This window comes from Aquarana catesbeiana, linkage group LG02, assembly GCF_042186555.1.
Source record: "Aquarana catesbeiana isolate 2022-GZ linkage group LG02, ASM4218655v1, whole genome shotgun sequence".
NCBI lineage: Eukaryota > Metazoa > Chordata > Amphibia > Anura > Ranidae > Aquarana > Aquarana catesbeiana.
Window position 1 is genome coordinate 313,178,633 of NC_133325.1, and position 144,179 is coordinate 313,322,811.

The following is a 144,179-nucleotide window of genomic DNA, read 5'->3' on the forward strand; positions in this document are numbered from 1 at the left end:
GATGACAGATGGCACTGATGACAGATGGCACTATGTGGCACTGATGACAGATGGCACTGATGACAGATGGCACTATGTGGCACTGATGACAGATGGCACTTATACGTGGCAGTGGGGACAGATGGCACTGGGGACAGATGGCAGGGCAGATGGCAGGGGCAGATGGCAGGGCAGGGCAGATGGCAGGGGCAGATGGCAGGGCAGATGGAAGGGGCAGATGGCAGGGGCAGATGGCAGGGCAGATGGCAGGGACCGTTAACAGCGGGACGACTTTTTTCCTTTTTTTTTTTCTTTTACACTTACCGCCGCAGCGGTTCCGCTCTCCCTCCCCACACGCTGTCTCTGTGTGAGGAGGGAGAGCCGGCGATGAGAGAGGATCTCATATGTTTACATATGAGATCCTCTCTCATTGGCACCGCCGATCGCACTGTAAATGGCCGCTGTCATTGGCCGTTTACGGTGATCTGTGACTGGCTGTGTCCGAGGGACACGGCCAGCACAAAACTTCCGCGATGCGCGCCCGCGGGAGCGCGCAATGCGGAAGTAAACAGGAGGACGTCCAGGGACGCCCTCCCGGCAATTGAAGTCCGCGCTGTAGCCGTCTTTCGGCTATAGCGCGGACGCCTAGTGGTTAAGCCGACCCGGCAGTACTATGCAGTAAGTAAGCGACGTGGGCCTCCAGAAATCTACCAGCGCTACACATATATATATATATACCATATTTATCGGCGTATAATGCGCACCAGCGTAGTATAACACGCACCTTAACTTTAAGAGGGAAATTTCAGGAAAAAAACTTTCCACAGACCCCTGAGCCCTCTGCATAAAACACAGACCCTCTGCATAACACACTGAGCCCCCTGCATGGTAAACACTTAGCCCCCTGCATGGTACACACTTAGCCCCCTGCATGGTACATAATGAGTCCCCTGCATAGTACACACTTAGCCCCCTGCATGGTACACACTTAGCCCCCTGCATGGTACACACTTAGCCCCCTGCATGGTACACACTTAGCTCCCTGCATGGTACACTGAGCCCTTTCATTATAAAGCCCCCCTCCTCCTCTGCACTCCCAGGAGATCCCCAGTCTCCTGGGACGGCATTGCCAGCATGCTCTGGATCGGAGCTATTAAATGCCTGCATTGCCATCGCTGCCGGCCCCTTCTCGTGCGCCGCTCCTCCTGTGTCCCTTGTGGATCTATTGAACACCTCCATTGGTGCCATGGACCTGGTCATGTGACTGCTCTCCTCTGATTCATTGACAGTCACATGACCGCTCTCCTCCTCCAATCAAAAGGGGGAGGAGGAGAGCGGCGTTGGTGGAGGGATTTGAACTGACATATAGTGGCATGGGGGAGCGGTGTGTGGGAGGGGGCTGGCATTAATGTTATTTGGAGTTGTCCTGGCAGCGCTGTCCCAGGGCCAGGAGAAGCGGACGGACCGCCCGATTCCCCCCCTTGGTTAAAAAAAACAGATATCGGCGTATAACACGCAGGCACAGTTTACCCTCTATTTTCAGGGTAAAAAAGTGCGTGTTATAAGCTGATAAATACGGTATATATAAATATAGATGCAAACTATACCAACAAACAAGGTTTTTAAAACATCAATAAACATTAACCACTTGCCGACCGCGCTATAGCAAAATTACAGCTATAGTGCGATCAGCCAGTTCTGGGATGGCGTCATATGATGTCCTCCCGTGATCGCGCCCCCAGCACGCCTGCTGTGGAGCACACCCGGTGCGCTCTGTGATTTCTGTTTCTTTCCAACACAGCTGATTACAGATCTGGGTAAAAACGCAATCACAGTGGCTCTTTACCACGTGATCAGCTGTGTCCAATCACAGCTGAACATGATGCACTGTAAATGTATTTGCTGGTTATTGGCATTCCTTTCCTCTAGCTGTCACAGCGTGATGAGAGGAGAGAGTCGGTAACTGGCTAGTGTGAAAGTAGACATGCTGCCTATAAGTGCCAATCAGTGCCCATTGGTGATGTCAATCAGTGCGCATCAGTGCTGCAAATCAGTGCCAATTAGTGCTATCAATCAGTGCCCATCACTGTTACCAATAGACATGTGCAGAATGTTTTGTTTCGTTTTAATTTGTTATTTACATAAATTTGTGTCATTAAATTTGTTTAATCCGTTTATTCGAATTCGTTTAATCCGTTTCGTTTTGAATTCGAATTTCATCCAAATTTCTTTTTCGTTATTTCGGATTCGTTTAATATTCGGTACTATTGTAATTCGGAGTGAAACGAACCGCACATGTCTAGCTGCCAATCGGTGCCTCCTCATCAGTGCCGCCTATCAGTGCCCATCAGTGCTGCTTATCAGTGCCCTTCCGTGCTGCCTATTAGTGCCCATCAGTGCCACCTATCAGTGCCCATCAGTGCTGCCTATTAGTGCCCATCAGTGCCACCTATTAGTGCCACCTATCAGTGCCCATCAGTGCTGCCTATTAGTGCCCATCAGTTCAACCTCATCAGCGCACATCAGTGAAGGAGAAAAATAACCTGCTTCGCAAAAAATAAAAAACCCAGTGGTGATAAAATCTGGATCACCGGATAATATAGAAGAAAAAAAGCCTAAAAAATACAACAAATGCAGCTATCACATCTAAGAATTGGTAATCTGCAACATGACAAATGTTTGCTTTTGGGTTTAATACTGCTTTATAGTAAAAGGAAAAATATGTCATGTACAATATTCATGCAAATAACGGTAGGAGTACAAACATGACCGCATTGCAGCTTCTGCTCTGCCACCATGTAAGATACAATGACATGTCAGATGACTTGATATGATCTGAAATGAATAAGTCACTATTTTTCAGTCACATTGACCAGACTGCAGAACGTTTAGATGAAAGCAAGAGCTAAAATTAGAAGGGAGATGAGGTCATTCCAGGACCCTTGTAGTGTCACCTGTATTTTATTCCAGAGATGATGTACATACACAGTATGACAGGCAGGAAAGAAACATTTGTACTCCATATGCTTGTGAAATGTCATTAATGAGAATACATCTGCACTAAATACACTACAAAATATTTTCATGATGGAAAAACTAGACACCAACATTTTTTATTACTATATCCAAATTACATTCAATCACTGTAATTAACAAGATAATTTTACAGATATATTCTCTACCTAACATTCAATGTTCAAAATAATTCTAATGTGTACATTGTTTTGACTGGTACCTAATGTATTATTCATATGATAACTGCTGAATGCAGAGCTCACTGGTATAATATAGAGTATAACTCATTGTCCACTTTGATTATAATAATTGTTATGTACATCAGTGTTTCTCAACCTTTTTTCAGTCAAGGCACCCTTTAAAATGATGCTCAAAACACAGCATTCTAAAATGTAAAAAAAAAACAAAAAACAAATGACTTTACATATAGCAACAACATCGACATACGTAGGACACCCAACGTTGGAGGTGTTTTATTCTTCCAAATAGCAAATACACCTTTGCACACTTTCTCTCCCTCAAGGTAACCCCAGCGCTGATGGAAAGGGCAAACAAGGATGCTGTGCAGGCGCCAGAGGTCCTCCTTATCAACCATTGACATCATTGTTTGTTAGGACGCTAGCGACTAGAAGGTTGTAGTGGTTCACAATGAAAAACTGTGGCTTTGTGTAACTAGAAGGCAGGTTTGATCCGCCCACTGGCTTGTATACAATTTTTGGGCAATTTTGGACATTTTGCTAAGGCACCCCAAAGAAACCTGAAGGCACCCTGGTTAAAAAAGGCTGATGTACATACAAGTCTGAGCACCCCTGACTTCTATGTATCTTCAGTCAGTAGAGGGAATTCTATTGCTCACAAGTCTATTGTTTGTTGCTTTTTCATTGGCAATTTCCATAAGCCAGGCCAAATGAACTCCAGCTTATCCTAGAAGTTTTGTGGTTAAGGGTCCATTTATAAAAACTGAGAAAATCTGCAACACTGATTATAAGGGTTTATCTCTGCTTTTGAGTAGTTTATGTAGTTGCGATGAGAAGCGAAGATGATGTTACCTACTTCTTATTGCATCTCAGTGAGAAGAGGCTGAATACCAATGGCCAGTTTAGTAAGGTATGGAGTTTATTATTTTGTTTCCTATGGTGGAACCCTGTTCTTGGCTGAGCAGTGGTATTTAGCTAAAGCTCCTAGCTGAATTCTATTGATCCCTGCTGCTGTGCCTTGTGGTTCCTAATGCTTGAGGAGATATACTGTGAAGATCATCAGGCATTTACCTTGAACATGAATTTAACACTTATACCTTGAGGCCTTTTCGTTTGTTAAGGGGTCATATATTTTATTTATTGGTGGTGGAATCACAAAGGATCTAGGAGAAGTCCTTAGATCAGCCTTTCTCAACCTTTTCAACACAGAGGAACCCTTGATATAACGTTCTGGTCTCGGGGAACCCCTGCTAAAAATTACTATATCTACAACTCATGATACATTAGTGTAATGGTCAGTGGGAAGAATGCTCCTTACACTTGTAGATACCCCCTTACAAATAGCTAAAAAGATGAATGGTGGCAGTGGGAACTTATCTAAGAGGCAGAAATTGCTAATTTCTCAAGGAAACCCTAGCAACCACTGGAGGAACCCTGGTTTAGAAACCCTGCCTTAGATCATTGAATCACAATCATATTGAATACTAAAGGAGATGTATGCAACAAAGTGCATGTAGGGGACGCCCCTTTGGATTTTAAAGGCAGGATAAGAGTATGAAAAGTAGATAATGGTAAAAGGCAAAAACAATGCCAACTTTATTGTTGTACAAATATAGATAAAAGTGTCTAAGAGACAGGGCAAACATACAAAAAGTGTTCAATATCTTTACAAATACTTGAATGTAAACCATACAGAGCAGTAGCTAATAATATCACCCGGTGCCATCGACCCCAGGAGACCAACCCAGTCAGAGTGGGTATAGTGGGGGTAGGTGGCTAGAAAATATATCCCGACATGTTTCGGAGAAGACCGTAGTCAAACTTGTATATTCCTTCTTCAGGGGAATTATTTTACATACAGGCGGGTGAAAAATGTTTCTTGTCTCTGGAACATAAGTGTATACATAAATGAATAACATAGCAAGGAAAGACTATAAAATGGTCTATTCACTAGCCATTATTTATAAAGAGTAGGCAAAATCACAGTACTTACATGGTTAGACTCATGTCATAAATAAGAAACAGATAAAGGAATCATATGCTGGCTGTAGGGGTCCACCGGTGGCAAAGGAGGGGAAACCGTGCTGACAAACAGAGCCGCAGGGGCACTTTCACAAGGGACGCCCAATCCTCCCTGTAGCAAACAATGTCACCATTAGGGGGAAAGATTGCACAGGGGAAGAGGCAAGGAGGTATATATAAAAGCTATAAAGTATAATGTATACTACATACTATACTATATATAGTATAGTATAACATAATGTGGTAGCTAGCCATATAGGATACCAGGTCCCTGCAGAGCAAGGTTCCTACCTTAGTTGTAAAGACAAAGCCGTCCGTTGCTGACAGTCCGGTGTCCGCCTAGAGAATGGCAAAAGACATCCGGGTGAGAGCAACAGAGTACCTATATATAGAGACAATGAGCCAATTTAGTATGAATACTCATGTTGTTCAAAAAACTGTTGTTCAAAAAATTTAACTTTTTCATACACCCAACAGCAACCTCAATCGTGAGGAACGAGCTGCACTTGAAACTTTGGCCCATGACCACGGCATTGTCATCAAACCATCTGATAAGGGTGGCAATGTCGCGGTCATGGACAACACCCAATATATTGAAATGTGTCAAGACCTGCTTAAAAATAGAGAGTGGTACCGTCCCATTGGACGATCTTCCTTGGACAAGTTCACACATGAGTTTTATGATCTTGTGGATACGGCCTTCGACCATAATATCATAACCAAAGTTACATGGGAATTTGTTAGAACTGATCACCCAAAAGAAGCCACCTTTTATGCACTACCCAAATTGCATAAAAGACTAGACAAACCACCTGGTAGGCCCATCATCTCTGGATGTGGTAATTTTACAGAAAACCTGAGCCGGGTGGTTGATAATCATCAGAAGAGAGAAAAGACAAGCAGCGCAGGTTCCATTGTTCATAATATATCAATGTTATCAGCAAAATGTCCTTTAGAGCAAACCGCTCTTTGTGAGATACATACAGTCTATGCACAGGGCAGCCTTTTGAAGGGAGGTGAAGCCGCTCCAGATATGCAAAAGAAGAAAAACAGGAAAGGCGCCTCTTAGTAAAACTGTATATTTAATGATATAATTTCATTAAAAGCACTCACTAAGTGTTACATGTGAGTGCTTTTAATGAAATTATATCATTAAATATACAGCTTTACTAAGAGGCGCCTTTCCTGTTTTTCTTCTTTTGATAATCATCAGAAACCCATCGTCGAATGCCAAGCATCCTACACACGTGACACCGTACATTTTCTACAAGCCCTCCGGGATATACATATACCCTTCTGGTCACCATCGACGTCGAGTCCCTTTATTGCAGTATACCTCACAATCTTGGCCTTGTGATGGTGCGTCGTGCACTCTCACAATTTAGTGAATCTAAGCCGGAATACAATGAGTTCATTCTGAATTCTCTCGAATTCATACTATTTCACAATGCTTTCTGTTTCAATGGTTCCCACTACCTCCAGGTACAGGGCGTTGCGATGGGGACTTGTTGTGCCGCATTGTACGCCAATCTGTACCTGGGGGAGTGGGAACACTCTCTCATCACCAATGACTCGCTGTCTTAACGTGGCGCAGGTATATAGACGACGTATTTCTTATATGGGACGGTCCAGTCAAAGTTTTGCATGATTTCCTGGCTGCAATCAATTGCAATGACTTCAATCTGGCCTTTACTATGGAGCAAAGTGAAACTGAGATTACCTTCTTAGACGTATTGGTTAAAAAACAGTCCGACGGCAGTATCTCAAGTCAGCTATACCGCAAGCCCACGGCAGGGAACTCCCTTCTACACGCAGATAGCTTTCACCCCAAACCCCTGCTGTCCTCTATACCTTACACACAATATCTCAGGACACGCAGAAATTGTTCGGATGACTTTACATTTAAAGATGAGGCTGACAAGCTTAAGACTCGATTACTCGAGAGAGAGATTATTCTCGGTCTTCCCTAAAAAAAGCTTACAAAAAAACACTAGCTCTGTCACGACAGGATCTATTAGACACACCGAAACAAGCTTGTAACGACAACACCACTAGAATCATTACCACCTACACCACACAGCACCGACAATTAAAGCGAATCCTAAATAGGTATTGGCACTTGCTGAAAATGGACCCACTACTGTCTCCTTTTGTCACAGATACTCCATCTGTGACCTATAGAAGAGCCCCGTCTGTCGGTGACCGATTAGTCCAAAGTGAGTACAAATCACATAGAGGAGACACTTGTAAAACCTTAGGTACCTTTTCATGCGGTGGATTCCCCTACTGTCAGTATATAGACCGACGTAGAGACATCCACCTGCCTAATGGACGGCCTTTCCACCCAAAACACTTTATTAACTGTAAGACCCCGGGTGTGGTGTACTTACTCACCTGCGAGTGTGGACGCTATTACATTGGAAAGACCATCAATCCTCTATGGAAGAGAATATACAACACATCTCAACAATTTCCAAACGTGATCCCGATGTAACCATTGGCAGACATATGGCCCTTGCACATCCCACTTCGATCCCCAAAATTTATTTTTTGGGACTCGATCGTATACATTTCAATTCCAGGGGTGGGGACTTTAATAAAAATCTTCTGCAATGTGAACTCAGATGGATCCATAGTTTATGAGCCACCACGCCACCAGGACTAAATGAGGCCTTTAATTTCAGACCCTTTCTCCCAGGCTTTTTCTCTGGGGTCTGCGAACTTAATATGTGAACAATTGGTCTCCTTTCTAAATACTATTAATTTTGGTATATTTCTTGAATTATTCTCAATATATGTTATGTAACATATTTGTATTTTCACTCATTATTCATAGTAATTTTTTTTTTTATTTTATTTTGTATATTTTATATTTATATTTCATTCTCACTTTTCAGTATGTATTATTGTTGTGTTTTTCTTTGTTTCATATTCTGGCTGTCCTCTTCCATCTATCCACTAGATGGCGGGTTTGGGTCCCTTTGATTTTCTGTGATGCTGCTTGTGCACTGACATCCGGTGGGCGGGCTTCCTTTGTGCAGCCTGAGTCGGTTGGGGACACCCTCTCCCGTCTCTGGTTGGCTGCGCAAATTGGAGCGTTCTTACGATCTCACCGTCGTCTCCATGACGACTGGTGAAGCCCTCCCGCCGGCGGCGCGCCGGCGCATGACGCCATCACGCCTCCTTTGGGCGTGGTTGCGCCACCACGCCTGAGGTACGCAACTTGAGGTACATCCACGTACGCCGCATGTGTCGATGCGGCGGCGCGGATGACCTCTCTGTCTGCACTCGGATTGGCCGCCCATCACACACCTGTTAAAACAGCTTAAAACAGTTAAAACAGCTGTGTTTTAACACAGCTGTGAACAACATGAGTATTCATACTAAATTGGCTCATTGTCTCTATATATAGGTACTCTGTTGCTCTCACCCGGATGTCTTTTGCCATTCTCTATGTGGACACCGGACTGTCAGCAACGGACGGCTTTGTCTTTACAACTAAGGTAGGAACCTTGCTCTGCAGGGACCTGGTATCCTATATGGCTAGCTACCACATTATGTTATACTATACTATATATAGTATAGTATGTAGTATACATTATACTTTATAGCTTTTATATATACCTCCTTGCCTCTTCCCCTGTGCAATCTTTCCCCCTAATGGTGACATTGTTTGCTACAGGGAGGATTGGGCGTCCCTTGTGAAAGTGCCCCTGCGGCTCTGTTTGTCAGCACGGTTTCCCCTCCTTTGCCACCGGTGGACCCCTACAGCCAGCATATGATTCCTTTATCTGTTTCTTATTTATGACATGAGTCTAACCATGTAAGTACTGTGATTTTGCCTACTCTTTATAAATAATGGCTAGTGAATAGACCATTTTATAGTCTTTCCTTGCTATGTTATTCATTTATGTATACACTTATGTTCCAGAGACAAGAAACATTTTTCACCCGCCTGTATGTAAAATAATTCCCCTGAAGAAGGAATATACAAATTTGACTACGATCTTCTCCAAAACATGTCGGAATATATTTTCTAGCCACCTACCCCCACTATACCCACTCTGGCTGGGTTGGTCTCCTGGGGTCGATGGCACCGGGTGATATTATTAACTAATGCTCTGTATGGTTTACATTCAAGTATTTGCCCTGTCTCTTAGACACTTTTATCTATATTTGTACAACAATAAAGTTGGCATTGTTTTTGCCTTTTACCATTATCTACTTTTCTTACTCTTATCCTGCCTTTAAAATCCAAAGGGGCGTCCCCTACATGCACTTTGTTGCATACATCTCCTTTAGTATTATTTAGGATGATGGCAGTCCCTGCACACCAGTATATTTCATCTCAAATCTTAATCATATTGAAAGTTTTATGGACTTAGTCACACGTTTTTGCACCTCTGAGTGATATACATGTTTAATGTGTTTAAAGGTATAGCGCAACAAAAGATTTCTATTTAGATTTTTATACAGCTGTATAAATGTGTTTTTGAGTGCTGCTGTACAGTTCACTTTATTTTTACATTTTTCTATTTTTCACGTTTATTTTGCACCAAGCAGAGTTTTTTTATTATTATTTTTTTTTCTGTTACCCTTGCTTATGATTAACAGTAAGGGTGAGCTATGGTTGGGGCCAAAATGTACCCCTGGGAAACTGTCACGTGACAGCAAGCCCAAACAGCTACAGCTGTGGAATTTCTCCTGCTCGCAGCCACATGTAACATAGGGACAGGGACATTATTGACCTAATATGGCCACAAGGCATTCAATTATTGACAACTTTACCTCATCAATAATTAACAGTACTCAAGCACAGCAAAATAAAATACACCAGGGCTTTTACACCAAAACAACAAAGAGGTGCCATCAAAAGAATAAGAAGCAATGGAACCAGATTTGAAAAGGCTGGAAACAAGCTGGTATATGGCTTTAAAGCACAACTCCGGGCAGGCCCGCATTTACTCCCTTTGCCACCCCAAGGCCGGGTCCTTCAGTCACCCCTCTTCACATCACATCACAGACCCCCTTTTACATCAGTGTCTTCAGTCCCCCCTTTACATCACGACCCCCTTTTACATCAGTGTCCTTAGCTCCCCCCCTTACATCACATCCTCCCCTTCCTCATCACAAACCTCCATCACAGACCACCCATTACAGACTGACCCATCACAGACTGACCCCCCATCACAGACCGACCCATCACAGACCCTCCCATCACAGACTGACCCCCCTAATCACAGACCCCTCATTACAGACTGACCCCCCATCACAGACTGACCTGACCCATAGCAGACCCCCATCATAGACTGACCCCCCCCATCACAGACCCCACGTCACAGACTGATCCCCCATCACAAACTGGTCCTGACCCATCACAGACTCCCCATCACAGACCCCATCACAGACTGACCCCCCAAATCACAGACTGGCCCCCCCAATCACAGACTGAGCCCCCATCACAGTCCTCTCTCAATATCAAACTCCTTTACAGCACAGCACTCCCCCCTCCCCAAAGAACCCTACCTTATTCACACAAGACATGGAGCCTGGCCGCTCTGGACAACGGGTGGGACTTTTCACGTTAAAAGTGAGTGATTTATTGCTGGGACCGCCCCGCTGCCTAGCAACCAATCACCCACTTCTTAACTTAAAAAGTCCCGCCCTTTGTCTAGAGCGACTGCGCTTCATGTTTTGTGTGAATAAGACAGGCAGTGTGGGGAGGGGGCAGTGCAGTGATATTAGAGAAGGCACGGACCTGCCGCACCTGCCATGCTGCCAGGGCTGATCCTAGGGTCACAGACGCCTGGGTGCAGAAATTTTTCTGGTGCCCCCACATGGGCGTGATCATCTTACCAACTCCTCTCCTTTACAAATGTTTCTATGGCAACGGCTCAAACACAGAGATGCTGCTCCCCTTAGAAGTCTTCGTTACCTTGGGATCCTCCCATTATCTCTTAACAATAAAGAAAATACAGGAGGAGAGTACACTAATGAGACCTGGAGGGGAGTCTCTCTGATGCACACACAGAGGGCTGTCTGTTAGAAAGAGCCCCTAGACATAATACTGTCAAAGACTGCAGACATGATACAAGAGATGGTCAGAGACTGCAGATATAATACAGGAGATGGTCAGAGACTTCAGACATGATACAGGAGATGGTCAGAGACTGCAGACATAATACAGGAGATGGTCAGAGACTGCAGACATGATACAGGAGATGGTCAGAGACTGCAGACATGATACAGGAGATGGTCAGAGACTGCAGACATGATACAAGAGATGGTCAGAGACTGCAATCATGATACAGGAGATGGTCAGAGGCTGAAGACATGATACAAGAGACGTCAGAGACTGTAGACATGATACAAGAGACGGTCAGAGACTGCAGACATGGTACAGAAGCTGGTCAGAGACTGCAGACATGATACAAGAGACGGTCAGAGACTGTAGACATGATACAAGAGACGTCAGAGACTGCAGACATGATACAGGAGATGGTCAGAGACTGCAGACATGATACAGGAGATGGTCAGAGACTGCAGTTCCTATGGACGTTAGTAGATTATGGCCGATCGGTCCTCTCACCTGACCCAGTGATACAGCAATGGTTCCTCTGATCAGGAGTCAGCTCACTCTGAATTGCCCATGGCGACTTCGCTGGGTAGCACCCAGATCTGTATTCTGGCAATGACTCCATTCCTTTCTCCACCAGGGATGGCGCCAGGCTTTGTGGCTTTCCCTCTGGTGGCGCAGGGCAGCGGGGTTCTCTCTCTGATGGTGTTCTCTCAGCACTGCCCTCTCCCTCTGGAGCCCTGGGTGTACTTTCCTGGGTGTAGACCCCCCAAGGACAAACCACTCCCCCTCCATTAGTACAGACCCCCACCAGGACAAACCCCCCTCCATTAGTACAGACCCCCACCAGGACAAATCCCCCCCTCCTCCATTAGTACAGACCCCCTTAAGACAAACCCCCCTCCATTAGTACAGACCCCCCAGGACAAACCCCCCCTCCATTAGTACAGACCCCCTGCAGGACAAACCCCCCTCCCTTCATTAGTGCAGACCCCCAGGACAAACCCCCCTTCATTAGTACAGACCCCCCAGTACAAAATTCCCCCCCATTAGTACAGACCCCCCCAGGACAAACCCCCCTCTATTAGTAGAGACCCCCCAGGACAACCCCCCCTTTATTAGTAGAGACCCCCCAGGACAACCCCCCTCCATTAGTAAAGACCCCCCAGGACAAACCCCCTTCCATTAGTACAGACCCCCCTGGACAATCCCCCCTCCATTAGTAAAGACCCCCCAGGAAAACCCCCCTCTGTTAGTACAGCCCCCAAGGACAACCCCCTCTATTAGTAGAGACCCCCCCAGGACAACCCCCCTCTATCAGTAGAGACCCCCCAGGACAATCCCCCTCTATTAGTAGAGATCCCCCCAGGACAAACCCCCCTCCATTAGTGCAGACCCCCCCAGGACAAACTCCCCCCTCTATTAGTAGAGACCCCCCAGGACAACCCCACTCTATTAGTAGAGACCCCCCCAGGACAACCCCCCCTCTATTAGTAGAGATCCCCCAGGACAAACCCCCCTCCATTAGTAGAGACCCCCCAGGACAATTCCCCTCTATTAGTAGAGACCCCCCAGGACAACCCCCCTCTATTAGTAGAGATCCCCCAGGGCAACCCCCCTCTATTAGTAGAGATCCCCCCAGGACAACCCCCCTCCATTAGTACAGACCCCCCAGGACAACCCCCCTTCTATTAGTAGAGACCCCCCAGGACAACCCCCCTCTATCAGTAGAGACCCCCCAGGACAACCCCACTATATTAGTAGAGACCCCACCAGGACAACCCCCCTCTATTAGTAGAGATCCCCCCAGGACAACCCCCCTCCATTAGTACAGACCCCCCAGGACAACCCCCCCTTCTATTAGTAGAGACCCCCTAGGACAACCCCCCTCTATTAGTAGAGACCCCCCAGGACAACCCCCCTCCATTAGTACAGACCCCCCAGGACAACCCCCCCTTCTATTAGTAGAGACCCCCTAGGACAACCCCCCTCTATTAGTAGAGACCCCCCAGGACAACCCCCCCTCTATTAGTAGAGATCCCCCAGGACAACCCCCCTCCATTAGTACAGACCCCCCCAGGACACCCCCCCCTCTATTAGTAGAGATCCTCCAGGACAAACCCTCCCCTCCATTAGTACAGACCCCCCAGGACAAACTCCCCCCTCTTTTAGTAGAGACCCCCCAGGACAACTCCCCTCTATTAGTAGAGATCCCCCAGGACAAACCCCCCTCCATTAGTACAGACCCCTAAGGACAAACTCCCCCCTCTATTAGTAGAGACCCCCCAGGACAACCCCCCCTCTATTAGTAGAGATCCCCCAGGACAAACCCCCCCTCCATTAGTAGAGACCCCCCAGGACAACCCCCCTCTATTAGTAGAGACCCCCCCAGGACAACCCCCACTCTATTAGTAGAGATCCCCCCAGGACAAACCCCCCTTCATTAGTACAGACCCCCCAGGACAAACTCCCTCCTATATTAGTAGAGACCCCCCAGGACAACCCCCCTCTATTAGTAGAGATCCCCCCAGGACAACCCCCCTCCATTAGCAAAGACCCCCCAGGACAACCCCCTTCTATTAGTAGAGACCCCCCCAGGACAACCCCCCTCTATTAGTAGAGACCCCCCAAGGACAACCCCACTCTATTAGTAGAGACCCCCCCAGGACAACCCCCCTCTATTAGTAGGGATCCCCCCAGGACAACCCCCCCCTCCATTAGTACAGACCCCCAGGACAACCCCCCTTCTATTAATAGAGACCCCCCCAGGACAACCCCCTCTATTAGTAGAGACCCCCAGGACAACCCCCCTCTATTAGTAGAGATCCCCCAGGACAACCCCCCCTCCATTAGTACAGCCCCCCTCCAGGACAACCCCCCCTCTATTAGTAGAGATCCCCCCAGGACAAACCCTCCCCTCCATTAGTACAGACCCCCCCAGGACAAACTGCCCCCTCTATTAGTAGAGACCCCCCAGGACAACCCCCCTCTATTTGTAGAGACCCCCCAGGACAAACCCCCCCTCCATTAGTACAGACCCCCCAGGACAACCCCACTCTATTAGTAGAGACCCCCCCAGGACAAACCCCCCTCCATTAGTACAGACCCCCCAGGACAACCCCCCTCTATTTGTAGAGACCCCCCAGAACAAACCCCCCTCCATTAGTAAAGACCTCCCAGGACAAACCATTAGTGTACATAAAAACACCCGGGCGGCAGCTAGTGAGAAGAGGACAGTGTGCAGCCGTGCCACCCGGGTGGAGAACAGATGGAGACAGGCTTGGGTGGGAGTGAGAGACAGAGGAGGAGAACACATCAGGGACCACACAGAGACCAGCCGCTCCGATCTCTGGCGGCTGCACTCCTTCTCTGACAGGAGGGAGGGGGGGCAGGCTTGAGCCCTGAAAATTACAGCAGCAGCGGCGGTATCCTCGGAGGGAGCCGCCTCTGGACACAGAGAGGAGGAGGAGGGAGGGGAGCACTCTAGCGCTTCAGCGCCCCCACCTCTCTGGCACCCGGGTGCACTGCACCCCGCCTGGGATGGATCGGCCCTGCATGCTGCTATGTTAGTGGGGGGGCAGCCGAGAAGTCGCCGCAGGAGCGGCGCTGCCCCTGCACCACTGCCACCCCGAGACCTAGCCTTGGTGGCCTTGTGGGAAATCCGGCCCTGACTCAGGGAATTATCTTCTTTTTTTTTTTTTTAAATTTACATTGCGCCAGTTTGGCTTGATGTAAGCATCCATATCTAATATCTGCAGAGCTGCAGAGGATGCTGAAAATCACTGTAGTAGTCCATGCTACATACAGTGAAAACTGTGATCTTTCAGGTGCTGCTCCAGCACACTAAACACAAGGAATCACTCGCTTGCCATCACTGCCATTCATAGAACGCCTTGTAATTTTTTTTCTATAAATACAAGATGTTTATGACTGGACAAGGTGGAGATTAGGGGCAGATTACCTCACAATCTCCAACTCTTCCAATCAGAGAACACCTTGTATTCACTGAAAAATAAACAAAGTTGTCCTTTAAGTGGCAGCAGTGCAAGCCAGCAACTCCTGTAAGATCAGCTTTTGTCAAGCAGAGGGTTGGCGACAGGACCACCCACAGTTAAAATTTCAGCCGATTTAGCAGACGTTGCCCAAAATTTGAACTGTGTATGGCCACCTTATGACAGGAAGAGTCCTGAAAAGAATTTACTTTACTCCCAGGATGTTGTTGTACACCCTCCTGCTGTACAATTCCTTACTCAGTGAGAGAAACTGGCAGGCATTAAGCCTGGTTGGTTGATGATAAGGGAACACTTTCTGTAATCTGAGTGGTAGAGTTTATGGGTGGCTTTTCCTCACTGCATTTATAAATACCGGTACTTTGCAGCCCCTGAATAAACCTCACAAAGATTGTACTTTTATGAAGACTGCTGCGTGTTTATTCACACTATGGGCTCATTCAGGGAAGCCGGACGCACTCTACTACCTATCCCTAGTTCACAGGATATTTTCACAAAAATGTAATTCTTATTTGTCAACCATGACAGTGATAGACTAGTATAATCATTATACCTTGCTAACTTTTTGTCCATGTTTTCACACTTTGCACAGAAGCTATCACCTGGGTACCTATTTGCAAAGGTCAGTATTATTATGTTGCCATTTTTTTTTTCTATGATATGGAAAAAGTGTCAGTTTAGAAAGCTGCTCTTAGCAATCTCATTGTTTCTTGCCATATTTGAAGAATACAATGACCCAGGGTAATCTCTCTTTTAGAAAACCTTTCAGCCTTTTGCTACTCTAAAGCACATAGAATCTCTTATTTTCAAAGAAGGCCAAGTCAGGGAATGTTCCTAAAGTTGATGTGCTTTTATTTACGCTTCTTTTATCATTATGTTTTTAATCTCCCTATTTGGTTAACATTTTCACAAATCTCTTTACTTTGTAAAATGTCATCAAATTTATTGGTAATAAACTTGTCAATTACAAATGTATGTCTATTTCAGGGAATGGGCATAAATGTGAAAATACAGGGTTGATGCACTCAAATAAAGACAGTGATTTTATTAATTGTTATACATGAGACCTTTATTGACTTTTAGACTCTACTATCTAAAAAAGTAAAATTACAGCTTTTTATTATCAAAATTGTTATAATGGGGTTGTTACAGTGGCATTACTAGGGTTGGTGTCAGCTGGTGTGGTTAAACATGTTGTCACCCCACTCCCCCCCGCCCAGGGAATGGATGGAGCCGGGATGGAAGTAGGGGAATGAATGGAGCCGGGATGGAATCAGGGGAATGGATGGAGCCAGGATGGAATCAGGGGAATGGATGGAGATGGGATAGGGTGGTAGATGGAGCCAGGTTGTGATCACAGGGGTGGATGGAGCTGGAATAGGATCGGGGGGGTTGGATGGAGCCAGGATGGGATCAGGGGAATGGATAGAGCCAGGATGGGATTGGGTTGTGAATGGAGCTGGGATGGGGGTGGGGAATGAAGCTGGGATGGGATCAGGGGGATGGATGGAGCTGGGATAGAATGGGGGTGGTGGATGGAGCTGGGATGGGATCGGGGAGATTGATGGGGATGGGATGGGGTTGGTGGATGGAGCCAGGATGGGATTGGGGGATGGGTGGAGCCAGGATGGGATCGGGGAATGGATGGAGTCAGGATGGGATCAGGGGATGAATGGAGCTGGGATGGGATCGGGGGGATGGATGGAGCTGGGATGAGATCAGGGGGATTGATGGAGCTGGGATGGGTGTGGTGGATGGAGCTGGGATAGGATCGGGGGGGTGGATAGAGCATCCAAAACACAGCATCCCCTAGCACATATACTCAACCCTTCCCTCCGTAAAATGACTCTCCTGGCAGCATAGATGTCCCCCTGCTCTGCAATACCTCGGCCCCGGGCAGGTGCTGTAGGGAGCTGTCACTCTTCCTGAGGAGCAGAGGAGGAGGCAGCTATAGTCCGGTCTGCAGTGAGTGCAGCCGGCGGGGGAAGATGTGATTGCGTTGTGTGGGACAGTGTCAGACTCCGGGCACCTCTGTTTCTGCCTCACTTCCTCCTCCCCCACTCTCCCCAAGATCTATAAGCCAGGGAAGGAGGGAGCCTTGGCGCTGGTGCCAGACTGCCAGTCTCAGCCTGGTGTTACCCTCTGGCGGGTGTCACACAGGTGCGGACCACACCCCCTGCCCCCCCCTAGCGATGCCACTGGGTTGATATACTAAAACTGGAGAGTACAAAATCTGGTGCAGCAGAAGTATAGTGTCGGCTGTATGTTCTTATAACAATGAAGCTAGTATTTTGCTATTCATAGCAGCAATGTAGACCTAGGATAAGAATTATTAGCGGTAACTACTTTGTACTGTAGAGAACAAAAGTAGAAAAAAAAAAGATTGGAGTTCTGCTTTAAGCCACCTAAAAATTTCTAATATCCCTTGAAAACTTGAAAAATCTATTATAAGATATTTGTGTTTGAGTTGCTGTGGCTACCTTTATTGGTTCCCACGTTCCCTGGTATATTTTTAAAATCTATTTTACACTGAAAAATATGGGTACTAGAACACACAAAAGTCAGTCAGAACCCCAAAACCCCATAGGAACACAACTGCCAATTATGTCAGGGAGATTTCACTGTTATAGTATATATATATATATATATATATATATATATATATATATATATATATATAGTAATTTCGCCTAACATGTGACATGCAACTGTCATATATGGGTGTCAGAATCCTTCCTTAGACACACACATTTAAACCTAATGCAAAGAAGCATCAAAAAGCTCACAGGTTTATATTTTGGCGATTTCCTGCTAGGTCTTAATGTTTCCTTTACTCACCCTGCGGTCTGCTCCGCTCAGGAAAAGCTGAAACCTACACGAGGCTTGTTTTTTTTTTTCATCCATTACGTTTGTGAAACACCTGGTCGAGGTTTTTGTTAGTGCCTAGGGCACAATCACTCCAAAAAAGCCATTCTGAAATGCTCTTTTCAGATCTGCACTGCTTGTAGATCTCTATAATTAGTATCAGGCCACTTAAATTTGCATGCAAAATGTGTATGCAAAAGTATCTGCTTTAAAGCTAACATCTGAAAGTATACCTGATATACTTACTACATATTTGTTCTGGAATATATTGTTTCATAAAAGTGGGTCTGTATAATAATACTGATCCACAGGTTATAATAAGAAAATTCATTATACCCTTCCACGCTAGGAACATAAAAAAAAATTAATTAAAATAATCAATAAAACTGCCCAAAAAATGCAAAAGTGACACGGCTGCTGTATGTATATAACCAGCCCACAATGTAAAGATCAAATACACAAAATACAGCGCTGAAAATAAATAGTTAATAAATAAATCAGTGCTAATATAATCCACTCTTTAAATGAATGTGCTCATCAAAATGAATTAAAAAATTCTACAAATGTCCAAAGCAATACAAAGTTATACGTTCCCCCTTGAAAGTTTATTAGAGATGAAACGTTGGGATTGGAGACTAAAGAGCTTTGAATCTGTGTCTCTTGAGCAGTGGAAAGGTTGTGAATAGTCTGGGGATGTGAGCGGTTGGCCAATGTTCTGTTAGAATCGGTGACCCGTCAGATTAGGTAATGGAAGTGAGGTTTTGTCAGCTGCGCATGCCTCCACGGCTACCAGGTTTGCTAATCTGACAGAACACCTGCAGTCAGAAGAGGGTGACAGCAGACATATTACTACACCCAGCTACATCTTGAATTTCAGAGTAATTTCAGCAATAAAGTGAGCATATATAAATAAATATACTGTGTTGACATGTGTGATCCTGTTTGGATGTTACATTTTCAAAGAAGCTGGGTGACAGCAGTAGGAAGGTGGTGGAGGCCATGTTGGTACACCCCGCACTGCTCAACGCTAAACCTTTAGGCTTTCAAAATGAAACATCCAAACAGCATTACAGATGTCAATATACAATATTTATTTATGTACGCTCACTTTATTGCTAACATTTCTCTGAAGTTGAAGATGCAGCTGGTTGATTTCATGTGCCTGTTTACTTGCAGTCTATGTGAGTATTTTTTAGTGTCTTTAATAGAATTATCCAGAAGTTATCACACCATTGGCGTTCTCCTGTGCTTTTTTAATGTAAACATCTGGGGGATTTGTGAACAGTGAGCAGAGGAAGTAGTGGATAACAGCCTAAGTACCTGACATGAGCCTGGTTTGCATAATCTCTTCACTGATGGGCATATGGGTCTGGTAAGTGCAACCCTTGATTGTGGTGGAGGGAGCACTTTTTGATGTAACTAACTCAAGCACCTGGGAAGAAATACTTGGTGGAGGAAACTTTGGACTCCATTGGACTTTGTACTGTTTTGGACATTTGTTGAAAATTTTACCCTAAATTTTTCACTGTGGATTCTTTGAAGTATGGAAAATGACAACACTGATTTATTTATTAACTATATGCTTTTGGTGCTGTATTTTGTATATTAAATATTAGGATATATGTGGAGATCTCATTTCACAAAAATAGCAACAATGACTTTGCCTGAAAGTGTCTGTTGAGAAAGCCAGACAGCGCTGTCTATGGCAGACAGTCATATTCTTTTGTGTTTTAAGGCTGAAAGCACATGGGCAGTTTTTAGTCACTTGATCGCACAACTAAAGCCACTAACAATCGCATCCATTGGAACACATAGCAGGCAATGGAAGCAAGTACATGGGTAATTTTATTGGCCAGTCAAGCAATTGATTGCAGGACAGTAGCTTATGCTCCAAATCAGTTTTATCAAGATCGATTGCAGCAATTTTTTTTTGTTCATTGATTGAGAGGATGCAATTAATCACAACTTGTAGAAGAGGGCTTAAAGGATGAGTTCACCTTTAAAAAAAAAAAATGTGCATTTTTTGCAGGTAAAAAAATGTGCTTTTACAATTTTTTAGCTTAGGATCAGCAGATCACGGGTGCAAAGCAGGGTTCCTGCAGACTGCCAGTGTAAGCTGTCTGCCTACCTCGTTTGGGCGGGGAGCCACACAATGACAGGAGGAATCAATGAACTACTAGAGTACTCAACAGCACTGTGGTGGTTCATTGAGAACTAAAAACCATCAGCCGAAAAGGGTGTTGGTACTTGTAGTTCATTTATTCACAGAATTCTGTGAATGAATGGTGCGGCTGTGTGGGCAGAGCCACGCACAACTGCCCTCTTTTCAAATAGTGACAGTGGATCCCTGGCCCACTGTCACAGGGAGAGGGGATTAGGGAGTGGCTGCAGGACTGGGAACATATTTCATGTTCCACTCTAAAAACAGGTGGAACATGTAACATGTTCCCAAAGGTGAACTTATCCTTTAATTCACCTGGGGTGTGCCAGCGAGAATCAGCATTTTTTATACAAAGAGAGAAACTAACCTCATACACACAGTGTGTGTAAACAGCCACGGCCAGATTTGTACCCTATTGGTTACATGCGAATAGAGACTCTATGTGGCATTTTAGGTTGAATGGAAAATGTTCACAGCTAATTATCCAATTGTATGCAAACATAGCACAATGAGGCCATATCAACGGATTCCATGTAGTTATTTTGGCATGAATTTTTTTTTCGCTTAAAGCCTTGCAAAACACAAAGACATGACAGCCTTGAGATTTCTCTTAGGCTACTTTCACAATGGGGCATTGGGGGCGTCAGCGGTAAAGCGCCGCTGTTTTTAGCGGCGTTTTACCGACGTTTTTGCGGCACTTTTGACAGATAGCAGGGCGCTTTTAACCCCCGCTAACGGCTGAAAGGAGGTTAAATGTGCCCGCAAAGCGCCGCTACAGCGGCAATACCTCGGCCCCAGGCAGGTGCTGTAGCATGCTGTCACTCTTTCTCCTGAGATTGCGGTATGTGGGACAGTATCAGACTTCGGGCACCTCTGTCTCTGCCTCGCTCCCTCCTCCCCCACTCTCCCTGCACATCGCATGCAGCTGAGGAGATCTATAAGCCAGGAAAGGAGGGAGCCTCTGCACTGGTGCCAGACTGCCAGTTTCAGCCTGGTGTCACCCCCTAGTGGCACCACTGGGTTGATATACTAAATCTGGAGAGTACAAAATCTGGTGCAGCAGAAGTATAGTGTCGGCTGTATGTTCTTATAACAATGAAGCTAGTATTTTACTATTCATAGCAGCAATGTAGACCTAGGATAAGAATTATTAGCGGTAACTACTTTGTATTGTAGAGAACAGAAGTAGAAAAAAAAAAAAAAGATTGGAGTTCTGCTTTAAGCCACCTAAAAATTTCTAATATCCCTTGAAACATCTATTATAAGATATTTGTGTTTGAGTTGCTGTGGCTACCGTTATTGGTTCCCACGTTCCCTGGTATATTTTTTAAATCTATGTTACACTGAAAAATATGAGTACTAGAAAACACAAAAGTCAGTCAGAACCCTAAAACCCCACAGGAACACAACTGCCAATTATGGCAGGGAGATTTCACTGTTGTAGTATCCAAGACTGGGACGGATTCGACAAAACACATGCCACCTATAATTAAAAGACACTTTTGGGTGGACCGGCCCTGTCAAGTTAACAAATGAGTCACACAAAATATCACATCAAAGTACAGTACAATGTTTAACACCAATTTCACCTAACATGTGACATGCAACTGTCATATATGGGTATCAGAATCCTTCCTTAGACACAGATATCCAAACCTAAAGCAAAGAAGCATCAAAAAGCTCACAGGTTTATATATTGGAGATTTCCTGCTAGGTCTTAATGTTTCCTTTACTCACCCAGCGATCTGCTCCGCTCAAGAAAAGCTGAAACCTATACGAGTTTTTTGGCAAAAACTATCATCCATTACGTTTGTGGAACACCTGGTCGAGGTTTGTGTTAGTGCCTAGGGCACAATCACTCCAAAAAAGCCATTCTGATGTGCTCTTTTCAGATCTGCACTGCTTGTAGATCTCTATAATTAGTATCAGGCCACTTAAATTTGCATGCAAAACGTGTATGCAAAAGTATCTGCTTTAAAGCTAACATCTGAAAGTATACCTGATATACTACATATTGCATTGTTCTGGAATATATTGTTTCATAAACATGGGTCTGTATAATAATACTGATCCACAGGCTATAATAAGAAAATTCATTATACCCTTCCGTGCTTGGAAAAAAAATAAAAACTAAAACTAAAACAATGAATAAAACTGGCCAAAAAATGTAAAAGTGACACGGCTGCTGTATGTATATAACCAGCCCACAAAGTAAAGAACAAATACACTAAATACAACGCTAAAAACAAAAAGTTAATAAATAAATCAGTGCTGACATAATCCACTCTTTAAATGAATGTGCTCATCAAAATGGCAACAAAATGAATTAAAAAATGCAACATATGTCCAAAGCAATACAAAGTCCAAAGTTCCCCCTTGAAAAAGTTTGTAAGAGACGAAACGTTGGGAGTGGAGACTGAAGAGCTTTGAATCAGTGTCTCGAGCAGTGTCTTGAGCAGTGGAAAGGTTGTGAATAGTCTGGGGATTTGAGCGGTTGGCCGGTGTTATAGCAGTAAAAAAAAAAAAAAAGTTACAGAAACATTACATAACAGCAGGTTACCAGTTCAGTTCCATAAACTGCAATATTTACTACAGCAGGAAACAGGAAGCATGACCCTTGCCTTTTTGCAGATTTTTTTTGGATTAAAAGTTTTCAATCGTGTATAAGCATACATACATGGAATCACTTGTGCAACTTTTTAAACTACCTAACTAACAATCACCCATAAGGAAATAAATCACTAAATTCTGGGCTACAGGAATATTTATTTTTACTAATATGTTTCATGCTGAGGACAAGACATTTCACAGCTGTCCCCTTCTACCATTTAATAAAAAATAATTAAAGTGTTACTAAACCCAGGACCCTGCATTCATTATATCTGGTCTCCCACAGTACACAGAACGTGGAAATGCAATTATTTTAGTAAATATAAACTGCTAAAAAACTTTTTCTCATCACCAATATATAGTAGTCTTGTGACAGTGTCTGGCTGGGCACTGGTTAAAGCTTGTAGGAGAAGCTTTCATTCTCCTCTGAATGTCCTTTGAGGCTGCATGATCCCTGACTCTCTGTCTGGACAGTGCTGATTGGCCCTCTGCTGATCACATGCACCCTTCCAAAAAACTCTCTAGCAATACACACCAAACTGAGCATGTGCAGAGTACCTCCAAGGCTCTGTATTATCAGTAGATGGATTGGGGACCCTAAAAGAAGGGGAAGATCAGAGAAGACAGGAACAAACAGCCTTTTTATTCAATGTGGCGGGTTAACCCATTGGGTTCCACAGTGAGTATGACAAGCATATTTTACTGCATATACTGTACAGACTGATTTCACTGTTGTGGGTTTAGTAACACTTTAATAGCTGTAGCCCGGAGTAGATGTAGACTTCAAGATTCTGACCAAAGTTATTTCCTGACTATTACAACCTATGATGTCTAGAATTGTTGATCCAGTCCAGACGGGGAAGATTATATACTAATATCCATGCTTCACATCTTAATATAGGCTCTAGGGTGGTTGCCTCTCTAGATTTAGAGAGGGCTTTTGATACTCTTGAATGGCCCTTTCTGTGGGAAGTGCTCAGTAGAATAGGTTTTCCAATGGTATTTATAAAATGGTTGCAGGTCCTGCATAGATATCCCACAGCTGCAGTAAAAATGGGGGGAAGATTGTCAGCTTCATTTTCGTTATATAGGAGAACTCAGCAGGGCTGTCCTCTGTCTCCAACCCTCTTCGCTGATGCTATAAAACCTGTGGCGGAAGCTCTTCGAACTTTGCCCAATATTAGAGGGTTGCGGATTGGTTGGTTCGTTGGTTGGAGGAGAGGGTAGCACTGTATGCAGACGATCTTTTATTATTTTTGAATGACGCTGGACACTCTCTTCAAGGAGCTTTACAGATATCGAATTCCTTTTCAACCGTCACTGGGCTGAAGGTAAATTGGGCTAAGTCCCTGCTGTTTCCAATAGATATTGAGGCCTGTAGTATGGCTTCAAATGATATTCCATTGCAGTGGGTGGAGAACTTAAGTACTTAGGAGTGATAATCTCTCGCCAAGCCTCTGAATTTATTTCCTTGAATTTGACTCCGATCCTAGGAGATATTGGGTTAAAGTGTGGAAGTCTCTACCATTATCCTTATTGGGACGTATTAACCTTTTAAAAATGAAAATTATACCAAAACTTGTGTACCTTTTTAGACACTCTCCTCAGTGAGAGGATTAAATCAACTTTTTACATCCTTTATATGGGGATCAGCGAACCCCAGATATAAATTAACCACCCTGATGCGTCCTTGTGATCAGGGTGGGTTAGTGTTTCTGGATCTACATAAATATTTTTTAGCCACTCAGCTGGTTACGGCCACATGGTGGTTGAGTCCAGATTTAACCATCTCCTCCACTTGGCTGGAAGCAGCGGTGGTAGGCTCTATAGAGGCTCTCAAAGTACTTGTATTTAGGGGGCATAGGGCACTCTACCAGTTGACTGCTTCAATGCTGAACACTATTCAAGCTTGGGAGGCTGGCAGATGTGAACATTATCCCAAAGAAGCGATTTCTCCAAATGCCCCTTTATGGCTAAATCCTACCCTCCCCCATTTTTATAAATTACCAGAGCCTATCGCATGGACTAAGTAGAATGTCAAACTACTTTCTCAAGTGATTATTGATCAGAAAATATCCCCTTTCTATACACTTGCCTCAACTTTTAGCTTGACTGGCTCTCACTTATTTAGATATCTTCTGCTTTCTTATGCATTTCATGCCCAGTTTCCATAAGATAGTTTAATGTTTACACAATCCACTCTACAATCAGTGTTTAGGTCTGAATGCATGGAGAAGTCCACCCCGAGGTTGAAATCTCATCTTAATCTAATTTCCCTATTGCCATTGGAGGGTCTTAGAGATAAGTGGATGCGAGACATACCAGATCTGGACATGGAAGATTAGAGGAGTGTGTGGGATTTTCCCTTGCAATCTTTGGTGTCTTTGAGAGACCGTATGATCCAATTTAAACTGGTACATGGAGCTTATCTTACACCATCCAGACTCCGGAAGATAAATCCTGAGTGCTTTTCTGAGTGTTGGCGATGTGGAGCCGTTAATGGAGATTTCTCACATATCTTTTGGACCTGTCCATATATAGCTATCTTTTGGGAAGAAGTGGTAGATTTGTTAAATTCTATTACCTCTGCACACTTGCTGGTTTCAATGTCTGTATGTCTGCTAGGTCTGGGGGAGCCTATTCCTCCTACAGTGTCAGAGCGAGTGTTTGCTAATGTTACTTTATTTTATAAGAGAAAAGCTATTGCTTTGTATTGGAAGAAAAGTCTGGGCAAAGTGGCTGGATAAGCCATATACGGCATCTAATGCTCATGGGGGAACTTAAGTTTATTGTTGAATGGTTAAATTGATAAATGGTATGGAATGGTATGGTATAGATATCCAGCCTATATATATATATATATATATATATATATATATATATATATATATATATATATATATATATATATATATATATATACATATATACATACATACATACATACATACATCAGCAGATGGATTGGGGACCCTAAAAGAAGGGGATGATCAGAGAAGAACAGGATCAAACAGCCTTTTTACTCAATGTGGAGGGTTAACCTATTGAGTTCCACAGTGAGTATAACAAGCATACTTTACAGACTGATTTCACTGTTGTGGGTTTAGTGCCGGAGTGCAATGAGCCAAACTAGCACATAAGGGATAGGAATTTTGCAGCAGACCCTGTGACAAGCTAGTTGCCTAGAGAAGTGAACACATCTTTACTTGGAACTAACAATCACCCATGTACAGTATGCTCAGCCTAGCACATAATAGGAAATACATAGGAAAGTCTGCTTATCTGTTAGGCCTAATTCACATGGGTGCAGAGGACCATACAGCTTGAATGAGGCATTTTTTTGCACATTAGGAGCCGCATGGAGCTGCTAGCAGGCAGCATATGTAAGTGAATGGAGATTCAGCAGTGGCTGGAATTTGACAGGTGCGTAGGTGCAAGTGCACGACCCTAAACGCACACTGTAATTCATGACCACACACTCATCCCTGCTTCCCTTTCAAACTTGGACAAGCAGATGTGTCCGTATAGTTGCTGCATCTCCTTTTTATGCAGCTCCAGATGCGTAAACAGATGCCTCATTCATGCTATACAGGCCTCAGCGCTCGTGTGAATATGAGGCCTTAAAGGCAACACAGACAGGTCTTTCAGACACTTTGAGGTACTTTAACCCTGCATGTTTTTTTCACTTCTAATTTTTCACTGGATTATCCACAAAAAACATACTAGCACACCCTTTGAACCCAGCAGTATTCTACTGCTCTGCTGCGGTGCACCCAGTCCCGCACCACCATCTTCTTCTCAGGCATCACTGGGAACTGGCTGTCTCTTCCAGGCCTTTACAGCTGGACTCCTGATAACCCCATGAACTCAGGTCATCAGTGGGCCAGAAGCAAGAACCAGGAATAAACAGCCTGCCCTTTGATGATGCAATGGATACGCTGAACAGTACTCAATTGCCTCTGGGGATGCGTGACATGAGCATCTCTAAAGCTGTTAGCAGCCGACGATATTGTTTTTGCGATGGTAGAATCCTGGGATTTCAGGGAGGGTTCCCCAAAAAAAGTATAAAAATAGGGGGAAGAGTGAAATACATGTGAAGGACCACTTTCAAGGTCTGTGTTGATGAGCTTTCACTATGCAATCACCCTTTTTTAATTTTCACCACAACTGGCCCACATATATGTGAATTGGCTCCATTGAAAGCCGGTCTGGTACACATGTTATGCGTATCAGATGCGGTTCAAAATGCATCCGATTTGCATATATGTGAACTGGGGCCTTAGACTTTGACAGGTTTGACCTGCAATTGACCTCCTTCTGACCTGCTTTAATTGGGTTTTACATTCCCATAGACTTGTGTAGGGATGCAAAACCCACTCGAAGAGAACAAAAGCCTGTTGACAATGGCCCTAATACATTATCCTGAAACATCATTTTTATTTTCTACTTGTCATGGCAAAGGGCTCATTCACATGGGAACCTGAAATTCAGAATTAAAATGTGTATAGTTTTGTACACATCTAAATGCAGTGTTATATGAATCAAAGTGGCCATACAGTACACACAGCTGCATTCAGAAATGTTTCATGCAGTGGCGGCTGGTGCTCCATATTTTTTGGGGGGGGGGTGCGGCAAACCAACGCAACTCCCCCCCTCTCCACAGGAGACGAACGGGAAGGCGGCTCTAATCCCGTGCTTAAAAAACAAAATCCATGCGTCTGGCACCCTGCATGTACCATATATACTCGAGTATAGGCCGACCCGAATATAAGCCGAGGCACCTAATTTTACCACAAAAAAACTGGGAAAACTCGATTATTAGCCTAGGGTGGGAAATGCAGCCCGCCAGTGCCCATCATGTACAGCCTATCAGTGCCCATGACATGCAGCCTGCCAGTGCCCATCATGTATAGCCTATCAGTGCCCATGACCTGCAGCCTACCAGTGCCCATCAGGTACAGCCTATCAGTGCCTGGTAATGAGATGTCACAATGTCACGCTGTGTGTTAGAGCCGGATCTGAATCGCCGTGCAGCAACGGTAACGATGTCCCGCCTCCTATGACACATGACACAATGATTCCTAGCATTGGATCAGTGTGCCGTCTATCAGAAGAGGCGGTCTAGGAGGTGGGACATTGTTACAGCAGCTGCATGGCAATTCAGATCTCTGACACACAGCATGGGAGGGAGGGGAAACTGGGTGTATACATGTGCAGCACCCAGCGAGATGACCCCCATTTTTCGGCTCCATTTTCGGGACATTTTTTTCTTAAGTGGGACATTCACTTGAGTATAAGCCGAGGGGGGGGGGTTTCAGCCAAAAAAAGTGCTGAAAAACTTGGCTTATACTCGAGTATATATGGTAGATTAGGGCTGGCTGCCACTGGTTTCACATTTAAAGGTCTACAAAACAAAGTAGATTTTATGCATGTGCACATGCAATTGCACATAAACACATGTAAATATGTGAATGTGCAAAGCTATTGGGAGAATTGTAGGCATCTAAGAGCTGTATTGTCTAAACACATCGAAACGTATGTAAACAAGTGTACTTTAGGTGCGTATTTTATGCAGGACCTTCTGTTAATTCTGCCAGCAAGAACCTGTGTCCTGTGCAGAAAATCCGCATATGCCCGAGTGAATGAGCCCGTAAAATACAGAAACATACCCACAGCCTATCCAATCTTAAATCTTCCCTATGTTCCACCAAGCTGTTGTCAGCTAAACAAATCTATTAGGATGATGAGGATGTCTGAGAGCTATCCTAGTAATAATATTGGTGACATAATAAACCAGCTTTCATATGCACAGCGTCCTCTGCCGGCTGACATCAGGAACTGCTGGCATTCTTTGCACAGCACGCTTCTATACAGCCGCACCAATGGCATTTCTAGAAGTCTATCTGCCTGCCCCTAGGGCTGCTCATTCCTCTTCTGCCAAAGAATAGTAAGGCTCCCGGCAGCGCAATACAGGCAAGGAGCCACTCACAAAGCTTTTGTATTGTATAACACAAGAAGCATGCAGACTGACATAGCAGGCACTCACCAGAGGTCATCCAAGTCCCATTCTTGCAGAAGAGCAAAGTCAAAGCTGTCCATAGCTGTGCTGGCCACAGTCCTCCTCACATGCCACCAGTCCCTCTCACAGGGTATGAGCACTTTCTTGCTCCCTGCTGAACAGTGCTCATGGACCCAGTGCTACCTTGCTTGCACTTTCTTGTGCTTTGAGATGCAGCATACAGTGCTGATGCTCCTGTCTTGCTGTTAGCTGTGCTCAGTCTTTCTGTGCTTGCAATAAAGCTCCCAGTCCCTCCCTCTCTCCCTATGCTGAACTAGAAGCTGCTACCAGACTGCCAGGTACGACCTATCAGCATCTTATCCTTTAATGCCTCTTCATGTGGAGAAGAACAACACTTCATTTATTGTATGGAAGCTAGACAGGAAAAAGTATTCAACGCACTGATAAGTTACCGCATGATAAATTATTCTAACAATGGCAGTACTGCACACCACGGATTTATCCTTTTTTTTTGTGTGTGTGTGTCTATGAAGAGACACGCTTAGATCTATACGTTTGAAATATACATTATATATTCTACATCCCGAAGAGACACAAAAGGCATAGAATTTATACCTCTGCATATGTATAAAGACACTGCGGGGGGTTATTTAATGGGAGATGTGGATCCTACATGGATAACTACTTCCCCTGGGAGAACAGGTGCAGTATGGATCATTTTAGAGTTCATGGCATTACCATGTGCGCCATTTACCTTTTTCACTGATCTGTCAACAAATTAAATGATCAGCACTTTTTTTTCTGGAAGAAATGGACTACATAAGAAATTACTACATATCTTTACCACTTCAGCCCCGGAAGATTTTACCCCCATTCTGACCTGAGCATTTTTTGCGATTCGGCACTGTGTCGCTTTAGCTGACAATTGCGCGGTCGTGCGACATTGTACCCAAACAAAATTGACGTCCTTTTTTCCCCACAATTAAAGCTTTCTTTTGGTGGTATTTGATCACCTCTGCGGTTTTTATCTTTTGCGCTATAAACAAAAAAAGAGTGATCATTTTGAATAAAAAGCAATATTTTTTTACTTTTTGCTATAATAAATATCCTCCAAAAATATATAAAAAAACATTTTTTTTCCTCAGTTTAGGCCGATATGTATTCTTCTACATATTTTTAGTAAAAAAAAATCACAATAAGCTTATATTGATTGGTTTGCGCAAAAGTTATAGCATCTACAAAATAGGGGATAGTTTTAGAGCATTTTTATTAAAAAAAATTTTTATTAGTAATGGCGGCGATCTGCGATTTTTTTTTTCATGACTGTAACATTATGGCGGACACATCGGACACTTTTGACACTATTTTGGGACTATTGTCATTTATACAGTGATCAGTGCTATAAAAATGCACTGATTACTGTGTAAATAACACTGGCAGGGAAGGGGTTAAACACTAGGGGGCGATCAAGGGGTTAAGTGTGTCCTAGGGAGTCATTTCTAAATGTGGGGGTGATGAGCTTCAACTCACATGACAGCAATCACCGCTCCCGATGACAGGGAGCAGTGATCTCTGTCATGTCACAAGGCAGAATGGGGAAATGCCTTGTTTACATAGGCATCTCCCTGTTCTACCTCTCCACACCGCAATCGCAGGCCATCAGCGAACATCGAGTTCCCAGGACCCGCTGGCATGCTCCCGCCTGACAAGGGGCAAATTTAAAGGGACTTACAGGTACGCTCATTTGCCTGCCTGTGCCATTCTGCCAACGTACATCTGTGTGTGGCGGTCGGCAAGCGATTAATGCCATATAGAGCATGTGAAGGATGAATATATAAACAAACTTTTTAGCAAAAGCTCAGACCATTTGAAGATTTTTTTGGAATTAAAAGTTTGTTACAAGTATTTATACAGCACCAGTGTTTTACATAATATACATTAGAAAGCTTACAATCAAAGATCCCTAGCTCACATGTATATATATAAGAAACATTTAGACAGGAACCAATTAATCTACCAGCTTGTCCTTGATATTTCGGAGGAAACAAGAGTACCAAGAGGAAACCTACAGTATGCTAGGACAGGGAGAACATGAAAACTCCATGCAGACTTGAAGTCATATTTCCTTCCACAGTTCTAAAGCCAAAAATTTTTTTGGGATAGAGTACGGGAGAGTCTGTCTCTTTATTGCTATCTGTGTTTTAATAGGGAGCTTTCCCCTAACTTCCTGTCCTGTAGACTCAACAGGAAGTGAGAGGAAATCCCATGTTAGACAGCTGTCAAAAAGTGTCCCCATTGGACGATTTCTCCTCTATTGGCATTTGGGTTAAGGCTTTATGCACACTGGCCTTAAAAAATGTTACTTTTATAAGCATTTGCCTTCTTTTCAGCCTGTACATACACCTTTGTGTTAGCCCATGTGTCCATACACACATAGGCATTTATTGGCTTATTATAAAAGAAGCATTTACAGGCTGTAAAAAAAAAAAAAACTCATCACCAGCGTGTTCAGGAGAGTAACATTTAAGCAGAAAAAAATGTATGACGTGCCTAAACATGTATAAATGAGTCTAAACATCAAGCACTTTTTTTCAGGTTTTGGAGAGGAGATAGCAGCAGAATTGCCAGCTTCTGTATCTACTTATGTTATCCCAATGCAGCTGCTGGTGATCAAGGCACGCCACTGACTCATACTGGTGCGGCTTTGCAATCGTGTTACTTCAGCACGATTTTAAAGCCCCACATCAGTGCGATTTGCACTGCCGATTTCATTTGCGGCTTGCGACTTCATACAACAGAAGTCTATGCAAGTCCAAATGAAATTGGCAAAAAACACCGCAGGAACCATTTTCAAAGTTGCTGCAACATGAGTCACAGCTATTTGAATGGTTTAATTGCCGACAATAGGGTGCAACTTGTCAGGCAATTTGGAACTGTCAAATCGCATGACAAATCGCACTGGTGTGAACTGAGGCTTATAGCTGCAGAATCACCAGCTTCATTAGCTACTCATGGCATCCACGCAGCTTCTAGTGATCATGACACATCGCCGACTTGTAGCGACAGAATCACCAGATTCAGTACTTACTCATGGCATCATGATCCAATGCAGCTGCTGGTGATCCTGGCACACCAGTGACTTGTATCAGCAGAATCACCAGCTTCAGTAACTACTCATGTTGTTCAATGTAGCTGCTGGCGTTCATGGCACTGCAGCGACTTGTTGCGACAGAATCACCAACTTCAGTAGCTGCTCATGACATCCAAAGCAGCTGGTAGCGATCCACATCCACTGCAGTTGCTGGTGGTCATAGCATACCAAGGACTTATTAGCAGCCGAATCACCAGCTTCAATAGCTACTCATGTTATAAAATGCAGCTGGTGGTGATCATGGCACACCAAGAACTTTTAGGGGCAGAATCATCAGCATAAGTAGCTACTTTTGTTATCCAATGCAGCTTCTGGCAATCATGGCACACCAACTTTAAGACAGGGAATCAACGGCTTAAAACAGAACATCACCCAATAGGGGGAATTCCCCCCCTACTCCCATCCCCCCCCCCCCCACATTTGTCACATTTTTTTCGGGAGGGGAGCAGATACCCGGTTTAGACAGGTACCCGCTCCCCCACTTCCAGTCAGATCACCACACCCCTGCTTCCCCCTCAGTCTTCTAGAACATGTCACAGGTCCCAGAAAGCTGCAGGACCAATCAGATGGAGCAGCGTATGTGTAGTGAGCAGCCAGCTGTAAAGCCTGAAGTATTCACAGTCGGTTAGTCATACCTAATATGCCGGCGGGGGCGGCTGAAGCCTGGTGAAGAAACCAGCTGGTGAGGACAGGTAAGTGTCTTTTTTTTTTTTTTTTTTTGCGTCTTTGTAGCTGCTGACTTTTAATCTTTCAAAATATGACTGAGGCAGCTCTTCAAGTAGCTACTCATGTAGTAGCAAAGTTGACTAGTGATCATGGCACACACTTGATTTGTAGCTACCTAGATAAACATTGTAGTTAGCTAAAACGGCAACTTTGTGGCCAGCTGCAATTTTTAAGGAAAAACAAGCAAAGATAATTGAAGCTGCTTTAAATCTCTGCTACAAAGTTGATCTGACATGGATCTGAGGAAGGTTGGACAGCACAGAATCACATAAACAGCTGTTACCCAGTTCTATCCAGAATCACTGACTTTCAAAAACATCCTAAATCTGGTTGCATAGAATTCTGATTCTAATATTAAAGCGAACTTGAGTACTTTTTTTTGTATTAGCATTCATTAAGTATTTCTTGAATAAAATTAGCAACTTATTTACCTTACTTACTGTCTAGAATTGGCATTCTGGACATCTTTTTTAAAGTTTAGCACCCCTGTTTGGACCTAACATTAAGAACTGTTCATATCTATGAGATGCCTGTGTTGTGTTGCTGTGTAATTTAAGTATAAAAATTCCCTGAACAGTTTTTAATTTACCAATGCATGTGAAAGGTCTGTTAAATCAATAGACACATGAAAAATTAGAAGTTACAAGAATTTTTATGTGATTCTGTAACTTTTTTTTTTTGAGAAAACGCACGCAAACATGTATTTAAACAAACGCACCAATGGCTTGTGTAAGAACATATGATGAAACACGTATAAAAATGTGTGATAGTGCACATGCATATACAGTATCTCACAAAAGTGAGTACACCCCTCACATTTTTGTAAATACTGTATATGGCTGGGACCTAAAGTTCCTCTGCCAGCACCACGCTCCATTCCCGTCAACCCTACCTTCTTGACCTATGTAAAATCCCATTGGAAAACATCTGGAGACAGAAAGCACGAAGTTCACCTGGTGGAACTTATATTACTGTATACAACAGGACTGCAAATGCAGCAACAGAATTTGGTTCTCAACATGCCCTCATCACTCACTCAAAGTGAAGTAATTGTTTGTCGATTTGTGTGTCGATGGTCTTGGAACTTGTGTCAGTGCTTCTGAGATCATTCAGAATTAATTGACAGGTATATTTGACTTGTAATTGATCTCCTTTTGATCTGCACTGACCTTCTTCAAGCTGGTCTTGCATCCCTGTAGAGCTGTTTTGGAATGCAAAATGTGATTGAGGTGAACAAAAACTCGTCAACAAAAGCAGCTAATGTAATCACTGACCCACTAGGCTTAGCCAAAGCAACACACCAATCTCCTTTTGACAGTGTCCCTACTTCGGACTAGTAGGTGCAATGGCATGCTCCCCAACAAGTTCTGCAACAAATCATTATAGAGGCATCTGGAGGAGGCAGCAGTAAGTATTACACTATCGCTGCTCAAATGCTGTTCAGTACATTTAAAGATGACCTGAAGTCTCACACCTTTTTTGCTCCTTTTAGCCCCGTACAACCTCATATTATGATTAGTAGGGTAATGATAAGGGATGACTGAAATTTCAGTGAAAATCAGGAGATTTTGGCTTAAATTTTGCAAATGTATTGAAGACAATGAGGGAAGGGAAATTAGGTTCCTTATGGTGGTGTTTAATGGTGCAATGGGCTTTTATTGCTTTGACTGCCAAGGATGTGTCCTACGTGTCATGACAGTCAAAGGGTTAAAACAATCAAATTTTTGTAAATTATGGAACATCACCAATGCCCTATTCCATACTCTACATATCAGCTATATGATATCTGTTCCATTTTTCTTTATTTTTTACCATACAGTTTTTTGTTCAACTTCTTTGCACTTAAGAATTGAATAGAAACAGCAGATTGCATACTTATATAAATAATAAAAAAAAAAATAATGTGTGGTTTGAAAAAATGGTACCCACACAGTGGCTAATATATGAAAACCTGAGAAACAGATCTTGGAATGAAAGTGGTGGTGTTTTCTATGGCAACCTATCAAATATTTTTTTTTTTTACTTTTCCAAGTGAATAAAAATGTAAAACAAATGCATTGCTATGAGGAAGAGCACTAACTCTGCTGCAGAGTAATGTTAAAATAATTCTGTAAGAATATCTGTGTCCATTTTTAGGTGGCAGGTGTACTGTTTACCCGTGCGTATCAACGTACACATAGAAAGAAGGAGAAGAAAGAAGGAATGAAATCATTTGCATGGTGTTTGGTGTGCAAGAACATCTCTGTGCATGCAAATAGCCATAAGGTCCAGTGACAATTAGGGGTTATACAAAACAAGAATGTTAGTTAAACGTGCAATATAGTCTGTGGGGGATGGAAATAAGTTTGATTGCTTTGCCAAGATTTGCTAAGTGATGACACGGTCACAGGGATCAGACAGAAACCAAGTTAAAATGGGGTGACATACAGCAATATATGCATGACATAGAATCCATCCCTTCCCCACTCTGGCCAAAACAGAAAAAAAGATTAGATTTGAGTTCCATTTTTTCTCTAAATAAAATTAAAAAAAAATACAAATTTACATGTAATTTGTGCACTATGTACATATTAATGATCATAACCTTTCCATGTACATAATACCTTTTTATAAGTACAGGGCACAGGCAAGTGCAGGGTCACTTGCAAATAATAAAGTCCAAAAGTCAACAAGCATCCAGTAACAGAATGTGTATTTACATGGAAACATTAGTACAATAAAAGCCTATTTTGTGGTCATTTTCTATGAATTCAAAATGTAATCATACATCTTTCAAAACATCATATGCTTAGAGTTAAGATTGAAGTCACAAAACCTGTGAGACACATAATTATCTCATGCATATTCTGATTGTGGATCACATTCACCTTCATCATATGGGTAGGTTAGAGAGTAGGAGGAGGAATAATTATTTAAAGGTACTTGGAAGAATAAGATTGATGAGCATGAAATGCTTATGTATTATGGCAAAAAATGTATTTGTATTTCTGTATTTACAGCATATTAAATAGGATACTCTGAATTTGATTTTATCAAAGAAATGAACAGATTAAAAAATTTTTAAAAAATTAGTTCTTTTATTTATTCATATGATTTTTTAAGTTCCATTATTTATTTATTTTTTCTGATTAATATCATGCTTTGAATATACGTTCCTAGGAAATAAATAATTACTTCATTTTATGTATAAATAATAAAAAATTAGCAAATAATTTAAATGGCAGGAACAATAAAATAATAATAAGAAGAAGAAAACTAATGTTGAAGAATAAGACTAATAATTTAAAACAATAAAAAGAAACAATGGTTTCTAAAAAGAAAAACGTTTTTTTAAGAAAGAATATGAATATTCAGCTATTTGCACTTAGAAAATTAGCAAACCATTGAACAGTTCTCCATTTGTGTGCTATTTCCACATACCTTACCATTATTTATAACACTGTGAACTTAGACATAGATTTTTTTGTGATCTATTACAAAAAAAAAGGTTGAAGTGTATACTTTGAAGTGGCATTATTAGTCATTTTCTGATAGGCTTTACTATTCCAAATCAAGTCCGGCCATGACATTCATATTTCTCTTAAGACAAGTTGACTTTAAAACAGAAAGATACACACTATTTTTACTCTGCTCCTTTTCATGTGGATATATTTCAAGATCTAGATTCAATTAATAACTGATTTTATAATCAGTTGACATTTTATTACAGGGTTTTGAAACCAAAATGCATGTTCACTTTCCTAATAACAATTCTGCTTTTCATGTCATTATGAGATATGACAGCCAACAATTTCAGTGGTTCATTATGCATCTTTCAGTGTTACATTATGCTTCTAAATAAAGAAAGATAGAGGGACAAAGATAGCAATTTAAGCATATTTCCACAACTGTAATTGTAAATATATTGCAATAAATATATTTTATAACTGAATAACTATTATATTTGCATTATGTAAGGAATTAAAATGATGCTACTGCCGCTTATGAAGCAGACCAGCAGATCTGTTGGAGCTGTTCAGGGTGCTGATTTCAGGGAATAAAGTTTCAAGCTAAAATACAAATGTTAAAGCAATCTTCCTTTGCCAACGTTTGCAGAAACTGCTGCCAAATATGAACTAATTACATGTATATACAACTTCCTAATGTATAAGCAGTGAATAAAAAGTCTGCCTCATTGAGTGCTTTCAAGTCCCTTTTGTACAGTATGTCCCGTTCACACCGGTGCAATTTGTCATGCAAATTGAACATTCCAAATCGCATGACAAATCACACACCATTTTCAAGAATCGAACTGTTCAAATTGCCACGAGCCGTGTCGCAGCGCCTTTGAAAAAGGTCCCTGGACTACTTTTTGCCGATTTAATTGCAACTTGCATTGACTTCTGGTAAACAAAGTCACAAGCCGCAATGAAAATTGATGGTGCAAATCGCACTGATCTGCGGCTTTGAAGTAGCGTGATTTCAAAGCTGCACCAGTGTAAATCAGGGCTAAAGAGGGGATAAAGTCAGGCACTCAATTACAAGCCACAACAAAGACATCTCTCTACGTTTTTTGTGACAGTCTGTCTGCAAGCATCATATGAAGGGTCCTGCAGAAGATGAAGCGCTTAACTGAAAAAGTCTGAATTTGCACATCTGCAACAATCTGCTTAGGAATGATGTTTTAGGGAAAGAAAGAGTGTGCTTGAATCAGCTGAAACAGATTATGAAGATATTACCATGTTTATTTGTTTGGAGATTTAACTTGGAGGTTCACTTTAAAGTGCTTACAAAGTACGCTTGACCCTCTTGTGTGATTAGGACTAGGATAAAATCAATTTTCAGGCAGTTGATGTTAAATGTTTGCCAAACAGGTTTTTCTGTCATACGTTCTCCATTCTCCGTATTACAGTTTCATTACTTTGCGTAAGCTTTATTAATTAACCTCTTACACAGGTCGCCTATCTATCATAGCTGAAAAGCCTCCCAGCTTGATAAGAGATCCAATAATTCCTGAAAAGGAAAACTTATTAAACACACACACATATATATATACTGTACAATATTAGGAGCAAAGCCTCATCTTTAGAGAAAATGAGCCTCTCTTCCTTTTATTCATATCAGAATAAACTTAAGGAGTCCATCCCTGTACCATGATCTCTTCAAATAAAGAAAAAAAATAAATCCGGCTAGCAAAAAGAAGTCCTTGGATTTAAAACACTGAGCAGAATATGTAAATCTTGACCACGCAGATTTCTTTACACTGACACTAACTAGCTAACTACTTGCAAAGTTCTTTTGTCCAGAATTACCAATAAAACCGGGGATCTGTCAGTGTCAGTGGTTTACCTGTTTTATCCACAGTGGTAATGAAATAAACAACATCATCTTTTTCGGGCCTGCAGATAAACACTTTGTCAGCATAGATATGCCGACCGAAGTTCCAGTGCATGAAACATCCACTAAAACGTTCATCCATCTTAGCATAACATCCAGTCTTTCGGAAAGGCTTAGGCACAGACAAATAGTCCCAAACAGCTTCACTGTACCAAAGTTCCCGATTAGTTTCAATCACCTGCATTATATCCTGGGGCACATAGGGGAACTCCAAACAAAACTCGGCAGCTACACGCTTGTTTAACATCCTCTGCAAACGTGCAAGTTTGGGCAAAGATCTGTCTCTCCCCATACCAGGCGGTACACAAGAATCCAATGACTTGCTCACCATAGACCCAGCCGGTGTCTGTAGTGAACTAGCAACTTTTGGCAAAGTCCCGGTAACAGTACTGTGTGGCTCCACACAAGGTGACGTCTTCCCAGAACTCAGGGCTGTCCATTCAGGGAAAGTCATAGCAGAGGCAACATCTTCACCTTGTGACAATAACAGCTCTTGTGACATAGTCTCAAATAGGTCATCATCCCCGGAAAGATCCGACATGGATTCTAATTCCGAGTCTCCCAACTCTTCTGCTGGTAGATATTTACTCACAGTCCCAGATACATTCCCCATCAGTGGCTTACCCGTTCCTGACGTGGACTCTGGTAGCTCCGGTTCAGGTAACCTCTGGGGTAGGCCTCGACCACAGCCACGGGAAGCCTTCACACATCCCACCCTCCTTCGAGTAGGTACAACAGGAGTAGGTGTAGTGGACGCAGAAATCAAAGTAATGTCCCCCGATGAGACAACAGCAGCAGTGTCTCTTTCCGGAACATTATCAGCAACAACAGGCAAAGTGGTGGCCTGTCGTTCTCTCTCCGTAGCAGTAGCAGCTTCTCCTGTGGTGATACCTGTTGCCCAATCCATCCAATAGGCACGGGGCGATGTGGTAGGTTGCTCCACCACAAACAAGTACTCTCCACATTGCGGACATCGGCCAAATGGACGGAGATGTACGGCCAATCCCTCACATCGGTGGCAGATCATACCCAGTCCCTCAATATCTCCTGAGGTGTACAGAACAAACCTCCCCTGTGGCTTCAAACGAACTCCAGTATCTGTAAGCAGAGTTTCAGATAGCACAGTATTCATCACGGTGCTTGCAGGGAACATTCTCGGTCCCATGATTGGCTGCATCGCCGGAAAAGACATGGCCACACTCTGATCTTCTCAGCACGATCATGAGGCCTTTCCTCTCCTCTGGCGCCAAACACATACACGCGTCCCACGCGGTAACAAGTAGGGTAGGCTCCTCCCACTTGTTCTTCTGGTCACGTAGCTCCCGGGCCTTCACTGGCACCCGCCGTCTACGCATTCAGAAATAAAGTCCTGCAGTTTAACCTTTTCTCTTCCTGAAGGATTTTTTCAAAGTCCAGCTCTCTCCGTAAACTCCCGGTAAAACACCTCTCTGGGTTGCGAGAATTGACGGTCAACAAATTCCGGATGACGCCCCCACATGTAGCACTAACTTCAACTTCAATGTTTATAAATGTAGCAATAACTCTCGGTGGAGCTGCTGGTTTAAGCGGGCTTGTTACCTTCAGTCTCCTTCCCTCTGTTTTACCGGCACCGGGTCTAGGATTCCGTTGAGTTTACCTCTGGACGATACACGCACCAACACTTGAGTACCTTTTCAATGCTTTATTAAACGATTTACTAAGGAAGTAGCAGGAAAGAGGCAGAAGGGAAACTGCAGAAGAGACTCAAATATCTTCTTGTAAGGTTCTTGACAAATGTCCTGGTAGAATTTGGATATTACAATAGAATGCGCTCCCCTCGTGGGACACACTCGTTGCTCGCCTGGATAGGCCTCTCTCACTTGCCTAGCAGCCAGTACGTAGCACGAACAAAGGTCTCTGCCACAGACTTGTTTGGGATAAACCTGTACGATCCTCTGGCACAGGATATATCGGTTTTCTGCAATGAACGTCAGTCACAGTGCTTGAACCTTTAAGCCAACCCGGCAACACTATGCTGTATAGTTACTTTTAGGATACGTCCTCCAACTGAGTCACCAGGCCCCTCTCCAGACCAGCACGCTGCGTGATCCTTCCATGACGGCTCCTCCCCAGGGATCTCCTCTTTTGTCCAGCTTCTTCCCTTCTGGATAGACAGCTCAGGACCATTCCTCGGCTGCTTTGGTAGGCACCAGACAAGCTTCTGGGCCCAGCGCTGCGCCGCAGCGGCGTGGGCTTTTGGAACGGAGGACCAGGAGATTGCTCTCTAACGCATACCTGTCGGCCAGGAGGGCCAGCAGGTGGCTGTAAAACGAACCCCCTAATATGACGTCTGTCCCATAAATACCCTCGCCCAGAATGCAACCCAGAGGACCACTTCCACCGAATTGTCTCCGGGACAGAAGAGCATCCATACGCTTTGACACGTTGCCTTTCCAACACTGACCAGTAATAACAGCGACACCCACCGGTCAGTCTGGAAACACACACAACGTCAGCCAAGCTGGAACAGAGGCAAACTTAACCTATTTAACTAACAAGTTACTAAATTTACCTAACATATGGTAGATCGCAAATCTACCAGCGCTACATAAATTTGAGGGCTTTCAGTAAAATAACACCTAGTATTCCTGCCATAATTGCCCATTTTCTTGCCATTTTAGTTAATGTATAGGGTGATTTGTCACTGTCTTCCAATTGTTCTACTACATTGCCATCCTATTACATGAACTTTTACAAGAGATTGTAGCAGTTTCAACACACATCACATAGACATGGTCCACTGTTGTCATCATCAGAAAACTCAAACTGGGAAATGCCTTGCAGCCATCACTGAGAATATGCAGGAGTTTAACAGTGCTGATATGTAGCAAAGGATGAAAGTTTATATGTTATTTTCAATAAATGTATTCTATTAAACAAAAGTTTTATTTGTCTATGATACATAATTCTTAGGCAAATGAATATAAGGGGTTGCCTCAAAAACATTCATTTAGGGATAGGGGCGGGTACCATCATCCTTAGTAGTAGGATATTGGGAAGGAATACTTAGGGCTGCCCAAAGCATGCCACCAGAGTATTGAGAAGAACAGGACTTTGACAGACCTAGCCGGGACAGAGACTTTTGGAGAGGACTGAATGCTAGCCTCTTGCCTTGCGATTATGGGCCCTGGCATTTGGGGGAACTGTGCTCTTTGTGAGCTGTATGCCTGGGGACCCCTGAGGTGGTGTTACTTTGGATTCAGGTCCATGTCCCCCCAAGACACACAGACTCTGGGAACCTTGTATATGCCTTATTAGAAATAGTGGCTAATTCATAATGCTGGGACAAATACTGTTAGAAGATGCTGATGTCAACTCCAGCCACCTGTCTGTCTTTTGTCTGCTATAATGTAAATTAGTCTAGTATGACTTGTCACAGCTTCTAAGAGTCTTTCACCCATTGTTGTTTGTGCTAATTAACCCTGCAATTGTATGAAGGAGTTCTGTGTTGAAATGTATGATAATGTGTATTGTAGTTAGGGAGTCACATCGGCTGCTTTAAGGGATTAGTTCATTAGCTCATGTTAATTTATGTTTCTGGTTACAGGTATATTGTTAGAGTAATATGAGCAGGAGGTAGGAACCTCCTCTTTAACTGTATATAAGACTTGTATTCTTGTTCTAATAAACTGTCTGATGTTTTACCCTACACTGAGCTACGGCTAGTGAATGGGAAAGCTAAGGGGTCTTGGATTGTGTGGTACCGGACAGAGGAGCGATACGGCGGACAGACTCATCTTGAGTACGGGGGTCCATCACAAGGACTATCTCGGTACCCAAGGATTAAGCCAAGCTTATGATTAAATAAACAATTTATTAAGAAAAAAACATCGTTAAAATTGGTTTGTACACAAAGTAATTTGCAAACAGTTGATTATCAACTATTTTCTTGGAACCAATTGTAGTGGAAAAAGTGACAGTCTGAGTACTGAGATGAATATCAAATCATATTTCACAGCTTTTTTTTATATATAAGAGCTGTTTAAAGCTGAATTACAGGTATGCATATTTTGCATAGTTATATTGATCCAGCTTTAACCAAAGTAACTATGCATGTGCCATATCTGGCCAATCCATGTGTAAGGTGGAAATCACTGTGGTAGGCACTGCTTCTATACAGTAATACCCGCTAGCATTCAGGTTCCAAGCCAAGTTAGTGAACACAGGAAGTTGCACACTTGGCATGGCCACCATTAGGAGAACACTATATATTTTCTCAAGGCATTTTCTGATTGGAAAAGATGGAGAGGGGGGCGGTAACATCAGGAAAGGACCTATTTGTAATTTGTAGCACAGTGGCGGCATGTATGCATTAAACCTAAAGGATACATTTTCCATACTAATATCTTAGACATGGATAAACACTAAGCTTAAAGTGATACTAAAGTCTTTTTTCTTTTCTTTAAAAATAACAAACATGTTATACTTACCTGCCCTTTGCAGTGGTTTAGCACAGAGCAGCCCAGATCCTCCTCTTCTTGGGTCCCTCATCAGCGCTCCTGGCCCCTCACTCCTGTCGAGTGCCCACACAGCATGCAGCTTGTGTGTCAATTCAGACACGGAGCCGCAGGCCGGCCCCGTGCCCTCTTTCTCCTGGTTGGCTAACCTGACAGCAGTGGAAGCCAATGGCGCCATTGCTGTGTCTCAGCCATTGAGGAGGGAGAGTCCTGGATGGCTGAAGCATTCGTGTAACATCGCTGGATAGAGATGGGCTTAGGTAAGTATTAAGGGTGCTGAGGGGGGCTGCTGCACACAGAAGGTTTTTTATCTTAATGCATAGAATGCACTAAGATAAAAAACACCTTCTGCCTTTACAATCACTTTAATCACAAACTGGGTTCTCACATCTGATTGGGGCAAGATCTTCCTGTCATCTCACTCCCCCTGCTTCATGTTTCATAATGCAATGGGGGAGTGAGATATATTGGTGTTGGTTTACTAAAGGAATACAGACTGTTCACATAACAAAATTAATGTGGTTGCAAACGCTGGATTTTTTTTACCTTAATGCATTCTATACATTTGGGTAAAAAACCTTCTATGGCAGAGAACCATCCCAGCCCCCCCATATACTTACCTGAGCCCAATCTCAATCCAGCGATGTGCATGAAAGCAGCAATTCTCTCTGCTCTCTCCCTTCTCAGTGGGCAGATTGATAGCAGCAGGAGCCTTTGGCTCTTACTGCTGTCAATCAAATTCTGTGATAAGGGAGCTAAGGGGTGGGGCTGAGACACCCCGTCTGTATCCACACGAGTGCCACCAAAGAAAGCTTTTTTCTATGGGGGCATTCATTGAAAAAGTGGAGCCAGAAGTGCTGGCGGGGGACCCAAGAAGAGGAGGATTAGGACTGCTCTATGCAATACTATTGTAAGAAAAACATGTTTATTATTTTAATTAAAAAAATTTAGCTTTAGTATCACTTTAATGTTCGCTTCGCTTAGTGAAGGTATACAGTATACTTATTCAGTTTACTCATCCAAACACTTGCAAACAAAGTGTTTTTTTAACTTGCTGCTGATCGGGTATTAAAAATTAATATAGCTACACCTTATTCAATAAGCTAAGTAAACATTCACTTTGTTATGTGCACAGCCTTATTCCTTTAGTAAATCAAACAAAATGGCTGTGGTAAGTGGGTAGAATTACAGGGTGAAGAGTAATGCAAAGCTTTATTTTTACCATGAAGTGTCAGTAAACCAGTAAATTGTATTTCTGCATTAAAGTGTCATTAAACCCAGACTATGAAAAAATCTCATTTCATGTGATCTATAACAGACTGTTCATAATCACAAAGCCACTAAAGCATTTGCTTTGTGTAGAGTGAAATATACCTGGTTGATCCTGCCTTCAGCTATCCTTTCCATATTCACTGTGTCACCACTGCTGGTTGAGATTGTGTAGACCAGCTGCTGTCCACTATGGAGCATGCTTAATTACAGTTGTCTTCTAAGCTCTATGTGTCCTTTTTCTTATCTGTGCAACTATTTATGTTCCCAACCTACAACATACAGTATGCCTAGAGGGATGTGGAAAGGTTTATAAATACTTAGGAGTTCTATAGTCACTGCATATGTTTTATAACATCAGCATTGTGACAGAAATACAAACAGTTGTTAATTTTGACAATCCACTGTAGGCTTACGTGAAAAATCTAATTTTCTCATTTAATGTTGTGAGTGATGTCTGCTGGCCATTTCTTTCATCAACTTCCTGCGTGCTTTGCAGCTTCTCCTGCTGTATACTTTTTCTAAGGATTAAATATCCCATGATTCCTTGCTCCTGAAACGCCTCCTCTCAGCACCTCTGTAGTTCAGAAGACAGACTGTGAATTTTGTGACACAGCAGTGCCTATCAACAGGGCATGTTTACATACCTCCCAACTTCCTCAGATGGGAATGAGGGAAACCTATTAGCAAAAGTATGTAGGCATAGGACACATCCCTTGCTACACCCTCCTTAAAGTAGAATTCTACAAAGAAATTGATTGGTTAAACCCACAAGTGCTTTTTTACCACTACTATTCCTTTATATTGGCTTTTGGTATTTACAAATGCAGCAATTTAGAAATTGGATGAAAGGTTTAGCACTGTGAAACACTTTTTGATAGGTGTAGAAGTAGTAGTTCTTAACTCCAACCTTGTGGAAGCTAGCATAAAGGTCCTCTCCAGGTGGTATCTTGTTCCCACAAGATTAGTCAAGATGTATCCGACAAGTTTCCCCTGTGCTTTCAGGGGTGTGACCTTCGAGGAGATATGTTACATGTGTGGTGGGGATGCCCCAGATAAGGTGTTTCTGGAACAAAGTCTTCTCCTGGATACGTAAGATTACCAAAGCCCCCATCCATCCCAATATCTCCCCTAATTGCTCTTCTAAACTTTCCAGTCAGGGCAGTGTCCAGAAGTACGCAGCGCTTGATTTTCTTCATCCTCTTCGGTGCCAAATTAACTCTGGCCATGCTCTGAAGAAATCCCAGTGATGGATGAAACGCGTCAGCATGATGCCATCACGCTTCGCATAGCGTACGCACAGACTCACCCACCAGCCTTGGGGATTCCACCCGCACTTCCGCGAGGTTTTCTCAAACAGACCCGGGAACTGGAGGACGACATACACCGCATCTTTGTGGTACTCCCCAACCTTACATTATTATTCCCGAGTGTCACCGTATGCATGCTGCCTATGATATCTCGCATGTGGAAGGAAGTTAACCTGTTGAGCTGCCTGGAGATGGTATGAGAAAGATACAACTGCTTCTCTGGATCGATGTAATTTTCCGGTGTCTACAGAGGGGTGAGATCTAATCTGATATATCCCATGCACGGGACTGCTGCATTTATCCTCTAGTACTTCTCTCCCCCATAGCACTGATGTTTTGACTGATTCAGGTATCTATACAAGCAAACTCCCATCCTCCTATACTTACAGCTCTCTATACAGGACATTACCCCCACAGTATTTGCTACCTACTATATGGAAATAACCTTAGTGAACTGTATTATTCCATGACTGCAGTCTTTACTGCAACATCTACAAGCAGGTCATTTTCAATCCTTCGTGTTGTTATTTATATGGTGGATGTGAATTACTTACAGCTGCACAACTTACCACCTCATTTTCATCTGCAATTTACCTGCACATTTGTTCATATATTAGGAAAACTAGCCCTTTCCAGATGACCTAGTTTGAGATATCATCTCTTACATGATTGATGAGAGGTGTGTATGTTGTTTGTATGTGGTGGCCATCTGTGTTTGTCTTAGAGAACATTGTCTATTTTATCTATTGGTGATGGTATTTGGTTTTTAACCATTTTTGATTGGTGTTCAAGTGAATTTTTCAATAAAATTAATAGATTTTTGCTAAACTGCCTGTTCCTCCTTGATTAATTGCTTTTGGTTGGAATTGGTTTCCAATTCCATTTCTCCTCCCCTCCCTTTTTTTTTGATAACTCTGGCCAAATCCTTGAAAAAGCCAACTGTATCAGCACTATTGGCAAAGAGAAACATTTCCTGGATTATGACACAAGAGAAGATAGCAAGCGTACTCCTGGACCGCACGGAGAAATTCGAACAGGTTTGGGATCCATGGGCCACCTTCATTAAGGTCAAGTTACTTTCCGACTCCAACTCTACCTCTCTCCCACCAGCTCTTCCCTAGTCGGTTTCTTTCTTCTCTTTCTCTTTTTCTTCCTTTCTTTACTTTTCTTCTTTCCTCTCATCTCTCCGAGGAGGATGGGCTTAGGCCCACACCTTCGCGAACCCATTCATCTCTGAGAATGGGGCACTTAACAATAATCGCCATGTCCTGTCCACACAGGTGGGATTGTTGTTAGTTAACATAAGGTGTTCCCCTTACCACCTATTCATATACTGTGTGATATATGCCTTGGTATAGCTTATGAGAATGTATACGGGTTTAATTTGGCCCCGAGCAAGGAGGGGTAGGAGCTTCAGCCACAGTGTGCTCCCATTAGGGGTGGCTGGAATGCTCCCCAGGACTCTCAAGCCAGATTCTTTCTCTATAGTCTCAAAGGCTAAATGGCCATTAGCAATTGTATTTCATGCTAGTTGCGAAGGAATATATATGTTTTCTTTATGTGATTGAATTGAATCCCATCTTTTCCTACAATTGTTAGATTACTGATTTTTGGCCATGTTGGTCTTGGCGGGATGATTGGTCCTACCCTTGTTTCTGTTCTGTGTATTCTCTTTCTGAAACAATAAAAATTTATTGAAAGAAGTAGTAGTGCATTTTATAAACAACCATATAGATCAGACCAAAATCAGGGACGAATGAGGAGGAAAGAAGGACAGAGGGACTTTATTCCGAATGGGGGACAGGTCCTCAAACTCAGGGGCAGTTGGGATCTATGTATTAAACACATGTCAAAAAATTCAAGGAAGTAAATGTGTGGGGATCTTCATCCCCACACTTAAGTTTACACAGTTCAAAATCATTCAGCTTAGTAGGAGTAGGCTACAATGGGGAAATGAATATATGATTTTACATTTTGACCATAGATATGCTTTAATATAACATTTTTAGGCAGACTGGCACTTCTTAAATGCCATATGGACTCACCAATCCACCCTAATTATCCCAATTTTCACTAAACAATGTTGCATTAACATTAGTACAAAATGTTTGTTAATAAATCATCTTTACTCAGCTCAGCTGTTAGCTTCCTTTTTTATGTTTTACAATTTTGTGGATGAATAGTTTCCTTATCCCCCTACGCATATTTCTAAGTGTGTATTTATTTGCGTTTTGCCTAATTATGCTTAGACTGGGTAATTAATCAGATTCAGTCTTTAAGAGGGCCTTTCGTATAACTCTTCTTTGTGTACAATTTCTATTTCAGAATTAAATTGTACAATATCTAACAAGAGTGTTGTGTATTCAATTTTTTTTTGGGTGATTTGCAGCCACAGTTCCTCTGCCCCAGCATTATGTTTTGTAATTGCCAAGCTGCGCTAAGCTTCTGCTTTTGAATATTTTAGCAATTTTTCAAGTATACAGGCACCCCCCCCCCCCCAATCCCCCCCCCCCAACCTTTGCGAGGACCTGCACCGGCACGGCCTGTGCTTTCAAAGTCAGCATGTCGTCTGGAGTTGCCTGAAAAAAGAACTGCAATCTCATCCTAATTAAAAATGTCCCCAGGCTAACACTACAACGGTTCAGACAGGACATTCTTTACCAGCATCTCTGCTCAAGCTTTATCTGTATCATTTTTCTCATCATGACACTTCCTGGAAAATAAAAGAAAAAAAAAATCTTTGCAGTTATTTTCTTTTTTTTTCGTGCACAGATGCTCATTTGTACTCAGGGAACATCTTGGGCCTTTTCCATCTCAATTCATTCTGTGTTATTCCTCAGCCCTTTGAATCAGTTTCTTTTGTACAGCGCGAACTGAAAATAGAAGTATTACATATGGTACCAAAGCAGCAATCTGCTAAGGCGCTCTCAAAAGGGCAGGCAGGACTATTAGACGGTAGACCCTAAAATGTGGTAAGATTTTCATTTTGTTTCTCATGACTGGTTTTATTTTTTTTCTTGACACTGAGTAAGGATAATTTATCAAACGCAGTGATGTGCTGTAAATTTTTTTGAAGAGTAAGTCAGTTTTTATATTGCTTTACGTGGTTGTGTCACCTTTCCAGTGAGCGTGAACAAATCCTTTGGATGAGAAAACGGGTCGGTTAACCAAGTAAATTGTTATTCCACCTATGTGTACTTTAACATGTATGATATGCCAGGCAATTTTGTCTAGATGTGAATAACATGTCATTAATGGACGTTTGACATAACACATCGATTATTTTTAAAGGGAAAAATACGAGCGAAATTATCAAACAAGGATATTTCCCATTTACATTCTCACCAGGACCAGTGATCCATGTCTCTTTCTGTGGTATTTACCATCCCATATACATCAAATGACTCCCTGACACCCAGATTATTGTGGTGAATTTCTTTTTTTTAACAAGAAGAAAATGTTTATTGATTTTTACAATACAAGTGATGCATATACACAGTTGTTCACAGAAAACTGTTACATGAAATGACACAGAACGAATGGGCTGCACCCTTAAGCAGGAGAAAGATGCGCAGAGCTGTTAAGTTACATCACATTAGGATATTGGTTCGGAGGTAGTAGATTCCAGCAATACTAAATAAGGAGGTCCTGGGGTAGGGGGGGGGCAGGGGAAGGCAGAATACGCGGAAAATAAAAAAGGGAGGGGAATGGGATGGGAGGGGAAGAGGAGGGGGGGTAGGAGGAGGAGGGAGGGGAGCAAAGGAGGGACCTCATCTACTTTGCTAAGTTCACAAAGCTCAAACAATAATTAGACAATCAGGAGATCATAGCAGTGGTACACTATTGCAGGGCAGGTCTAGCAACAATATCTTAGTGATTTTCCACCAGTTCTGTGCCCCAGGCATCTATCCATCCTGACCATATCTTGTCAAATTTGCCAGGGCAGTTTCGGTTGGCATAGGTAAGCTTATACAATGGCATCACCGAGTTCAGTGTTAGGCGCCATGAGGACACCCTGGGAGGTGTAGTGTCCTTCCAATGTAGGAATATCTCTCTGCGGGCATGAAAAGTAGCATAACTCAGGAATAGTATAGTGTATTTTCACCTTACCCTGGGGTCAAAAACATTTAGCAGCATCATTTTGGGGTCTGTTTCCAGCTACAGGGAGGTGACCCGGGTAAGGGTGTCAGCTATCTCTGACCAATAGTCTCCGAGGCGGGGGCATGACCATGTCATATGAAAGAAGGAGGCGGAGCTCTGATCACATCTAGGGCAGGCCACCGGGGTGTTAGAATTCATAATTGTTAACCGCTTTGGAGTATAGTAGGCTCTGTGGAGGAACTTGACCTGCATAAATCGGTCTCTGGCCGAGATCATGTTAGTGACAAAGGAAGATACACATGTCTCCCATTCCTCCTCTGACAGATCTGGGATGTCTAATTTCCACTTTTCTAGGGTTTTTTCAAGTTTCTTCAAAGGAGCTATGGACAAGTGGAAGTACAGAGAGGAGAAGAGTTTATCTATGCTCTTGGCAGTAAGTAGTCCCTCCACAGAGTCTGATTTCAGTATGAGCTGCACTGGGAACTGTTTCCTATACACATGTCGAAGCTGGTAGTATCGAAACAACATCCACCCCAGTAGTGAGTAGGCACTTTTGAGATCAGAAAAGGATCTCAGTTTACCCCCCCTAACTATATGCTTCAATTTGACTATACCCTTCCTTGCCCAAACCTGGGGGTCTGGAACAGTATTCATCTGTGATAGGTTGGGATTGCCCCAGAGAGCAATGTGGGGAGAGAACGTCTCAGGGGAACCTAAGCGTGTCCTAGCTTTATTCCATACATTGATGGTTGTGCACATCAGCCAGGGTGAGATCTCGTCCCCCTGAATACCATGTTGCTGAGGGAGGAGTATGAGCCCATTATGGCTGCTTCCAAGGTCACTGCTGGGTTGTCCTGTGGTTAGGAAAACCACCATCTCACCAGGACGGCCGCCCAGAAGTAGATCTGAAAATCTGGTAGGGACAGGCCTCCCTGGGTGATGGGCAACTGAAGGGATGTAATCGCTAGTCCTGGGGGCCTTCCATTCCAAACAAAGGAAGATATTATACTTTTTATTTTGGCGAAGAATGAAGCTGGGGGGATCAGAGGGGCATTTCGAAAAAGGTAAAAGAATTTGGGGAGATAAATCATCTTAACTAAGTTTACCCTACCCACTGGTGATAGATGGAGGGTCTTCCAGGCTATACATTTCTGTGAGAAGTTTTTAAGTAATGGTTGGAGGTTCAACTCATAGTATGAGGACAACGGAGTCCCCACCCTTACTCCTAGGTATTTGAATTCAGATGTCCAATTTAGGGGGGTGCCTGTTGGTGGGTGGCGACCTAACACATTTAATGAAAAAAGGAGTGATTTCCCCCAATTAACCTTGATGCCCGAAAATTAGCTGAATTCATCTATTACTTGAAGCGCTGGTGGGAGGGAGGAGATGTCTTGAAGAAAGAGGAGGGTATCATCGGCATATAAGGATATTTTATCTGTTATTACACCGACTTGGATTCCCTTTACTGAAGGGGCGGATCTAATACGAGCTGCCATAGGTTCCATGGCTAGCGCAAATAATCCAGGGGATAGTGGGAAACCCTGCCTGGTGCCCCGGGACAGGGGAAACGGCAAGGATAGTGAATTATTTGTATATAAATCCCTCAAAAATGTTCAATATAACAAAATGCAGCGCCTTAATGCATAAAAGGTAAAAACATTACTCTGTTAAAAGTCCATCAGTATAAAGAAAGTGGGAGAGAAAAGAAAAGCCCTGATTAGAATCTTGCTTGTCCCAGTGTGACTTCCACCATCCAGAGGGAAAAGAAGACCACCACTTGTGACTGAAAAAATACTGCACTAACCAACTCCAAAGCTGACAAATAGTGCATTTATTAGACAACACAGGTCAGAGCCCCTCCAAGGCCATCCAGGCTCCATCCATCCACTTAGGGCAGGGGTCTTCAAACTATGGCCCTCCAGTTGTTTAGGAACTACAATTCCAATCATGCCTAATCATGTCTGTGAATGTCAGAGTTTTTCATTGCCTCATGGGATGTGTAATTCCGCAACAGCTGGAGGGCCATAGCTTGAGGATCCCAGAATTGGGGTCTTCTCACTGGAGCTGTAACTATGTATCACTAGGAGGAGTGAGATTATTTATTTTGGGTACTTACATAGCGCTGTCAATTTACGCAGCGCTTTACAGATACATTGTACATTCACATCCATCCCTACCCTCAAGGAGCTTACAACCTAAGGTCCCTAACACACATTCATACATATACTAGGGCCAATTTAGACAGAAGCCAATTAACTTACCAGCATGTCTTTAGAGTGTGGGAGGAAACTGGAGTACCCGGAGGAAACCCACACAGGCACAGGGAGAACATGCAAACTCCAGGCAGATGGTGTTGTGATCGGGACAAAATGCTGCCCCTTTTCGGCCTCTGCTTTGTGTATGGTTTGAGCTTCATTTATTGCAAGTTATAAAAAAACAAAAACATTAGGGCCATTTGGCCATTGTTTTGAAAGATGCTAGTTTAAATCTGTGGAATGATTTAACATACATGTCTGTTGTGATGCCTAAACATGCTTTATATGGCCTATTGATGACAGAGTGAGCAAAAGAACCACATGATAGTTGATAATTCACTAAAAAAGTATAACAACATACACAGAAAGGTGTGAAATCAGCCTTAGAGGTTAAACATATTAAAAAAGGAGCCTCAAGCACCATGTTCAGGTAACATGTAATGGCAGATCTTTGGATTTCCAAAAATCCTATATGGCTGTAAATATCAGCAAAGCTACAGGACAAGTGTTTGTTCATACAGTATTAGCTGACAAAAGCAGGCACTAGTACCTTAGTTCAAGTTGTGACCCTACACAAACTATCAGTAAGCAAAGAACTTCCCAAGTACATACAGTGCATACCGAGATTTCTTTTTATTATCATATTGATACTTTGTTTTCAGAACACTTCAGGTAATCTATTGTTGTAAGCTCTTTATTGCTTTCAATAAAGCTTGACACATAAAAAGGTTTACATCAAGAGACATCAGAATTAAACACAAATGTGTGGGCATATATCTATGTCCACCTTTACCCTCCTCCATTTACTAAAAGCCTTGCATTTTGTTCACAGATTGCAAGGATCTATGTGACTGAACAAGGGGAGATTTGCAATTTACTTGCCCCTCCTCTCACCTTGTTCAATCACAGAACTCTTCTGTAAATGGATTATTAGTTTTTTTGTGAATGGACAAGGAGAGAGGAGGGGCGGCTACAAGACACAATCCCTACATTGTACAAGAGTAGCACCTCTTAGTCAGAGAGCCAGAAGAAGAGGACTGACACTGGTATCTAACATCAGTGAAGCTATCATTTTTACACTACACAGCAGCAGCAAGCAGGACCTATGATTACCACTAATGAAGGTAACTCTTTTTTTACAAAACAGAATTAAAAAAAAAAAAGGTTTTCAGCTTTAACTACTAGGACCCTGTTTTAAGAATTGTTTTACTTCATAGGAGTAAGCATCTAGGTAGGAAAAACTACTGTCTGCATAGTGTCCAGAGGGCTGTGCAATAAGTCAGGTAGGGTTGGATGTGGCCCCCAGGCTGTGCACCAAGGAGCTAGGGAGTAAGTGTAATGGGTGCAGAAAGGGTAAGTGCAATTGTTCCTGGGCCAAAAAGGTCAGGACAGCAAACCATGACCCTTTGTTTACAAGATATCACTTCCATTTTGCTATAAATGTTGTATGACTTTTACAAAAACTCTTGTATCATTCCATATTGCCGAAGACTTGACACCTCCAAGGCTTTATGGGACTGAAAATATTTTTAAGCCAATAGTCGTCTTAGAAATTTGTGAACAATGACCCTGTGGCTAGTACTTACATCAGTGCTGATGGAGCGTGAATGTTTCCCAGACAACTTTCACAATAGACATTAGTAATAATGCATTCAGCAGAATCATTGTTGGGATGAAAAGATAGGTGTGTTTGAAATAATGTTTAGTACAGATTGATGATGAAAAATAGTTTTTCTGCTAGAGCACAGATTAGAACATTTCCTTGCAAGGAAAACGGTTTGTTTATGAGAAGTGAAAGGATGTACACTTCAATTTTGTCTACCTAGTTTAAAACCAATCTCTGATAAATACCTATTTTGTATGGAAAGAAATAGACAAACAGACCTTCTGTTTTCAAATAAATAACTTCATAGCATAAAAGAATATTCTGAAACAACAAAGTTGTTAATAAATCTCTGGGCACAATCTTGCAGTCTCCATGCTCCACTTGTTCTCCTTTTTTTGAAATTGCAGTTTTTACTATATTAACACTTGGGTATGCTGAGCAAACAAAATGTACTTTTATGTTGGACATTATCCAAGAACTCTGCCTTCAAGTTGATTTTTAATATCTTTACAAAAAAACAAGGTTTGGTAATGCTCCAAATTTATTTATTGTTCTTCGCCATTTGTTAGTGGTAATTTGGAATATTGTTGAAAAAGCAAACATTTAGTGATTCGTACAGAGAAATCAATGGTTCTGGATGTCTAGAGAGCAAATTAGACAAAAATCACTACGTAAGTACTATGTTAAATTGATATGTCTGTGTTTATGACATTTTATAAAATTGAAAATAAGGTAACAAATATTAAATAATTCAGCATGTGATTGTATTTGTTTCTTCTCTAGCAGAAAATCTAATAAAGAGTATAGAATCAATTATTTAATAATAAAAAAATAACAATGCACATGCTGGAGTCTTTCATAGTAACACATTAAGGCCTGTTAAATAAACAGTGAAGGGAGCATAGCTGTAATTGAAATGTGCCAGACCCAGCTGGAAAAAACCTGCTCCTCTTGCTACACACTGCCAAAAAGTTAATAAATATACATACTATGCTTTTACAGCCCAGGGTTCTTTTACAAGCAACCCTTAGGTGACGGTTGAAAGAAGAAGCTGGAAATGGACTGAGCCTGGCAGCAAGAGGCAGAGTGTTCTTTTAAGCTCTCTGACCTACCCCAACATGAGACCTAGACTGGATGAACAATTCCCAGTAATGATCACATTGGCACAGGCCAATCTGAACGTTAAAAATAACATTATCATTATATTTTGTTTAAAGCAGAAGTTGGATTTGGCACCAAATGTTTAGTGTGGGACCAGCATTTGGCACAAACACTTTCAGCACTGATCTTTGATTTTTCTATGTGGAAGACTGAAGGATCAGAACTTCAGAATTAAAGCTGGTCAGCACTTGGTGTGGTTTGGAGGTTTGGGGTAAGTTCTAGTGCTTCTGTGGCCCTGGTTTTTGTACACTCACAAGTCTGTCCACCCATCCAGCTATGGCTACAAACAACAGCCCCCCCGGTACTTTTAACATAATTTTTTGACCACATACTCTGGGCCCACAGGGGGATCTGCCCCTGATCACTGGTGTATTTGGCACTGCATATTACGTTCTTCATAATCATTGTGAAATTGTGTGCCATATATACATCCCCAAAATGTGAAAAGCTCCACCACTGATCAGGCCAACATTATTAGCATACTTTACATATAATTTTTGATTTGTTGATGATTTTTCATAGTTTGATTGATTTCCAGAAAAGAAATATCTTTAATTCCATGTTTCAGATTGGAGTAAAAAGGAAATAAATTGTCTAGTGCAGTATCCAGCCTACAGTTCATATTTGTGAGAATCCAGACCAGTGGTTAAGCCACCTTGCCAAAATACTTATTCCATCTGTTGAGGTTACATGTAAAGCATAAACTGTTGATCAAACCTGTGCTGGTAGCCTCGTCATTCATTACAAAATCTCTACATGACCACAATAAGGTACACTGGGGTGCCATGAGGTGGTTGCTGCAGCTTATGCATAAATTTGCATATGTGTACAAATTAAACTCCTTATTTTTAACGTGAACTGTTAGACGGGGTCAGTTCGGTTTGTTGCAGTCTAGCTGGTAAGTGAGCTGGGAATTTTTGTTTGTTTTTTGAAATGTGTCACCCTTCCATGTGCTCCTTGCTGCAAAGGCTAGTTATAGGTTGAGGTGGTTGCCATTTGTTTGTACTGTTGGTGAATTGTTGAGGGGATGCACTAAATACCTTCGCTGCCATTGTGCTTTTGCTGGGAGTCCAATGCATTCCTATACCTTTAAGGAGGGGTGGGCTCCCTCCAAGCATACCTGCCCTTAATATATGCATTATTTTATATGTGCTCCAACTTTAGAGACACTCAGAATTATAGAGTTAGGACTGCAGTACACTGGGATGCTGTGACTCGGCTGCTGCAGCTTCGCATATATTTGCAAATGTGTGCAAACTAAACACCTTGTTTTTAACACAAACTGTTAGACAGGTTCAATTTGGTTTGTTGCAGTCTGGCTGGTAAGTGAGCTGGGAATTTTTGTTTGTTTTTTGACATGTGTCACCCTTTCATGTGCTCATTGCTACAAAGGCTAGCTATAAGTTGGGGTGATTACCATTTGTTTCCACAATAAGATACATCTGGAATGTATTGTACAGAAAGTAAACTATTGAACTTTCATTTATTTAACATGTGAAAATTAATTTGACCCCCCCCCCCCCATGTTTCTGCAAAGTTCTTTACAGCCTAAAAGCATACTAGCGAATTAATTCATATTGGCAAAAAAATACCCTATATTGGGAACGTGTTGGCTTATATGAGAATAATCCAATTCAAATATTAAAAACTTAGACTTATCAGGCTGTATGATATGCATGTTTAACCATGTGAGTTGTTTACCTTGTGACTTAAATAGATTTACTCAAATACTGCACTCAGATGGCACTGCTCTTTTCTACTTTTGGATTTTTCTTCTTCTCTCTTCAGCTGGCAGCCACTGTTTAATATTATGTTGCCCCTTCATTGACTAATCTTCATTTTTTATCTTTAAGGACTGATCATTTTAAGGACTGTTTGATAGTATTTCAAGGCATATTTTTCACAGGCACCAGCAGGTGGCAACTGCGGTTTGAAAAAGGGGCCACACCCCAAAACACGGAATCATGCCCATTTATGTCACATGACATTATCATGGCCATCTTGTGGGCCTATAACACTTGCTTGCTGACCAGAGTGGTTCTCATCCATGTGATACACACAGACAATCTGCTGCTTCTGTTGGCTCTTCCTGATGTTTCCCTAGTCTACTTCTAGTTCCGAGCTCCAGTGTTAATTTTGGCAGAAAATTTTGATTTAGTTTTAGTCTTAGGACTAAAATGGCATTTTAGTTTTGGTCCCATTTTAGTTTTCTGCAAGTGTTTTAGTTTTAGTCTTATTTAGTCGGTTAAATCTCCAGTACATTTTAGTCAACTAAAATCATTTTAGTCCCTAAAATCTGATGGGTGTAGTTATATTGTAATGCCTTCTTTAAGCATTTCTCTACAATTTCCAAACTCATTATATACTACTGTTGAAGTGAAAAATCAAATATGTTATTATTTATGGTATTAAGGTTTGAACATGCACTACAGACACAGATTTAGTCATTAGATAATGTCTTTATTTAAGTAAAACCGTTTTTGGGTCCATGGCCAGGAAACTCCCCAGACCTTAATCCCATTGAGAGCTTGTGTTCAATCCTCAAGAGGCGGGTGAGTGAACAAAAAAAACCCCCACAAATTCTGAAAAACTCCAAGCATTGATTATGCAATCAGGAATCAGGATGTGGCGCAGAAGTTGATTGACAATGACAACATGCCAGAGCGAATTGCAGAAGTCTTGAAAAAGAAGGGTCAACTCAAGTCAACACTGCAAATATTGACTCTTTGCATAAACTTAATGAAATTGTCAATAAAAGCCTTTCACACTTACGAAATGCTTGTAATTATACTTCCGTATACCATAGTAACATCTGACAAAAAGATCTAAAAACACTGAAGCAGCAGACTTTGAGAAAATTAATATTGGTGTCATTCTCAAAACTTTTGTCCACAGCTGTACATGTACAAGGCCAAGCACAGCACACACAGACAGCACACTGCACTGGCACTGCCACTGCCAGTCTGGGAAAGGCACAGCATAATAAACCAATACTTGAGGGTAATGCTTATTTCTACAATAATAATCAGTTTATTGTCAGTTTATTATTTCAACAGTTCTAATTCTCAGATACATTCAAAGAAAAAGTGCACAGTCTACAATAATGCCATTAGTGTGTAGATTATAACAGTCACCACCTTTTATCAACTCCTCTCCTCTCTCGCTCAGCATTTGCAATGACAATAGAGGCAAATATTACACTAAAAAGACTACTGGGGCAGGACCCCAATGTAAGGCTGCCCTTTTTGACCGGTACTGATCTATTTTTCTTTTTTATTAGTGTGATATTTACCTCTATTGTCAAATTTGTCAATGCTAAGGGAGAGAGAGAGGAGTTGATAAAAACTGGTGGTTATTATTGTTCCACATACTAATGGCATTTGTAGCCTCAGCCTGTGCATTTTTCCTATGAATTTAATTGACAATTAGGGTCGGTTCACACTGGGGCGACTTGGGATCCGACTTGTACGCCCTCAAGTCGCCCCAAGTCGCCCCAAGTCGCTTTGCATTTAGATTATCATGGTAGGCAATGGGAGCGTCTTAATTGACACTACTGAAGTCGCTCCGACTTCAGAAAAGGTTCCTGTACTACTTCTATCCGACTTGTAGGCGACTTGTACCCATTCAACTCAATGTAAGTCGCCTGCAAGTCGGATCTCTCAAGCGACTTTGCAGAGAAAACCCCTCCCTCCCCCCTCCCTCCCCCCTCCCTCCCAGAGAGGTGATTGGCCACAGGCGAAGTCGCCTGTCATGGAGGCGACTTCAAGTCGCCTCGTAATTTGCCGAAGTCGCGCTGAAGTCGCGCTAAAGTCGCGCTGAAGCCGCGTTGAAGTCGCGGTACAAAGTCGCGCTAAAGTCGTGTTGCCCATGTGTGAACCGACCCTTAAAACTGTTGTTGAACTATTGATTCTTCCTATCACAATAAGCACAAGCCACAAGCATTAGGTATGCTTTTTGTGTTTGAAATATAAATACCTGGAGAATAAAACACTTCTATTTGTTTTGATCTATTTTACAGAAAGCACTTTGTGCCAACATGACCCTTGCTCTATTCGGCCGGCCTCTAGAGAGGTCACTTGTGTCACTGAATACCCTCTCTGCAAAGGCTTGAGAAGCTGGCATAGCCAGCATGTCTAATGCGAAAGGTTTTAGCTGGTGATAAAAAGCGTCACTCTTTGACAGCCAAAAATCTGTTGCGGTGTCCTCACTGATGGTGGCAACCAGCTCTTCGTTATATTTTCTGATCTGCTGCTCTATGCTGTTTGGGGAGATCCTCTGCCTGAATCTTCTGCTGCATTTAGAAATAAACCGAAAGACTGCCTACTTAGATTTGGATACCGGTGGTGGTGCTCCTTCCACTTCCTGCGATAGTTCCACATCATCTTCTTCAGACAATTCCTCATGTTGTGTGTATGGCAATGTGGATTTTCTTACAGCATACACCTCTGCCTTTTTAAGCAGTTCCTGAATATCCTCTTCTGCCACATCAACAAGGGTTTCACAGACAGTAGGGTTGACAAAACAAGCAGGTGCTGCAAGTGCGAGAACATTTCATCAGTTGGATCTAAGAATGAAGCAAAACGCTGGTTCACACTCACTTTCATTTTCTGTGCAATTGTGGCAAGGTCTTGGTAGCTAGTGTTCTGTTTAAAGTCCTGAAGGTGGCTGAGCAGATCAAAGAGGGCAGAGACAGCTAGGGACAGGGACATGGTGGCACTCTGGAGGGTTTTAGTATGTTCTGCAAAAGGCGGCAGTAGGTCATGCAATGATGTGGAGCAAGCTGTCCCATCCCATGTTGTTTGCAATTTGGCAGACTGACTTTTTCAGTTTGAGGAGGCTTGCGATCATGTTAAATGTACTTGACCAGCGTGTGGGGCAGTCATTTAAAAGAGTAAGGCCACAATGCTCCAATATCTTCTGTGTTGCAAGACTTGCGGAAGAGGTTCACTATTGATCTTGCGTTATCCAGTATTCTCTTCACACTTGCCTTCTTCTGCACCATGTGGACCACAGGTTGCAAGGTATGCACCACAGATGGTGTCTGTTCCATGTCGATCTGTTGGTACCTAACAAGTGGAACGCAGCCAAAAATTATTTAACACTTAACAGCTTATGGGGATACTTTTACACAAGACTACAAATAAAATGGAAAAATAATAAAAATGCATCCATAGGGTAGAGCAGATAGCGCACCCATATCAATCATCTCATATCCATGTGATAAATGACTGGTGTCAACGGTGTCATCATGTAAAACAATAATAAAAATAGCTCACCGCAGATCATCAATTTCGGACTCAGAGTTGCTTTCCGTCATGGGGGAGTCTTCCTCACTGGGTAGTTCTGCTGCTTCTGCTGCTGCGGTTTGTTTAAATGATGCTACCATATTACTCCAGTTGTCTGTTATCATTGTAAGGATCTTTGGTATGTCCCATTCTTGCAAGCATTTGTCCACACATGATTTGATTGACTGTGCAGTGTGTGGGTGGGCTACTTGTTCAAGGGCCAACAATATGTGTTCAGGTTTGTGTTGTTCAACACAAAAGTAGCTTGCAATTATAGCAAGGAATGAATCTGAGATTCTTTTTTTGGTCCACAAAACAGCGCAAATAGATACTCTCTGAGCAGCAGCCAGTCTTTTTTTGAATTTTTGTTTTTCATCTTCTTACTGTTTGTCAGATAGCTTATTTTAGTTTTCTGTGGAACAGTCAGCTTCCTATCTACTGTCTCCATCATGCTAACAAAGTCCTCATCTTCAATCGTTCTGACTGGTAATCCGGTGCGCCATCTTGCTATGGCCTCCTCCCTGGCCATTTTGTATTTTGAAGCACCTAAAAGAGCAGTTAAAATAGTTTGTTGTGGTGCACTGGCTTGATTTGGCCCATCATTTGAGGCTTTCTGTATTTGTGGGCTTGAATTAAGGGGAAAAATTCAAGTTATTCTGATTTAATGTTTTCTCTCATCCCACACAGTCAAGTTGTCTCTCTATAATATACTACATGTATGGCCCTTCTCAGGGCAGGCCTTAGGCCTTTAGGCTCCCTGTGCCGTGCAAAAATTGACAGTGAACCAGCCCCTTCTACATATATTTTGGTGAGATACTTCAATTCGAGGGAAAGCAGCAGCTGATAGATATTATGAAATCAAATCACTCCCATTAAAATTCAGTGTCTAAAGTACACAACATAGACAGACAAACAGCTATTACTTCAGAACAACAAAGGGTATGAAATCTGACTACAAGAAAATTTGTTTAAAAAATCACTGCAATGTACATAAGACTGTTCCCAAGAATCCCAACAAAAGTGGAGGTAAGTGCTGTGCTTTGTATGAATTTTAGAATGAGTTGCCCGCAAATGACGCTTCAAGTTTGTTGTAATTTTACCAGCGAGTGTTGCTTCACATGGTTTGGAGAGGTTCTTGTCTTTAAGATCAAATGTAAAATACATCCATAGATCTTCTCTTTCTACTAGTCACAGATGCCGACATTTCCTGTATACTTTGGGCAGCAGTGGGGATAGAAAAATAGGAGGAGCGAATCAGTCTGAGTTCGACTTGCCTCAGTGAGGTCTGGAAGTAGACAGTGAGGAGGAAGCCTGTAATGCACAATGCTCTGGACAGTGATCTGGGTAGGCCTGTAATGCTGCAGAGTGTTCTCTGGACAGTGGTCTGAGAAAGCCTGTAATGCTGCACACAGTGCTGGGTGGTGGTCTGGTCTCAGCTGGTCTGACTTGGATGGCCTGTAATGCACAGTGCCTTGGATGCCGGTGGTCAGAGGAGGCCTGTAATGCTCCACAGTGCTGGATATGGTCTCAGGTCTGAGGGATGGCCTGTAATGCACAGTGTCCTGGATGCCACTGCCAGTAGTCAGAGGAGGCCTGTAATGCGTGCATCCCTGTGCAGGCAGTCTCATTGATGTCATTTGGGATGTAGCAACTGCACGAACAGAGCCGTTACTCCCAATTTTCCATCCATGTAGGTCTGCATGCATGTCCCTGAGCTCACATGGTGTGCATTTGGGGTCATGTACCCACACCCAGACGGATGTCAGATTGGGAACAGCAGCTATGCCTGTGCAGCCATTGCATCCCAATAGACAGAAATGAGACTGCTTATATGGGGATGCATGGAACACCTGTGCATCCCTGTGCGGGTAAACATGGCCCCCCATGGACATACACTTTAGTATGCCACATGTGAACAATGCTTTAGTAGCAATTTAGCAGGAATTTTGTAAGTTACGTTGTGTTTATGTGCACTAGTAATGATCTTAGTGTATTTTTAGCGAAAATATTGTTTTGATAAACAAATATTGTGCTGCCTTAAAAATCAGTAGCACCTTCTTTCTATTCTACTGGCCATGTGCTTTCAGAAAATGTATGGTTTTGGGGGTCTTTTACAAATTCTGAAATCTGTAAGTGAAAAATGAAAACTTCCAGATTTTGGGAGAAATTTTTGGGTACGTTCAATTTTCACCATTTTGCAAAAAAGTACAATTTAAAATTAACAAATATTTGTTATTTATTAACTCCATACAGGTTAAGCTTTTATATTTAGTAGGGATTTAGCAGGAATTTTGTAAAATTAGCTGTGTTTTTATCTACAAATAATGGTTTTAGTGTATTTTTGTCAAAAACCATGAATCAGACTGAGACAGAAGTACAGTTAAATCACACTTGTTTAAAAATAAAAGTAAATAGAACAAACGTAGTCAAAACATAACCAAAGTTTGGTAATCGTAACGGATAGTCAGACAAGCCAGAAAGTCAGGAAGCCAGGAATTGGCGTAGTGGAACAGCAAGCAGGATCTGGAGCCAGAAGGAATGTCAGCCAAGCAAGTCTTTAACAGGAGCGCAGGAGAAAGTCACTGTGATGTTGACCAAGGTGAAGGCAGAGATCCCCTGGGCTGGACAGCTTAAGTAAGCAGTACTGACAAGCAGGAAATCATTAACAGGTGAGTCACTGTGAAGAGATAGGAGCTGGCAATTAGCCAACAGCTGAGCGGCCAGCTCAGAGAAGGAAGGGCTAAGCCAAGCCCTGGTAATTTTGTGCTAATATATTGGTTTGATAAACATTTGCGCAAATACCGTGGGTTCTAAAAAATCAGTAGCACCTTCTTTTTTTTCTAGAGGTCATATGCTTTCAGAAAAGATAAGGTTTTGGGGTGCTTTCACAAATTCTAAAAGATGTAAGGGAAAAATGAAAACCTTCAGGTATTTAGAGAAATTTGTATAATAACATTTTTGCATACATTCAATTTTCACCATTTTGCACCTTATTTTTATTCTACTGGTCATGTGCTTTCAGAAAATATATGGTTTGGGGGGTCTGGCCACCTGAGTGTACAAAATGGAGCACAGGGCCTGGCATCGAAAGGGTTAAAAGCCCTCCCAGTTCTTATTTTGGACTAAGGAAATATTACGTTTTATGTTATGTTCTGCCAGTAGGCCTAAGTGAGTAGTTTAGCAAAAGAAGCTAAGAAGGCTGACAAGACTCTGTCCACAAAAATGTGTGTTGTCAGCTCACAATAGGGCTTAAAGCATATTTAAACCCACATGCTAAAATTAATATATTGCAGCTTATCAATCTATAAAAAATGTTGGCGGCATTAGTTCACTTTTTCTCTTTATTTTCACCTGGTGATCTGGTCAGTAAAAAATAATTGTGTACTATCGTGGTTCCACTCTATGAGGAACAACAATCTGGACTTGACTTAATGAAAGCCAAACTCCCCACTAGGACACAGGTAGCAAAAAAACTGCCTGTCGGGGGGTTATAACCCTCCCTTAAGCTATCCAAAATGAAAGGAAAAAAGGAAAATATTAGAAATATTAGATTTATGCTTTTGGATTTAGATGCATCACTGGCAGAATAACAGGTATATTTCTGTTCTTGCAGGGTCTTTAAAGATACTGTAGATAAAACATGGGGAAATGTGCATGCATTGCATATATGAACTGCATTTGTTTTTGTTTTGTTTTTTAACTATGCCTTGAGATACATTTTAACATCTCTCTATTTACTGTATATATGGAATTCTTCTGGGTACTTGATTTTTTTTTTACCAGGCCAGAAAGCATAGCAACCAGCTCTACTCTAATCCCAAACTCCTCAAGTTATGAGCAAATGCAAAAGTACAATCTAGATTTTGACAATTATTTCTCAGCTCACAAAAAGACAGAGAATTATATATGTTACAATTATAATGCAATTAAATATGCATGTTACCTGCAAATTTTTCATTGTGCCAGAACTGTTTTGCCATTACTAAAGTGTATCTTAAGCCAAAACATTTTTTGTTAGGTTTTAAGTATAAGAACCCCACTAGGGAGATTCTCTCTACTTGTCCCATGACCGACCACTGCAACTGGGACTGAAAGTCAGGCAAACAATTTTGAGTTGTCATCAGAACAAGTGTAGAGGGGAAATCTTCAAATACCCTGTGAGCTCGAACTCCTGGCTGGAGAGTAAAAGTAGCAGTAGACACCCTGGGTGAGACACCAGACTTACTGTAAGGGCCAAGCAAATTCCAGCTTTTGGGTACCTCCAGCTAATGTTCTTCCCTGGTGCTTCTTCCCAGGATTGGCTTACTCCTGCCGGAAAACTTCCTCCAGCTGGATAGTGTGACAATGTGAGCCTAGGCCCTGACTCAGGCCTTGTTTTACAAGCACATGTGTGTTTCCCTAAACAGCCAACCTAGGAGGACGAAACATCCAGGCAGGGTAGCCCAGGAGAAGGGGGGGAGATATATATCCATATCTATATCTATCTATCTATATATATATATATATATACAGTATATCACCTACCAGCCTGCACCACTAGCAATACCCTTCGCAGTGATTGGCCAGGGGGACATACAATAATTATTCATAACCCAGCATTATTAAATCTCCTTGCTATTGCCAGGGACACACCTCAGCAGCAGGCTAGAGCAAACCAGCGTAGGGGAAAATAAATTAAAGTGGTTGTAAAGGCACAAGGTTTTTTACCTGCATGCATTCTGTGCATGCAGGTAAAAAACCTTCTATATGCAAAAGCCCCCTCTAGCCCCCCTAATACTTACCTGAGCCCCCTTTCAAACCAGCGATGTCCACGAGAACCTAGGCTCTCCGGGGACTCACACTCCCGATTGGCTTTTGGCAGCAGTGGGAGCCATTGGCTCCCGCTGCTGTCAACCACACCCAGTAAGCCAATTAGGAGATGAAAGGGGTGGGGCTGAGCCACGGCTCCATGTGTGAGGGTACTGTGGGGGCACCCAGCAAGAGGGAGGGGCCAGAAGTGGCAGTGTGGGACCTGAGAAGAGGAGGATCTGGGCTGCTCTGTGCAAAACCAGTGCACAGAGCAGGTAAGTATAACATGTTTGTTATTTTAATGCAAAAATAAAGGAGAGTTTAGTAAAACTAATACATAATTCTCTATTTCAGCTCAGGCTGATTACAGCCATGCAACATTACATTTAAATGCCACTCTTGCTTAGAAAATAACAATAGGACAGAGACTTTTCTGTTGCTAGGATCAAGAAGTTATGAGCAGCTAAAGTTAAACAGCCAGAATACAGGAACAATGACCTAATAGTCTCTGCTCCTGGTCTGGATAAAATAAAGTATTTCAGTAATGCAGCTCCGCTCCTGTTTATCGATATGTGGTGTCAGCTTCTCTCTCTCTCTCTCTCTCTCTCTCTCTCTTTCAACACTTCCTCCTTCTGGGGTATAAATCCAGAGACAGGAAGAGGAAGTGCAAATACAAAATTATACATATCAATGTTTTATTATCAGCTAACAGTAGAGGGTAGCAGATGCCTACATATACATGTGTGTAGCAAAAACTGAATAAAACAAATGTGTATCATTTGACTCCAATGAAAACTGTTTGTTTGTTGGATTGTTATTGTAATGTAGCAACAGAGGTTTTAGCACTAACTTTATTTTCAAATAGGAGTCAGATGTCCAGTGGGCCCTTTAATGATTTTCTATGGCACCCAGGTAACATACAGTAGTTACAGGTAAATTGTTTTCCTACAATATACAAGATACCATCATGCAATGCCAATCTGCAGCTTCTAGAGGGATCAAGACACTTCCTAATATTTAAAGAGGCATTCAACTCTACATTTTAGTTTTATTTTAACAAATGCAGGCTGCAGTGTGAAGCCTATGATTTCACTTAGCACATCCTCTGCATTATCACATTAGATTGAATGGGGCTTTACTTGCTCCAAGAGTCCAGAAACATGCAAAGTGCAAGTCACATTAAAAAAACAGATTAGTGCTTTGCAAATGTGCCAGTGTAGCTTCTAAGACCCCTTTCACATTGAGGCACTTTTCAGGCGTTTTAGCGCTAAAACTAGCACCTGTAAAGCTCCTCTCATGCCTCGATCTTTCACACTGGTGCTCTTGCGGGACAGAAAAAGAAGTCCTGCAAGCAGCATCTTTGGGGCAGTTGGGGAGCGGCGTATACACTGCTCCCAAATCACTGCCGAAGCGTCTGCAAATCGATTCGGCAGCGCAGCAACAGGGGCGCTTTTAACCATTCCTTCAGCCGCTAGCAGGGGTTAAAAGCACCCCAATAGCAGCCGAAAAGCGCCACTAAAACAACTGTAAAGCGCTGCTAAAACTAGCTGCGCTTTACCGCTAATGGGCCCCAGTGTGAAAGTACCTGAATAGAAAAGCAGTGGTATGGCCATTGTTTGGCCATAGCGCTGCTTTATAAATGCTTTATAAATGGGAACCATAATCTTGCCCCTACACAATGTATTAGTAAGACCTCGTTTTGAAAAATGTGTTCAGTTTTGGACACCAGTTCACAAAGTGAATATCATAAACCAGAATAAGTGCAGAAAAGGGTACATAAATTAAGGGAAAAACAGGATCTCAGCTACGATATTTATCTATCTAACCTGAGAAGTAACTAAGAAGAGACCTTATATAAGCATATAAATGGTGCATATAGTAAAGAGTGGAAAGCTTTTACCTTTAAGGTTAATACAAAAGATACAAGGGAACCTTTTGAGACAGGTGGAAATGAGGTTTATCCTCTGCATATAGAAAGGGTTATTTACAATAAAAATAGGGAAAATGCAGAATAGTTTTCATCAGGAGAAGGTTCTATAGCTGGATACATTCTTTTTATGCCCAAAACATAAACAGCTACTCATACGATTGAATTACTAATGTACTGGTTTATGACTGTAACATTATGGAATCTTGATCAAGGCAGTTAGTTGATTGTCTGTTGGGATAAAAAATGAAATATTTCCCTGGAGCAAGTTGGCTCACATTTTATAAGGGTTTTTTTTTTTCTTTTTTTGGCCTTTCTTTGAATCAACTGTGAGTTTTGATTTTTGAGGAAGTTTGAACTCAATGGATATGTGTCTTTTTCATCTTTGCTATTTAAACTGAATAATTGCTATATTTACCATGAAATTTAGTTTTTCACTGAAAATTTTAATCCATACAAGCATACCTAAGGGATTGCTTTAAAGAAACTACCGTAGAATATATGAAAATGCATCTACAGTGTGAGTGTAACAGCAGTATTGAGATTCTGTGCATGTTTTAAGGCTTTTTCAGAAAAATTTCTTTCTTGTTTGTGCATTTTATAAACAGCTTGGTGTACTTACGGATTTGCTGAGGATTAATGAGGAGAACTGCTGGAAAGCCTCACTTGTCAATACAAACTGCTGACATTTTTCAACTCTGTCTGTGAAATCATCAATGTTTCGGAGCATCTTGTTCTTTTGTATAAGAAAAGGAAAATCCATTAGACACTGCATAAAATTTGTAAAAAGAGAGTGAGTGTTTGCAAGCATACACACACACACACACACACACACACACACACACACACATTAGAAACATCTACAAAATCCAGAGATAAATATGCAATGGGCATGCAATTAATAATATTCCACAACGTTTAGGGTTTTCTTTTTTTTCAGAAAATGAGTTCTATCTCTCTGTCAAAGAAAATAAACAAGTCAATACACACTATGTGCTTCAACTGCAACCCTGACACTGTCCATCATTCATCCTATGCTCTAATTAAAAACCTGCACTTCCTGGGAACAAATTTAACTTGATCAGGGGCTCTTCTGCAGCTCACGATTACCTTAAATGCAATAAAAGAAATTCAAAATGCACAGCTGACATAATGTAAATATACTGTCAGTTTAGTTTACATTTTTTGTGGTTTTCTCATTTTAAAAAATGCTTTCCATAATGTATACAGTGTACAAATGACACCATTGTTTGGGTTCCCAATGTCTGTATTGGATTGTGACCCAGCTGACAGTGGATGCACGGAAAAGTATAGCACAAATTTTATATTGTATTATATTTATATTTTTACCAAGAGCGAAAAATGGCTGTGGTAGGCTATGATGTTATTTAAAACCTAAAAGGAAAATATAATGGCTTTGGGTCAAATTTATCTTTTACCTGAGTAAATATTCTTAAACTGGTAGTAAATGGCAAAGAAAATGAAGGGATTTTAACGGTGCATACAGACTAGTCAAAGAAGGTTATAAAAGACTAATTTTTAATTTAACAATTAAAGTTAAAATCACATAGTTTGTACAAATATTGCGATATCGATGCCAGAGCCAGAGGGTGGAACTCGTCCCTAGCAGTGTCAGTTATACCACACACTGCTCTAAATCAAGCTTCCCATTCCTAATTTTAGTTTATTCACTTGTCATATAGTATCAAACTATTTTCTTCACTTAGAGAAAAGAGGAAAAAAAGAGCATTTAACCTGCTGATTCGTTTACCATACAAACCTTTTGAGACTAAGTTCCCATTACCATCCAGTTATTTCTATTGGATGATCTATACTTTGATTCCAACTATTTTATTTCTCCCAGGTTACATTCTATTATGCCCTTTATTTCCCTAAATGCTGTCATTTTCAATATAGTTTTAATTTCCTCTCTAACCCCTTTTTCAATATCCTTACTCTCACATACATATATATAAATTTTATTTTATTCATTAGCATTTTAAACAATCCCCTGCAACCACCACCAACAGGTGTGTTGAAGACCGCCACCCTTCCACAGGCTTTGTCTAAATAATATAGAGAAAGTACCCATAGCCTTCTGTGAGCTAACTATCTGCCTTTTGCATGTTTCCATAATTATTTATCTTACTTTGTTTATACAAATTTAGATATATATTTACCCTTCATATTATTAAATAGCCTGTCTTTGATACATTGTATTCTTCGCCCCATCCACAGTTTTACCTTTCTGTCCCCTGTGACTGCACTATATGGCCAAGTCAGTTTTTCCAGTGTTAGTGGATGGTTCATGTGGGGACTGACCGAGCTGGGGGTCACACAGGGGTAAGCACTCTATTTGTGCTATTTCAGAGAGGACACTGCGCTTGTTTCTGTTGAAAATGATATTTTTTCATTTTCATTTTCTTGATTATAATGTATGTTATTTATTTTGTGATTTTCTATCTTTTTAGAAATTATAAGAGTGTTGGATGATATTACCTTTCAGTTTGCATATCCCTTGAAAAAGCGACACAGCGAAACATGTCGGGCTAGTATGCAACCATATCATCTTCTGAAATAAATATACATTCATATCTTGTCTGACCACTGTAATTGTATCAATATCGCAATATTTGTGAACCATGTACAAACTATGTGATTTTAACTTTAATTGTTAAATTAAAAATTAGTCTTTTATAACCTTCTTTGTCTAGTCTGTATGCACCGTTAAAATCCCTTCATTTTCTTTGCCATTTACTCTCACTTACTTACTTTCAGGGATGTGGTGCCTATCTAATAGGGTGTTTCACCATTAATCAGAACCAAAACTTTCTTGTACATTCTTAAACTGGTGTTTTATTTTTGTTTACTCTTACTTTTTTTTGTGCAAGGTTTATTTTACAAATATATTTTCATTTTGGGTTCACATATGATACTGTATTCACAAAAGTATTTACAAAGTATTATGGGTTCTTAAAGAGAATGCACACAATAAGCTGTTTTATTTCAGACTATTTCTTTTTAAGTGAAAGTGTGCTTGGAGGCCTGCAGAGCAGAGAGATTGGTAATGCCTCTGATCATTAGTTTGCTTCTGTAAATTGTAACTTTAAGTATTTGAGTGGGAGAACTTGTTTTAAATTCTGGCACAATCCCCAAAAACTAATAGGTCAAAAGGGAAGAATCCCCATGTCTCCCCAACTGGGAGGCTATTGGAACAGGGATTTTTCTTTAAAAACAATGTTCATAAACTTTTGTAGCTAATAAGTGATACAAACAATAAGCTATTACAATAAATCAAATATTACAATGACAACAATAAATTGTACGACAAGCAGAAAAAATATATAGAAAAAGTCATAAATTAAATGCATCTATGAAGTTGCTGAGAGGGAAAGAAAAAAAAAAAAAATCAGGAGAGGAAAGGGGAAGGGGATGACCAAACTGATCCTAAGGCACAGCCGGGGTCAAAATACTGGGGGACATGTGGCAAGACAAAAGAAGTAGTCACTCATAAAATACTTACAGAAGAATTCGATAAGCCAAAAAGTGCAACAATGGCAATGACAGATGTACTAGATAAGAATATGATATGAAACCATCATAGATGTTATGTTCACCAAAAAGATACTAGAAAAAAACCTGGGCTACAAAAGTTTATAAAAAAAAAAGTGGATCCTGAGGAAGCTCTGAGGCCAAAGAGATCGATCCATGTGTCCTTCATTGTTTCTACTTGTTGGTATAAAGATATTACTTGCCATATATTTGTAGTTGTGATTTAATTGATTGTATATTTTGATTTGAAAAAAATGTAAATGTGTACAATAGAGGCAAAAAAACTTTTTATCTATATTTTATGGATGTCATCTGGTGTATTTTTAACACTTAAAGAATGCCCATTCCCATAGCCATCCTTTTAGGAAGACATGGGGATTTTTCTCTTTAAATTTTAACTTTAGTTATTAAGCTCTTTAACTATTAAGCTCTGCAAACAACAGACAGGAGGAACATGAGATAAATATGTTTTTTTTTGCCTCGTTGGTTATGTGTGCACATTTCATCTTTAGCTATTAATCTCTGTAAACAATAATGAGGAGGCAGGGGAGATGAATAATTCTTCTTTCTCATATGGTTGTTTGGTTTGTGTGTGTGTGCATTAGAGCTTTAGTTATTGAACTCTGTAAACAGACAAGAGAATGGGGAGGCGTATAACTCTTCTGCCTCATTTGGTTGTGTTAGCACATTTCAGCTTTAGCTTTGGAGGTTTGTAAACAACATTTTTTTTTTCAGCAAATTGTCTCAAGTTAGTCTGCTTAACCTTGACTCTGCTTGTTTGTGCCCGACCAGGTTATCAGCCTGCTGAGCTTCCTGTTTAAAGGAAATTCAATAAAATAGAAAATGCCTAAATGTAACACTACATAACCATGAAAATGTCTTGATAGTTTCTTGATAGCAACCAGTTGAATTCAAAAATGCTCTTCACTTTGAGAACTGAAATCTAAAAGCTTGAATCTGATTTGTGGCTTTGAGGAAATGTAATTAGTATAGCCATAGTTTTCATTTAAGAGTTGATTAAAAAACCAAATGTACTGATTCTTATTAGATGAATTTCAGTTACATGCTTAAAAGCTTTATTGCATTGGTTGTAGTACATAGAACAATGGGGAATACAAAAGTCTATCTTCATCTTGTCCTTTGTTCAGAGAACAAAACTAAATACCAGTGTCACTGTTCTTTTTCAAATGCAATCCTTTTTTATTGACATACCTCCTTAGACCTAGTCTGTCTGGACAGTATGGTCACCTGATGATTGGCACCATCCAGAGGCAGCTTTACTCGTCAAAAAGAAACAGAAGTTGAATCCAACTTCTTGATTTTACATCATAATTGCAGTACAGTAGCTTTTCCAGTATAACTGACACTGACAGAGAGAACTTTGAAGAAGTGGGGGGGAGGGGGTGTCTAGCGGGGACTAAATTAGGGGCTGCTGCACACAGAGGGTTTTTTACAATGCATGAAGTTAAAAAACCTTGTGCCTTTATAAACCATTTGTGGTTAGTTGCAGTGAAAGTTAACGCCCACCCCCTACATTGGTGGTCAGTGGCAGTGAAAATGTACCCCCTACCTGCATTAGTGGTCAGTGATAATGGAAGTTAACCCCCTCACACTCTCCCGAATTAGTGATCATAACAGCAACCCCCCATCTGAACCCCCCCCAAAGAGTGCATTAGCCATCAACATTGATGTCAGTTAGTGCAATATTGAAACTCAACATCGGTGTCAATAATAGCTCTGTCAGAAACCATGAATCAGACTGAGACAGACGTACAGTTAAATCACACTTGTTTAATAATAATAAAAAATGGTAAACAGAGTAAACGTAGTCAAAACAGCCAGAGTTCAGTAACTGTAATGGATAGTCAGACAAGCCAAAACATCAGGGAGACAGAGAACAACGTAGTAGAACAGCAAGCAGAATCTGGAGCCAGAAGGAATGTCAGCCAAGCAGGTCTTTAACAGGAACACAGGAGAGCGTCTCTAGAGATGTGACCAAGGCGAAGGCAGAGATCATCTGGATTGGATGGCTTAAGTAGGCAGGACTGGCAAGCAGGATATCATCAACAGGTGAGTGACTGTGGAGAGAAAGGAGCTGGCAATTAGCCGACAGCTGAGCGGTCAGCTCAGAAAAGGAAGGGCTGAGGCCAGCCCTGACAAGCCCCCAGCACTGGTGTAAGTACCATTAACTCCACCAACATTGGTTGACACTGGCAGTGAAATTGAATGCCCCCACCCCCTTCATGGGTGGTCAGTGGCAGTAAAATGACCCCCCACCCCCTACATTGGTGGTCTTGGTAGTGAAAGTTAACTTCCCCCCTGCATTGGTGGCCAAGTGACAGTGAAAGTTAACCCCCGCCCCCTTACCTGCCTTGGTGGTCATGGCAGTAAAAGTTAACTCCTCACCCTTCATTAGTGGTTAGTGTTAGTGACAGTTAATCTCCCTACATTGGTTGTTCTGGCAATAAAAGCTAACCCCCCCTCCCCCTTACCTGCCTTGGTGGTCATGACAGTGAAAGTTAACTGCTCAACCTTGATTGGTGGTTAATGGCAGTGAAAGTTAACCCCATCTTCTCATACATTGGTGGTCATTGCAGAGAAGATTACCCCCCCTCCTGTCTTGGTGGTCATGGTAGTGAAAGTTAACCCCCCTCCCTCCACACTGGTTGTCATAGCAGTGGAAGTTAATCTCCCCCCTGCATTGGTGGTCAGTGACAGTGAAAGTTATGGCTTCTATGCTCATAACTCAAAAAGTCCCTTTTCTCTCATCCTGCTGGCTTGCTCCATCTTGCATCCTATTCTACCACTGCTGGGTGGATCAGACAACTTATTTCTAGGTACTACACCCTAATGCCACCTACACACGATCGGAATTCTTGTCGGAAAAAGCTATGATGGTTATTCCGACGGAATTACGCTCAAGCTTGTCTTGCATACACATTGTCACACCAAAGTCTAACCGTCCAGAACACGGTGACATACAACACGTACGACGGGACTAGAAAATGGAAGTTCACTAGCCATGGTGCCACCCTTTGGGTTCCTTCTGCTAATCTCGTGTTTATCTTGTGTTAGCAGAAGTTTGATGAGAGACGATTTGCGCTTTTCAAACTCCTGCTTTTTCAGATTGTTTTACTGCTGTTCAGTTTGTGCTTGTGGGTTTGTATCTGGTTTTCAGTGCGTGAAGTCAGTTCGTATCTGTTTTTCAGTGTGTTCTTGTCCACTCGTTACTGATTTTCAGCTCGCTCTTCACACGCCTTGCTGTTCTTCAGTGCATTCTGTTTAGTTCGTTCTGACCAGCCGACCATTTTGAAGCCATGTTGTGGGTACATACTCATCGTAGAGTTCGCGCTGTGCAGGGGCTTGGTGTAATAATCCTAATTATGTTGCCTCTGTTGGGCCTGAGGCTGGACTTTCAGAAACTCCAATGACGGCCCTGGAAGCTGTCCACCCTGGCTTGCCCCCCCAAAGCGCCCGTGAAGTGTGAGAAAAATATGTTGAATATTTTATGGGTAGGAGGGCCATTGCTATGCCAGCACATTTTGAATACATTTTCTCTTTTATCAGATCAAATCTTGATTTTCATTTACTGCTTGGGTTTATTTTAGCTGTCTCCTAGGTTCTCCTAGTGCCCTTGTAGTGCCTAGTGGTTTTTCCATTATTAAATAACACCCATTGTCACTGTAAACACCAACTTAACACAAAAATGGTATTGATCATTGAAAGAAGAAGCCACACATTGTTGAGTATAAAACTTTTTACTCCATGCACATTCACATGTGCATTTTATTAAACATTTGGCGGTAAAAAAAACTAATTTTTTTTCAAAGTTTTACCTTGAAATTTTTTCAAAAATACAGAAACAGGCAAGTTTACAAACATATTATACACAACTCTGGAACTTAACAAAGTTCAACATTGCAAAAAAGAAGGCACTATCAGACATTTTATAGTGTGAAAAAGGTCATGATCTTGCCTTCATCAGATGGGGTGAAGTCACCCCTGTAAAAGCCAAATTTAGAAGATGCACACAAATTGTGAGTCAAAACGGGGATTTCCTTTCTGATCCCATACCTAATGTCAACATGTGCTATCTCCCATCATGGGGGATCAATGGACGTGTTTTGGGGGTGCAACCACTTCCTCTCACCTACTAGAGTTGGGAGGAAGGGGTTGCACCAACAAAACGCGTACATTGAAATCCCCTGATGGCAGATAGCACATGTTGACACACTGTGTGCATCTTCCAAATTTGTCTTTTAAACTGTATAAAAACTTTAGATAAAATTATTGTAAAAAAAAAAAAAAAAATTCTAGGAATCCTTTTAGGATTTAAATTCTCCCTAGTACATCAATCATGATCTTCAGTCTTTGTTCAATCACCTTGGTTTTTTCTTTGATAATGGGCAAATCACGACTACAAAACATGATTTCCTGGATCATCCGTTGTGCACTGTCACTGGTGACATGACTGGATTTTGGTACCACAACCTGAACATCACCTAAAATAAAAATACACACCATGTATTAAAAATATGCAGGCATACATCTATTACCTGAATCTGTGGTGTCCGACACTGACCTGTTGTGGTGACAATCTCCACCACATCTCCTTCCTCCACATCCTCAGCTTATGACCTTTGTTCCCCTTCTTCAGGAGGTGGGGGGGGGGTCCCTGGTGTCCGAGTCTTTGCTCCCCTATGAGAATGAAACAAAAGGTATACTTAGCACACAGATATTTGAGTCCAGAAATAGGAATATGAAACATTGCTTGGAAGTGGGGTACAATTGTCTGTTTTGGCAGAGTTCAAAGCTGAAGACATGATTTTTTCCCTTACCAAAGCTGGAATACTTACCTTTTTTGGACAAGTTTCACACATGTAGACACCCCAAGTATCCACTGGAGCACCTGTGTGGGACACCCTAAAAAGTTTGTTCTTGTGTCCCACACTAGTGCTCCTGAGTCCAGATGTGTAAACAGCTGCTAAGTGTCCTCTCCTTACATTACACTGAATCAAGTTTGCAATTCATTCTTTTTTTTAATAATCAAAATTTTTTATTATTTCATTTATATATACATCATCTATACAACATTCTATACCCCTATATTCAATCCATAGAAAGAAGACATACTACACATTACATCCTTCCTCTCCTACCGCAGTTTCCCCCCTGTCCCAGCAGTCGACATTACATATATGATGAAAAAAAAAAAAAAAATTCCCTCCCCCAACACCCCCCTTCGTGTACAATCGTGCTTATAATTATAAAGTGTTTAAAGATGAAGTTATAAATAAATTCCCCCTTGTTTGATTCGTGTCATTATCCCTTCCGTTCATTATTATGTATTTGAGAAAAAAAAAAAAAAACCTTACCCATCCCCCTCCGTGTACAATCGTGCTTATAATTATAAAGTGTTTAAAATGTAAAAAAAAAAAAATTCCCCCTTATTCTAATTTGTGTCGTTAATCACTTCAATTCATTATAAGATAAATCCCCCTTTATTCTAATTTGTGTCAATAGTCATAATAATGACTATTCATTCAATTCATAATAATGTGATTTGTGAGGAAAAAAAAAAAAAAAACCCTCAAAATACATTCGTGCTTAGGAAGGGAATAATATCCCTATAGTTCATAATTATTATAAATCGTTTATCTGTGTTTCTTTTCCCCCCTCTCCTCCCTTCCCCCTTTATAAAATAATGAGTGAGGGGGGAATCCCCCTCCCATCTAATCTTCTAGTGTCTATAAATTTATTTATATGTGTAATTCCCTTATCCTTCCCTTTCCTCCCCCCTCTCTCCCCTCGCAAAAAAAAAAAAAAAAAATCTGTCAAGACTGGGGCAGGGGGGAAGTAGTAGAGAATCCAAAATCCAAAAACCACATATACATATAACCATACATTATCTTACCCCCTTCCCTCTTTGATTAGCATTAGGGAAGTTATTTCACTATTTACATCTACCCTTCAGGGCCACTCTTCTTATATCTCTATTCTAAATGACTATACCATTTCTTCCTCCCTTACCCATCTATATTTCCCTCTTCTAATATCTCCTTGGCGCATTGTTCCCAGTTCGCCCATGTCGTTTCAAATTTCTTTCTTTGATTTTTAACCACATGAACCCATCTCTCTGCTTCCTTTATTATATTAACCTCATTTCTCCACTCTATGACTGACGGAATCCGGTCCTGTCTCCAGTACTTCGGAATTAGTTTTTTCGCTGCATTCAATAAGTGTGGGATTACACTTTCTCTATACTTTTTGACAGAACCGGACGTTCCATGAAATAAATATTGTATCGGCCCAAACTCCATGTGGTCCATCGTCATTTTCTTAATCCACGGGGCCACTAATTCCCAGAATCGCTTAATTATCGGGCATGACCACCATAGATGAACAAAAGTTCCCCTCTGACCACAGCCCCTCCAGCATTTGTCATTAGCTTCTGAAGAGATTTGTGCTATCTTAACTGGTGTCTTATACCATCTCGCTAGGAATTTATATGCCATTTCTTGCACCTTTGTACTTATGGAGGTAGTAAATGTTAACAATATCATTTTATTTATTTGTTTATCTGTCCACACTTGGCCTAGCTCCCTCTCCCATTCTTTTATAAAGTATGGAGGTTTCTTTTCTTGCTCTCCTTGGATCATTCTGTACATCTGAGATAATGTATGCCCAGCTTCTGATGTCTGTGCACACTGCCTCTCAAACGCGGTAAGTGTATTTATGGGTCTTAATGGTTTTATTTTCTTAAGGAAACTTGTCATTTGACGGTGTTTCCATTCTGCCATTCTTGTCTCCCCGAATTTCAATATAATCTCCGTCAGTGATAGTAAGACTCCACTTGGGGCAAACTCACCACATCTAATATTCCCGTCTTGTCCCCACGCCCCCAGACTTCCCGTCTCCTCCCCTGGGGGGAACCACTGAAATCCCTCCAGAGGAGCCAGAGGGGAGGTCTGAGGAGCATACCTGCCCTCTTTATTCATCCTTTCCCATACTTCTAATGTATTCAGGGTCATTGGTGATGTCCATTGTGACAGCCCTCTCAATGACCCTTGGATCCATGGTGCTCCTGCCAGGTTTCTCCCTGCCATCGCCATTTCTGCCTGTATCCATGGTTTTCTATTTAGGTCATGGCACCAGTCCGTTATTCTAACTAGGGCCATGGCCCTATAATAGAATGTTATATCTGGGAGTCCTAAGCCACCCTTCGCTCTACTCCTTCTTAAAATATTGTAAGCCAGTCTAGGCCTTTTATCGTTCCACACAAAGGCCACGAATAGCCGACGTATTTGTTTAAGGAGACTCGCTGGCAGCCTGATTGGCACTGTACGCAGCACATAAACTATTCTGGGCAGTATGCTCATTTTTATGGCACTGATTCTTCCGAACCAGGTCAAGTATTTCCCCTTCCACTTCTTTAATTCTTCTTTTATTTCTTTCACTAATGAGCCATAATTATACTCCACCAGCAGTTCATAGTCTGCGCTTATCTGTACCCCCAGATATGTCAGCGACTCCTTGTTCCATATAAATGGGTATTTCTCTTTCAGTGATCTCTCTATCTCCACTGGGACATGACTAGGAAGGATGACTGATTTCTCAAAATTAATCTTAAAGCCAGGCACCCTTCCAAATTTCTGTACTTCCACCATCAATGCGGCTATAGATGTCTGGGGAGCGGAGAGGAAAAATAATAAATCATCCGCATACGCTGCTACTTTGTGTTCCGTATGGCCTATATGCGTCCCTACTATCTCCTTATTCTTTCTAATTCTACGCAGAAATGGTTCCATTACTATTGCGAATATCAGGGGGGACAGCGGGCACCCCTGCCCGGTACCGTTTTGTATGTTAAAACATTCAGATACAGTCCCATTTACCTTAATTCTTGCTCTTGGTTTCGCGTATAATGACATAATCCAACCCAGCATCCTCTCCCCCAGTCCTATCCTCCCCAGTATCTCTCTCATAAAGCCCCAGTTCACTCTGTCGAAGACCTTTTCGGCATCCATCGACAGAGTGATTCCTGGGGCCCTGCCTGGGCCGTATCGCATCCAATGCAGTATATGGAGTGCGCGGGTGGTATTGTCTTTTGCTTCTCGTCCCTTTACAAACCCTGCTTGATCTAGGTGCACTAAATCCCCTACATCTTCCTGCAATCTCAGGGCCAGAATTTTTGCCAGTATCTTGGTATCTGAGTTCAGCAGAGAGATCGGCCTGTAATTAGCACATACCTGGGGATCTTTTCCCTCTTTCGGCAAAACCGTTATGTAAGCCAGTGATGCTTCTGGGGAAAGTGGACTTCCAGCACCTATGGAGTTGAAATAATCACAAAGTGGCTTTACCAAAATTGGGAGAAATTTCTTGTAATATATGTTTATCAGCCCATCCGGGCCTGGGCTTTTCCCCGGGGGCAGGGCCGCTATCACTCCGCTTAACTCTTCCACCGTGATTGGACGTTCCATAATCTCGGTTATTTCTCTAGGTAGTATGGGCATATCAGCGTTCTCGATGTACTCCTCTATCTTATCCCTCCCTTGCCCCTCGCTTTCCCTTACAGGTGGTTCTGTTTTGGAGATATTATATAGTGCCTCATAGAATTTACCAAATTCTTTTGCTATGGTCTTTGTGTCTATTATTTTCCTGCCCTGAACTAGTAAGCTATGCACGTGTTTTGAGACCTGTTGTTTTTTAAGTGGTTTTGCCAGTAGCCTACCGCATTTGTTTCCTTGTTCATATGCTCTATTTGCGAAGAACCTAATTTTGCTCTTCGCTTTGTACTCTAAATATTGCGAAAGCTCTGCCTGCACACTCTCCAGACATCTGCCAACCATTGGGTCAAGATTTTCCTTATGTTTTTTTTCTAGAGTTCTGATCTTCTCTAGTAGTTCATCTATTTCTCTTTTGCTTTCCTTCTTTATATATGTACCAAAGGCAATTAAATCCCCCCTCACAACCGCCTTGTGAGCTTCCCACACCACTTGATCTGACACGCCTTCTGTTTTATTTATTTCAAAATACTCCTTTATCTTGCCCCTTAGTTTTTCCACTATGTCTTCCTTGTCCAACAATGACTCGTTCAGACGCCATATTCGTTCCGCCCGGGTCATTTGAGTTGGTTGAAGGGTCAAAATTATTGGGGCGTGGTCAGACATCGTTATTGGCTCAACTGTACTTGTGCTGACATTCCCCAAGTAGAATTGATCCACCAGAAAAAGGTCTAACCGCGAATACATATCGTGTACTTTGGAGTAATAGCTATAGTCCCTAGTGCCTGGGTGTAAAGCTCTCCAGGTGTCCACAAGGTGTTGTGAGCATAAGGTTTGTTTAACCCGCTTTATAGCTTTAAAAGACATAGTAGTTCTACCCGTAGAGGTGTCTACACTCGGCTCTAACACCATATTGAAATCTCCTCCTACCACTACACACCCTTCCTTAAATTCTTCCAGTTGTCCAAATACTTTAACCAGAAATTTAGCTGTCTCAACATTTGGCGCATATATTGAAGCAAAGGTATATCGTCTCCCCTGTAGCGTACCCTTTACAAACAAATACCGACCTTCTGGGTCACTTTGCAAGGTCTCAGTAATCCAAGGGCATGATTTCTTGAACGCGATTGTCACCCCTCTTGCCCTCGCTATTGGGGATACCGCATGATACCACTGATTCAGCATATTCTGGGGTAGGCTTGGGATTGAGCTGCTCTTAAAATGGGTCTCCTGCAAGAAAACAACATCAGTTCCCCAATGTTGCAGCTCAACCCATAGGCGCCCTCTTTTAATTGATGAATTCAAACCCCTCACATTGTATGACAACATTTTCAAAATGGCTGTCATTTTATTTCACTTTTATGGCCCCTTGCCATTGTTCTCTATCTTCTCCTCTGCCAATCCCTCCCCCCCTTCTACCCCCCCTCCCCAACATTCATTACTTCATTAAACATATATTTATACCTAAAAAACAAAAAAAAAAACATAACAGAAACAAAAAATATACCACATATCATACCACAAACCTCTCACTAGGGGTATATCTAAAAATCGGGTACGTAGTTTGCGCGCACCCACACATCCTGCGCGCCCACTACCTCCCTTCCCTGCTTCCCGCAGGATTATTCTCCCCTTTGATTGGGGCTGACCTATTGACCTACCTAAGGCCCACATTTCCCATTACACTCTTCCTCCCCCCCCCTTTCCCCGGCATTACTCCTCTGACCCTCTCCTAAGTGGAAAGGACCAGAAGAAGGAAAAAAAAAAAAAAAGTCCTCTAGTCCTTTAAGTCCTTCTTTGGGCTATTCCCCTATTAACCCTTGCCGGTACTTCTTGCCATTTCTCTGCTCGTTGTAGGGGGGGCCCTAGACAACTTGTTCTCCAGTCCACAAAGTCCACCATCGGGAGGTCTAATTTTTCCACAAATACTTTTAGATCATCCTTCGTTCGCAATGTTGCGGTTCTTCCATCCCTGGAGGCTGTTAAGCTGAAAGGGAACCCCCACCTATATTTAATTTCCGCCTTCTGTAAGGTCTCCAGCAGTGGGCGAACCGCCCCACGTTTAAAGAGAGTCCTTTTCGATAAATCTGGGTACAAAGCTATATTTGAGCCTTCAAATGTAATCCTAGGGTTATCACGTGCCATCTTCATTATACTCTCCTTAACTGCATATTTGTGAACCTTGCATATCACATCTCTGGGGACATCAGTTTTTATCCTCTTGGGGTGGGCCCGGTGTACCCGATCTATTTCTATAACATTAAGGGCTTGGTCCCCTAAAATCCCTCCAAACATTTTTTGTACCGCTGGGGCTAGTTCTATCGCTGTGATTGACTCTTTCAGTCCCTTTATGCGTATATTTTGACGTTTATCCCTATTCTCATATTCATCCAGCTGGTCCCTGTATGCATTTAATGTTTCTTCATATTTTTTCATGGCCTCTTGAGTCTCCGCCACCGCCTGTATAGTAACTTCTTTTTCCATCCCCTCTACTCTGTATCCCAAGTCCCTGATGTCCTCTTTTAAGCTTGCTATTGCTTGCATGCAAGATTGTTCAACAGCATTTATTAATTGCTGGATATCATTTTTAGTGGGGAGGGCCTTCAATAGACCCCAGATATCCCTTTCTGGGTCTACACTCTGCCCAATCCATCCTTGTAGGTTCCCTTCACCGTCTTGGAGGCTCTCCTGGTCACAGTCCATAACATGTCTCTGTGGTGACCCATGTCTTCCCATACCCCCCCTGTTGTACTTAAAGGTTCCTGACTGTTACTTCGGTTCATAATGGGGGTTGGGTCCTCTCTGTCTCCTGCTTTCCTCCTCTCCATGTCTATGGTCTGAGACTCCTCTTGTGTCTGTCTATTATCCTCCCCCTGTGTCACTGTACCCCGGCTTCCTGTTGGTGTACTTTGTATAGCGGTTACTAAGTGCCGTTGCCATGAGTCAGCTGGCCTATACTTTTAGCCCCTATTTCCTGGAGGCTCCCACCACCACTACCGGGAGGGCTTTGCTCCAGGGTACTCCTCCCTCTTCCCGCTGTAGGAAGTCTCTTACCGTTCCTGATGACACTGTCTCCTTTCGTCTGTGCATTCACCTGTTTTGTCCCAGACTCCCACTCTGTTTTTTCCACACCGTCAGTTGTGGTGGCTCCGCTCTGTTTTTTAATATCCAGCCTTCCTGTTGACTCATGTGTGCGGGGGGACATGAAAGCCTTAATGCCATCCATTGATTTCCTTCCTCTCCCTGCTGTTGTCTGTGAAGCTGCTTGTCTGTGGGTTGTCATCCTCATGCAATGATATAGTGGGAGCTGTAGTGTATTGAAGCGGTGAATCAGTCAGCAGTAACACAGCAGTGAAGTGGTATGGAGGGATAGAAGGGAGGTATCAGGGAGGGACCAGGAGAAGCCGTCAATCCCCTCTCACTTCAATCTCCTTTCTCCTTTCACTTTCCAGCACACAGCAGGTCCGAAGCCAAACAGGCAAACAGGCAGATAGATAAGCCCTCTCTCTCCGTGTCACAGCTCTCTCAGTGTCTCTGCATCTCAGCTGACAGCCAGACGATTTCTCTGTGCTTAGCCCGGGAACATGAGGGGGGGGGCGCTCACTCACTCACACACACACGCCCATCCAGCGTTTCACACATGTAGACACCCCAAGTATCCACTGGAGCACCTGTGTGGGACACCCTAAAAAGTTTGGGCGTCCCACACAGGTGCTCCAGTGGATACTGGAGCACCTGTGTGGGACACCCTAAAAAGTGTGTTCTTGTGTCCCCACACAAGAACACACTTTTTAGGGTGTGTGTGTTCTTGTGGAGCACCTGTGTCCACTGGAGCACCTGTGTGGGACACCCTAAAAAGTTTGTTCTTGTGTCCCACACTAGTGCTCCTGAGTCCAGATGTGTAAACAGCTGCTAAGTGTCCTCTCCTTACATTACACTGAATCAAGTTTGCAATTCATTCTAGTTTGAAACACATCTAGACAACAATGTCCTAAACTTCTTTGAATACAAATTATCATGACCAAATGTAGTTAACCCTGTATCACAAACGATGTTTACTATGACTGATTACTGTGCCCACGAACATGAAAGTAGCCATTTTAAACTGTCCAGCAATAAAGAAAAGCACATGGCGCAGCATGCAAGTAATAATCATAATAGGAACACACGACAAGTACTTACTTTTTAGAAGCACTTTCTTGATTTTTCTGTACTAATCCTGCTCCCTTAATTTGAGGTCCGACCAGCGTTTCCTCAGTTGCTCCTTGGATCATCGTACCCCAAAATTCCACCGCAGACTCTTCACAACTTTAGTCATGATCTTGGCCTTTCTCACATTTGGGTTTAGGTACGGTCCATACTTCCCATCATAGTCAGCCCTCTTCAATATGTCGACCATCTCCACCATCTCTTCAAAGGACATATTTGAAGCCTTAAATCTACTCCTCCTGGATCGGGACGTTTCTTGCTCCGGGCTTTCCTCCTCGTTACTGCTATTAAGCACCTGTTGTATCTCCGCCATGTCGTCTCCCACTGCGACGAAAGAGACAGGGCGGGAAATATTCTAGAAAGAACGTCAGGGGCGGGCAATGTGGGCGTAGTTTCACGCATGCATAGTGTATATAAAGTGTAACACTCGTGCATCGTACGTACGATCTGTGAGTGGAGGAAGGTGTAGCGGAAGCGCCGATCATTATAACGAAGGTACAATTTTAAGTTGGTGCATCAGTGGCCTATACTGCTTATAGATTGAGGCCTATATTGGGTCAAGATTGGGAGAGTTTCGCCTGACATTATTGTTTGTCTTGTGTTGTGTCTTGCAGAGAAAATGGATCTATTCAAAGACGAGGACTTTATGTTCATATTCATTAATATTCATTAATATGTACAGGGAACTGCCCTGTCTGTGGCAGATAAACCACTCCTATTATAACAATCAAACAAAGGAAGGAAGCGCTGGACCAATTGGTGGAATTTGTCAAGCTTGTGATCCCCATGGCAGACATCCCCTATTTGAAGGTCCTAATTGGTGGCATGAGGAGCACTTATAATAGGGAGCTCAAGAAGGTCCAGGATTCCCTGAGATCAGGAGCTGCAGCAGATGACATTTATGTCCCCAGGCTGTGGTACTATGACAGACTGCATTTTCTGGCAGGCCAGAATGAACCCAGGCCAGCACTCTCCAGTCTTCCTTCCACATTTCCTTCCCCCCCAGCTGAGGCTTCTGATGTCCAACCTGGGCCTTCCAGGCAGCAACATGTGGAGGAGCCCAGCTTGAGCCAGGTATAGCATTCTTCAAAATATTTCTGTTTGTCAAATTAATGATGTTAAATATATGCTAATTTTGATCACTAATTTCTGATTTCACAAAGTGGTTTACATATCAATAGACAGTAGTGGCCACAAATGATTGGGACAAGAATGAAAAATGCTGGGGTCAGAATGATAGTCTTTTCTATTTATTACCATTAAATTTGCAACAGAGTTGAAAATTGTGTGTGATTGATGAACCAAAAACTAAAACTATGTCCCTTTTTCATACACAGGAAAGCCTCAGCCAGGCTGTGGAAAGTGGCAGCCAGGAGGTGGCCGGGCCCAGTGGCCTGCCAGATTCACAGGTCCCTCCCCTCCGCCTTCCACGAAAAAGTGTCAGGAAGAGGGGTAAGGTGAAGGAGGCAGCAATTGGCCTATTGATGAAGGCTACTGCGGCCCTCAGAACCCCCCACAGTGTTCAAGAGGACTTTGCATACATTACAGCCTGCAAAATGCTGGAAATGGAGGAGGGCCAACGCCTCTTATGTGAGGAAGTAATGTTACAAGCCCTAAATAAGGGGTTGAGGTGCCAACTTAAAAGTCAAAGCCACATTTGTGAGTTGAGCCATGGTCCTCCTCCTCCTCCAGGTCCTCCTCCTCCACCTCCTGCCTCCAATACCACAGCCACAGCCTGGAAGGAAGCATCTAAGGAAGACCAGAGAGTGATGGCCTGGGTTCAGTCTGGTCTGGCAAAAGATGCAGGCTGTGGTATGACCACAGCCTGGGGACAGATATGTCATCGGCTGCTGTTCCTGATCTTTTGTAGTCCTGGACCGGATTGGGCTCACTATTATAAGGACTCCTCAGGCCACCAATTTTGACTGTAAAATTATTGATGTCTGCCCTGGGGTACAAAGGCTTGGCAAATTTCACCAGTTTCTCCAGTGTTGTCTTCCTCTTTATTTTGTTATGACCCAGAATAAATGGATATTGTGTTTTCAGAAATACTTGCCTATGTGTTTTACTTCAAAAAGGACAGTTTTTTTTGAGTAGGCAGGTACATTTAAAAAATACAAGGTCAAATTAACAAGGGACATCAACCAACCTCCTTGAGATTTACAAATACAAGATAATAATGGTGTTGTGGAAACGTGACATACAAAAAAAAAAAATGGAGATCACTATAAAATAATTTAAAACAAAAAACAACAGGAGATCTTGATTCCAAAGAAAATAAAAAATGACTATAAAAATTAATTCTAAACATTATTATGGAGATCTGGCTTTAAAAACCAAAAAGATTATTCAGGAGATCACAAGAAATAATAAAGAAATACGTTTGTGAGAAGTCTGTGTGAATATGAGCAGCAAAACAACTTCATTCTTCTAGCATTATAAAGAAGAAGAGAATGCACTGCATTGAAAGATTAAAAAATTAGCAGTGTGATGAATGTGCCATCTCCATTACGAAGTGAGCGGCTCTGTCTCGTACTTGATTCTGAGCATGCGTGTTTTTTTGCGCGTCGGAATTGCATACACACGAACGGAACATGCTCTCAATCTTTTGCTGGTGGAAATTCGGCCAGCAAAAGTCCAATGGAGCATACACACGGTCGCATTTTCTGACCAAAAGCTCTCATCAGTCTTTTGCTGGCCGAATTTCCGATCGTGTGTACGCGGCATAAGAGAAGAGTTCTTCCTTTTCCTTTTAGAGCTCACTCCACCAGCACTCTTCTGGGGTCTCTTGAGCTTTCCTGCATCAAGCATCTGTATCCCAGATTTGCAAGGTAACCACCTGGTCCTCCTTTCACACTTTTTCAGGTTTTACCAGGAGAATGTTCAGGCTTCAGCTAAGTGAACTTCGGCCGCAAGGTGCTTCAAAGCTGTCGTTTGAGTGTTTTCTTTTTGGGTGGGGGTTTTAACACTTGTTTCATTGTGGGCATGTTGGCAGTTCTATTTGCTATGTTGTTGCCCACCCCTTAGGTTTATTGCTTTGGGATGTCCTATGGTCTATGAACACAAGCCCTCTATGTCCTGCACTGTATGATAAAGATAAAGGAAACGTTGGCTTACTTGTAAATTTATCTTGGAGTACAGTACAAGACACAGGTTTCTCCCCTCTGTCTTCCGTAGTCACTCCTTATTGCTTGCATAAACACTGCAATGTTTTTGCCAGCGTCCAGTAACAGCAAGGTAAAGGTAGGCACATATACCCATGACCTATGAATACAAGCCCTGTGTCCTGTACTGTACTTCAATATAAGGAATCTATATGCAAGTCAAAATTCTATTTTTTTTTCACCTCATTTGTGAGAGGTTTCCCACCTCGGACTTGAGTATACAAGTCTGCTGCAGGGATAAACACATCAATTAAATATATTATGACAGTTCTTTAATGTGATCACCTCTAAACATGTTTTATGGTAGCTCCAGCTGACTCCTGCGGACAAGTGGATTTATATTTCAGAGGCAGCACTGTGGCTTGATCCTAATGAACCCTAACCTCCTTCCCATTCACTCTTACCTGATTAATACAAGTAAATAAAAGTTATGAACAGTTGTTTCTGCAGCAGAGAGGAAAAACAGTTCATACATGACTTTGTGCCCTGCTCTACTTCTTTGCCATGGTTTTACCCTGCCTTTCTTTCACTTCAATGATCTGCTGCTGTCTTGCCTGTCTAGAATCTGTAATTTTTTCCTGCTCTCCTGAAAATCAGCACAGGGTACTTTACTTAGTTCCACTGGTTGAATGAAGCAGCGGATGAGTCAAGGAACTGTGAATATTTGGTGCTGGAGAAGAGGCATTAAAGCAAATCTGTTGCCTTGATCTGTATAGCAAAGCATACATTTGCTTTAAAGCCTAAATTTAGTTCATTTGTTTTTCAGCATTAGGAATGGTACTTTCATTCATTGAGAATGATTGAGTGATCAATGGACAGCACTCTAGGAATGGTGGAAACGAACCTTTCACTCATCCACCTGGCCTCCATTCATAGAACGCTTTTCAATGATGGAAGCTATAGTACAGCTTCTATGAATGGAGGAGTTGCAGAAAGGGTGGGCATAGTCTGCACTCTTGACAAGTGCTCATGACAAGTTCAGCAGCTGTATAAACCCCCACAGCACTGTAAGGTTACTACTGTGGGACAGAGAATTTCAACTAAGAAAGCAGCCACCAGCACAAGGGACACTACTCAGTGAAATGTACTGTAGGTATTATTCCTCGTACCGATTAAAAAAAAAAAACATTAACTAAACTTAGGCTTTAATGTAGATAATGTAACACAGAAAGAATACAATCTGAAACTGTCCTAAAAATCTGTACTGGGGATGGAGAGAAACCAGGTCTGTTTGTGAACTGGCACACATTAACTAATGTTGATTAATTTGAATATCTAGCTTAGTTAAAAAGTAAAATCAATTTTCCTCAAAAGTGGGACTTTGGAGGACCATGAACACTCAAAAAATAAATATTATATATAAAATAGTAGAAATTTCCAGACAACAAATTAATACATGACTGGTGGAAAAGGCCCAAACCAACTGTCAAAAAGACACATAAAATCCAACATGTGAGGTAAGGGTCTTCTTCAGGGAAAAAGGAATTGGCTGAAAGCTTCCAGATGAATATGGACAATCTACAATATTAATATAAATATAATATTATAATCATGATTATACATAGAATAGCAAGATGTTATATATTCAATAGATACAACAGCTAGATCAGTATCTCATATGTTAAACGTTTCAAGCACTGGAGATCATATACTTGACAAAGAAGAAGGAGACAGGAGCGCCCGAAGAGGAGTTAAACAAGCCAAAATGGGATGAAAGAATGTCATGTCCGCGGACTAGGACCCATGAGGGAAGGGATGGCTATGTTCAGTATAACCATCCACCAAGGAATAATCCCGCCCATATCCCTACCAATAATTACTATGAACCTTTAAATAGGGATTATACTGATTGCTATGATGGGTACGACAATAGAATTATTGTGGATCATCCGTCACAGCATACTCCAAGGGCTGGCTATTACGCCAGGGAACTCTCAGATTGGGATAACCCCGGTTCTTATCCACCCAGAAGATCACATAATCCACCTAGAGGTCCCTTACCTCCCCCGGTCCACCTTCCAGTCCTTTTTTTCCAAGGGGCTCCCAGAAGAACAAGAGAGACGGAGAACCAAAAGAGGGACCAGAGGGGGGAGGAGACACAGAACGAAAAAGATGGAGACTGTAAATGATGTTGGGATCTTTAACCTCAGTAAGGCCACTTTAAGCGATAATGAAAAATTCATACTAAATCATGGGCTTAAATATGCACCTGATAGACCGTTGAGTAAATTCAGCGCCTTCATTGATGTACAGAAATACATTAGGAAAATGAGTATAAAAAGACACTTTTTGTCCCAGCCTATTGTCAGGGCTGAGCACACAACTAATGTAATTAGATATTCTGGCCTTGCAAATGCTTCATTATTCAACCCCCCAGGGTTTGTTCCTCCATCCATTTCAGTTTTTAAAAACCTGGTTTTAAATGACCTGGAAAAACTGAAAATACGTAGAGACCCAAACAATCAGAGATTTCAAGACAGGTTGAAAGCTCTTAAGGATAGGGATGACATAATAGTCCGACCAGCTGACAAAGGGGGGGTATCATTATCTTAGATAAAGATGCTTATATATTATGATGAGAATTTTGTCTGATACCGATACTTGCCTCCCCCTTCTTCATGACTCCGCGGCTAAATATAAAAAAGAGCTGGAGAAACTCATTGAAAGGGGTTTTAATAAACACCTGATTAACAAAAAAGAAAAAGCTTTTTTGGTCCCCATGGCTCCCCAAATTCCAGTTATTTATTTTTTACCAAAGATTCATAAAAGTTTAGTTAACCCGCAGGGAGGCCCATCATCAGCGGGCTGGACTCTGTTACTTCCCGTATAGGGAAATATATCGAGGGGTTTTTACAACCCTTGGTATTCCAGACCCCCTCATTTTTTAAGGATTCCACCCAGGTTTTGCAATTATTAGACACTCTCGAGTGGAAGGAAGGTTACATCATGGCCACTGCCGATGTATCCTCATTATACACCATCATATCTCATTCGGATGGCCTACTTGCGATGGACTCCTTCCTTAATAGAGATAATCAGCTGGCTCCCTCACAGAAGGAATTTATTTTACTTCTTCTGAGATTCGCCATGACGCACAATTACTTCTGGTTTGGGGGTTCCTATTACCTCCAAAACAGAGGAGTAGCCATGGGCGCAAAGTTCCCGCCCAGCATGGCCAATCTGTTCATGGCCAAGTGGGAGGAGGATGTCGTCTATGCTGACAGGCGGCCTGAATTGGTCTATTGGGGCAGATATATAGACGACATCCTCCTCCTATGGGATGGTGATGAAACATCATTGTCCAACTACACGCATGAACTGAATCAGAACAACCTTGGCATATCTTTACAATTTGAAATGAGCAAGGTTATTATCCATTTTTTGGATTTGAACATACAGATCTGTGATAACAAATTTAAAACCACCACCTTTTTCAAAGAGACAGATCGTAATGGCTACATTGGACAGGGGAGTTGTCACCATCCCTCCTGGTTGAAAGCGGTTCCTAAAAGTCAGCTTATTCGCCTAAGGCGTAACTGCACTTTTGAGCAGGACTTTCTAATGCAGGCCTCCGATCTTAAAACTAAGTTTGAGGAAAAAGGATATCTTTGTACTGATTTGGATAGAACCATTGATGAGGTTGCTCACATGGATAGGGCCTTAATGTTGAGGGGTAAAAACAGGGTTGCCAATAATGTTAACACACATGAGTTCTCTCTGGTAACCACTTACTCCCGGCAACATTATGACATCAATAAAATCCTCAAAAAACATTGGGCCGTGTTAAAGAATGATAAAGTGTTGGGTCCATCTTTACCTGAATGTCCACAAGTTATCTATAGAGGAGTACCCCCTTTGAGACTACAGGTTGCCCCCAATGTACTCGATGCCCCAAACAGGGTCTCCTTCTTCCAGAACTCTAAAGGCTTTTACCCATGTCGTAAATGCAAAGTGTGTCGTATTAACAGCAATAAAAATAGGAGAATCTGTCAGTTAAAGTCAAATTCCACCGCCAGGGTTTATGATATAGATACTTTTATTACTTGCACATCTAAGAATGTTGTATATTTGCTGACCTGTCCATGCTGTCTACAATATGTGGGCCGCACTATGAGAGCTATGAATGTTCGGGTCAAGGAACATCTGACCAACATTAAAAAGGGTTTTCCTAAATATACAGTCTCACGTCATTATCTTGAATGCCACAATAAAAACCCGGCAGGGACCAAGATCACCGCCATTGATCGTTTCACACCCCATTGGAGAGGCAGTTATACCAAGAGAGAAATCTCAAGGTTAGAAACCCGATGGATACACACCCTGTAATGCTACATGCCCCATGGATTAAATGTCGAGTGGGACGTTAATAGCTTTATTAATAACAGCTAGCTGTAACATTTCCTTCCATTTATTTCTAGTCAGACTGCTTTTTTCTTTTGCTCTTTCTGTTTATGTATCCCTATACCCCCTGTTTTGATCAATAGAAGCACATTTTTACTCATACTTTTTTTTTAATGAAATTTTACATGACGAATTTAATATATGTACTAATCTTCTTTGTATATGTAAATTTGCACTTATTACCTGTTATTAATTAATTTTATTAATTTTTTTTATTTTTTTTTGAATGATAAAAAATGCCTAGCATTTTTTACCATGTCCTTTGGACCGTATAGTAAAGCAAGCGTTAGTTCGCTGCTTATCCGCGCTCATCTGACATGGTTTTTATTATTTTTTCCTTCCCCTCTTTTTCTATTGGACGGATGGCTGGCCTATGACACGGTATCACGTCATCTGTTGCCATGTCTATTCCCTTCTTACTGATGACGCTTGGTCGCATCAGTTGTTGGCAGCCGTGTCCTCCCTATTTTCATTTAGGATGTGGGCATGCACAGTATACTGTGTATCCTGGTTACGGCGGAGCGACGCGATGTCGTCGACTCACGCTAACAGTTTTCGGATTTCGTGCGCATGCGCATTGTGTATCGTACAATACACATACGCTCACTCAGTCATTGTTTACATTCTGGTTACGTGCGGAGCAACGCGATGCCGCCTCCTCACGTTACACACCAGTGGATTCGTGCGCATCCGCAATACATGCTGCATGATGTACACACAATCAGCTGCTATGTGTTACATCGGATCACTCCCCCTCTGATCCGCCCCACTGTTTTTTACATTTATATATATATATATATATAGCGTGTGAGTGTCATTGAAGCCACGCCTCTGATGACATCCGTTAGGAAGAAACATGTCAGGCAGGTTGACATCCGCACGCTGAATGCTGCAGCCGATAGTCCTTTCTCTGATGCATGCTTATTTGAACTTCTAACTGTAAGTTACTACATTAAAGTTGTTATATTACCAATACGGGCTTCACTATGTGTCCTTCATTTCTCTTCTCAGGTTTATGATGACTACTTATTGGGAAGCCTTATCTTTGATGTGATCATTTGGAGTTGTGGAAGTATAAAGGAAGTTACACGGAGGTTGTCGTCTGACGAGGGGTTCCAGGGAGCTGGATTTTCTGGATGCCAATGAGATATATTCATTCATGCTTGATCCTATTTGCCTTCTGGTAAGCAGACTACATTACCACATGGTGACGAGTGCCTTTCCTACATCTACACTTTGTTTGGTGATTTAATTCCTTCCACTCTTCAGATCTTTTTGGACACTCTTTTAGCGCCGCAGTATATCTTAATATGTCCAGGTGCAGAACCCCCGTGCCAAAGGAATACCTCCCAAAAAGGGGGTGGGGAGAAAACCGGAGAAGGGGGGGGGACAAAGCCTTCACAGCTAGTATAGCAGCATGGATCTAAATATGGGATATAATAGTAAAAAATAATAAATAAAATACCAAATTAGACCAAAACATACAGAAAAAGCGATGCATGTAATAATTAATAATTAACCATTATATCAAATAAATCAAGGTGCACATACCTATCGCTGTGAGGTTTTTTGCTGGAATCTTGTAAAGCACAGACTCTATCAGAGACCCACATAAGTGTAAATGGCCACTAGTATTCGGATGTGCTTTCACTCTAAAAAAGTAAAAAAAGACTTCACAACTTGCAAGGTTTTTGCCGAATATACAAAAAGAAAAGGGGAGGTAGACACCTAGCTGGATGAATAAACAGGCAGGGACCTAGGATAAAAGCAAGAATTGTGTGTGTGCGAGCATGTTGGCATAACGCCGAGGCGCCGCCCATTGGCGAAGCCACCACGGGCCACTGTAGATGGCGTCAGCAACAGCGGACGTCACAGCTGGTCACATGATGGCGCGGTGCGCTGCGTCGTCCGCCCACTGACGCACAATAAGGCTTGAGGATGCAAGGAAAACCAAGCGTCATAGCCCAAAACAAGCTGCCGTCACCGCCCCATGGAAGGGGTGGACCGTACGACCTGGGTGCGTCAGATGGGAGATAAGCACTGAGCAACACGGGGGGGAAAAGCTGCACAAAGGACATGACAATGGGGCATGAAGTGATAATAGATAAATATGAATAAAATAAGAAAAATAATAAATGTAAAAAAACGAAAAAAGAAAAAAGTAAACAGCCATTGGAAAAGAATTGAAATAATACAAATCACAGGAGTAGATCGTAACAGATTAACCATGTACCCGATCAGAATGCCAGAAAGAGAGTTAAAGGGAAAGGAAAGCACAAGAAGAAAAAGAAAAGGAAGAAGAGAGAGAGAGAAAAAGAAGCTAAAAACCAGAGGTTGTTCCTTTTAATCCATATTAATTCATTGCACATGCTATGAATTAATATGGATTAAAAGGAGCAATCTTTGGTTTTTATAGAACTGATTTATATACTATAGTTAGCAGAACAGTTCAGTCCAAAAAGAACATTATTCACTGGTATAAATGCATTTAGTCAGTTAAAGTCAGATGCCCATGAGATATATATCAAATATAGCAACACTAGTACAGATTAAAAAAATCAGGGATCAAAGATTTAGATTCAAAACCAAGGGCCCTTTCACACGGGCGGACCGTTCAGGTCCACCTGTCAGTTTTTCAGGCGGACCTGAACAGGCGCTCCATAGACCTCTATGAGTGACAGATGTCAGCAGTGACGTGTACGCTGACATCCGACCCGCTCCGATCCAAAAAAGTGTGACGGAGGAAAAACCTATTTTTCCATCCGTCTGCGGATCGGATGAAAATGTACAGGCGGTCCGTAATCATCCGATCCCCCCATAGGGGAGAGCGGACTCTCTGACAGGTCCATCCCTGCACAGAGTGCAGAGACGGACTTGTCATCCGCCGGCTCAGCGAGGATCAACGGAGAGATCCCCACTGAGCAAGCGGAGGAGGGAAAACAGACAGCCCCATGTGAAAGTGGCCCAAGAAAGAAGAAAAGAAAAAAAAAAAGAGAAAATTGTGAAAAATGTAAATGGTATCTATACAACTAATGTTACATAGTTAGTAAAGTTGAATAAAGACACCAGTCCATCCAGTTCAAATGTTCGTTCTCTGGGCCGCTCGAGATGAATCCCTCCAAGAAGAGCTTGTAGGAAATTGTCTCGTTTAGGACAGGGAAGCTGGTAGCATTGAGTCTAAAAATCCAGCACTGCTCCTGCTGCAGGAGTATCTTATTCCAGTCCCCGCCTCTAAGGCCTGGATGGATGCAGTCCAATATTAGAAATTTTATTTGCGGAAAGAGACCGCCATGGAAAAGGGTGACATGGTGTCCCAATGCAGGTCAGGATTGCAAGATCGCATACTATGAATATGTCAATATGCTCTGTTCCAAAATTCCATTTTGGTCTTTCCCACATAGAAGCAGGAGCAGTCACACTGGAGTAGATAAACAAGACCCTGAGTATGGCAGTTTGCAAAATGTCTAGGAACAAAATGGATTCTATTTGGGAGATCTGGGTACTTTGAGATATTCATATATTGACAGTACCCACATCCCCCACATGTAAAGGTGCCGTATCTTTTACAAAGGTCCCTCCCAGGTGGTCTAAACTCACTTGAAACTAGTTTATCTCTTAGAGCTCTGGCTCTCTGAAATGTAAAGGCTGGACACTCTGGTACACATGATCCAGCTATAGGATCAAGTGTCAGAACATGGCAATATTTATTGATAATCTTTTTGAAACTCTCCTGTTGGTTAGAGAACCGAGTAATGATTCTTAGAAGATTAGTATCAGATTTATCAATTGTAGTTTTGTATAGTAGTTGTTGCCTATTTTTAGTAATCACTTTTTGAAAGCTCGCTTAAGGCATTTATTGGAATATCCCCGAGCTTGTAGTCTCGCTTTCAGTTTGTCTGCTTCCTCTTTAAAAGTAGTATCATTTGAACAGTTCTGTCTGATGCGGAGATACTGTCCAAAGGGGATTGAGTTGACCAAGCTTCTGGGATGTAAGCTGGTGGTGTGTAGTATGCCATTACCTGCGATGGGTTTACGGTAAAGGCTGCTTGACAACATGCCCTCCTTATCTTCATGGATATGTATGTCTAGAAACTCGATTTTCACTGGGCCACAGGACATAGTGAAGCTAAGATTGAAAGTATTGATATTCAAAGTCTGCACAAAAGTATGTAGCAGCTCATCAGAGCCATTCCAAACTAAAAAAAATATTGTCGATAAAACGAAACCACAAGGTCACATGATTATACAAAAAGGCCAATTTGTCTGAGGTACTGATCATACGTTCCCACACCCCCAGGTACAGATTGGCGTAGGATGAGGCACAGAAAGTCCCCATCACTAGGCCCTGTACCTGGAGGAAGTGGGAACCATTGAAAGTAAAATAGTTGAAGATGAAGTCCAATGCGTCAACTATAAAATTGTTGAATTTACAATCAAACCGGCTCTTTTCTGATAGAACTCGTTGGATGCAAGTCCCTATGGTTCGGAATAGAACTATAAAAGGCTTCTACATCGATGGCCGCAAGGATCACATTGCGGGGAACCTGCAGACCATCGATGTTTTGAAGAAGATGGATGGTATCCCGTATGTAACTTGGAATACTCAGGATGTGAGGGCGAAGGTGACCATCAATGAATTTGCTCAAATTTTCAGTCAAAGAACCATTGCCTGATATGATGGGCCAGCCTGATGGGTGTAACATACTCTTGTGCAGTTTTGGTAATGCGTAAAACATTGGTGTACGTGAAAAGAGAGTACGAATGAATTCCCATTCATTCTTAGAAATTAAAGTGTGGTAAAATGCAGAATCTACTAATTGATAAAATTCTTGCTCGAATTTATCAATTTTAGTTGTAGTTACAGGTACATACCAGGTTTTGTTCAAAATTTTCATACACATCATGATATACTGCTCATTGTCGAGAACCACTATATTGCCTCCCTTATCGGAGGGCTTTATAGTGATTGTCGGATTGCCAGATAGATTTTAAAGGGTCAAGCGCAGAGAGATTGGGACTCATGTTTTGTTTGAATTTGATGTTTTTAATTTTGTTAGTAGTGAGCCTAACAAATGCGAGAACATTAACATTTAAGCCCAATGCCAGAAATTTATCCAACTTATTTTTGACATTGGTTAAGCAGGTAGATACATTCGGTGATGGAGTTCGAGCTAACTTCTGCAAAAGGTGCTCAATATCTATATGGTCAATAAGATCAGGATTCGGATTGCTTTCCTCTAAGAGAGCGATTAAATTGTCAATAGCTTTTAGTTCTTGGGGTTTAAGTAATTTACCCTCCTTCATGGTCTTACAGTAAAGTTGTTTAAGAATGATTTTCCTTGCAAAAAGCTGGATATCCTTTATAGCCTCAAACTTGTCAATGTCCTGATTCGGACAAAAACGTAAACCTCTCGAAAATATATTTGTTTCAATATCATTAAGTGGATATTTTGATAAATTGACCACATTAAGTGAACTATCCTGGTCAGAAGATGAACTATATTTATTTAAGTTAGCGTGGGAGCACTCGACGGAGTCGAGAATTGCTCTTGGTCTGGTACCAAAAAAATACCTTGGGTGGAAATAGATGGTAATGATAATTTACGAGAAAGAGCAGGAATACCAGTAGATTCACTGGTATGAGAAACCATCACCATGCTAGGAATAGAGGTAAGAAGCCCATCACCCTTAGGGTTACCTGACACCATATGTGTATTAGAACAACCACAATTGGTTTTTCTCGATTTTTTGAACCTAGAAGATTGGTAAGAGGAAGCAGAAAGTGATGAAACAGAAGATGCATCTGAAAGATGGGGATCCACATTTTTAGATTTATTATAATAGTTAGGTGGAAAAGTCTTCTAAGAACGTGTTGGAGTCCAAGTAAAGGCTCTCACCTCCCTAAAGGCCATTATATCACTTTGCATTTTTTCCTCATTTTTAAACAACATTTGGAGGTTAAAGTTTTCTAAATGTTCACTCAGTTCTTTGTCCAATTGAGAATATGCTGAATGGTCCTTATATTGGGAGAACGAGTCATAAATGGAGTCCAGATCTCGGTCAATCTCTCTTGATCTAATGGCATACTCATCCCTTAGAAGCAACATCATGCCTTTGGAACATAACAAAAGATTTTCTTCCCAGGCCTTCTTGAAAGAAGGACTTATATTCTCCATAGTAGGGAAGATTTGAGGACGTAGTATAGGAGGAGTCATATCAATATATTGCTCAAAGGAATGAACATGCAAACGAAGAGGGGATTTTTTCTCCAATAATTTCCTAAGGCTGAAAAAAATGGTGGACAAATCTGTGTACTTTTACTCCTTGAACGAGAAATCCTTGAAAAACCCTGTCATAAGGGTTTCCCAATTTTGACCGGCATAATTGGCCATGGTCACTTAAATTGAAATTAAACTGTGAATCAAAAAACTTTTTCCCAAAGCAATTAGTCAAAGATATGAGGAATGGGTATTTGCTACCCTGTTGAAATGGACAGAAACTATTTAGACTAATGCCCCGTACACACGGTCGGATTTTCCGATGGAAAATGTCCGATCGGAGCGTGTTGTCGGAAATTCCGACCGTGTGTGGGCTCCATCGGACATTTTCCATCGGATTTTCCGACACACAAAGTTTGAGAGCAGGATATAAAATTTTCCGACAACAAAGTGCGATTGCGTCAATTCCGACCGTGTGTGGCCTGTTCCGACGCACAAAGTGCCACGCATGCTCAGAAGAAATTCCGACACGTAACAGCTCGGTCTGGTAAAATTAGCGTTTGCAATGGATACAGCACTTTCGTCACGCTGCAATGTTAAAAATGGTTTAATACAGCGCACTCTCTTCTTCTTTATAATGTGACAAGAATTAAGTAGTTTTGCTGCTCATATTCACACAGACTTCTCACAAACTTATGTCTTTACTATTTATCGGGATTCCCTCAATATATTTTGATTTGTCACATCTGACAACATTATTTTGTTTTTTTTTGTTTTTTTTGTTTTTAAGGCCGATTATTTTTTTTTTTGGTTTGTATTTTTTTCAAGGCTTATTTTTTTGGGGGGGATTTTTATTTGTACTCCTGAAAATTTTTGTGTGTGTTTTTTGTGTCAAGTTACCACAACACCATTGATATGTTGTTCTATTTAATCTGTAGGAGATTGTTTGGTGTTGTTGTCCCTTGTTAATTTCACATTTTATGTTAGAAATGTACCTGAATCGTCACCAACAAACTGTCCTTTTTGGATGAAAACACACATAGGAGAGTATAATTTCCCAAAAAATAACTTTTATTAAGGGCTCACAACTAAACAAAGAGGGAGGCAACGCTGGAGAAACTGCAGAAATGGGTGAAGCCTTGGACCCCCAGGGCACACATCAACTATTTTCTAGCAAAATTGGTGGCTTGAGGAGTCCTTATCTAAGGGAGTGCAGTCTGGTCCAGAAGTCCCAGAGATCCGGAAAGCAGCAGATGACATCTGTGTCCCCAGGCTGTGGTCATACGAGAAACTGCAGCTTTTGTCAGACCAGACTGAACCCAGGGTCATCACTCTCTGGTCTTCCTTCCACGCTTCCTTCCACGCGGTGGCTCTGGTGGTGGAGTTGTGGCAGCAGGAGGAGGAGGAGGAGGAGGATGGTCCAACTCAATCACGTCGGTCTTGGGTGTTAGTTCCCCACTCACCCCCTTAGTTAGGACTTTATAAATAAGTTGCTCACACAGGAGGCGTTGATCCTCCTGCATGCCCTGCAGTTTGGTGGCAGCCATGCAGGCAAAGGCCTCTTCAGGAGTGGGTAAGGCTTGGAGGGACACAGAAGCCTCCTGAATGAGCCTAAGCGCTGAATCCTGCATGGGAGTCCCCTTCCTCGCTCTTTTATATGGAAGGCGGAGGGGAGGAACCTTCGATTCAGTCAGGCTGCGACTGGTCCCAGGCTTCTCTTGGCTGACACTTAGCCCCGCCTCCTCCTGGCTGCCACTAATCCCCACCTCCTCCTGACTGCCACATTCCACAGCCTCCTCCTGGCTGAGGTCTTCCTGTGTATGAAAAAGGGACATAGTTTTAGTTTTTTATTCATCAATCACACACAATTTTCACCTCCTGACTGTTGCAAATTGAATGTTAACAAATATAACAGACTATCCTTCTGAGCCCAGCATTTTTCATTCTTGTCCCAATTATTTTTGCCCACTACTGTCTATTGATATGAAAAACACTTTTTTCAATCAGCAATTAGTGATCAATAATAACATCTAATAAACATCATTTATTTATAGAACAGAAATCAGTAGAACAATGCTATACCTGACTCCAGCTGGGCTCCTCCACTTCTTCCTGGCTGGAAGGCCCAGGTTGGACATCGGAAGCCTCAGCTGGGGTGGAAGGAAGAGTGGAAGGAAGGGTGGAGAGGGATTCCCTGACTTCAGTGTGGTCTGACAGAAATCGCAGTCTCTCATAGTACCACAGCCTGGGGACATAAATGTCATCTGCTGCAGCTCCGGACCTCTGGGAATCTGTGACCTTCTTTCGCTCCCTAAGATAAGTCCTCCTCAGGCCACCAATTTTGGTTTTTAAATAGGGGATGGTTGCTGTGGGGACCACCGGCTTCACTAACTCCAGCAGTTTCTCCAGCGCTGCCTGCCTCTTTTGTTTATTGTTGTAATGGGGGTGTCTCACCTGCCACAGACAGGGCAGCTCCCTGTATTTGTCTATGAACAGGGGGAGGAAGTTGTGGTCGTTGAACCCATCCATTTTCTCTGCAAGACACAACACAAGACAAACCCTAAGGTCAGGCCAAACTCTCCTAATCTTGTTACAATATAGGCTTCAATTTCGAAGCAGTATAGGCCCAAGTTTAGATCTTACCTTCGTTATCACGATCCGTGCTTTCGATGCTCCTTCCTCCGCTCACAGATCATACGTAATACGCACGCGTGTTACGCTTGAGACACACTGCGCATGCGTGTAACTCCGGCCGCCCCTGACGTTCTTTCTAGTCTATTCCCCGCCCCTTTTCATTCTGCGCAGTGGGGGAAGAGCACATGGCGGATACACAGCAGGTGCGTGCTAATTATAGCAACGAGGAGGAGGAGGAGGAAAGCCCGGAGCCTGAAACGTCTGGATCCAGAAGGAGATTTAAGGCCTCAAATATGTCCTTTGGGGAGATGTTGGAGATGGTGGACATCCTGAAGAAGGCCGACTATGAGGGGAAGTATGGACCTTACCCCAACCCCAATGTCAGAAAGGCCAAGATAATGGCGAAAGTGGTCAAGAGTCTGCACCGGCATTTCGGGGTACGACGATCGAAAGATCAGCTCAGGAAACGGTGGTCGGACCTGAAATTACGAGAACATGAGCAGTACAGAAAGATCCGGAGAGTGCTGCAAAAAAGTAAGTAGTTGTCCTGTGTTCCTATTCTTTATGTTTCTTACGTTCGTGCTGCTCCATGTGCTTTTCTTACAAGTGTACATTTTTAAATGGCAAATTTCATGTTCATGGGTACATTATTCGTTCGTATCAAACATTTTTCTTTCGGCCTATAAAACACCATTGTTTAGGCCATATGCATTTGGCCACAATTTTTATGCCCTACTTGTCAGAAACTATTTTGGTTGGGTAGATGGCTTTGTTACTAGAATGAAATGCAAACTAGATTCTGTGTAAGGAGAGGACACTCAGCAGCTGTTTTTCACATCTGGACACTGGAGCACTAGTGTGGGACAGAAGAACACCATTTTTATTAGGGGGCCACACAGGTGCTCCAGTGTATACTATAGGGGGGGCTACATCTGTGAAGCTTGTACAAAACAGGTAAAGTATTGAAGCTTGACAAAGGACACTGAAAATGCAATATTTTGGAACTCTGCCAAAATAGACAATTGTACCCCACTTCCAAGCAATGTTTTAGATTTATAATTCTGCCATCAAATCACTGTGTGCTAAGTATAGCATTTTTGTTTGACATAGGGGAGAAAAGACTCGGAGGACACCCCTCATCCGAGGAGACCAGAGACCCCCCACCTCTGGAAGAAGGGGAAATACCCCCAACCCAAGAAGTGCAGGAGGAGGAAGATGTGGTGGAAATTGTCACCACAACAGGTGAGTGTCTGCGACCACAGGCTCAGGTAAGAGATGTATGCCGGCATATTTTTGATACCTTTTTTTTTGGGTTTCTCTCTTTTTAGGTGATCATGATGTTGTGGATCCAGATCCTTTCACATCAGAAAGTGCCCAGATCCTGATCGGGGAGATCATGAGGTGTAATTTTGAATTGGAAAACCTCAAGAAAAACATCAATGATGTTATTCAAAAAAATAAAAACATCATTGATGTTTTGGGGCGAGTTTAAAACCCCTCCCAATCCCTTTGTTTTTTGTGTGCTCCAATGTTCAAAATGTTTGAAAGATTTGTAGAAAAGCCTAATTTGGAGGATGCACACAGTGTGCCAACATGTGCTATCTGCCATCACGGGAGATCAATGGACGTGTTTTCGGGGTGCAACCCCTTCCTCAATAATAAAGTAGCTGAGAGGAAGGGGTTTCTCCCCAAAACACGTCCCTTGATCCCCCGTGATGACAGCTAGCACATGTTGACGTTGGGAAATTTGTGTGCATCTTCCAAATTTGGCTTTTCCTGGGGTGACTTCACCCCATCTGAACGCAATATCAAACAGTTCCTAAATACTCATGTCTGATATTGCCTTCAAGTTCTACCAAATGTGAACTTTGTAAGTTCAAGATTTGTGTCTTTCTTGTTGGTTTTACACATGCCTGTTTTATCTTAAATGGACATTTATCTGTTTTATAATGCTACCCCAAAAATTATTATACAACAAACATGTTGGTTTGTTAGAAAAACCTTTTCTAAATGGACATGTGATTGTGCAGGTATTAAAGAGATTGTTAAGCAAGAATGTGTGGATTATTGTGTCAACGCTAAAACACTTTGTTGGTGATGTAATTGGTGTTTTCTGTGAAAATGGGGGTTATTTCCTAAGGGCAAATCCTCTTTGCACTACAAGTGCAGTTTAAGTGCACTTGTAGTGCAAAGTGTCTTTGCCTTTAGTAAATAACACCCAACAATGCTTTGTATAAGGTTACACAATCACGCCATTTTCTGGACTCAACACATTTCGGTCAGGGTCAGCTAAAACAAACACAAGCAGTAAATGTCCACAAAGATTTTCTTTTTTTTGCTTTTTTATTTGATAAAGGCTTCACAAATTTGCTGGCATATTGATGGCCCCCCTACCCGCAAAGAACTCCAGGTATCGTAACCGGACATCACGGGCACTCAGGGAGGGCAAGCCAGGACGGCCACTTTCAAGCGCCGTCAGTGTTGTTTCATGTATCATTCTGGCCTCAGGCCCAACTGAGCCAGCATAGTTGGCCGAATGTTTGCGTAAAAAGTTATGGAGAATACAGCACGCCAGGATTATATGATTAAGTTTATACTCCGCCATATGGATGGGTGTCAGAAATAGGCGGAACCGGCTGGCCAGGATTCCAAATGTGTTCTCCACCACTCTTCTGGCTCTGACCAGCTGGTAAAAACCCTCTGTTCCGGGGTGAGGGTCCTCATAGGGAATGGCCGCATAAGATGGTCCCCCAGCGCAAACGCTTCATCAGCAACGAGGACGAATGGGAGTCCTTCCACATTGTCCTCTGGAGGTGGCAAGTCCAAGCTGCCATTCTGGAGACGCCTGTAGAACTCCGTCTGGGCGATGACTCCACCATCGGTCATCCGGCCATTCTTCCCCACGTCCACATACAAGAAGTCGTAATTAGCTGACACCACCGCCAACATCACAATACTATTGAACCCCTTATTGTTGAAATAGTACGACCCCGAGTTGGGTGGTGGGACGATGTGGACGTGTTTCCCATCAATTGCCCCTCCGCAGTTAGGAAAGTCCCACCGCTGGGCAAAGTGGGAGGCCACAGTCTGCCATTCCTGTGTCGTGGAAGGAAACTGTTGAGGAAAACAAAAATAAATTAATATTTTTGCACATAAACATGGCAAGCAGATTAGACACAAACATTCTTGGCCAACCTCCAGATAGCATTTATTAAGGGGAATTTAACAACACCAAAGTATAAGGTACACCTATCATATCCCCCCCATGGGCCATTTCTAAAATGATGGGGGGTGGGGAAATCTTGGACAGGTAACCCTCTCCACTTCATTGAGAGATGAATGCCTAAATACAGGGTATTACTTGGAACAGCCCCTCCTTAGTTACACTATTGGCAGCCCACTGGACAAGTAAAAAGTGTCATAATACAAAGATATAAATACACACTGTACACATTTGAGGACATTTGGACATTCTGCTATTACCTGTCAAGATAATAATAGGATATAAAAACTTTAAACAGTACCATCTGAAAGTAGACAGGCAGGCCCTTGCACTACATGCTTTGGGTAATTCATCCATGAATCTGACCATAAAAGAGATGGGTATAGTGTGTATGGGTTTGGCAAAGTCAGCAGATAGATGATTGAGGATAGATAGAGAATTTGGATCAGCTGACTTAGCAGTTGGGGGGAGGGAGGGTTAATAAAAATGATTTGGGGACACCACAAAAAAAAGTCTCTGGCACTCTGCCTGAATTTAAAGCACAAATCACATTTCTAAACATTTTAGGGGGTGTTTGGGGTAAAGCACTACTATGGAGCTGATAAAATACATTGTTAAGTGACTACATGAGGTGAATATAGGGCAGGAGAACATGCTGGGGAGGTTATTGAAGGCCAATCTGTATGAAGGACTAAAAAATTAATTACATAAAAATCCAGCATGCATGAGGACAAAGGGGACATTCACAGCATATTCCAATCATGGTAATTAGGGAATGAGGAAAGAAATACAATATATTATCAGTCATTAAATACAAAAAATGTGAGATTAAAGGATAACAATCTTACCTTCATATACTCCTTCTGCAGGACCTGGATGATGGCAGAACAGGTCTCTGGGATAATGATTCCCAGAGCCTGGGGGGAGATACCTGTCGAGAATTTGAGGTCCTGCAGGCTTCTCCCTGTCGCCAAGTACCGCAGGGTAGCGACCAGCCTCTGCTCCGGAGTGATGGCTTGCCTCATGCAGGTATCCTGCCTGCTAATATAAGGGGTCAGCGAAGCCAGCAGACGGTGAAACACGGGGTTCGTCATCCTGAGAAAGTTCCTGAAATAATCAGGATTATTCTCACGGATCTCATGGAGCAAAGGCATATGAGAGAACTGGTCACGCTGAAGCAACCAATTCTTGGTCCATGAACTCCTCCCCACCTGTTCATGGACTGGACTTGTGTCAAGGTCAGGACCCCAACACCAAGCCCCCGCACAGCACGAACTCTACGAGGAGTACGTATACGCAACATGGCTAGAAAACGGTCGGCTGCTCAGAACGAAGTAGCAGAACGCACTGAAGAACAGCAAGGCCTGTGAAGAGCGACCTGAAAAACAGTAACGAACGAACAAGAACACAATGACTACTTAAAGTCACGCGGAACTTGCTTGCACGCACTGAAGAGCAGATACAAACCCACAAGCACAAACTGAACCGCAGAAAACGAACTGAAAGCCACGAGTCTGAAAAAGCGCGAATCGTCTCTCACCAAACTTTTACTAACACGAGATTAGCAAAAGGAGCCCAAAGGGTGCCGCGCTTGGTTCTGAACTGGCCTTTTCTAGTCTCGTCGTACGTGCTTGACGTCACCGCGTTGTTGGCGATCGGAAATTCCGACAACTTTGTGCGACCGTGTGTACGCAAAACAAGTTTGAGCCAACATCCATCGGAAAAAATCCTAGGATTTTGTTGTCGGAATGTCCGAACAAAGTCCGACCGTGTGTATGGGGCATAACTGGTTTGGAAAAGAAAGAGGTTCAGGTCCACATCCCTGGTACAATATGTAAAAGCAATTTTCCTCAAAAGTGGGACTTTGGAGAACCATGAACACTCAAAAAATAAAGATTATATATAAAATAGTAGAAATTTATTACAAAAGATAAATAGCATTATACATCAAAAACTAAAACACATGATAACAATGAAATGAGCCAGAGAGCAAATGAATACATGAATGGTGGAAGAGGCCCAAACTGTCAAAAAGACACATAAAATCCAACGCATTTCAACATGTGAGGTAAGGGTCTTCTTCAAGGAAAAAGGAATGGATTAAACTCTTACAGATGAATAATCCACAATAATAACAATAATTTATTTATTATTTTTTACCATTATGTCCCATATTTAGATCCAAGCTGGTATACTAGCTGTGAAGGCTTCGTTCCCTCCCCCCCTTTCCCTGGTTTTCTCCCCACCCCTTTTTTGGAAGGTATTCCTTTGGGACGGGGGTGCTGCACCTGGACATGACATTCTTTCATCCCATTTTGGCTTGTTTAACGCCTCTTTGGGTGCTCCTGTCTCCTTCTTTGTCGAGTATATGATCTCCAGTGCTTGAAATGTTTAACACATGAGGTCAGTACTGATATCAATAGATGTTTACTTATACTGATCTAGCTGTTGTATCTATTGAATATACAATATCTTGCTATTCTATGTATAATCATAATTATAATATTATATTTATATTAATATTGTAGATTTTCTGTATTCATCTGGAAGCTTTCAGCCCATTCCTTTTTCCCTGAAGAAGACCCTTACCTCACTTGTTGAAACGCGTTGGATTTTATCTGTCTTTTTGACAGTTGGTTTGGGCCTCTTCCACCATTCATGTATTAATTTGTTGTCTGGATCATTTCATTGTTATCATGTATTTTAGTTTTTGATGTATAATGCTATTTATCTTTTGTAATAAATTTCTATTATTTTATATAAAATCTTTATCTTTTGAGTGTTCATGGTCCTTCAAAGTCCCACTTTTGAGGAAAATTGCTTTTACATATTATACCATAGATGTGGACCAGTAAGTCCAAATCATTTCTAGCCTAATTAAAAAAAACACTGTAGAAATTCAGTCTTTAAGATCACAGACGATCACTATTTTTGCCCTGTTGACATACATCTTGGCAAAATGCTGAAATCTATATTAAAGAATTCAATGTATCATGCCACAACGTGACAAAAATGTTAAAACCAGGTTTAAAGGTGGATGCAACAGTCAGAGATATCACAATAGGGGGGAATTTTTCACTCTCACTTTGAAAATGCTATGTCTGTTAGTACATACCCCTAAGAATGCTAGTGGCACAATTAGATATTGTTCAGAGTTATATCTTGTCTGGCCTTGTTTAAACTGGTTGTTAATTCTTTCTACATTGAGGCATATTACTAAAGATTTCAGGAGTTTGTGATATTTATGTTACAGTCCCTTTGTCTGGTGTTTGCCCTTCTGTTATTCTCCAGCAGGTAACAAAGGTAGTATGTCTGTACAGAGCAGCTGCATCTGTTCTCCAGAGAACTCATTAGTGTCCATGTCTGAAGCAAAGGCCGCATATATTGGAATCTGATTACCGTTTATATCCACACTGTACAGTATAACGTGCAATAAACTGCTGTACCTTAAGCAAATGGCATTGAATTCCTCATAAACACTTTATAATTGATCTCCTGTGTGGTACATTATAATTAAAAACTATAAAAAAACCTCATCAATTACCCACAGCTTCCATATAACTTCAACCTCTGATTGGCTGGTGTGTTTTTTGGCACTTTGTAAATTGCTAGGTTGTAAACTCCTATTTTCTTTTCTGATTGGGACGTTTAGGAGGTCTTCTTTAACTCAACACACATCAAAATGAACCTGTCACTTTGTTCATTTAGGGCAAACTTATGGCCACTTGTGCTGATACCACTATTCCTTTTGGCTGCCAAACCCAATGGAAATGCATAATACTACTGGGTACGGAGAGGAATATGGCCTTCTCCTCTTCTACCCAGGATGTAGTGCATGAGCACTCAGTCACCAGGGCTGAACACTGTCATACAGGGATTGGGTGGTGGTCATAGCAACATAACGTATAGTGCCCACATTACACTGGTGTCGGCAGCCTAGTACACCCATTATGTTGATGTCACTGGTGTAAGGCCGCCATTATACTAGGGTCTCTGGTGTATTTCCCCTAATACCTTGGCATCAGCTGAATAGTGGGTGTTGTCTAAAGAGGCATGGTTAAATAGAACATGTGCCTATACACTGCATATATATATCCCACAGCTCTTATACCCATCCCTGGATACCCAGGGGTGAATGACACATTTGTGACAAAAGTGTGTTCTGAACCATCTTGCAACAGACACAGTCCCAAACTCCTTTGGGCAGAGGATAGTGCATTATTTTATCTTTGTTTTGCGCTTCATGTTTAAACATTGTTTGACCTTCTTTGTACAAAAGGGTCTTTCTGTTTGGTGAGGAAGGCTTTGATTTGACAGAAATGCCTCCACATTTGCCTTTTGGATTTCTATTAAACAAAAGTTGGGATTCAGCATTGGAAGTGCTGCTTGATAATATTTTAAACTTTTATGAAAAGTGTGCAGTTTTTAACAGCTGGCTGCGTCTGATTCTTAATTGGATTTTCTGTGTGCTGATAGCACAAATTTGCATACTAATTTAAGGCATCTCCACACTTCCACCACTTTTTTACTTCCTCCTGTCCTTAATTAGGTACCAAGCTGTCTGTGCCTTCACCCGTCCATGATAATCTGCGTTCTGCCTTCTCGCTTCCTTTCCACCAGCTACTTGATTGGCTTAGGTTCTGCCACCTCTCCTTTTCCTTCCCAGTCATCCTAATCCTCTATTGATCAACTTCTGCTGTGCTTTCTCTATGACCTCATGGTTCTGAGCCAATAGTAATTCTCTGTTCTATAACTGCCACTCCAGGTCCAAATTAAACTGACTTTCTATCTCCTCTTTCTTCACTCACCAACTCCTTCTCTGCCTGTTCTCTGAATGACTTGTTATCACTTACTTTTCTGCACTTTTCTGAGCAAGGAAATAAAGGGATGGGCGGAGCTGGGGAAGAAAACTCCCTCTAACTCGAAGCTCCTGTTCCTGTGTGGACATGCAGGGAGTGCTTCTCAGTATCCTCATGGAAAAAAACACTCCTGGGGTGGATACATGAGAATCCTGAGGATACATGAAAATACTGTGAAGCATCATTTTGACTCACAGCTCTTGATTCATGCAACTATATCATGGTCACCATGATTGTCTACCTATGTTGAATCTGCTTCCTGTTTGTCCCCTTGAGTTCTCGCTGAATCACACCCCTGGCAATCACAATTTGGAAATATTGTCATATCTATTCTTAGCTGATTTATACTAAATATGCAATTGCTCCTGAAGAAGTGAACAAAGAGTCATGAAACGCGTCGAGTTTTTGGATGCAACTTTTGTTTTAATCATGTATTTACAGTTGGATTGTATATGGTCAATACTATATTTAATTATGTATGAAATGCATTAATATGGATTCATTACAAATCAGCTTGTTACCATGTTATCCTCTTTTTATATGCAAATTTCATTTATTATACAACAATTGGAAGCTAGTTATCCATTGGTTGTATGTGTTGTGCCTCATTTAAAGTCCCCAGGCAAATAAATTGGTTGTATGGTGTGCTAAAAGGTGTCCCTCTTTATCATTTCAGAAAGTTGGGAGGTTTGATTCAAATCCTTCAAATGTTCACCTAAGTCTGAATCAAACAAACTGCCAAAACCTATCATGGTTCATATTAACCAGTTTACTCAAATTTACACTTAGCACTCACCCCTGAAGGGTCCGTTGAGAATGACTAGGTCTCCTTTGCTACAGTACAAGACACAGTTCCAAGCTCACCAGCAAATGTAGGCTAAATCTAGGGGATATCTTTTTATGGATTTATTGCAGAAAACTTGAACAGGAAAGGCATAAGGGTGCAGAATACTCCAAAACATTATAAGAAATCAGAAGGAGGACAAATGTTAGATAGAATTCTCATGTTGCAACCTTTGCTGGAGATAAGAGGAAATGGACAGCGACTTTAGGACTCCATGCGAGCAGTCCCAGTCCTAATAGCATCCTCTAGCACTTACTTCCCAAGCACATGCACACCTGGGATCCACGATCAAAGCCTTACTCACAAACTCCAAAGACAGCTGTGGCCCATGCCAGCTTCCACTTGACACTCCTCTGTGAAAAGGGGTTCTCTCGTTAGGTCAGCTTCATAAGTAATGCCATCCAGCAAGAATCTTTCAATCCAGATTCCTTCAGGTTCTCAGCCAAGCACCTGCAGAGGCCCAACATCAGCTCTCGAGTGTACAGGCTGTATTCCAGAGGAAGCAGTCCCAGGACAAGAACACTTTCATAAAGCCTCCCAAACATTTAACAACTCCCCAGCCATCTTTTTGGTGCCCCTTCCCAGGGATTGGCTGAGGTCCGATAAATGTTTATAACTCAGTAGTTGATCCTCCTACTCCAGGGATATGCAAATAGCGGACCTCCCAGATTTGCAGAACTACAAGTCCCATGAGGCATAGCAAGACTGACAGCCACAAGCATGACACCCAGAGGCAGAGGCATGATGGGACTTGTAGTTTTGCAACAGTTGGAGGTCCGCTAATTGCATATCCCTGTTCTACTCTATCTTCTGGAAACTTTCTCCAGAACAGGCACAGGTAATCAACCACCAAACTTATGGAAACCTTCCCAGAATTAAAGAAAGATTACCACTCCATTAAGTATAACAGAGCCAAAACACTAAATTTAGCCTACCCTGGGCAGGGTGCTACATACATAATATAAAGAAAAAAAAGTGAGACATAATTGATCTAGGAATCCCTGGGTACAGATTCACTTTTTGTGGTCACTTGCTCTAATATAATTAATTTACACAAAAAAGAAGAAAGCAGAGCTCCAAGTACAAAGCTGATATAGGTTTCCTTGAAAATTTGTTTTATCTTTGCATATTATTTATAATAGTTAGTGTCTTTTTGTAAAGAATAAATGTAGATAGGTGGAGTGTGCTCTGCTTTGTTTAATAATCTGAAATGTCTCCTGTTTGTAACTAGGGCATAAGGGTGATAGAAACTGACTAAATCGTTAGGGTTGAACCACCAGTATATTGTCCCTTTGATAATAAGTTTATATACTTTTTTTTATAGGAACGTGAATGTTAGCTGTGTACCCTGCTACTCTACCCATATGTTGGATCATATATTTTATGTATTTGTAGGAGGCACTGTTATAAGTGAAGCGCCCTACTCCCGTAGGAGCAGCTAAAAGTTCGTTCTAGCTTGAAGCGCTTTCCATTACTCCTTTTCCCCACCAGGTATGACACACAGACAGTCATTGAACGGTTAAACTATGTACATCTTTATTGCGGTTTCCAAGTGAAATGCTGCACTGCACTGGAAAGTCACTCTGAATAACTTCCAGTGTTTAAGGTGATGAAGATACACAACATTGAATCCAGATTATAAGAAGCCCCTATTAGTAAACTTCCATCTTGCATGAATTCCCATGAGGTAGTGCATCTTTCCTTCCTCCTGTTAGCCACCACTTCCTGGCTGTACAGTCCTTCTGATTCTAACTCCATGAACGATACTCTGAATAACGTTCAGGAGATGACTTTCGGATTCCTCCAGGGTATTAGTTCTCTAAGGCCCAGGTCTGTTCTCCTGAACCCGCACACTAATCCCTACAAAGTCCCTCAGAAGAACTGTTCCCCTGGGTTACACTCACATGTGTTGCCGAGTGATCATCCATGCCGCACACAGAAGATCCTCTCCCAGTCCTGGTGTGTCAGTAACAGCAACCTTTAGAAGGATTTCCTGCAGCCTCTCTTTCATCTGCATATCTTGCTTTTCCTCTCCTCCGCAGGGGAACAGCACTAAAGCTGTACCGGTATACGCATCCTCCATCTGGATCTCTCCAACTCCCATGAGCATAATAGCCCAGAAAGCATGTCCCTCTCCCCCGAAGGGGAGAGCACCCACGCGAATCCTCCTGGAACCTACATCTTCCAAAAAAAAAAGACAGAACTCCCCCCAGGAACATGTGACCAAGTCTTAAATAGAAGTCCAGCCTCCGCCCAAACAAATTAATGATTGGTCCAGAGGGGTCTTCCAGATCTGCCTGTCACTCTAAACTTGTATTCCTATTATCTTCCAGGCCAAACCCTAGAAAATAGAGGAAACTGTCCAAGCAGAGTGCAAAGGGGTCACACTCTCCTCTACTCTAGTAAAACTCCCATGCCAATCAAACCCACCAGTATACACCGCAAGGTGAGATACTGGCATTTTCAGTCTATTTTTACTCCTAACTTTCTATTATAGCACTCACCTAAACAGGTGGGCGCTACATAAGAGGCAGCAGCAGACTACACATTGCATTATAATACATAATATGAATATAATGCTGTAAGGGATGTGCTGGAAATGTATTTTTTCAACAAATTACATTTTATACATATATACATAACTACAATATGGATTTTGACACAATATTAGATCTGTTTGTATAATAGTAGTTATACTACTGTGATGTTTTAAAAGGTGTGCCAGCAACGTTGTGTAAGTCTATGTGGCTATTAGTACAAAAATAAAAATTGTATGAAACTGCCCTCTTGTGGGCATAACAGTAAACAACAGTGCCATGTATGTTGGCTTGAGTAATACATTATAAGAAAACCATAAAATTGATGTCAAATATCATAATTTTCCGTTTCTGAGAATCTTTATAACAGTATATGAGTAGGTAGTAGTAGAATCCCACACCCCATAGGACCAGATATCCAACAATTTGACCACCTCCCTGGATAGAGTTCCAAAATTAACCAACTTGTAACAAGGTGAAGGGGGTGGGGGTGCTCTCTTATGCTGCCTGAAGTTTGTTAGGAAAGGAAAATTATGGTAAAGTATTTTACATCAATTTTACTCCAGTTCTTGTAAAGACCCAAACCTGTTAACTATTGCAAAGCTTGAATTTCAGGGACAGGAAGAGGACAGACAGTGAAGATTTCTCCAGGATCCAGCTTCCTGCACAATGTGGGACATCCTGCATTACAGGTAAGTGATGGGACTAATGCCCCGTACACACGGTCGGATTTTCCGATGGAAAATGTCCGATCGGAGCGTTTTGTCGGAAATTCCGACCGTGTGTGGGTTCCATCTGACATTTTCCATTGGATTTTCCGACACACAAAGTTGGAGAGCAGGAGATAAAATTTTCCGACAACAAAATTCCGATCGTGTGTACACAAATCCGACGGACAAAGTGCCACGCATGCTCAGAATAAATAAAGAGATGAAAGCTAATGGCCACTGCCCCGTTTATAGTCCCGACGTACGTGTTTTACGTCACCGCGTTCAGAATGATCGGATTTTCCGACAACTTTGTGTGACCGTGTGTATGCAAGACAAGTTTGAGCCAACATCCGTCGGAAAAAATCCTAGGATTTTGTTGTCGGAATGTCCGAACAAAGTCCGACCATGTGTACGCCCTATTAAGCTGCAAGATATTATTTTTTTTTTTAGCTAAGCTTCAGCTGTGACAGTAATGAGTTTGAGGGACCCCAAAAACCTGAAAAAGAAAACAGAGTGGTACCCTTATTCTGCTAAATTTCACCAATCTGCAGCATAAGTTAATCTGTGGGGACAGCAAGGAATTGGTCACCCCTGGCCTACGAACATCTTGAGTTCTATTATAACAGTCAATCCATTTAAATTGAGTAAAATGTAGCACCCTTTAGTGTGCTAAAGGGAGCGTGTTATGTTTTTTTTTAGAGTAGGTCAATTTCCAGGTTTTGATCTGGGTTGGGAGTGACTCAGAGTAGATCTGAGTGACTCACAGACAGCATCACCAAGACATCCCATTCTTTCCAGAATGTTCTAGTGTTTTCTGGAAAGGAAGGAGGAGAGGTGGGGTGGAGCTGGCTGGGGTGTTCTGAGGAGCCCTGGCCAATCCCCAACTTGGATTGGCAGGTGGCAGGCCTACTTAAATACCTGGGGTCAGCCTAGCTGGGGGAGGAGTTGTTCATATGGAAGCTGGAGATGGAATGCAAGGCTGTTGGTAGCCTTTGAGGGAGCTCCCCAGTTTGAGGGGGGCAACCTTTGGCCTGGGCTCGGGTGTGGACGGGATCTTCTAAGAACACGTGAAGGTATCCTGGACAGGAGCCATGGGAGCAAAGTGAGAGGACAGTGGGAGAGAGCACTGCTGGGCAAGTCTCCAGATAGGAATGACACATTCAGGAGAGGACTGGGGAGGCAGGTCTGAGAGGACCGGGAGAGTACAGCCTGGGGTGGGTGCAGAGCCAGTGAAGTGGACTGTGGTGGCACGGAGGGTAGAGAGAGGCAGCTGCAGCCAGGAGAGCTGGCAGGGCCTAAAGATGTGGTACTGGGCTCAGCAGCCATGTGGACAGCTAGCACTAGGACTACCTACATATTTTTATACACCAAAGAGACCTGCTATCTCTGCTTGCAAAGGGCATTCATGTTAGGCCTGGCTGAGTCAGTGTCAGGCCTGAAATATAGTGCTAGCTGGTCCAGAAAGTACAAGCAAGTGATGTTCTGGAGTGTTGAGGAGAGATAGTCTGCAAGCAAGTGATGTGCTGGAGAGAGAAGTTGTATATACTAAAGTTGTATATAGTCTCAAGTCCCTGAATTGTTCTTAATCATCTGGGCATTTCAGAAATTTCCCTATCCCCATCCAAGTTTATTCCCCTCAATAAAAACAACAAAAACAAAGTTCAAGGACTGGTTTTCTGCCTGAGGGTGAATGAGAACTGTATGCCTGGCTGGGCAGGGTGACAGACGAACTACAACACACAGTAGCCCTCAAGAGGATACCGCTACAAAACATTTCTAAGAGGGTCTGGACATTTCAAAAGAACTTCTATTTCACTTTGAAAATGGCCATTGAAAAGGCCATATACATCTTATGCCCTGTACACACGATAGGATTTTCTAACAACAAAATCCATGTTTTATTTCCGACAAATGTTGGCTCAAACTTGTCTTGCATACACACGGTCACACGATCCAGATCTTAAATTTTGTGTGTCGGAAATTCTGATGGAAAAAGTCCCATGTAGCCTACAGACAGTCGGAATTTCCGACAAGCTCCCACCGAACATTTTCCGTCGGAAAATCCTATCGTGTGTACAGGGCATTAGTCTGAATGTTCCTCACAGAGGCAGGGTTAATGACATATTTTTTTTTTAATATTCAGCAAGCAGTGGAATGTAGTATCAACATTTCCTGGCTGGGCTAAGATCTATAAATAATTAATAACCTGGTATGATTAAAATTGGTTATTAATGATTATTCCCCTTCAAGTAGAAGACCACTGCCATCATTTTTTTTTATAAATTTAAAAGAGAATGCAGCTTCCTGAGCAGAGAGCTAGTGACTGTCTGGTGATGGCTCTCTGCTCTGCCCCCCACACTCACTGGAGCGCTGGGCTGTGGAGGGGTTGGGAGCGGGGGTGGCCGGCTCAGGCTCTCAGCTGCTTCCTGGTCCAGGCATGCGGGCGGATCCCGACCATATGGTGGTCCCCTCCACTGGAAAGACAGGGTTCAGGTAATTAAAAGGGGGGCTCTGGGGGTGCTGCATCACAGGAGGTTTTTCACCTTAATGCAATAAATGCATTAAGGTGAAAAACCTTGAGAGTTTACAACCTCTTTAAGGTTTGAATAAAAGATTCCCAAAACATCAAATAATATTTGGACTTGTTTCTTTATTTAAGGAGGTCTCCACTCACTCCATGCAAAATGCATAAGTTAACTTTTCTATGAGTAATGAGAAGGGGAATCAGGGTAACTCCATTTATGCAAGATACAACACAGGAGAGAAAATATGAATCAGTTGTTTATAGCCTTTTGATAGTCTAACTTCAGGAATGTCTATTAGGCTGAAAAGTGCCCATCCTGGGGGTAAAGGCAAGTAGTTAAAGTTAATGTGAAGTAGCATAATGCATTACTATTATACATGATTGTTTGCTCTTAGGGTACACCCAGATCATGTGATATACAGTATATCAATATCTTACAGTGCACATTTAAGATTAAGGGCTTAAGCCCATGAGATATAATGGGTGTGGAGGTATATAGGAGTGGTGGAAAATTCAAAGCATCATTTCGTGATACATTATGGCCTTAATCGTTCCCCAGGATAGCCATAGAGAGTTTAAAAGTACATCAGCCTGTAACTGAAGGAAAGTTCTGGGTTACTTTATTGAGTCCAGTTGCCATTGAGGAGTAATCCAGAGGTTTGCAATAAAATTTTTCTATACTGGGAACCAATTTTCTTACTGGATTGGGATGGCTTAAAGCCCTGTACACACAAGCTGAATATCGTCTGGTTCAACAGAAACCAGCCAACATTTGGCCCATGTACGCTAGCCTCTCTGACAAAGCTGGCTATCGAACAGGTGTGCTGGAAAACCAGCATCTGATCGGCTTCCGATGAGCACTGGCAGCCTAAGGCTGCTAGCACTGACCGGTGTGTTATGGTGGTGGTGTTGGGGGGGGGGGGGGCAGTCCTCCTGTCAGAACACAATAGCTCAGCTGAGATCGCTGTACTCCGGTTTTTTTCATTCAGTTCACTGGATTAAACGAAAAAAAGAAAACTGATAGTGCAAACCAGTCATAAATTAGTACCAAAAGAGTTTTCCCGGTCTTTTAAGGAGAGTTTTTCTTAAACAGTGGAGTATTTCACCTTCAGGTAGAGGGATGGATTATTGGATTAGTAGGGAAACTTTGCCAAACATTCTCCATTGCCATGGTCGAGTGTAATGGCTTTTCGGTTTGGATATTAAGGATTTGATGTAGCGAAGATCCTCATGGTGCCGTGATTTGAGGGTATGAAGTCCAATGGATTTTAGGAATTCCTCGTTGTCCCACATTGAGAGAAAGAGAGATGCATGGCTGCTCAACAACTAGCGGGTGTGAGTTTTGTGCCAAGCAAGCCAGGTAGTATATAAGAGGGGGTTCAAAGTCACCTCTAAAGGCAAAAGCCCATTGTGAGTATGATGCAAGGCAGCATGTTCTAGTCAAGGTCTATGTCAGTGTACACTTAAGGTGCCATGAATGCAGTGGCTCATATTTGGTAATTATAGTCTTCGTCTTAGATTAAGTAGATTAAGTCTTCCATTACTGAAAGGTTGCTGTAAAGTGTGTAGTCTTATGGTTGCTCTCTTACTGCCCCAGATGAACTCCTGGAATATCTTATAAATCCACTTAAGATCTGAATGTTTAAAGCGGTTGTAAACCTCAGATGTTAAAAAAAAAAAAAACCTGCAAGGCAATGACATAATGTGCTAGCATGCATCGCATACTAGCACATTATGAAATACTCACCTTGGAATGGAGCCCTCCAGTGCTGTAAAGTCACTGCTGAGAGGGCTGACATGTTCCCCTTGTCTTTCTTTTGGGTTTGCAAGCTCCGGCACTCTGATTGGCTAGAGCCACAGTGACATTTGGGCACAATGCTCTGAAGTTCTGGCAAATTATGCCAGACCTTCAAAAAACATGCGCCGCTGATGTCAGCGGCTGCATGCAGGGTGAAATTCTCCTAAATCGTGCACGTTTAGGAGATATTCATTTTACCTACAGATAAGCCTTATCAGAGGCTTACCTATAGGCAAAAATTACCATGCAGGATTCACAACTGCTTTAAGATAAGTAGTATGAAAAAAGGCTACCATTTTAAGTATGCCTACTCTACCCATGTACGAGATATTTAAATGAAAAAATGAAACCAGAAACCAGTAGTAAGACCTACTTTGAGTAAGTACAAGAGGGGGGGGGAGAATATTGAGTTTGTGTAAATTGAGAGGGAAAAAATTAATTGAATAGCCAGAGTTCTGACCAACTTAAATAATGAGGAATAGTATGCTAGCAAGGGAGGATCCAGGATGGGATACATATAAATACTAACATCTACAAAAGTTGTAATTTAATGGCCTTGTGATCTAGATATGCCTTAAAAGATGGTTTTGGATTTTAGGTGTTGTAAAAGGGGGTTCAGTGCAAGGCTAAATAGAATGGGAGCAAGATATCAGCCCTGCCTGGTGAACATTGGTATGGGATAAAAAAGCTGGTTCTACATTTTGAACTTTAAGTGGCTGTTATAATGAGTTGATTGGATATAGGAAGAAACCGATTGACCAAAAGCCCTGGAGGAAAGTATATAATACAGGAAGAATCATTCTATTTTATCAAATGCCTTTTCAGCATCAAGACTTAAAAGCATCAAAGGGTAAAGAAGGGAGGTTAGTGGTTTGCTTGGACAATGGATGCAATAGAAACTCATATGCCCGGAGTAGAGTGCTTATTAGCCAAATAGCCATATTGCTTGGGATCGAACAGCTCAAAGAATTGTGAATTTGAATGCGATCCACTGTGATGTTTTACAGTAAGAATTATAATCTGTATTAAGCAGTGATACACAGTGGTAAGATTAGGCATATTTCGCCCATATTTTTCACCGGTTTTAGGGTAAGTAAGGTGTAAGCTTCAATAAATTCTTGGTATGAGGCATTGTGGGTAAGCATAGTGTTATAAAAGGTTGGTAAGTATAGGAGAGACTTTCATAGGTAAAGGTTTGTAGAAGTCAGCTGAGTAACCATTTGGTCTGAAATTTTGATCATATAATTCTTTATTCCAAGAATTTTTTAAGGTACATGAAATGCTTTGGTCAATAACAGTGAGGTGGATATGTACCGCACAAAAAATAGTATTACATTAAAAAAAAAGAGGGGAAAATGCAAGAACAGGAGAATATAGGAAATACATCTTAGCTCGTGTGTAAGGGACCTTTTAAAAACAAGTTAAGGCCATAGCAATCAGAAATAAACCACAAACTTAGACCTTGCAAGGGGGGGACTAGAAAAGGCAATTTTGAGAGTTCCAGGAAATGCTTGAGGATGAAAGAGATTTGGGAAGATACAAATAATTTACTGTGAGCCTAGGATATGGAAAGAAAGTGAATCGCTATAGATCCGCCAACAAGTCCAGGGGAAGTGACTTTTTTCAGGATCAGAACTGTCCTCAGCCACCAACGTCTCCAATGCCATGATCCCTCCTGTATGGATTTGTATTGTAAGTGTACTGTCTGCCCTCATGTTGTAAAGCGCTGTGCAAACTGTTGGCGCTATATAAATCCTGTATAATAAATCCTGTATAATAATAAGTATCTGGGCAAAAGTTCCAAAAGGTAAGGAGGAGAAGTAGTTTCCCAGGGGCGGGAAACGGCAACTCGGGGCGCTAACAAATAGTGTTTCAGGATGCCTTGATCTATTTTTGAGATGGACCCAGGAATTATTGACAAGAGGGCAACCTCTGGAAAAGCCTGGAAATCAGAGATACACAGGGTAGTTTATTTACTAAAGGCAAATCCACTTTGCACTACAAGTGCACTGCAAGTACATTTGGAAGTGCAGTCGCTGTAGATCTGAGGGGGACATGCAAGGAAAATAAAAAACAACATTTTTGCTTGTACATGATTGGATGATAAAATCAGCAAAGCTTCACCTCATTTCAGATCTTCCCCTCAGATCTAAAGCAACTGCACTTTCAAGTGCACTTGCTGTGATCTGGTAGTGCAAAGTGGATTTGCCTTTAGTAAATCAACCCCATAGAGTTATAGGAGGTAAATCTGCCAAAACGTTGAGATCAGGTGGCAACCCCATCAGATGTTTAAATAGGAGTCCTTGTCATTCACACACCTCCAGCATGTGTTGGGAAACAAAGGGTATACGTGATTGTACCAAAGGTATACTATTTTATAGCTTCTTGAATGTATGAGGACATTGAGAGTTTGTGCATGGAAATGAAACATTTTCTCCAATCCTCCTCAGAAAGTGAGGTGTGTAGGTAATGTTCCCATTTTAAAATAAACAGAGGATCCACGGTCTCTCAGGTTACTTCTCACAAGTCAAACGTCCCATGAGACAGACATCTTCGACTTCCCTCATCAAGCCAAACCTCTATGTCAATCTCAGCAATACAACCAAGGCATTCACCCCCTCTTCATCCCCTCAAGTGAGAAGGTTCGGACAATAAGGAGAACATGCTCCGATACCTTACCCAAGACGGTTTCTTTATACCTCCCTCCTAGGTAACTCACAATTTTCTCTATGGCTACTGCTCTCGCTTTAATTATTACGTGGGATTGTTAGAGGTCCGTTGACCACAATCCCACCGAACTTGAATAACCAAGCAAAAAAAAAAAAAAGAAGAGCGAACCACAGTCCTCTATAAAATGCACAATATGAACTGTAAAACGAAGCCTCATTACCTGACAAATGGATACATCCCACATACTAGACACTTAAGATCTACATCACGAACGCATATACTTCCTGTTTGCCATTTACTTGACATCCACTGAAACACAACAAAGCCCCTAAACCCCCTTCACATGAACAACTTACCCAGAAAAAAGAAAATCAACTCAGCATGTAGCATTTTAGTGCAATACCTTCTGGACAAATTGGAGTAGCATAGTCTTCAACGAACATATACTTGGCTTATGTTGGTTCCATTGTTTTAGCCATAACTAATTGTTAAATTCTTTGATGTTAACACTGATGGCGTGCAATGTTGATGTTTATGTTCATTTGTTTCTGACATTCAATAAACTTCTTTTGGAAAAAAAAAACAGAGGATCCACTTTGGAAGTCCCCTCTCTCTACATGCCATACAACTGAGAAACGGTATGATGTGTATCTTGAGTGAAAAACATTTGTAAGGGAGTGGAGTTGTGAGCCAACTGGGTGTCAACTCTAAGTCTGTTGTGAAAGCCTGTTATTTGAGATATGAGGAGCCAGTGATGCTTACGAGAGGAGGCCAAGGAAAAGGGGGTCAAGGCCTGTGAGATGGGGTAATGGAGATGAAAATGACCCAGTTGAGGCCAGTCCTTTCAGGATAAGGTCACTAATGTGTCAGTTTGTTCTCCAGGTCAATGATAGGGTTATAAAAGATAGTATCGGGAAAGCCATGCTCAAGACCATGTTCAAAGGAATGTCTGTGTTCAAAGGAATGCACATGCACGCAGAAGGGTCCATGGAACTGTGCACAGCATTAGGACTCTGCATGTATCTACACGAGCACATGCACGTGAGGATTAGCATTCTGTGCATGCTCAGTGTGCTTGTTTAATGCACTTTGGTGCCCAGTGGCCTATTTAAAGCCTTACAGGACTCAAGTTCATTGCTGAGTGTTGTCAGCTCCTTCTGCTTGTGACCTGATACCTGTGTTCATCCGTATCTTGACCTGACTTTCTGTTCCTGCTTGTTCTGAACTTCTGTTGCTGACTCTGGCTTGTGACAAGGCCCTGCTTCCTGCCTGCTGCTCCGGTACGTCTTCTGCTCACCTGATGCTGACCTTGGCCTGACTTAGCTCCTGGTTCCTGACTCTGTATTCCTGCTGCCTGGTTGTTGCTGACCACTGCCCGTATGATTATGCATCTGAGATCCAGAATCTGCCTGCTGTCAGCCAGTCTGCTTCAGCTCCACATCTGCTGTCAAGATATTCTGAACCAGAACTCCTACAGGCACCCGTGCCACTCTGTGCTCTGTTATAACCTGTCATCATCCCCAAGGAAAACAGGACAGGAGGTGTAAGGGCAGCCTTCTAGTTAACTCGGCCTCAACCAGGTATGTGACAGATAAGTGTGATATGATTAATCTGTTCCACATGGAAAGGAGGGACTCGAGTGCAACAAGAAGAGACATAGGAGTAAACAGGAATTAATTCTGGACAGCCGCACTTGTAGATTAGCCTTGTTTATTAAGAACAACAAAAGGAAAAAAGGGGGGTTTTGGGACTTTAAATGAGACATGCAGCTAGGAAGGGAACACAACATAGTACTAGAAAGAATATCTAATGAGTGCACCATATATGCGACCGCATCATGTTGCATAGTAACAAGTTAGTAGACAGTCAAGTAAAATAAATCAAGGAAGCTTTATTGGATGGTCAAATTCATAGTATTAAAACGTCATATAACAGCATGATGGTATGGCAGCCTATTATAGTCATAATGGTACCATAATACACAATCATCAGACTAATATTTGCATGTAGCTGCATCATAATATCAGTAATGTCTGATGAGTGGACCATATTGGTGACAAAATAGCCTGCATATACACATAATCATATAGTAAAACATACAAGTACACGTTCCATAAATCTGATCCAGAATAACAAAGTAACCCAGCAACAAAGCAGCACGATGTGGATCGCAATGGTGAGGAAAAAATTGGATTCAAGCTAATAGTTGTGTGTCTTCACAGTATCATAATGATAATTGGTGAAATCCAAACGGCATAATAACATGGAGGTATAGGAAGGTTGTTAATGTGAATAGCATCTAAAAGCTCGACGCGTTTCATAGTTTTTTATAGATAGCTACTTTGCATCTGCTCCTGAAGATTGGAAAGATCCATGAAACGCGTCGAGCTTTTAGATGCTATTCACATTAACAACCTCCCTCCCCAGATTTATGGAACGTGTACTTGTATGTTTTACTATATGATTATGTGTATATGCAGGTTATTTTGTCACCAATATGGTCCACTCATCAGACATTACTGATATTATGATGCAGCTACATGCAAATATTAGTCTGATGATTGTGTATTATGGTACCATTATGACTATAATAGGCTGCCATACCATCATGCTGTTATATGACGTTTTAATACTATGAATTTGACCATCCAATAAAGCTTCCTTGATTTATTTTACTTGACTGTCTACTAACTTGTTACTATACAACACGATGCGGTCGCATATATGGTGCACTCATTAGATATTCTTTCTAGTACTATGTTGTGTTCCCTTCCTAGCTGCATGTCTCATTTAAAGTCCCCAAACCCCCCTTTTTTCCTTTTGTTGTATACATTCTGAGGATGGAGGTACATTTTATCAAATGTCCTCATTTAAAGTCCCATTTAGCTAGTTTTCTCGTTTTCAAATTACCAGGGATGGATACATGCATGCTACCATATGTATTTACATACAATGGTGATATCCAGTGTAAGTGCTATTTAGGTTTGTTATTTTTTATTTTTTTTTATTAAGGTTTTAATTATATTGTGGATAGGATCTTATGTTTTTTCATTATAATAATTTTTATCATTTTGGCATCTTCCATTATCAGTACCTATATGATTTAAAAATATTTTTGTTATAGTTCTATTTTTGGGGCCTCTCCAGGGACAGGCACTTATCTTTGACCATTATCATTATTTTTAATCTGATTCGCTTTTATACCTCTGCAGACAATACCCTGTGGAGGGGGTGTGGTCGGCCTCTGAGTGTTGTTGCCTGCCGGGGTTCGCAATCCCGGGAGCTGCGATGCATGCTGTGAACCCCCCCTTCGTCCTTGTGACGCGAGGGTTGGGGCGGTTATGCCACCATGCATCGACGCCACGCCCCCAGTGCCTTGCGTGTGACGTCGTTCTTGGACGCCATCACGCTGACACTGTTGCGTCCTACATCCAAGCGTCTACAAGAAGCACCAGCTGTGGGGCGGTTTTGTTTTCCACTCTGACGGCTGGCTCCCTTCTCTATTTAGTCGCCCACATGGCGTTGGCGGGTACCTATTGGTGGCTTTCTGGGATACTTGCTTTTCCTAGCTAGACACACATTCCCTGCAAACACTTCCTACCGGTGGCCATTCAGATGTCATTTGGTGTCTGGGGATTCACAGGTATTATTATGGCTACTTTTTATCTTTACTATTGCGGCTACCAATGCCCTCCCCCCCTTTCTTCTTGGTATAGGCTTACCTATTGAAACTTTACCTCTTTTTACTACTTTTTCCCTTGGAATGGTCATTACATTATTATCTACCTGTACATATCCACTCTATCTTTTGTCCCCCTACATTTCAAAACATCGTAACTTCTATACTTTTTGGTTCACGTTGGTATCCACTTATATTCATTCAATGATAATTATTTTATCTCACCTTTGCCCTATTAATACAGTCACATTTAGCAATTTTATATCTATTTTTTATAGGTTATGAACATGCGGTCACAACGTTTTAAGCTCCTCACAAACACCAGTTGCCCTCTAGGTGCCGCCTCAGCTCCCGGGATTGTGTACATATTTATCCCTGACAGGTTCACACCCTCGATGCCCTCCACCCACCCACATAGGTTCTTTGTAAGTAATTTACTATGGTCCAAAGCAACCACTGCTACTTTAAGATATTATTACAAAAAAACCTTCTTTTGCCTGTCCTGTGGTCAACCCCTAAACATCTCCCTATATTTATATATTTTTTATAGATAGCTACTTTGCATCTGCTCCTGAAGATTGGAAAGATACATGAAACGCGTCGAGCTTTTAGATGCTATTCACATTAACAACCTCCCTATACCTCCATGTTATTATGCTGTTTGGATTTCACCAATTATCATTATGATACTGTGAAGACACACAACTATTAGCTTGAATCCAATTTTTACCTCACCATTGCGATCCACATCGTGCTGCTTTGTTGCTGGGTTACTTTGTTATTCTGGATCAGCTTTATGGAACGTGTACTTGTATGTTTTACTATATGATTATGTGTATATGCAGGCTATTTTGTCACCAATATGGTCCACTCATCAGACATTACTGATATTATGATGCAGCTACATGCAAATATTAGTCTGATGATTGTGTATTATGGTACCATTATGACTATAATAGGCTGCCATACCATCATGCTGTTATATGACGTTTTAATACTATGAATTTGACCATCCAATAAAGCTTCCTTGATTTATTTTACTTGACTGTCTACTAACTTGTTACTATGCAACACGATGCGGTCGCATATATGGTGCACTCATTAGATATTCTTTCTAGTACTATGTTGTGTTCCCTTCCTAGCTGCATGTCTCATTTAAAGTCCCAAAACCCCCCTTTTTTCCTTTTGTTGTATACATTCTGGGGATGGAGGTACATTTTATCAAATGTCCTCATTTAAAGTCCCATTTAGCTAGTTTTCTCGTTTTCAAATTACCAGGGATGGATACATGCATGCTACCATATGTATTTACATACAATGGTGATATCCAGTGTAAGTGCTATTTAGGCTTGTTATTTTTTTTTTTTTATTAAGGTTTTAATTATATTGTGGATAGGATCTTATGTTTTTTCATCATAATAATTTTTATCATTTGGCATCTTCCATTATCAGTACCTATATGATTTAAAAATATTTTTGTTATAGTTCTATTTTTGGGGCCTCTCCAGGGACAGGCACTTATCTTTGACCATTATCATTATTTTTAATCTGATTCGCTTTTATACCTCTGCAGACAATACCCTGTGGAGGGGGTGTGGTCGGCCTCTGAGTGTTGTTGCCTGCCGGGGTTCGCAATCCCGGGAGCTGCGATGCATGCTGTGAACCCCCCCTTCGTCCTTGTGACGCGAGGGTTGGGGCGGTTATCCCACCATGCATCGACGCCACGCCCCTAGTGCCTTGCGTGTGACGTCGTTCTTGGACGCCATCACGCTGACACTGTTGCGTCCTACATCCAAGCGTCCTACAAGAAGCACCAGCTGCGGGGCGGTTTTGTTTTCCACTCTGACGGCTGGCTCTCTTCTCTATTTAGTCGCCAACGTGGCGTTGGCGGGTACCTATTGGTGGCTTTCTGGGATACTTGCATTTCCTAGCTAGACACACATTCCCTGCAAACACTTCCTACCAGTGGCCATTCAGATGTCATTTGGTGTCTGGGGATTCACAGGTATTATTATGGCTACTTTTTATCTTTACTATTGCGGCTACCAATGCCCTCCCCCCTTTCTTCTTGGTATAGGCTTACCTATTGAAACGTTACCTCTTTTTACTACTTTTTTCCCTTGGAATGGTCATTACATTATTATCTACCTGTACATATCCACTCTATCTTTTGTCCCCCTACATTTCAAAACATTGTAACTTCTATACTTTTTGGTTCACGTTGGTATCCACTTATATTCATTTAAAGATAATTATTTTATCTCACCTTTGCCCTATTAATACAGTCACATTTAGCAATTTTATATCTATTTTTTATAGGTTATGAACATGCGGTCACAACGTTTTAAGCTCCTCACAAACACCAGTTGCCCTCTAGGTGCCGCCTCAGCTCCCAGGATTGTGTACATATTTATCCCTGACAGGTTCACACCCTCGATGCCCTCCACCCACCCACATAGGTTCTTTGTAAGTAATTTACTATGGTCCAAAGCAACCACTGCTACTTTAAGATATTATTACAAAAAACCTTCTTTTGCCTGTCCTGTGGTCAACCCCTAAACATCTCCCTATATTTATATATTTTTTATAGATAGCTACTTTGCATCTGCTCCTGAAGATTGGAAAGATACATGAAACGCGTCGAGCTTTTAGATGCTATTCACATTAACAACCTCCCTATACCTCCATGTTATTATGCCGTTTGGATTTCACCAATTATCATTATGATACTGTGAAGACACACAACTATTAGCTTGAATCCAATTTTTACCTCACCATTGCGATCCACATCATGCTGCTTTGTTGCTGGGTTACTTTGTTATTCTGGATCAGCTTTATGGAACGTGTACTTGTATGTTTTACTATATGATTATGTGTATATGCAGGCTATTTTGTCACCAATATGGTCCACTCATCAGACATTACTGATATTATGATGCAGCTACATGCAAATATTAGTCTGATGATTGTGTATTATGGTACCATTATGACTATAATAGGCTGCCATACCATCATGCTGTTATATGACGTTTTAATACTATGAATTTGACCATCCAATAAAGCTTCCTTGATTTATTTTACTTGACTGTCTACTAACTTGTTACTATGCAACACGATGCGGTCGCATATATGGTGCACTCATTAGATATTCTTTCTAGTACTATGTTGTGTTCCCTTCCTAGCTGCATGTCTCATTTAAAGTCCCAAAACCCCCCTTTTTTCCTTTTGTTGTATACATTCTGGGGATGGAGGTACATTTTATCAAATGTCCTCATTTAAAGTCCCATTTAGCTAGTTTTCTCGTTTTCAAATTACCAGGGATGGATACATGCATGCTACCATATGTATTTACATACAATGGTGATATCCAGTGTAAGTGCTATTTAGGCTTGTTATTTTTTTTTTTTTATTAAGGTTTTAATTATATTGTGGATAGGATCTTATGTTTTTTCATCATAATAATTTTTATCATTTGGCATCTTCCATTATCAGTACCTATATGATTTAAAAATATTTTTATAGTTCTAGTTATAGTTCTATTTTTGGGGCCTCTCCAGGGACAGGCACTTATCTTTGACCATTATCATTATTTTTAATCTGATTCGCTTTTATACCTCTGCAGACAATACCCTGTGGAGGGGGTGTGGACGGCCTCTGAGTGTTGTTGCCTGCCGGGGTTCGCAATCCCGGGAGCTGCGATGCATGCTGTGAACCCCCCCTTCGTCCTTGTGACGCGAGGGTTGGGGCGGTTATCCCACCATGCATCGACGCCACGCCCCTAGTGCCTTGCGTGTGACGTCGTTCTTGGACGCCATCAGTCCCCAAACCCCCCTTTTTTCCTTTTGTTGTATACATTCTGGGGATGGAGGTACATTTTATCAAATGTCCTCATTTAAAGTCCCATTTAGCTAGTTTTCTTGTTTATTAAGAAGATGCACATCAATTACAGGGTAACAGCAGACAGGAATAGAGCTGACATTTCGCACTAACGTTAGTGCTTACTCATGAGCTACGAGTAAGCACTAACATTAGTGCGAAACGTTAGCTCTATTCCTGTCTGCTGTTACCCTGTAATTGATGTGCATCTTCTTAATAAACAAGGCTAATCTACGAGTTCGGCTGTCCAGAATTCATTCCTGTTTATTACTACTAGCAATAGCCAGCACCTACAACCTCCGAACCAAGAAGGTTTCATTTTGGTCTGTTTGAACTTTTCCTGGAGCGGTGATCACTTCTTCCTATAAGAAGAGACGTAGGAAGGGGTTGGTGAGAAGGGGGTATGCAGGGGAGGGCCCAAAGATCTAAAGGGGGTAGGGATTGTTCAAGTTAGAACACGGGTTTATCGAACCTGTGGTAGAACCAATTGGACAATCTATTCAATAAAGCCGCTTTGTGATATAGTTCGAAGCCAGGAAGGCCTAGGTCCCCTCCCAATTTAAGTTTCGTAAAAACCACCATTTTCAGGCAGGCATGATTGGGTCCCTATATGAATTCAAAGATCCGGTTTCAGAGTTGTGATAGGAATATCCCAATAAATATGTAGAGGAAACGTGGGAAGATATCCATAATCAGTGTATTAATGAGTGCACACCACAAAATATTTAATGCTTCTAATGTGCCAGATCTTTTCTATTTGACAATTTCAGTCAATAATCTATAGTAAGGGGTGGTAAAGGGCCAAAAGATCAAAAGAAATGCACATTCCCAGAGAGGTGATAAACTCACTTTTAATATTAAAAGGGAAATTGTGCTGCAGTTGGGACCTTAACAATGAAGACAGGGAAATATTCAGTATTTTGGATTGGGAGGCATTCATTTCCAGTCTGGGGTTTTATTACTTGCTGAGTATTTAATGGCCTGCTAGACCTCCATTATGGTGATTGAAGAGTTGAGTTGTTTCTGTTGGTCAGGGTACATTTGGGTAATCTAGGTTGGTCCATTACCCACTGTATTAAGAGCAATTTTGAGGGCTTAGCTGTGTATTGATGAGGTTTAAGAGTTAGCACCAGTAATGATGGTTTGTAGTCGTGAGTCTTTTAATATGAGGATGTGACATTTTTTATACAAGAGCAGTCGCGCCGTGTGATGTCAGCGCAGCTACATGATGGCCCGGGCTTGTCAACCAACCCAGAGTGGGTTCCAGACCAGAAGATATGGTGGATACGTCAACAAATCTATGACCATTGGTGCATCAAACTAAACAGTTCTGGTGTTTATATCTGTTTTATGTGTATTGTTTTAGCAGGGAAGTGTTTAAACAAAGAGAAAATTATATTCAGTTATATATTAAAGCTGAGCTCTGGGTGTAAACACTTTTATCCAAATAGCTGAGAAGCATATAAATCCACTTTGTGTGCCAAATTATTACATTCAATAAGGAAAAAATAAAAATAACCAATACTAGCAATCATTAATCATATTTTCATTGATCTGATAAATAAAATAAGGTTAAAATATGATTGGCTACTATAGGCACTGAACACATCATTACTGCCTTGTTAAAACATTTAACATGTGTTTAGGGGCAGAATTAGGGGTGGGGCAGGGTAATGGTTGGGTGGGGCAACTGGTGGCAAGTAACTTTTAAGGCCTGGCTAGTAGCTCAGGACTTGAAATTTTAAGCTCTGGCCTAACCTACGACCATCTGAGCTCCTTCCTCACTGAAAACGTCTTCTTCTTCTAACCCCTTACAGTCTGGCTTTTGCTTGCAGCATTCCACAGAAACTGTCCTACTAAAACTCACTAACGATTTACTAACTGCTAAATCCAAAGGCCGCTAAGCCATACTCTTACTACTAGACCTTTCCGCAGCCTTTGATACTGATGACCATTCACTTCTCCTCAATAAATTCCTCAAGATTCTGCTCTTTCCTAGTTGTCTTTTTATCTTTCACAGCGTTCCTTTAGTGTTACCTACAAATCTGTCTCCTCCTCTCCACTTCCTCTTTCTGTAGGGGTTTGTACTTTGACCCCTCATTTTTTTTATTTGCACCTCCTCTCTATTGGCAGATTATTGAATGATGTACTTGGAAGCTTGTTGTATGCAGATAATACTTTACATTCATGGAGGATTAGCAATGCATGTTTTACAGCAATAGGAAACATGACACAGGAGCATCCAAGTACATAGAGGATAGAGAAACATCCTGTCATATCATAGAAAACATGTACTATACACTATAATACTACAGCGCCACCTGCTGCATAGATAGGTATAATGCATACAGTGTATATTGTTCAGTTTATATAAGCAACTTTACATTACGTTGTTGTTCTTCCAACACCCCTTCTCAACAGCATGTGCTTTGTCAAATTATATTCAGCTTCTTTTGGAAATAACTTTGACGTTCCTTCAACAAAGGCTTGGTGAGTTCATCGGTAGTCTTCTCCTCTGACGGGCAGTATTGAATGTCAATAACACCTTGCTCTTGATTGTCCCTCAGCAGGTAATACTTGACATCGATGTGTTTGGTCCTATGATTGACCCTTTATGATTGCGTAAGCTTTAAACATCCCTGGTTGTCTTCAAAAATGGGTATTGGTCTATCTCAATGTCCTCAAAAAGTTGACGAATCCATATTGCTTCTTGACATGAGTATGCTGCTGCAATGTACTCTGCTTCAGTTGAAGATAGAGGGACAGTTACTTGCTTTCGATTAGACCAACTTATGGTTCCTTCCCCAAACTGGAAGATGAATCCACTTGTGGCTTTGCAGTCTGTGCAGTCCACGGCCCAATCAACATCCACATATCTGACCAGTTTTGGATCTGATGTTGCTGGTAACCGTAACTTCATCTGAATTGTTCCTTTGAGGTACTGCTTCACTATTTTTATTGCGTTCCAGTCATGCTGACAGAGGGCTGAAACTTTCCTGCATAGTATGCCCACTGCTGCGGCTATGTCTGGTCTTGTCACAGTGAAAACATATAGCAGCTTACCAGTTGCTCTGCCATACGTGTCTTTGTTGGGTAGCAAGTTTTCTGCTTCATTGTTCTTTTGATAGCCTGGTTCCATCTGTTTTCACTTCCTTTGCATCTTGCATATGGAATTGTCCCAAGATTTCCAAGATTTTCTGAAATTGGTTGAGAAGATAACTTCCATCTTCTTCTATATTCTATTTTGATTCTCAGATAGTAGCTAAAGTTCCCAAATTCTTTGATTTCAACATTTTATTTCAGCTTGTGAACTATCTGATTGTAATCCCATTCTTGTTCAAAACAAGTTATAACGTCATCAACATAGATAAGGATGTATTTTCATCTGTCTTCTTGATTCCTGGAGTAGAAACAGGGGTCTGCTTTACTTAACGAGAATCCATCTTTAGTAAGTACTTTGTTCACTTTCTCATTCCACATACTTGCAGATTGCTTAAGACCGTAGATTCTCTTCTGAAGTTTACACATAAGGTTGTCTCCTCGCTCAAACCCTGGTGGTTGCTCCACGTAGAGATCTTCCTTAATGTCTCCATATAGGAAAGCAGTTTTAACGTCTAGGTGTATGACTTCCATTCCCTTCCTGGCTGCAATGCTAAGAAGCGCTCTGATGGTGGAGTGTTTTAAAACGGGAGCTAATGTTTCATCATAATCTTCTTCGAATTTCTGGGAGTAACCCTTGGCAACCAGTCTGGCTTTGTATTTGTGGATATTCCCCTCTGCATCTGACTTTACTTTGAAAGTCCACTTTCTTCCTATAGTTTTGCGGTTAGGAGGGAGCTCTGTGAGTGTCCAGGTTTTATTTTCTTGAAGTGACTTTAATTCTTCTTCTGCTGCTTTTCTCCATTTATTAGCTTCACGTTTTGGCAGTTTTTCTATTTCTTCCTAGGATGTTGGTTCAAGTATGCTGTGTGTTTTCACAGTTGCGGGGTGGTATCTCCTTTGTAGTCTGAGTGGATCTTCTGACTTCAGGTAATTCAGCAGGATCTGGTGGGGAACTTGATTTAGGCAATGTGAGTTCCAACTTTTGTTCTGACTCCTGCACAGGTTCACTTTGGTCAACCTTTTCTTCTGGTTTGCTTGGCATATTCGCTTCACAGGTTTCAGGGATCAGTGTTTCTGGTGATGGGCTCTCATCAAAATAAACGCTAAGGCTTATTGTCACTTTGTCAGTCTTTGCGTGTAGGATTCTGTAACCCTTAGTTTGCTCACTGTAGCCTACTAGAATGCCCTCTATGGCTCTGTTCTCCAGCTTGGATCGCTTTTCACTTGGAATATAGGCATATGTGTTACATCCAAACACTCTGATGTGCCCTATGCTAGGCTTTGATCCATGCCACATTTCTAATGGAGTACTTTTAATGGCTCTTGAGGGTAGTCTGTTCTGTAGGCAGGTTGCAGTCATGACTGCTTGTCCCCAGTACTTGTGAGATAGGTTGACATCTGACAACATGCATCTGGCCATTTTTATAAGAGTGCAATTTTTCCTTTCTGTTATACCATTTTGTTCAGGAGTGTATGGTGTGGTTGTCTGATGTACTATTCCTTGTCTCTTCAGATATGAGGCCACTTCAGCCTCCTGTGCCATAAGTGAAAATATTTGCTGTGTAGGTCATTAGAGACTATATTGGCTTGCTGGTCTGTGGCGACGAGCCTGTATAAGTGATCATCCAGTTTTCCTTTTGCAAGGAATTGCTTATTATTGTGAATTGTGCATTAATCACCCTGGAACTTGTGAGGCCGCTGTTTGCAAGACTTTTCACTGATAGAAGGCTGCCTTCTAGTTCTGGAACACACAGCACTTTCTTTACAAGGATACTGCGCTGTCCTGGCCTTTACCTTCGGCAGTGATGCTTTTCCCGTTTGCTAGGAAAACTTTGTTTTTTGCACTGTAATCAATGTTTATGAAGAAGGTCTCATCACTAGTCATGTGTCTTATCGCTCCTTAGTCTATGAACCAGCCACGTGGCTTGCTGCTCTGGTTTACTTTAAAGGTGGCACTCCATGATGTGTCTGCAGTGTCCTGTGTGATTGCTGTGACTCTTTGTTTTGTGAATAGCTCTAGTTTTCGCTGCTCGGCTTTCCAGATAGAACAGTCCTTTTTTAAGAGACCGGGCCTTTTACAGCAAAAACAGGATTTGCTTTCTTTGCTGTGCTTTGTGCCTTTGTACATCTTAAGAGCTTTGTCATCATGATGCATATTTTCTTTCCATCTGTCATATTCATCAATTAATTTGCCTTTGACATATTTCAGTGTCAGCTCCTGCTCGGTTCTGGTCTCTAAAGCATTAATAAGAACAGTATATGTCTCTGAAAGGCTGCAGAGGAGCGGGGCAACAATATGGTTATCTTTGATGTCCTCTCTGATGGTGCGTAGCTGCTCTATGATCTCAAGCATAGCGTTAACTTAGTCACACATATGCTGGCCTTCTAGTCTAATCTAGTCTCATCTTTCTTAGCAAAAACAGTTTGCTGTTAAGACTTGAACGCTCATGCAGTTTTTGTAATGAAGTCCACATACTTTGGCCGTTTTCTCTGTTCTTATGTGGATAAGCTGTCATTTTCCACATTGACAGGGATGGAGGCACATGACCTTACCAGGCCATGGCTTCATTTAAAGTCCCAATTTCCCCCTTTCCCCCAGTTAAAGTAATTTCTGGAGCATCCAAGTACATAGAGAGAGGATAGACAAACATCCTGTCATATCATAGAAAACATGTACTATACACTATAATACTACAGCGCCACCTGATGCATAGGTAGAATGCATACATTGTATATTGTTCAGTTAATATAAGCAACTTTACATTACATGTTGTTGTTCTTCCATCACTCTCTTGGTCACTTGATAACCTTCCATGGCTTCCAATACCATCTCTACACTGACAACACCAAAATCTTTCTCTGTACTCCTCACCTCACTCCTTCAGCAGTCACCACTCACATTACTAACTTACGCTCCTCCCCAAGTTTTCCATAAAGGTCAATAATACAACTATCAGCCCCTCCCCTTATGCCAGGGTACTAGGAAAAATCCTGTCAGCCCTAAATCCAATCACTGTCAAAAGCTTTAACTAATTAAACCACCAAACTGCTCATGCATTCCCTTGTTATCTCTCGCCTTAACTATTGCAACTCCCTTTTTATAGGCCTGCCTCTACTTGGGCTATCCCCTGTTTAGTCTATAATGAATGCTGCAGTGGGACTCATCTACCTTTCTTTTTTTTTCTTTTTTTTTATCCAGCAAAGATTTTGGTTTAATCTCTTTTTTATTGAGTATTCATAGAAAACATAGGTTTATAATACAAATACAAGTTGTAACTGCACAAGTGTGTCTGGATTCGGACATACATAATATGGTAAGCTACAAGCAATATAGAACAGAATAATAAAAAAAACATGTTTTCAATTTTAAACAGTGTTTACAAGAAACATCTTCCCAGAGTAGGATTTATGCCTACAGGTTAACATAAAAAAAACCCAGCAATTATGATGGAACTCCAACGGTAATAAACGTTTTAGCCAGAGACATGATATCTGGGTTAGCAGGCAACACACTGGTGTTAGCTTATAATGAATTGGTAGAGAAAATTGAGTACTGCCCGTGATCCAAAATTGCACTAATACGGCTACAATCACATCAAGAATGAATCGGGCGGCACAGTGGCGCAGTGGGTAGCACTCTCGCCTAGCAGTAAGAAGGGTCGCTGGTTCGAATCCCGACCACGACACTACCTGCCTGGAGTTTGCATGTTCTCCCTGTGTCTGCGTGGGTTTCCTCCGGGTACTCCGGTTTCCTCCCACACTCCAAAGACATGCTGGTAGGTTAATTGGATCCTGTCTAAATCGGCCCTAGTATAGGTATGAATGTGAGTTAGGGACCTTAGATTGTAAGCTCCTTGAGGGTATAGGGACTGATGTGAATGTATAATATATATATGTAAAGCGCTGCGTAAATTGACGGCGCTATATAAGTACCTGAAATAAATAAAAAATAAAATAAAATAAATTGGTAAAAAGACAATGGTGTAACTTATAAATAAAAGAAAGGAAGGAAGGAGGAGATACAGAGGAAGGAGAAAGTAGAAAAAAGGGGTGAAAGAAAGGGAAAGATGGGGGGATGTCTCATGAGTAGGTCCCGGGGAAAATTGGGACTCCAGCAAAGATTTTTATTGAAGATACATCAACATACAATGCCAATAGTACATGTCAGTGTAAAGCCCAGCGGAAACACACCCACCACTGAGGACAATTTTAGCAAACCAGTAAGCCTGTTAATACAGTAAACAAGTTTACAAGTTTACAGTAAGTTTTGCACCATATACAGAGAGAATCCGTCCCCTCTCGAGTAATCTGTCAATATACCCTGCAGAGATACACCAAACTAGCCAGCATTGAGCCTAAGTAGCCTATCCATGATCAAATCCACCAGAGCAAGCCCCGGAACTGCCACCACAGTGCCCATAACCTCTCAAATTCATGGGCATTTACCCTATATTGGTATATAAGGTTTTCCATTCTCAACAACTCACCAATATTTTTGACCCACTTCCTCACAGCAGGGGGGCCTCCAACTTCCAATGTACCATGATCAGTTTGCGCGCCGGGAACAAAGCTCTAAGGATAGCTTCTCTGATATACACCTCCCAGTCATAGTCTTCCAATATACCCAATAAGCAGGCCTTTGGGTCTATAAGAAGGATCACCTGAAAGACAGAGTTGATCCTATGTACCACCCCTGCCCAGTAGAAATTAAGTTTCGGGCACCGCCACAAAAGGTGTATCAGGTCACCATGGTCACGCTTACACCTTGTACAAGTAGAGTCTGTTTGTGGGCCCATCAAGTGGAGCCTGTGAGGAGTAAAATACAGGAGGATATACAGTTGAGTTAACCTTTGTGATACGTTTAATGAGCACGTGACCACAGCCTGAAAGGCTTTCTCACATTGTTTACCCTCCAGATGGCCAACATCTTGCTCTTAACGGTCCATCACTCTCAAGGGATGCCAACTCAGATAGGACTGTAAAAGCATGGCATAACTTTGTGAAATAAATCCTTTGGAGGATTCAGCATCCGTAAAGAGACTGAACAACGGAGCGGGCGACAAGTGCCACTCTGAGGATTTACTCTTAACTGCGTGCTGCAGCTGCATATAGTAAGAATGCATCGATAGTGGTACATTGAACTTATTCTGCAATGCAGCAAATATCAGAAAGAAGTGCCCCGTTATAAAATATTTGTTTAAGATGCGTTACTCCATATGCTATCCACCTATCCCCAGACTGCAATTTCGCCAGCTCCATATAAGTATCATTACACCATATGGGGCTAAATTCCGTATAGCCTGTTACATTCTAAAGGAGGTTATAGGTTGGGTATGGTTTGTCCGGTAATCCAAAAGTCTGCATCTCATCTACCTTTCTAACTGCTCAGTGTCTGCCACTCCTCTCTGCCAATCTCTCCACTGGCTTCTGATTGTCCAGCTAATAAAATTATACACACTAACAACAACATACAAAGCCATTCACAACTCTGCTACAGGCTACATCACCAATCTTGTCTTCAAATATCACCCAAACCATCCCAAAGACCTCCTGTTCTCTATCTCACTTGTTTCCTTCCATGCTCGTTTCTAGGATATCTCCAGAGCCTCTCCCATCCTATGGAACTCTCTACCTCAATCTGTACAACTATCTCCTACTCTGGCTTCCTTTAGGTGATCCCTACAAACTCATCTCTTCAGGAAAGTCTATCCTGCTTCCAACTAACAATTGAGCTTTTAAGTCCTAAATCAGCTCATCCCCCACAGTTATTTTTGTACCACTTGCCCCAACCTATTAGATTGTAAGCTCTTATGAGCAGGGCCCATTTAACCCTCTTGTATTTTATTGTATTGTAACAGTACCATCTTCCTTTATATTGCAAAGTGCTGCTCAAACTGCTGGCAGTATATAAATCCTGTATTACAATAATAATACTCACACAAGCAAATAAAGCTCTGCACTTTGAGGCTTGTGTTCACAGCATCACATCATGTGGTTGGGTCATGATGTTGTAGTGAGGCTGGCAAAGGGCACTTTACTCCTCTCTCTGGTCACGCTCAGCGTGTGGTCAGCAGTTTTCCTGTGGAACAGTGTTGCAAGGTGTCTAGGATATCCTGATGCTAAATGCAACCAGGCTGTCAACTTGTGGTATGCTCCCCAGCCTATGTTAGATGCTGGTGGGAACGTTTTCTTTTCAGGTTCTGTCTGAAGGGAGGCCAGCTTGAAGTAGTCCCAGCCGAGTAGTGTAAATTACCAGTCTGATATCTGTGACTGGCTAAATGGCAGAAGACAGAGTTGCAGGGAAGTGTGTATTAACATGGGGCTGTGCAGAGCCCTGCCTCATTTTAGGACTAAACACTCATCTTAGATGATGGTCATAAGTGGTCTTATTCAAAAGGTAGTTTTATGTTGCACAGTAAAATAGGGGTTATTTGATTGTGGAATGTTGCATACTCAAAATAATAATACATTTAGAAAACTGTATCTGAGGGAGAGGCAGGTGCACAATCAAAAACATTTTGACATCCCATCAGACACTTCTCAAACCCCTTGATTGGTGAAGTAATATCAGTCAACATCTTCCTGGGGGGTCCAGAAAAGACTGCATCAGCAATTTTGAGCTTTCCCTCACCAACAAGACTAAGAACAACTGCCAAGAGTCTTTTCCTTTGTTATTGACATTTGTTTTCCTATTGCTATTCATATCTAGTTTGTATAATCCATCTTTTGTAAATATTTTGCTTGTAACCACAGTAATCAGGTGACCCAGAATAGGGAGTTCTGGGTACCAAACATTAGTACAGAACCCAGGGCTCTCGTTGAGACCCCGGTGAGACAGATACACATATATGCTCTGCCCTACAGAAAAAAGCCCAGTCCAGTGCGGCCGCAAATATATGTGTTATGTCGGCGTGAAGGGGTTAAATAATCCCCGTCTCTTTGATAAGTGCTACTATATTGTAATTTCGGAAAAATCCCGTTCTGGCATGACAGTGTGTATTGCAGACTTTTGAAAAAAGTCATAATTGTTATTGCAGAAATAGTGGGTGATTTTTGTTACCGATAAAACACGTGATGGCAGCTGTTTTGATGTACAACAGGATAACTACACAGTTAACCTACCTTAATATTGATCACTCTCAATCTGATGCTAAGTAAATTGTGGTCCCAAGAGCTGAAAAATCATTCCGCAGGGTGAGCCTGAGCCCTGGTTTACATTGATGCTACTTTGAAATCGCAATTTCAAAGTAGCAAGGTCAGCACGATTTCAGGTGCTGCTTGATAGACATCTGTGTGGCTTCTATTGTCGCACCTGAAATCGACAAAAGTAGTGCAGAAACTACCTTTGCAAATCGGTGCGGCGCTGCAAAATTTGTGTCACACTGATTGGAACAGTGTCATTGCTGCCAATAGGCTGCGACTTGTCATGCGATTTGATCTCTCAAATCGCATGATAAATTGCTCCAATGTGAACCTAGGCTGAAAGTGTCATTGACATATACTGATTGCAGCACAGTGAGATCTGGCTTGCCGTTTCTCACATATTGGTGGCAGCTGCTGTCACACTGGGTATTTTCTTGGACAGAGTGGTGATGTAAGGGTTGGCAGGAGAAACCGCAGCCCACTACCAGACACACCTGGTAGTGTCATATAGCATATACCCTGAAGCTTTTCAACACCTGATGACAGGGTTGCTTTAAACACTCCAGGGAGTAAAAATTGGCACATTGCTTAGTAAAAACAGCACATAGTACACACAGTAAACAATGTTAGGCACACATTTAACCCCTTGATCGCCCTAGATGTTAACCCCTTCTCAGCCAGTGTCATTAGTACAGTGACAATGCATATTATTAGCACTGATCACTGTATTAGAGTCATTGGGGATGTCAGTGGCAGTTAGTCAGTTCCCCCCAGTGTCAGTAAGTCTCAGATTGCCCATCGCAGTCCCATTATAAGTCACTGATCACTGCCATTAGTAGTATAAAATAAAAAATTCTAATATATATATATATATATATATATATATATATATATATATATATATATAAACACACACACACACATACCATTGTGTAACTGTATACTGTATATATACAGTGGCAAGGCGGCTCTCCTGCGCAGGATCACCTACCCAGTACATGATCCTGCACTTCCGAGTCTGGGGTGCGTGTACGCAGCCGGCGGCCTGCTCCCGCTGTGATTAGACACAATAGGAGCTGATCGGCGGGTACGTCAGACTCAATGTCCGCCAGCACCTGCCAATGCTTCGGTACACAGACTGAACAGCAGCCTGCCTATGTAAACAAGGCAGATCACCATTCTGTCACTAGAGAAGACATGAATCCTGTCTCTGCTAAGCAGGGGCAACGATCCATGCCTTCTCCTAGTACAAGCACCTCCCCCACAGTAGTAAAGCACTGGTCAGGCACACATTTAACCCTTTGATCGTCCCTGATGTTAACCCTTTCCTTCCCTGCCAGTATCATTAGTACAGTGACAGTGCATAATTTTTAGCACTGATCACTGTATTAGTGTCACTGGTCCAAAAAGTGCAAAAAGTGTCCCGCAATATCGTAGTCTCGCTATAAGTTGCTGATCGTCGCCATTACTAGTAAAAAAAGAAATAAATACAAATTTCCCATAGTTTGTACACGCTATAACATTGCAAACCAATCACTATACGCTTTTGGGGATTTTTTTTACCAAAGATTTGTTGCAGAATAGCCTAAATTGATGAATAAATTAGATTTTTTCTATTTTTTTTTTGTTGGATATATTTTATAGCAGAAAGTAAAAAAGTATTTTTTTTTTTTTCAAAATTGTCAGTCTATTTTTGTTTATAGCGCAAAAAAAAAAACCACAGAGGCGATCAAATACCACTAAAAAAGCTCTATTTGTGGGTAAAAAAGGGCATCAGTTTTGTTTAGGTACAGTGTTGCACAACCGCACAGTTGTCAGTTAAAATAACGCAGTGCCGTATCGCAAAAAATGGCCTGGTCATAAAGGGGGTAAACCTTCCAGAGGTCCAGTGGTTAATACGTTTCAAAATTTATGAAGAACTTAGATTTTTTTAATTAGATATGTATTATAGCAAAAAGTCAAAAATATATAATTTTTTTTTAAAATCTTTGGTCTTTTTTCATTTATATTGCAAAATATAAAAAACCCAGTGGTGATCAATTACCATCAAAAGAAAGCTTTATTTGTGTGTAAAAACAGACATAAATTTTGTTAGGGTACAGTGTTGCATGACCACGCAAGTACTAGTTAACTGCTTGCCGACCGGCTCACGCCGATATACGTCGGCAGAAGGGCATGTACAGGCATATTAACGTACCTGCACAGTGCCCTTCGAGAGGCGGCTTGCGCGCGCGCGCCCGCCGCAAGCTCCGTGAGTGTGATCGCAGGTCCTGCGGACTCGATGTCCGCGGGGATACCCGCGATCGTCTCACGGAGAGGAAGAACGGGGAAATGCTGAGGTAAAGAAGCATTTCCCCATTCTGCCTAGTGACACTGATCACAGCTCTCTTTAATCGGGAGCGGTGATCAGTGTCATGTCACACATAGCCTCTCCCCCCCACAGTTAGAATCACTCCCTAGGACACACTTAACCTCTACAGCGCCCCCTAGTGGTTAACCCCTTCACTGCCTGTCACATTTACACAGTAATCAATGCATTTTTAATCGCACTGATCGCTGTATAAATGTGAATGGTCCCAAAACAGAGCCAAAAGTGTCCGATCTGTCCGCCATAATGTCGCAGTCACAATAAAGATCGCTGATCGCCGCCATTACTAGTAAAAAAAATTATTAATAAAAATGCCATAAAACTATCCTCTATTTTGTAGACACTATAACTTTTGCGCAATTCAATCAATAAACGCTTATTGCAATTTTTTCTACCAAAAATATGTAGAAGAATACGTATCAGCCTAAACTGAGGAAAAACTTTTTTTTATATATTTTTTGGGGATAATTATTATAGCAAAAAGTAAAAAATAATGCGTCGCTATTTTTTTAGTTTATAGCGCAAAAAATGAAAACAGCAGAGGTGATCAAATACCACCAAAAGAAAGCTCTATTTGTGGGGAAAAAAGGATGTCAATTTTGTTTGGGAGCCAAGTCGCACCACCGCGCAATTGTCAGTCAAAGCGACCAATGCCGAATTGCAAAAAGTGCTCTGGTCTTTTGCCAGCCAAATGGTCCGGGGGCTGAAGTGGTTAAATTAGCGCAGTGCTAAATAGCAAAAAATGGCCCGGTCATGAAGGTGGTAAAATCTTTCGGATCTCTGCACTTGCCAGTTCTCCACCTCCAGTTTACCCCCTTCCCAATTTGAAGAACCACTGAAATCCTAAAAAAAACACTATTTACATAATATTTTTTCAGGTGTCTTTGGTCCGGTGACATCACAGGTCCTCCTTACCTTCTTCTTCCTCTGGCGATGGATTCCCTTAGACCTACAACAGTTAGTGAGCAATATGCTAAAACACCTTCAGACTAATGCCCCGTACACACGGTCGGATTCCTTCCCAATTTGAAGAACCACTGAAATCCTAAAAAAAACACTATTTACATAATATTTTTTCAGGGGTCTTTGGTCCGGTGACATCACAGGTCCTCCTTACCTTCTTCTTCCTCTGGCGATGGATTCCCTTAGACCTACAATAGTTTCTGAGCAATATGCTAAAACACCTTTAGACTAATGCCCCGTACACACGGTCGGATTTTCCGATGGAAAATGTGCGATCTGAGCGTGTTGTCGGACATTCCGACCGTGTGTGGGCTCCATCGGACATTTTCCATCGGATTTTCCGACACACAAAGTTTGAGAGCAGGCTATAAAATTTTCCGGCAACAAAATCCAATCGCATCAATTCCGACCGTGTGTGGCCAGTTCCGACGCACAAAGTGCCTCGCATGCTCAGAAGAAATTCCGAGACGGAACAGCTCGGTCTGGTAAAATTAGCGTTCGGAATGGATACAGCACTTTCGTCACGCTGCAATGTTTTAAATAGTTTAATACAGCACACTCTGTTCATCTTTATATTGTGAGAAGAATGAAGTAGTTTTGCTGCTCATATTCACACAGACTTCTCACAAACTTCTTTCTTTATTCTTTATCGGGATTCCCTCAATATATTTTGATTTGTCACATCTTAACAAAATTTTTTTTGGTTGTTTTTAATTTTTTTTTTTTTTTTTTCAAGGCTGTTTACATTTTTTGGGGTTTTTTGTTTTTGTTTTTTACTGCAGAATATTTTTGTGTGTGTTTTGTGTGTCAAGTTACCACAACACCATTATTATCTTGTATTATTTAATCTCAAGGAGGTTGTTTGGTGTTGGTGTCCCTTGTTAATTTCACATTGTATTTTTGAAATGTACCTGCTTCCTCACAAACAAACTGTCCTTTTTGAAGGAAAACACACATAATTGAAGTATATAGCGAGTATAATTGAAACAAAAATTCCTTTATTAAGGGCTCAGAACCAAACAAAGAGGGAGGCAACGCTGGAGAAACAGCTGAAATTGGCGAAGCCTTTGGCCCCCAGGGCACACATCAATTCTTTTCCAGCAAAATTGGTGGCCCGAGGAGTCCATATCTAAGGGAGTGCAGTCTGGTCCAGAAGTCCCAGAGATCGTGAAAGCAGCAGATGACATATATGTTCCCAGGCTGTGGTACTACAAGAAGTTGCATATTTGGCCAGACCAGACTGAACCCAGGGCCATTACTCTGTGGTCTTCCTTAGACGCTTCCTTCCATGCTGTGGCTCTGGTGTTGTAGATGTGGCAGGAGGAGGAGTAGGACCTGGAGGAGGAGTAGGAGGAGGAGGAGGACCATGTGTGAGGTCACAAATGTGGGTAGCACATGTTATTTGGCCCCTCAACCCCTTATTGAGAGCTTCCAAAATTAGCAACTCACACAGGAGTCGTTGGCCCTCCTCCATCTGCATCATTTTGCAGGCAGTTATGCCAGCAAAGTCCTCCTCCACAGTGAGGGGGGGTTCTCAGGGCCTCTGTAGCCTTCCAAAAGAGGCCTATGGCAGCCTCCTCCAGGTTACTCCTCTTCCTGGCACTTTGTCTTTGAAGGTGTAGGGGAGGGACCTGGATATCAGGCAGCCTGCTTGGCCCGGCCACCTCCTGGCTGAGACTTCCCTGTGTATGAAAAAGGGACATGGTTTTAGTTTTTGCTTCATCAATCACAATCATAAATTAGTACTCCTAACTAACATCTAGTTAACATCATTGATTGGACAACCAGCAATATTTAGAAGAATGCTATACATGGCTCAAGCTGGGCTCCTCCACATGTTGCTGCCTGGAAGGCCCAGGTTGGGCGTCAGAAGCCTCAGCTGGGGGGGAAGGAAGCGTGGAAGGAAGAGTGGAGAGTGCTGGCCTAGGTTCAGTCTGACCTGCCAGAAAATGCAGCCTGTCATAGAACCACAGCCTGGGGACATAGATGTCATCTGCTGCTCCTGATCTCTGGGAATCCTGGACCTTCTTGTGCTCCCTTAGATAAGTGCTCCTCAGGCCACCAATTAGGATCTTCAAATAGGTCATGTCTGCCGTGGGGATCACCGTCTTCACAAATTCCAACAAATTATCCAGCGCTGCCTTCGTTTGGTTCTTATATTCAGGGTGGTTTATCTGCCACAGACAAGGCAGCTCCCTGAACGTATCAATGAAGATTGGCATAAAGTCCTTATCTTTCAAGATATCCATTTTCACTGCAAGACACAACACAAGACAAACCCTAATGTCAGTCTAAAGTCTACTAAACTTGTGCAAATACAGGCCTCAATCTAGAAGCAGTATAGGCCCAATGTTAAATCTTACCTTCGCTATCACGATCGGCGCCTCCGTTACTCCTTCCTCCGCTCACAGATCGTACGTACTACGCACGCGTGTTACGCTTTATAGACACTGCGCATGCGTGAAACTCCGCCCGCCCCTGACGTTCTTTCTAGTCTATTCCCTGCCTCCTCTCGTTCGTCGCAGTGGGGGAAGAGCACATTGCGGAGACACAGCAGGTGTCAGATAATTACACCAACGAGGAGGAGGAAAGCCCGGAGACTGAAACCTCCCGATCCAGAAGGAGACGATATAAGGCATCAAATATGTCCTTTGGGGAGATGTTGGAGATAGTCGACATAATGAAGAAGGCCGACTATGACGGGAAGCATGGACCTTACCCCATCCCCAATGTCAGAAAGGCCAAGATCATGACGAAAGTGGTCAAGAGTCTGCACCAGAATTTCGGGGTACGACGATCGAAAGATCAGCTCAGGAAGCGGTGGTCGGACCTCAAATTAAGGGAGCACGAGCAGTACAGAAAGATCCGGAGAGTGCTGCAAAAAAGTAAGTAGTTATGCTGTGTTCCTATTCTTTTTATGTTTATTACGTTCGTGCTACTCCATGTGCTTTTCTTAACTGTTGTCCTGTTTAAAATGGCAACTTTCATGTTCATGGGCACATTATTCGTTTGTATCAAACGTTGTTCGTTCGGCCTAGAAAACACCATGGTTTTGTCCATATGCATTTGGCCACATTTTTTAGGGCCTACTTGTCTGAAACTAATTTGGTTCCGTAGATGGGTTTGTAACTAGAATGAAATGCAAACTAGATTCTGTGTAAGGAGAGGACACTCAGCAGTTTTCACATCTGGACGCTGGAGCACTAGTGTGGGACACAAGAACACCCTTTTTATTAGGGGGCCTACACAGGTGCTCCAGTGTATACTATAGGGGTGTCTCCATCTGTGAAGCTTGTACAAGACAGGTAAAGTATTCAAGCTTGACAAAGGACAAGAAAAATGCTACATCTTGGAACTCTGGCCACAAAAAAAATTGTACCCCACTTCCAAACAATGTTTCATTTTTATAGTTCTGCCATCAAATATCTGTGTGCTAAGTATACCATTTTATTTTTACATAGGGGAGAAAAGACTCGGAGGACACCCCTCATCCGAGGAGACCAGAGACCCCCCACCTCTGGAAGAAGGGGAAATCCACCCAAGACAAACAGAGCAGGAGGAGGAAGACGTGGTAGAAATTGGCACCACAACAGGTGAGTGTCTGCGACCACAGGCTCAGGTAAGAGATGGATGCCGGTATGTTTATAATACATGTTTTTTTTGGTTTCTATCTTTTTAGGTGATCGTGATGTTGTAGATCCTTTCACCTGGGAAAGTGCACAGATCCTGATTGGGGAGATCATGGGGTGTAATAAGGACTTGGAAAATATCAAGAAAAACATCAATGATGTTCTTCAAAAAAATAAGATCATTGATATTTTGGGGAGAGTTTAAAACCCCTCCAAATGCCTATGTTTTTTGGTGTGCCACAATTTTGTAGCATTTTTTGTCAAATTGGAGAAAAGCCAAATTTTGAAGAGGCACACAGTGTGCCAACATGTGCTATCTGCCATCACGGGAGCTCAATGGACGCGTTTTGGGGGTGCAACCCCTTCCTCAATAATAAAGTAACTGAGAGGAAGGGGTTGCACCCCCAAAACACGTGCCTTGATCCCCCGTGATGGCAGGTCGCACATGTTGACATTCGGCTATTTGTGTGCATCTTCAAAATTTGGCTTTTCCGGGGGTGACTTCACCCCATCTGAACGCAAAATCAAACACAGTTTCTAAATACTCATGTCTGATATTGCCTTCAAGTTCTACCAAATGTGAACTTTGTAAGTTCAAGATTTGTGTCTTTCTTGTTGGTTTTAAACACGCCTGTTTTATCTTAAATGGACATTTCTACTTTTTCTAATGTGACCCCAAAAATTGTTATACAACAAACATGTTGGTTTGTTTTAAAAACCTTTTCTAAATGCACATGTGATTGTGCAGGTATTAAAAAGATTGTTAATCAAGAATGTGTGGATTATTGTCTCAACGCTATAACACTTTTGTGGTGCTCTAATTGCTGTTTTCTGTGACAATGGGTGTTATTTCCTAAGGGCAAATCCACTTTGCACTACAAGTGCAGTTTCAAGTGCACTTGTAGAGCAAAGTGTCTTTGCCTTTAGTAAATAACACCCAACAGTGCTTTGTAAGGTTACACAATCACGCCATTTTCAGGACTCACCACATTTCTGTCAGGGTCAGCTAAAACAAACACAAGCAGTAAATGTCACCAAAGATTTGCTTATTTTTTTTATTTGAAAAAGGTTTTACACATTGTCTGGCATATTGATAGCCCCCCTACCCCCAAAGAATTCAAGGTATCTTAGCCGGACATCACGGGCACTCAGGAGGGGCAAGCCAGG

General features: G+C 41.9%; 1 protein-coding gene and 1 long non-coding RNA gene across 4 annotated transcripts in view; one reads left to right on the plus strand and one right to left on the minus strand.

Moving 5' to 3' along the window:
• Positions 1–29,243, minus strand: part of AFF3 (ALF transcription elongation factor 3) — a 523,081-nt gene extending 493,838 nt beyond the window's left edge. For all 3 annotated transcript variants that reach the window (XM_073614716.1, XM_073614715.1, XM_073614718.1), the window contains exon 1: positions 28,982–29,243. In XM_073614716.1, the coding sequence (XP_073470817.1) occupies positions 28,982–28,991 (10 nt within the window). In that variant the 5' untranslated portion in view covers positions 28,992–29,243. The remainder of the gene's footprint in view (positions 1–28,981) is intronic.
• An 18,825-nt stretch (positions 29,244–48,068) lies between these two features.
• Positions 48,069–111,243, plus strand: LOC141129891 (uncharacterized). Its single transcript, XR_012241897.1, has 3 exons — positions 48,069–48,254; positions 91,247–91,418; positions 111,166–111,243. It is a non-coding gene; the product is annotated as an uncharacterized lncRNA (long non-coding RNA).
• The last annotated feature ends 32,936 nt before the right edge of the window (positions 111,244–144,179 follow it).